The sequence below is a fragment of the Chiloscyllium punctatum genome, chromosome 6, assembly GCF_047496795.1.
Source record: "Chiloscyllium punctatum isolate Juve2018m chromosome 6, sChiPun1.3, whole genome shotgun sequence".
Taxonomy (NCBI): Eukaryota; Metazoa; Chordata; class Chondrichthyes; order Orectolobiformes; family Hemiscylliidae; genus Chiloscyllium; species Chiloscyllium punctatum.
This window is the reverse complement of record NC_092744.1, coordinates 39563316-39707494: the sequence shown is the minus strand read 5'-3', so window position 1 is coordinate 39707494 and position 144179 is coordinate 39563316. Positions and strand designations below refer to the sequence as shown.

Below are 144179 nucleotides of genomic sequence, written 5' to 3'. Positions count from 1 at the left end.
GTTCAAAGAAGGGAAGAAATGGACACTTAATACAACCAACAGTGGAGGTCTATTGTCCACCTGCAATGACTGCTGGTCCTCCCTTGATTCAAGGATGATGTCCACTCAAGGTTTTGAGTCACTGTCATGGGTTTTCGTATGAATGATCAGGCTGATACTTGACTTAATATCATAAGAAATAGGAATTGGAGGAGGCCTTTTGGCCCCTCAAGCCTGTGCCTCCATTCAATTAGATCAAGGCTGAACTGTGCAGATCTTTGAGCAACTACAGCAGGTGGGATCGGGAGTGCTGAACCCTTTTCCTTTCCTTTCCTTCTCTGGAACTGCTCAGCATCATCATTAAGATCTTGTGACTCAAGCATGATGCAACGTTTTAGATAAATTGTTGCCAATTTGAACAATTGGGAGCAAGATTCTCCTAGTCATGAATGAGAATGGTGTCATGCTCAAGGAAAGCTTTACAGTGTCTTTGAATCATTTTCTTTGTCTTCCCATAAAAAGTTGGCCATTTGAGAGTAGAAAATAAACAAGACTTGGTGAAGGAGATAGTTTCCAGCTATCTGAATGTGTCCACTCCATCTAATTTTGCAGGGGGTTTGCCTGAATGATCATGGCACTGACTTCAAGAAGAACAGTCCTACTACTGTGCCCAGAGAATGTGGAAGCGGCATTGTTGATGAAATTTCTGTGTTTTATATGCTACTGATACACAGTGCATATGAACTCCCCTATGTCCTAGCCCCCTATGAAACACATCAGATCTTGTTATCACATAGTCTGCCATTACATATACTACTTATTGTTAGCCACTAACAGTCTCCATTAACAGCTATTCACCCTCCCAGCCAGATCGTCATTGACTCCTGTGTCTGTTCAGCTGTCTTCTCTCTCTTTGGGCTCTATAGTTTACTCCTTATCTCCCTACCCACCCTATCTGTGACATATAGACCAACATTTTCTTAGCTAACATCTGAGGAAGGGTCACCAGACATGAAACATTAACTTTGATTTCTCTGCACAGATGCTGCCAGACCTGCTGAGCTTTGCCAGCAACTTCTGTTTTTGTTTCTGATTTATTTGGTATAAAGTGCAGGTCTCACTGCTGTACTAGGTTATGGTGATAATGACTGCCATATACAAGAAGTCTTTCATTGACTTGTGGATGTCTTTGTTGGCAAACATTTGTTGTTCTCAGTCTGGGATTAAATTTCCCTTGTTGCACTTGGACTGAAGTGGTGCAAGATATTCCCCCGGCAGAAATGGAAAGATATGGACCCATACTGCTACATGTGAAGAAATTAAATGCATGCATTCACCACACTGGAGACATTGATTATGACAATTAGTGCAAGAGCATTACTGTGCTAGTCCATTAATCTCTAGCTGACTTCGAGTTTTGTTTTGATTGTAACACAAGGTAGACTGAGAGGTTGTTATGGACTACACCTGCTTCTCTGTCCATAAGCAAGTGGACAAGAAGAAAGCAAACATAAGGGATCAATATGTGTATTTTCACTCTATTTTTCCATTTGCACAAAACATTTGAAGAACCGTCAGTAACCGATTCAAATGCTGGCTTCGTTTCAACAAATGATTCAGGCTGTAGTCTCGACTCCTGGTCTGCTACTTCAAATTTAGACCATCAAACTATCTGGTGAAATGTGCGGACTGGAAAATTTGTTCCAAATTCAATTTCTACTTAAAAACCTTCTGTAATCTGACCCTGAAGGACAACAAAATCACATGATACCATGTCCTTTTCACATCCTGAAATCCCATCATCTGACAAAATGACTTTTATCTAACAAAATAATTCCTTAGCCCAAACATTTGCTGAAGAAACATTCACAAGAGAACAAAAAAAGTACGAGGAAGCATGTGCTAGAGGCATTTACTGTGGAATTTTCCATCCTTTTATTTGTTTGAGTAGATTGATTTATTAAAAAATGACATTGATTTTGTGTCACAAAATGTATGAAAATACCATATACAAGCACAGATAGGTTTTTCTTTCACTACCCACTCTACAGTTTACTGACAATATAATATCAACTATTGCTATTGCAGCCATAACTTTTAAACAATGTTTGTTTCTGCAAGATCTGTTGATGCTTTGCCATTTAAGTATTGCTTGAAGGTCAATACATTATTATGAGAACATCTTGTGTACCTGTTACCCATTGAGTGAATAAGCTACTGCATTTAAACCTTGAATATATGACAACCACTATCGTCATTGTGTACGTGCATGAGTGCATTTACTGAATTTGCTAAGTCTGTTTTGTGGCAGATGGTTTAACAATGAACTGAAATAAACCTTTGCTAACGCTTTAGTGATGACTTATGAATAGAAATTTGAGTTGTAAGAAAGTCATGCAGTGAAGTTCCTGCTATCTTCGACAGTTTAAGGGCACAAATTTAAGATTCTGCTTCATATGATGGCACCATTGGTACAATGGGAACGTGTTCCCGATCCAGATGCTTACCGAGAAACTTGCCTCAGTGCTTGGCAAATGCATTAAAGGTACACCAACTTGCTCCTGCTGTCATGATAGGCTGTGGTAGACTTCTCATCTGATTCTACCAAAAATCTACATGTTGCCCATGCTGCATAGACCCTTACAGGGTTCTGCCCGAAAGTGTTAACAGCTGAGATCTAGCTGTAATTCTTTCGAAATTCTTGCTAGATCACTCACTATGTATTATAATGAGATAGGGTTTGCATATTTGCTCTAAGCATTAATGCGACTACATACTCCAAAGCTGACAGTGAAGTTTCAGTGCTGTGCGATAGAACACCATACAATTTATCATATGCACTCCAGACACTCTGCATTGTCATAGAGGTTCTCTGTGAGGCAGTCCAATGAAATAAGAATTTGGTGGTCCAACCTTTAAAGACTGAATTCAAAGGAAAGATAACTTTCTAGTACTAGTCATAGAGTTATAAAGATGTACAGCATGGAAACAGACCCTTTGGTGAAATAAGTTAATATGAGCATTAACATACCAATACTTATTTGAAATAGTTGAGAATTTTGACCATTTCAAATTGACAGCTGTATCTAAAATGGCTACTTAAGATTGGAAAACCTGTCATATTAATTTCCTTTAGTCAGCTTCTATCAAACTACACTGAAAAAAAATGACTCATAGAATCTCTACAGTGTGGAAACAGGTTCTTCAGCCCAAGTCCACACTGACCCTCTGAAGAGTAATCCACCCAGACCTATTCCTCTACTCTATTATCCTATATTTACTCTGACTAATACACCTAAACTACACATCCCTGAATACTATGGGCAATTGAACACGGCCAATTCACCTAAATTGCACATCTTTAGATTGCAGCTGAAAACCCACGCAGACACAGGGAAATTGTGTAAACTCCACACAGACAGTCGCCCGAGGTTGGAATGAACTCGGGTCCCTGGCGCTGTGAGGCAGCAGTGCTAACCACTGAGCCACCGTGCCACCCCTAGACTAAAAGCCATAATTTCACTGTATTAACTGTACAACTATTCGGCTTTTTACAATTGAGCTGCTAGTTTTTCCATTCAATGTGTCTGCCCTTGTCACAGTCATTCAAAAAAACTGATGCTGCATATCAACAACTAGCAATCATTTAATTGCGGTTTTAATGCAGAAATGGATAGAAAATTGTATTCATTCCTCAGGCTGTCATTCTGTATTTTTTCATAATAAACATCTACTGTAAAATTATGCATGGAAAACTACTATGCAAACGGCTAATTTTGCCACTTTAGATTTTAGTGGTTGAGTTTCTTAATAGCGATTTTAGCTGAGTATTCATACATCAGTATGCTGTGGTGTAATTTTGGGGTTTTAACTTAATTGTGTTAGATTTCCAATGAATGGGACAGATTTGATTTGAGCCTGTTTCGTGGCACTAAAATCTCAAGTAATTGTAATCTAGTGAATAATAATGTAGCTTTCCATAATTATCTGGACTTTTGAACTACTCTAGTGTTGGAGTTGCTGAAAAACTATTTAAAATCATTATCATAATTCCACTTTTTCTGAATGGCAGTTTACTTTCTCACTGTTTGATTCCTGGCAGAAACACTACTCCAAATTGATTCAAACATTCTGGTCAGTTGATTAAATAAACAAATCAGCATTGTTCATAGTAAGAATAAAAAATGCATCTGTCTCAACATTGACTACTGAGATGCTTTTGGGTTCTGAATTTCATGTGGCCAAGAAAGAAAATAATTGGAACCATGGATATAATAATTTATTGCACTTGCATCATGCGAGAATTTCAGCATGTTATTGTACTTGTGCCATTTCTGTCTCACTGCCATGTTTGCTGCTACATTATCTATTAAGTTCTGCACTACAATTCGGTGTAAACTCATCGCTGGAGCATCAGGTAGCACTAATACCTGACATTGCTCTAGCCATGAATTCTCAGTTAATATTTTAATTCATTTGTAAACATGAAATTTCCTTCGTTGTTCAGTGTGTGTGTTTTAAAATATTGAGCTCCAGTAAGTCAATAAATTTGCACAACTGACTGACTTGGACCTGAAAAATACTCAAAAATACCTCTATAAAATACTTAAAGGGTAGGACAGAGTAGAGGGAAGTAAGATTGTTCCCCTGAATGGGGCATCCAGAAGCTGGGGACACAATTTAAAAATAAGAGAGATGCCACTTAGCCCAAGATGAGGAGATTTTTGGAGAAAAATGAAGAGTTGGGATTCCGTACCACAGAGCACTATGGAAGCTGAGTCTTTGAGTAAGTTTAAACTACAGATTGACAGATTTCTGATGGCCAGTGATGTACAAGGCTATGGGGATGAAGTAGGTGAAAAACAGTAGAATGGAGAAAGTGAAGGCTGCAGATGCTGGAGATCAGATTCGAGAGTGTGTTGCTGGAAAAGTGCAGCAGGTCAGGCAGCATCCGAGGAGCAGGAGAATCGACATTTCGAGCATTAGACCTTCATCAGGAATGATGAGGCTGAACAGGCTGAATGGATTACGCCTGCCCCAAAATTCCAAACTAGTACAAAACAATTTATATTTATATCTCAGCAAAATAATGCCATTCGCATTATGACAGAATATTATTAAATCTTTCACTATAAGGCAAAAGAAAACATACAATAGCAGCACCTCAATCTCTAAATTCATCACTCATCTATAATTTAAGCGTTTGAGCTGAGGTAACCTAGGAGAAAAAGGGATTGACATCTGTCAAAGTGGTGCCAAAGGCTGATCTTGAATGCTGGTGTTGACGGGGTGAGTGGTGGGGGTGGATGTGAAAGGATGGGACCAAGGCCTGTCCTGTGCATCAATTTGTGTTGTAAATCTCTGCCACATGTGGAGCTCAAGGAGATTGCACTCAGACTGATCTGATTAACATTAATAAGATTTTCCTGGATTCTTGCAATTCTAACTTCCTGTCAAACAAAAATATAGGTGGCAATTAGTTAGCGGGTTCCTGACCAGAGTTGACACATGGGATTTGTGACTGAGTGTATTAGTTTAGGTATTACTGAGAGCTAGAGTGAGTATTTCAAACATTGCTACTCGAATGCTGGTAGCAAAAAACAAACATTTTGGAGATTACAACAATTCAAAGATCAAAAGGGAACATTTCAAGAATGGGAGAACACCTTTAAAAAAGGTTGCAGATCGTACTTTCATGACTTTTAATTAAGAAATCTTTGAGCTCCCCATTTCATACCTACAGAATTTGTGCACAATTTCTAATAGCAGTTTTACTCTGCTCCCTTTAGGCAATAATTAGCTCAATCAACTCAGTTTTATAGAAAGGACAGGTGTGGATATCTCCATGAACAATATGAGTGAACAAAACTGTTGGCAGGTATTACTCTGATTTTGCTCTAAAGTGAAAAGAAATCGCACTAAACAGTTGTTTGTTTCACTACAAGGCCTTAAAAATCATAAGAGTCTCTAGCTGAACGGTTCAGCATGAATAAGAAAAACTCACTGAACTCACAATCAGATCTATGGTTCGGTACATCAAATCCTCACTTAAAGTTGGAGCAGTGCTCTTGAACATAATGGCTTTCAGCAAAAAAAAAGCCCTGATTGAATCAGGGTTTTCTAAGGAATCAATGACAAACTGGAGTTTGAGGCCTTTGGACATTCCTCACCTGGAAGAACCAAAGCCTTGGTTGAGATGCTGTGCTCTGCGTGTATGATATTGTGCACTCCGAGCTGAAATAGCTTGCAAACTAAATTAAGTCACTAAGTATGAAATAAAGATTGTATAACTTTAAATTAGATAACATTCATCTGTCTGTCTTCCTTCTCAGAGAGTCTCTCAGGTTTGGGGATGAATTACTTCCTCTCTGATTTGATGGTTGCTGATAAGTCCAAAGCACAGTCTCCAAACCGCACCTTTGTTTTATTCATTCAAGGGATATGGTTGTCCATTTATTGCCCATCCCTCATTGCCCAGACAGCAGTTAAGAGTCAACCACATTGCTGATGGTCTGGAGTCACGTGTGGGCCAGACCACGTAAGGATGGCAGATTCCTCCCCTAAAGGACATTAGTGAAAGAGATGGGTTTTTACAACAATCAGCAACATTTTTAAAATGTGTTAGGCAGGCGTTACTTGGCAGGTCAGTCAGACGAGTTGTTTAGAGGACTTTGTACCTTCTATGCCACTTTGACTTCACTTCTGCACGCTCATGATGAAGTCACCCCATGCTCAGTGCCATAACCTTTTCCCATTTTGGTCAGTCACTGTGAGTCAGAGTTGCTTCATCTCTTCAGAAATGTTTGACGACATCCCATGTTTGAGTGATTAGTGCTTGAATGCTGATGATAAAAGATGTGATTAAAGCCTGTGATGTGTATCAGCAGGTGATGTGAATGCCTGTGTGAGAAATAGCCTACCTCACCTGCTGCAGAGTTGGATGAAGGCCAGATTTGGGAGATCTAAAATGAAGCAGAGAATGCAGAGTTAGCCTCCTTGTGTCCGTCAGCCTACAGCTGTATCTTTCACCCAAATAAGTCCAGTGACAAGGAAAGTAAATTTATCCATTTGCTAGACTCTGCCTCACCTGGTACAGCAACTTGCAAAATCAAGAAATAGGCCTTTCCTTCACAGAAACGTGTAGCCCAATTGTCAACTTTGTCATTGCAAATAAATAATCCTGTTAGTTTAGATATTCGTTCTTGAGGAGTTGGCTTCACAGTTTTTTAAAGAAAGCACTTTCTGTGAGTGTAAACAAATCTCCAATTTCTCACTCACCACATATGCATGAAAAGTAGGCATACTTTGTTGTGATTACAATAAGAATATCCCTGAACCAGTAGTATTATTACTGGTTGCCACAAACTGAAGGCCTTTAAGATGGTTGAGCTGAAGTTTACCTCTTCTTGGCGAAGTCCAAGTCAAATTGCGATTTGCAAAGTGTCTTTCACCTGGAAGCCTAGCTAGCTCTCTCACCACACCTTACGAAACCCGCCTCATTAATGACCTATAATGACTATGGTTCTCCCTCATGTCTGATTTCCACTTCATTTTATCACGTTCCATTCCTAGAACAACTCACCCCTCAGCAAAACACCAGCTTTCCTTGCGTGTTCAAAAGCCTCTTGTGTACCGGCACAAGTACTATCATTCTGGATGTCACTCTGCTCTGTGCAGGACTGGGTCTGAACAGTTGGAGAAAGGGCAATGGGCACCGCGACCCTCCAACACGAAGGTCAGGGCCACTCCAGGCTGCAGGGGAATGACCAGCAATCCAGAAAGCACAGCAATGACCTGTTACGCTGTTCTCTGTTATGCCAAGCTACACTCTTCTCTCTGTCACTTCTCACTCATTTTATCTCTGCTGTTGTACATACCTCACTCCAAAGAGCATGGCCCACCAGTCTCACTACTGCCTGCAACATTCTTCCTCACCCGAGCTCCCCCCACACCCCCTACCTCCCATGATATATCTCACCACCTTCCCCCTGCCAAGCATCAGCACCATCAGCTGTGCCACCCATTTTCACCTCATTCATTTTCCACATTGCTCTCATTACAGGAACAGTCACCTGATAATAGGGCAAAGAGGGAGAGCCTGTATGAGTGGAGGGGTGCCCCCGACATTAATGCCCACACCTCTTATTACGAGGAGAGAATCCTGGTCTTTGGAGGAGAATCCTGTGGGAATATCGAAACATCCACGTGGCACAAAATGACCAAGTACCTTCCTCAATTCCACTGCTGCTCCCCATTAACCCCACTGTCACTCTCAATCATTACACACCAGGTCTGATCACAAGCCATGACACTCTCTCTCTCTCTCTGCCTCTCTCTCTCTCTGCCTCTCTCTCACACACACGCACACACTTTTCCTGCAGGTTCTGCTGGCCTCATGAGGTCTGCAGAGAAATATCCAGCTCCAGCAGCAAATGCATCCTCTTGAACCTCTGAAGACAAGCATGCTGAGGGCTCAGAGGAAGTATTGGCAATGCCCCAGTTGAAAGGCTGCAGCAACAATCCCTTTCACGGAGCGACCTCGCTCACAGGTCTGACCAGACTGCATTTCGGAGCTGTCAGTTTGCTCTCCTAGTGCTCACTCACTTAGCACCTAACCTACATGCTCACAGCATCCCAGTCTTGCGTTTGCCTTGACACACTCTGCTAATTAGCACAATCATATAACCAGGAACAAAACCAGAAATTGCTGGAGAAACCCAAAAGGTCTTGTAGTATCTGTGGAGAGAAAGCAGAGTTAGAGTTTCAAGCCCAGTGACTCTTCATCAGAATTGACCGTGCTCAGGTGTCCAGGCATCTTGCCTTGCTGGTCAACAATCCTCAATCTAGGGGACAGACATCTTACTGTTAAACAGAGTGTCTCATCAATCTCTTACCTGCCTCATGTGCCAGCAGTTAAGTGGCAAACACACACAGCATATACAGCAAACAGGCAGCCATATCTCAATGTCCTAGGGAAGTAGTTCTCAATAAAGTCCATGGAAACATACGTCAGCTATAGGATCCCAGCACAGTAAGTCAAGGCAGCTCTGATATCCCAGTCTATGAGATTGGTCATGCTCAGGTTTCCAGTCAGTGTCTATAACTCCACAGTCCAGGGAAAAAAATCACAATTAGTCCTGTGGCTCTATATCAGCCAATTTTGGGGGGTTAAGGTTAGATTGGTAATAGAAATGTATCGGCATCAGTCAAGGTTTGAGCACTTCTTATCTGAAGCTGTTTGGTTCGGCAGCTCAAGGGGACAGCCACAGTTAGTTTGTTTCATCCAATAATAGAAACTAATGGGAAGAGGATACAAGGGTATCAGCTGCCACAACAGAAAGATTTTATTTTTCAAGACTGGGGGCTTCAGGCTTGGAGGAAGGGGGAAAGATAATTATGAAAGGGGACAGCAAAACCTGCAAGGATTGTATAATGGTAAAGCATAGATGGGGAGGAAGCCATGCAAAGGTGTGTTTTGTCCACAGACAGGAACATCCTGACTACAGTGGGGAACCTGGTTACCTCGTGCCAGAGGCTGCGGTGGGAAAGGTGCATGATTGCAGACTCATGGATGGGGTCCTAGGGTGGTGCCAAGCCTATGGCATCCATGGGAAGAACTATCAGGAAGGGGATGTGGATATTTTAAATGTCATCAACACATTGTGGCAGAGGCTGGGAGCTACTGGCTGCAGAGTGTCACTGTCACCTTCTGTTGTGCCAGCAATCAAATGTCATAATGGCAAAGAGAATGGCTGCAATCAAACCTGGAGGGGGACAATGTAATGTCTTGTGCTGAGAGGGAGAGGGCTGCAGCACCCACCAATGTAAGGAACTCTAAAGGGAAATGTCATTACTCATAGACCAATGAACTGGACAGGATAATGGTCAACAGGGTTCCTAATCCGTGACCATCTTTATGTTCGTTATTTGCTATACACTTCCCTGCCCCAAATATTGATGACCACCTCAAACACACCAACACAGCTGGACATAGAGGCCAGGGAAGGATTAGCAATATTGGATGGCATGGGATAAAGCTGCCAGCATTACCCATTACCTGGTTTACACCCTGTTCCTCTTGCTTCCAGATGCTGCGGCAGGATCTCAAAACAGGCATCTATCTATAATATATCATGTGTGTCCAGGGAGCTAGGTATCTTGTTGGCACAGTTACATTTGCGTCTGGACAGAAAGTCAAATACATAGATGTAAGGTCAAAACTGTGCAATTTCTAGAAATGTCCCAAACAATGTATAATGCACATCATCTGTGACACCAAAAGACATTCAATAAGTTTCTTGTTCCTCTCCGTCCCACTATGTCTACTGTAGTTTCTGGTTTCAGTGAGTCTGCTCAGCAGTGGAGTCCTTTGGTCCTGGATGTTTGGTCAGACAACCCTGGGGAAATTTGTATCTGGACGGGCCACAAATGCTGAGGGCCATCTTGGCAGAGGCCATGCAGTGTTAGTGGTGTAGGGGCTTGGTGGGTGAGGGGAATGAAGCTTTTTTTCTGTCATTCTTTGGTGCTACTAAGGGAAGGAGACTTGCTCTAGGGTTCTGAAATCTGAAATCTGAACTGCCTGACTATCCTGATGAAGCTGGTAGTTGATAATCATAGTCTGAATGCTTATTATGCCCACTTGGTGAAGACACTGATGATTGTGCAACTGTCCTCCTGATTGCTATGTTGGACCTTCCACATACAGCCGTGCGGTATGACTTTATTACTTTGAGGTGCCATCTATACATCACCCATGATTCAGCCCTGTGAGGTAGGGATCAGGACCCCATAGTGGACCCTGTGCTTGGTTTCTGTTTTGATATCACAATCTCTAAACACTCACTCCCTCAGATGGCCAAATGCTGCACCAGCCAGATTTCTTCATTAATATCAGCCTGCTATGCAAGATGGTTTCCAAGGTATTGGAAAGTGCCTCTACACAGGCTGGTGGAGCACACCTGTAACTTGTGTTGGGACTTCTGAGACATGTTAGGCTAACAACATTGGAGTGCTCATACCTGTCAGTGACCTTGGTGGGATGAATTAATTAACCAAGGGAGGACTGGTGCTAACCAGCCAACTAAAAAGAATGTTGATTGTAAAAAGAAAACAAAATAATAATCAGTCGTTACTGGGTTTGGCAGGAGAGTGTCTTTCTTTTGTTTTTTTCTCTCGAGTTTCTCTCTAGTTATCAAGTTGTTGAATATTCTGAGAAAGGAATCCCAGTCTGTAAGAAATAAGTAAATACTTCTAGAAGTCTGCTGAAACTTTGTATCAACCAGTGACTTCAGAATTCAAGCAAGGTATTCAGTTCTGCTTTCCTGTGAATGACACTTTGTCCAAGGATTTCATAAAGACCTTTTATACATCATTTGAGACCATTTATTAGACTGGAAAATTGCAATTCTTCTATTTTCTTTCTAATTTATCCATAAACTATGCCTGTCTGTCTGTATGTGAGTAGGGATAATGATCAAAGAAGATTGGGTTTTAGATCAGAGATATTGTTTAGATTACCTTTTTTTTTTAACTGTGTTTAGCTAAAGTTACATTATTAATAACAAATTATTAACTTTTGTTTGTTATAATCCAGATGTCCAAGATTTATTATTCATAATGTCTGATTAGAAATCATGGGGCCCCAGGAGGAGGAGACTGGAAGGAAAAGACTATGAGTACTTAGGGGGTACTCCCAGGGATGGGAGCCTCAGTGGAGGTGTGATGGGTAAGACAGAATAAAGTAGTAAGACATTATCTAATTTAAGTCACTTGAATGTAATTTAAGCTAGAATTTATTCAATGTGTTTGTAGTTTCGTTTTAGTTAATTAGGTTTGTTTTGGTAGAATAGTGGGTCGTTTAGTAACAATGGTACTATGTTATGGCCCTGTTCGTTGTACTGTTTTTTTCTGTTTAGATGGGTTTTTTTTCCTTTAAGAAATCACTGGGCAGTTTTCACTGGGCGATTGAATGTTTCAATTTCCCTGTGGTTGTGAATCCAGTGATAGTGAAGCTGATTTGGTTTGGCTTGCTATCCCTGTGTCAGAATAAAAGGCTGGTGACATCAACTGTGAGAGCTCAGTAACAGGCATCCTCAGAGCAGACAATACACTCAAAGTAGTGTAGAGTAGTGACACAAGACAGCAAATAGCTGGAAAAGACTTGTCCATTCCATTGAAGTTGAGCCGAAATGACTTGGGAGGTGTTTGAATCAATTCTATAACTGTTAGTGATAATGCTGCAGAGCTATAGGAGATCTCTTATGCTTTTCCTGGCTGGGACTGTTCTACAAAGGGAAGCAAAAGAAGAACTTGTCTCCATACCTCGGTGATTTGTAACAGCTGAACATTCTGAACAATTCTAAAGCTGTAGCTATATTTCAAAAGAGGCAAGTTCCTATTAGCCTGAGAGAGGAGGACCTGTCACATAACTTGCTTTAATTCAGCTTCTGTCGGACTAGCCAGAGAAAAGGGATCAGAAATCAACATGCCCTTGGTGTCTGATAATTCTGCTGAAATTTTTCAACCTTTTTGAGCTGAGCTCTTTTTGTTACTGCTAAGCGAACTTACCCCATATTGCCACAATGGTTTAAGAAGCTGATTACATATGTTAGCTACAGGCTATTCACTGAACTGTTTTGTACAGATGTGGGCAGAAGGTCTGAGCTTACAAAACTAAGATTATTCCTTCCTTAGACTGTCACAGCTAAAGCAGAATTTTATTGAAATAATTAATAAACTTACAAGAATCCACAAGAGATAGTTTATTCTTTGAACATATATAAATGACACCACTTAGTAATATTAAACAGCTGTTTTTCTGATCTTGAGGAATATAGGACTGAGAGGCATTTCTGGGGCAAAGTTAACCAGGACATTGGGATTACCAATTCCTCATGAGGTTGTCATCTATCAGAATTATCTAAACAATCAAAAATGAATATTCATTTTGTGTTTTAGTGACTATTTTTCTCCCAGTATTGTTCAGCAGTCTGCCTACAACTGTCAGAATGAATCAGATTTTATTCAGACATTTCTTACTATTTTCAGAAGGGTATCAATAAAGTTCTGTCTAATTTGTCTCTAGAAAAGAAATTCACGATAAATAATTCAAGCATAGACATTGAATGTTTTTAATTTATGACAGTGGAGAACAGGTAGCACTTATAATTTCCAGGCCAGATTGAATGTACATGGTGATTGGGGAGATGACAAAAAGGACAGGATTAACAGTACATCAAAAGACATTGTAAATCTCCACTACCTGTGAAGCTCAAGGAGACTCTCAAATTACCCTGACTTACATTAATGCAATTTTCCTACATTTTTGCCTGTAACATCATCTAACTTGCTGTGAGCTGAAAATAATGACGGCAATTAAAATTTTCCCACAATCACCACTCATGTTTGATTGATCAAATCTGAATCTCAATCAGCAGAGGTCTTTTAATACACTGAATACTCAGCACTTCAGAAACTGATACCTTTTTAGCCTCCTGTTTTTTGTATTAGTTAATTTGTTTCCCCAAAAGATATTGTTCCACTGTTTAAGGGAAGGAAGGATGTTGTATTATGACAGGTGCAGGAACATAGATAAACATATGGGTGATTAATCCAGAGAGCCAAAGGAAAATACACTGTGCTAGACACAATAATGAAAATATGATCATAAGCACATAAAATTGAAAAGATAACCAAGAAAAATCAGGTCTAAAAAGTTACAGTTTTCCTGAACGATACTACAAGCACAGAATATGTGAGGCAATAACAATGAGAAGTCTCAATGTGGAAGTAAAGGGACATTGGAATGGAACAAATAAAAAAGAGAAATCATGGACACAACAGGCTAAAAGGCCTGAAAATAAAAACAACTGAAACTGGGAAAGAATAGTTATCCTTAAAATTGCTCATTGTGCGTTGCCTGGAGAAATGACAGGGTCCCAGCCATTGATTTTCTTTTCCCTTTAATAATGTCATGGGATTTCTGGGGTTTCCCTGAGGAACAAATTAGGGCTCACCACAAACCAAGGGCTGCAGTAGACATGAAGTGGAAAGGAGTATTTCTGAATGCCATGGTTCATTTTTCAGTCTCTGATTGGAGACATGCACAAATGTAACAGGCTTTTGGACATGTATTTCGACCTCCTCAGAATAGCTGACTGGAGGAGACCAGGCAGTTGCATACATGAGGATCTTGTTTTTTCTTTGTGAATGCCTTTGCCAAATTAGCTAACATCCCCAGGTGCAAGGCATTATAAACTGTACACACATTATGCTGAAAACACCAGACTTCACTGACAGAAAAGGATTCCATTCAGTGGAGGTACAAATCATCTTTGATTATCAGTATGACATCTTAGAGGTCTGCACCAAGGACCCTGAAAGCTGCCTTGCTGCCTATATCCTTGATAACGCTCAGGTTCCTGTTTCATTTCAGGAGCTGGGTATGTTATAAGAATGGCAGTTTGGACACAAGGGTTACACTCTGCAACCATGACTGAGGCCCTGTTGTACAATCCCTTGGCTGAGTCCAAGCATAGATACAATGCAGCCACTCTTCCAGCAGATGATAAGCCTCCATTAGACCAGTCTTGGGGGTCTTGCAGTGAACTCTGGACAGAATGTATTGCATAATCGTTGCACGCTATGTTCTGCATAACTTGAGAAAGCAAAGAGGGGACCTGATGGATGCTAAAGAGCTAGGAGAGTTGCAGCAGACCTCTGAGGAGTTTGATGAGGACTTTGAACAGGAGGAACATCAACTTCCGTATGTTAGAGGCTTGCAGTGTTTAGCACAAAGAAGCCAGCAGGGCCTTAATTAACAATAGTGTCTCATTGGTGTGAATTGGGTGAAGTCATCATTCATTAATTGTGAACATTTTGTTTGAAAGGCAAGAAGCTGCTGTTTATTCATTGAAGCAAATACTGCTTTTTGGTCCTGCCTAACTTAAGTGCTATTGACAACTTTGTTATGCTTCTAAAGTGGCAATGAATCTGAAAATCCAAGCTTATTTCTGCTGGTAGCTTGACCCACTGCTTATGGTGCAGTGATAGTGTCCGTACTGTTGAACCAGGAGACCTGGGTTCATGTCCACCTGCTCCAGAGATGTGCAATTCCATCTCTGAATAGGTTGACTTGGAGATAAAGCTGTATCTTTGCCTTTCCTGTAGATCAATTAAAGTTAGTATTTTCAACTGTTTAAAGGTTTTCCAACATGTGATGCTCCCTCATCGAACAATGACAGGATGTTATGCTATACCGGGCATTAGGGAAAGAGTGGCACTCCCTTAGACAAGGTTCTAACATGGTTTGGTGCTAAGGACAATAACCTCTGTAGTTTGACTCTTGTAGCTGCTGTTACAATGACAGTCAATCAGACAGATGATGATAAAAAGATGCATTTATAATATGAGATTCTATTTCTAATGATGTGTCACCTGTGCCATGTCTGTGCCCTCAGAAGCTGTTCATTTTCACTTCTGTCCCAGTGTAGGTGTTGTGAAAGGCTATTCCTGGCTTGCAGTAATTGATCTGATGCAGAGTGGGCTCTATATATGGTGTCAGTGATAGGAATATTAAAAGGTCTCAGTAGTGGCCAGTACTTTAATCGCTGCTGAGCACAAGATAGCGTGTACACTATGCTGTAGAGGTGAAGTGCATGTATAATGAGGTGAGCAGCAGAGAATTGCTGTGAGATAACCTTGCTAGAACTCACAGAAAGAAACCCTCATTAAACTCGCTGAAATTATTCGCTGAAAGTTTGTAAAATGCAGCCCTTGGGTTCAACGACTAACTTTTTTCTGAGATACTTTATCAAATGCCTTTTTGAAGTTTAGGTACACTACACTATAGAGTACTTTAATATCTACTTAGGGTTTTACTTCCATAAAGAAATTCTCAAAGCTGCTTAGCTGTAATCTATCCTTTCTGCCAGCTGTGTGCCCAGTATGTGTCCCCAACAGTGATCAGAAGCAGAATGTTGATTAATTACAAGTACAACACATTTAACTAATGGATACAGCAGCATATGGATGTAAGTTTGCTCGCTGAGCAGGAAGGTTCATTTTCAGATGTTTCGTCACCATACTGGATAACATCATCAGTGAGTCTCCTGTGAAGCCGGATTCACCTGAGGCTCACTGATATTATCTAGTATGGTGACAAAACATCTGAAAATGAACTTTCCAGCTCAGCGAGCAAATTTACATCCAGAACCTCAAACCGAGCTACAAATCTTCTCAAAACTCACTAACAGCAGCATATGCATTACACCTCTGCAGCTAAATTAGATAGGCCTTAAATATCGGATGTAATTGATTTATTCAGGCTTTGTATAAGCTAATTAAAATAATCAAATGTTTATATTACAGAAAATCATCTTTATATTACTATGTCCTCAGAGTTCAGGTGGCACAGTAGCTCAGCGGTTAGCACTGCTGCCTCACAGTGCCAGGGATCGATTCCTGCCTCAGGTGACTGTCTGTGTGGAGTTTGCACATCCCCCCAGTGTCTGCGTGGGTTTCCTCCGGGTGCTCTGGTTTCCTCCCACAATCCAAAGAAGTGCAGGTCAGGTGAATTGGACATGCTTAATTGCCCATTGTGTTCAGGGATGTGAAGGTTAGGTGCATTAGTCAGGGGAAACGTGCAGGAATGGGTCTGGGTGGGACACTCTGTGGAAGATCAGTATGGACTTGTTGGGCCAACGGGGCCTGTTTCAACACTGTTGGGACTCTATGAAGTTCATGCGAAACAGTTCACAGCAAACTTCCAATAACATAGTATTGTAAAGAGAATTTTTTGTAATATTTTGGTCACAAGCGCATTATTCTGAGATGACCACTACCATGCGTATCAGTCTTAACCAGTTTGATTATTTCATGTGATATCTCGAAACCACTGTGCATAATGACTACAACAACATCTGTCAGCCTGACAGCTTCCCAGCCATGGAAGCTTCAGGAACAATCATGCCCCTAGCCAAGCTGCCTCAGTATAGCTACAACATTGTCGTCTACCTAACATGTACTGTCTACAAAAAATAGGGCAAATCTAATCAGGCCAAATAGTCTACACTGAATCACCAACAAAGATTATTTGTTTTTTTGACAGTGTTATTGAGTGGCACATATACAGTAATGAACTGCTCAGTTTGGACCAAACAATTCCAGATCTCATTACAATCTTGTTCAAATGTGGATTAACAGGCTGGATTTTAGTGGTGTGACTAGAATGAGTGCCTTTGGAGTCAATGCAACATTGGACTGAGTGCCAACGAAGAAACGTACATACATTTGAAGTTAATTGAGCTCAGGAGAGAATGTTCCACTGTCTGGAATCATAACTAGGACAAAAGACGATGATTGTTGGAAGTCAACAGAAATCACTGCAGGAGTTCTCATGGTAGTGGTCCAGACTAAAGTATGTTCAGTTGCTTCCTCAATGACTTTCCCTCTAACATTAGATCAGAAGTGAGGATGTTCAAACAGTGTTCAGTTTCATTTCCATTCCTCAAATACTGATATAATTGAGACAGTCCCTGCATCATGACCTTAATCAGTCTTGTTTATAATTAGCAAAATAAAATTTATGTCCTGCCAGTGTATGAAACAATATTCATCTTTATAAGAGAGAGTCTAGTCATCTTTCCTTGGTATTCAATGATATTACCATCACCATCCAGAGGTTAATATTGACCAGAAACTGTAAGTATAAGACAACTCTGCCAAGCAAGATATTCCCTGCAAGGAACCAGGAGGGAGGAAGTCAACTCAGTGATCCACTGGGAGAAGGAGGTCAACACTTCAATAACTTGCCTCAGGTGTTGAAAGGACAAACTATACATGTACCCAACCCAATCATAAAGATGTGGTATCCAACAAACCTTGTTGGTAAAGTTGTGATTCCAAGGTCATGTACATCATTGATATCAAAGCTGGTTAACAAATAAGAAGGAAAGAAGACTCCATATTCAATGAATAACTGACCTGGAAAAGCAGAAAACATTATCAGCAATGTTAATAATATTGTTAACCAACAAGATAATATTGTGGAGCAACGTGAACAAACAGCAAGTAGCACAACATGAACAACATCAAACACAAGTCCATCGAACATCAGGAGTATACAGCATCATTGGGGCAGTGACGAAGGCCAAATTTCAAGATGGAGGCACAATATTCTATCACCTGGTGATGTGAATAATACTTTTATAAAAGACACTCAGGGCAATCAGGGTATTGATTATAAAGAGTTTGTTAACTTTTAGTTAATGATTATATTGATGTAGTTATGTTGTTAAAGAAAGAGTGATGTTATATGGTTATATTTACGAAGAAATAAAAACTAATATAACACATTTCATTTTGGCAATGCAGTCATGTGCTGAGTAACACTGCATTATAACCCTGCCAGCTACAGAGTGCTGAAAGAGATACCCCTGAAAAAGCTGCAGCTTTTTGAGTTTAACATTTTTTTTACTTACGGGAAACAGAAGGCATCAAAGGGAACATTGTCAACAAATGCAGAGATTGCTCAACATTGCACTGGTATGACACTATTAATAGGTACATGGATGCATGAAATTCAGGGTCGAGCCTCACCTCAACATTTTTGAATCAGAGGCAAGCATGATGTCAACTAACTGGCGTTCGATTTTGAAAAATGGGAGACTATACATCGTAAAACATTCCATTCATCCCTTTAGTGGTTCATTTGGATATAGTGCACTATCTGGTATTGTTATCACTGCTGTGAAGTCAGGACTTCAGATTCACACAATTGTGAAAAAGGCTTGAAACATTAACTCTGTTTCTTATCCACAGATGCTACCAGACCTGCTGAGGTTTTCCAGCATCTGTGTGCGCATTTGAAATGCACAATTGCTTATTACTTGATGGAAGTTTTTAAAATTACTTAGAGTTAATCCATTTCACATTTACTATCTTGATATATACAGTAGATGTAATATTAATTGTTTGCTCAGGAAATAGCAATCCTGAAACATACTAGGAACATCAGCCTTTATTGTAGATAGCATTGTCTAGAATTTAATTAATATTAGTTGCATTAGAAAATACAATATAAAGTAAAAAAAAAACTGGCAAGTTGTGGTTGTGGACAATCCTTATGTGACCAGAGAAAATATCTAGTCCTAACCAATTAGTTTTAACACAGATTCATTTTTTAAAAGAAATGGAATTTAAGATTTGACTTGACTGAACTTGATGCTAAAAAATTGGCAATCATATTAGCAATTAGATCAAGGTTGAAGGAGGGGGTCAACTTATTTTTTAAAAAAGAGCCAGTTTGAATTTTAAATTTGTGGGAACAATGCATGGTGGTAGTTAAGGATAGAATATCTTCCAAAGGCAAGCTTAGCTTGGCCATTATAATGAAAGATTCCACTGGTATCATGTTCAAAGCCAAAAACCTGTAGTGCAGTTAATAAAAGTCTGGCTTGTTCTCATACAACTCTCTCAAAAATAGCTAGCCAAATGATTTTTAAATCAGCATAACATATTTCATTAAACTTCGATTCAATTGGCTGACTCTTACTTATTATTGGCTCAAAGTCCGTTACATCAACTTTCACTGAAGGTGTCTTGCTGTGGGGCCTAGCAAAATCTGTCAGAGTTTCTTACCAAATACACTTAATTAACAACTTTGCCCACCCCGTGGTACTCCTTTGGTCAGATTCTATCTCCACTCTACCACTCACTGTAGCTAGAACAACTCATCACTCAGTGGGATATCCCAGGAATGGATTGGCATTCCGAGTGCTGGTGCCATTTTGAAAAGTAGCTTGTGCACCCAGACAAACACTGTCAGTCTGGAGCTCTCTTGCACAGTTCCTGACATTTTCCTGGACATCTTCAAGGAGAAAGTGAGGACTGCAGATGCTGGAGATCAGAGCTGAAAATGTGTTGCTGGAAAAGCGCAGCAGGTCAGGCAGCATCCAAGGAGCAGGAGAATCGACGTTTCGGGCATGAGCCCTTCTTCAGGAATTCCTGAACAAGGGCTCATGCCTGAAACGTCGATTCTCCTGCTCCTTGGATGCTGCCTGACCTGCTGCGCTTTTCCAGCAACACATTTTCAGCTCATTTTCCTGGACATGGCAGAGAGGGAAATTGGTGCCTCACTGGATGGGGTGTACGGATGTGAGATGTCCTCTTCCACCAGCGCCAACAGTGGAGGTCACAGTTACAGACCATGCCAGCCTGGTCTGAGGTTGCCACTTGCGTCTGGGCAGTCCCAACTATCTGGAGAAATGCACAGCAATGTAGGAAGAAGGTCAATATACTTCTCCACTCTCCAGGGTTAAGTGCCATAATCTTCCCTCTGATATCTCACACTCATTCTCTGTTACTGTACCCACCTCGTGTGTAAGCTTATGTTCTACCTACGACATCTTCCTCTTTCACGCTCACCAGCCCATACCTGGACAGCACTTGTCCTGCAGGTCCTCTGCCCACTCACTCTCTCAAGACACTTTGCCAACTGCACCAAAAGTAACAGCTGTGCCAGCTACTTTTATCTCCCTTGTTACCTGCCTCTCTCTCAGTCCATGGGGAAACACACCACAATAGGCCAGAAAGAAACAAGATGGGTGGTGGTCTGCCCAACATTTGGCTCCTCACTCCTTATGAGGAGAGGATCCTGACTCTGACTGCCCTGAGTAGCTGACTGGCTGTGCTCGAGCCCCTTGACTGTTATCACAGCTGACTCCTGACCGCCTGTGCCAGGAACCCCTGAACAAAGACCATCTTAATTGACATGATGGAGGGTTGCTGACAAGTATGGCCATCCTCCTGGCTTTGTGTCTAAACAGATAGACAACAAGCAGTACAGTGAGTGTGATATCTATGGTTGAGGGCCAAGGTGCAAAAAGGCAAGACAAAGCAAGGCAAGAGGGCTCTGAGCATTCAGGTAGGCTCATAGTGAGTGAGTGCTAAGAGAGCAAGTGAACAGTCCAGAGATGCAGCCTGGTCCTGTCAATGGGCTAGGTATGTGCTACCAGGTACTCAGTGTCCTTGCTGCAGCATTACAATGACAGCTGCACCCTAAGGTTCAGCATTCACATACAGAAGAATCATGTAATTGGATAGAAATGTGCCATGAGAGCTTCTAGATGCAGGCACACATCTAATGGCAATATTCATAGACAAGGCATACCTTTGGCCAGTGACAATAGTACCCTGAGATATTAGTGACTGGTGTCCAGCATGGCAGGCCTTTGGGAGCAAGTGGCAAACTAAAGCTGCCAGGTACCCCTTCAACTTACAAGTTGAGAATTCTCGGTGTCTAGTTTGCTTGCTGTAGTTGGTGGGATAAGAAGTTGCATGATAATCAGGGGAGATGTGCTATTAATAAGGTCACCAACAAGCAAAACTCTTCCTAATAGGCAATATGCCACTGCATGGTGAGGATCTTGCCTCACTGTCTGGAGCATTGTTAAAAGATGCAGCAAGTTGCTTCCAATGTCAAGATACTGATCAGCAAATTTCTCACAAACTTCTACCACATTTGTCGCCAAAGCCCAAATAATTCAGCACCCTGAATATTTTTTAATCAACTTTTTCCAAGATGTTATACATCTCTGTTGGGGTGGGGCTTGATCCTGGGTCTCCAAGGCCAGAGTTAGGATACTGTTGCGACACCTCACAAGCCCCTTGTTTAGGCTCCTAAAAGATTTCACCGAAGCTACTGGCAGAGGTGATCTTATTTATTGGATTGCATCCATGGCAACAAACTGATGTGCAGTACAATTACAAACCAATTCTTATTTTGCACAAAATCTCTTTCAGTTCTCTGTTCAATGTTCAGGTTTATAAAACCTCTTTTCTTTATTGAGTACTACTAATGTAATTGTGCATTTTCCACCTTATTGAGAATAACGTAATCTGGCAGTATGGCACTGCCTTCCAAAGTATTTGAGTTCATAGCTTCACAATGTATGCGATGTGAATTAGAATCTAATCAGTTGCTTGGATGTCTCATCCACTGATCACTGAAACTGATGTACTCTGTGGCAAGAATTTTAAAAATTGGTATCTGCCATTTTGCATTGTGCCATTCTCAGTATGTCCATATTGCTCCCCACCAATAATCTGTAGTACGAGGATTCATGAAATGAAAAGTAGGTAGGAAGGCTCCACTAGAGTGCTGTGGAGACAATCTGTAAATGTTCAGAAGGTAGACTATGGTTGGATGGGCCTGATTGATGTGGGAGGCAGGATTGGAAATAGTGTTTGAGGCAAACAGAACACTAAGGGAACTTGTATTCAAGATGTCTTTGATTGCAAAGATCTTGTACAAAGTGATCAAAGTTGAGGGGGAGGCCAGATTGTAGGTTTGTAGGAATTGCAGTTGGGGCATACCAGTCATGGTATATTGGAGGGTGAGGTTGGATAGAATTCTGGTTATTAAGGAGGGCGAAGATGATGTTCAGAGGCATGAGTGGATCAAAATTGGGGTGATGAGTTTCAGGGGGTAAGGGCTGGAATATAAGCGGAAGGAATTCAATTCCTCATTTGGAGCTGACCATTGGGAGCCTATCACATGGCTGCAATAGTTATGCTGGAAACTGCTATTCATTCCCATGCTATTCACATCTTCCACAGGTTCCTGCACCTCTACTCAAAGTGAATGAGTGCTTCCTTGGAGACAAGACCATCTGAGGATCGAGGACCTGAGGTACACTTTGGACTGATGCACAGGAAAGCTACACTAAAGACCATACGATCATAAGAGTGATTCTTGAACAACCCATTGTGGTACTTGGACGGATCAGGGGGCAAGTCCTTCAGCAACCATGTTATTGGGATCTGCTGTGCTTTACATAACAGACTGCTGCAGGGAGAAATGGAGCTGCAGGAGAAGGAACATGATGAGTATCCGGTATCCTCCAAAAAGGTAGAGGGAGAGCAGTAAGGGGAGAAGGAATCTGACTGTCTGGAACCATTCACCGGACTAGTCAAGTTAGCCCATGAGATCCTCTTCTGGTAAGCTTCAGTTAAATTCAGTGCATGTAACTATAAGATTCTGTGATGCTGAACACTAGGCACTCTGTCCCATCCTCCACAATACAAATTATCCCTACAGTCATCAATGCCTTCACATTCATATTCTTTACCAGTCTTCCACTCTGTCGTATTACCGTTAACCTAAAGGCTGTAGCTTACCTGCAATTTGGAATTTAACAATGGAGATAGCAGGATAAAGTGCACACAGATAGATAGGACAGTGAAGGCAACATTTAGTATGCTTTCCTTTATTAGGCAGAGCAATAATTATAGGAGTTGGGAGGTCATATTACAGTTGTACAGGATATTGGTTAGGCTATTTTTGGAATATTGTGTGCAGTTCTCGTGTCCCTCCTATCGGAACAATGTTGTGAAACTTGAAAGGGTTCAGAAAAGATTTACAAGCATATTGCCAAGGCTGGAGGGTTTGAGCTAAAAGGAGAGGCTAAATAGGCTGGGGCTGTTTTCCTTGGAATATTGTTGGTTGAAGGATGACCTAATAGAGATTTATAAAGTCATGAGGGGCATGGATAGGACAAATAGACAAAGTCTCTTCCCTGAAGTGGAGGAGTCCAGAAATAGTGGGCAAAGATTTAGGGTGAGAGGGGAAAAATTTAAAAGGAACCTAAGGGGTAACTTTTTCACACAGTGGATAGTACGTGTATGGAATAAGCTGACAGACGAAGCAATGGAGGCTGGTACAATTACAACATTTAAAAGGCATCTGGATGGGTATATGAATAGGAAGGACTTCGAGGTATATGAGCCAACTGCTGGCAAATAGAACTAGATTACTTTAGGGTCGACATAGACATTGGACCGAAGGGACTGTTTTTGTGCTGTACATCTCTATGACTCTACAACTCATTCATAATCCCACACACATAATGACATTGATGTTGTTACGAACATTCAAGTGAATCTATTACTCACACTTGGTACTAATCTGTGGCATTGTAAGAATTGAGACAGGGGCTGCTAGTTCCCCAATTCTGCTAGCAGAGATGTTCTTGTAGACATCCTCTTGATTTGGAACCTGCAATAACATGACCAAGGAATGTCCCAACTCCACCTGAGATGGTAATCTTAGTCATTAGAGTAGGAGACTGCTTTGGGATACCATTTGAGAAGGGGTAGGAGCTCCTTGAGGAGACGTCACATTTTCATTTGCTCTTTCTCCAGCTTCCGTCTTATGGCTTCTGTGAACATCCCTGGTAGCTGAGAGCCAGAGAGGATTTTGCTGCATTTCAGTGAAGCATTCAGTGGCCAAGACAGCATCCTGTTTCAATCCTTCTTCTGTAGTAATTTGGAGATCTGCTTTGATCCCCTTAAAACAAAATCCTGTCAGATCTGCCAACGTGATTTGGATTTTTCCCTCCAGCACGTGGGGAAACTACCTATGTTAGTTCCTGTAACAAAAGAATTAGATGTGGGTAACACAGTGCTGAAAAATTTAACAGACGTTTATTTCCAATTCGTGGAATATTCATATATTACACACTTCAGTGTCTGGGCTAATGTTGAACTATTTGGTTACAAGCAGTTGCATGCTTTCCTCAGCATGTCATTCTCTAAGTGGTGCCAGTTAAGATGGAGTTTGAGACCTTCATACTATCAGGTCACATGGCATCATACAGTGATAATGCAGTGGGCATGGCTGTTAAAGGAATGTAACATAGTCTCTAAGAGACAAGTACACAACAGACAATTTCAGGTCATCACCCCATATGTACCCTGTGATGGGTCAGGAAGCTAGGTAACCCAATGCTACTGCCATGTGGAGGTTAAGGAGCCATAAAAATGCCCACTGTTGACCTCCCTGTTCCAGGTAGATCAGCTGAAAGAAAGTAACTGCCAAAGTCTGACAATGCCGAAATGATGCCAACTTTATAAGTCTTTTCCTCAATTCAGAAACAGAAAGCAGATCAATTTGAAACATGAATCTCAGAATCAGCATTCATGGGATTTCAAACATTTTGTCAATATCCAAGTAATTTGCTCAGTTGAAATATGGATTGAATCTTTCTGTTTCTGCTTCATTTCCATGTAGCACTTCTAGAGTTCTAGCAGAAACCTTGCACTTTGTGGAATCCAGTTGTTTCAAATCTAGTCCAGCTCATAAAATTTTATAAAGTGTAAAGCCTAATACTTTATAGACGTTGTTTAAATGCATTAGGACATGTGTTTTGTGTTGTCCAAATTTACTTTCATTTTACTATGCTCTTCTGGAGTCTTCAATCATGTTACACCTAGAATTACCACATACACTACTTGCTAAACAAGGTCTATCTCTCATTAATTCTTCTCATTTAACTGATTTCAGACAGTGGCTAATTTGCTGAATGTAAGTTAATTGTCTGATCCAGAACTGTAATCTCTTACTTACGGATTACATTTCATGCACGTGAACATCTTAGTTATCAGCTGATAGCAATTCTGTGGCCGTTTTTGTCTGTTTGTCCAATCATTCACCAAGCATTTATTTATTTGATTGAATTACGATATTTCATTTTACAGGTTTACAATATTATGGCAATTCTTTGTTATTTTATATGCAACTGCCCTCTAGTGGAAATAAATACTCAGATAGTCATTTAAGCTTAAATTCAAAATCAGGATAATTCCATGGACCTCTGATAAACTCCCTTAGGGTAGAGTACAGCAAAATGACTCCAAAATGGGCCTGGAACAGAATATAATGAATCTCAAGCTGCCATTATTCTGAGGCTTTGCAATGGCTTGAAACCTTTTCCACCCCCCACACTTGTCAGAATAGAAAGAGCTCCATGACTGCAAACTCTCAGACATTTAGTTTAGCTTTAGATATAAATACACCTGGTAAATAAAAGAAAATGGGAGATTTCTTTTCCCAAAAGTATCTTTTATTCATAAAATTTGAAAACAAAAACAATTTACCTTGAATATTACAGAATGCACAAGCAAATCCAACATGTCCCTTGACACCTCTTCCCGTTCAATTCAATTATACCAATCTTAATATTTACAAAATATATTCCATAGTTATGCAGCTCAAGGTGAAACAATTCAACTTGAAATTATCAGAATGTGCAAAGGATATAATGTTCTTTACACACCACATTTCAATCTGAGGTACCTCGATACATTTTCAATCCACTTGATTTACCACATACCATTCTTTTTAAGGCCCAAGGAGTTCTACAGTTTCCAGACCCTCAGTGTACTGTGGCTGAAAGGCAGTGACCTTTCCCTAAAGCATCAGCTGCCCCAAACGTTTGCGCATCCCACAAAGCATGGTCCGAGACCTTGGAATATGTCAGTCTGCAACAATTAATTAATGACAACTCCTTGCACTGGAAGACCATTAAATCTTTGGCTGACCAAATAATTTTTTTCCCTGAGTTCATCGTCCTTCAGGTGCAATTGACGTTTGACTTACTTTGGATCCTGGGAACAGCCCATAGATCACAGGGTCACGGGTAACTGAACTGTTTAGGATGAACAAAACCCACTGCATACCTCTGCAGGCCTTGTCTGTCAACGCACATACCACAAGAAGATGGATAATTGTCTCCTCCTGACAATAGCCATCCTGAGGGCAATATGCAGAATTGGTGAAAAAACAGCAATGTTTGAAAGATCTAACAGGAAGAGATTTTTTCACTGCCAACCAAGCTATATCTTGGTGCTTGAAGTAAATTCTGGTGATGAGATATTCTGCCAAGTGACTTTGGCAGTCTGTTCAGGAAAACATCTGATAGAAACTACTATTTCCTTTTCCTGCAGAATCTCAATAACATTACGTGCTGACCACTTCCTGATAGACTTGTGGTCAAAGATGTTTCTCTGCATAAATTTTTCCGTAATAGATAAGTGGTGTAGCACAGTCCAACTACATGGATCATTGCATGACAATACAGGCAGATCTAATTTTCGTAACAGTGGGACAAGTACAACCTTAGTATGTAATGACACTTTTTGTTCACTTGCTGAAAGAAAGATCAGCCTCAGGATCAATGATGTGAAGATGGCCTGGGGAATCTAGGTTAGAAATGGCCAGCTCTTCAAAAGCACGACTTTTTAATTGGTAACTATCCAAGGGGACACCAGGTCATAGAGTCATAGAGTAACAGAAATGCACATCACGGAAACAGACCCTTTGGTCCAACTTGTCCATGCCGACCACATATCCTAAATACATCTAGTCCCACTTACCAGCACTTGGTCCATATCCCTCTGAACCCTTCCTACTCATATACCCGTTCAGATGCCTTTAAAATGTTGTAATTATAACAGCCTCCACTATTTCTTCTGCAGCTCATTCCATACACGCTCGACCCTCTGTGTGAAAATGTAGTCCCTGAGGTCCCTTTGAAATCGTTCCCCTCTCACCTTAAACCTACGCTCTCTATTTTGGACTTCACAACCTCAGGGAAAGAAACCTTGAAAATTTACCCTATTCATGCCCATCATGAGTTTATAAACCTCTATAATGTCACCCTTCAGCCTCCGATGCTCCAGGGAGATTAGCCCCAGTCTATGCAGATGACACCAAAATTGGAGGTGTAGTGGACAGCGAAGAAGGTTACCTCAGATTACAACAGGATCTTGATCAGATGGGCCAATGGGCTGAGAAGAGGCAGGAGGAGTTTAATTCAGATAAATGTGAGGTGCTGCATTTTGGGAAAGCAAATCTTAGCAGGACTTATACACTTAATGGTAACATTCTAGGGAGTGTTGCACAACAAAGAGACCTTGGAGTGCAGGTTCATAGCTCCTTGAAAATGGAGTCACAGGTAGATAGGATAGTGAAGAAGGTGTTTGGTATGCTTTCTTTTATTGGTTAGAATATTGAGTACAGGAGTTGGGAGGTCATGTTGCGGCTGTACATGACATTGGTTAGGCCACTGTTGGAATATAGCATGCAATTCTGGTCTCCTTCCTATCAGAAAGATATTGCAAAACTTGAAAGGGTTCAGAAAAGATTTACAAGGGTGTTTCTAGGGTTGGAGGATTTGAGCTATAGGGAGAGGCTGAACAGGCTGGGGCTGTTTTCCCTGGAGCGTCGGAGGCTGAGGGGTGACCTTATAGAGATTTACAAAATTATGAGGGGCAAGGATAGGATAAATAGACAAAGTATTTTTTCCTGGGATCAGGGAATTCCAGAACTAGAGGGCACAGGTTTAGGGTGAGAGGGGAAAGATATGAAAGGGACCTAAGGGGCAACTTTTTCACGCAGAGGGTGGTACGTGTATGGAATGAGCTGCCGGAGGAAGTGGTCAAGGCTGGTACAATTGCAACATTTAAGAGGCATTTGGATGGCTATATGACTAGGAAGGGTTTGGAGGAATATGGGCTGGCAGGTGGGACTAGATTGGGTTGGGATATCTGGTCAGCATGGACGGGTTGGACCAAAGGATCTGTTTCCATGCTGTACATCTCTATGACTCTATTCAGCCTCCCCCGATAGCTCAAACCCTCCAACCTCAGCAATATCCTTGTAAGTCTTTTCTGAACCCTTTCACAATTCTTCCTACAGCAAGGAGACCAGAACTGCATGCAGTATTCCAAAAGTGGCCTAACCAATGTCTGGTACAGCTCCTAACTTCTACACTGACCAATAAAGGCAAGCATACCAAATGCCTTCTTCATTATCCCATTTTTTTATGACTCCACTTTCAAGGAACTATTTCTGTCCAGGGTATAACAGCACTATGCATGGTTTGGCAACAAGTCTGGAGTTTATGGCTTCCCCAAATTAATGCGTGCTCGTGATACATCCTAAGTGAGTTGTGCATTTCTCAAATGTATACTGATCAGGGTTTCTTCATTGATCCCCCCCCCCCCACGCACCTCAGTGAGGTCCACAGATAAAGTATTAGCAGATAGAATGTCAGCAGAAATGCCAAGATTGTTAGCACACACTTCACGTTCATGCTTTGTCACCCACTTTAAATTTATGGCCATTGTTTGGTTAGGAACTAAAGCTTTGAGTTAATCATAGCTTCCACAAAGTTTTGATATTGCTTGTGAAAATGTAGAGATTGACATTCCAGTGCAATGGTGAATGAACACTGCATTTATGATGGTACCAACAGTCTTTGACTGAAACCTTAACCTAAGGTCCCAGCTAAAAGCAAAAATCACAGAATAATTTCCAAAGATGAGTGGAGAGCTTTCCTAAGGTCCAACGCAATGGCTCAGAACTTAAAGTTGTAATGATGACAGAAATGCCTGCACTCATTGTCACAACGTTGACAGTAGCTTCTGTTGTTTGTGCACATGCAATTAAATATGGACTAAAGATAAGCAAGGTATCAAAATGGTCTAGGTTAGGCTTGGTGGACCTATCTACTCCTCTTTATATCTATAGTTACCTGTCATCTTTGATTAAGCAGACCAGAAGTGTAAATAGTAAGAAATGATTGGTGAAATTAAGTTTGGGAGGCTGCTGCTGCAAAAGGGTGTACACAATGTGAATTTATCCTTTGTATTTAAGGAAATTTCTGGCTGTAACAGCAGCTCTTTTTTTTGAGATATTTTAGGTGCTGGAGGTGATTTCCTTGAAGTCCAGGAGCAGCAATTACTGTTTTATATGCTGTTACATTGTTTTGGCATTTCTGGTCTCCATCCTATCGGAAAGATGTTGTGAAACTTGAAAGGGTTCAGAAACGATTTACAAGGATGTTGCCAGGATTGGAGGATTTGAGCTATAGGGAGAGGCTGAACAGGCTGGGGCTGTTTTCCCTGGAGCGTCGGAGGCTGAGGGGTGACCTTATAGAGGTTTACAAAATTATGAGGGGCATAGATAGGGTAAATAGGCAAAGCCTTTTCCCTGGGGTCAGGGAGTTCAGAACTAGAGGGCATAGGTTTAGGGTGAGAGGGGAAAGATATAAAAGAGACCTAAGGGGCAACTTTTTCATGCAAAGGGTGGTACGTGTATGGAATGAGCTGCCAGAGAAAGTGGTGGAGGCTGGTACAATTGAAACATTTAAGAGGCATTTGGATGAGTATATGAATAGGAAGGGTTTGGCGGGATATGGGGCGGGTGCTGGCAGGTGGGACTAGATTGAGTTGGGATATCTGGTCAGCATGGACGGGTTGGACCGAAGGGTCTGTTTCCATGCTGTACATCTCTATGACTCTATGACTATGACCACTGTAAGACCACATTAAAGACCATACCTAGTTTGTATATTAACATATGAAGTGTGGGTCTTAGAGATGTATCTCTCAGGTTACACATCAATAAATAAATTTGTGCCTCTTCAAAGTACCTGGTAATAGTGAATTTTCCCCCAGAACTATGCTTATTTTGTGGTAGTCCTGAAAATCTTGCACCTCGGTGCAGTATCATTTTTTTATCTCCTTGTTATGATACTAGTAGCAAGTTTTAAATTCCATTATTTACTACATTAATCATTTCTGTATGGAATCTAGTTTTATTTGTATTTCCATCACAGTTATGTGTATATATTTGCTATGGTCACTTGTAGATTGTAATCAATTAATTTAAAGCCCTTTATTCAAATGATTCCCTTTTGAAATCACTGCAACATTTTAGAAATCTTGCAAACAGTATCTGTTGATTACCTATGTAACGTTCTCTTCCGTATTTGAGAGCTAAATCATTATTATTGATGCTCCTGTACCTATTTTAGAATGAATAAAGGTGTTGACATTCCTTTCCGTGTCTTACCACCATACCACACTCTCATTCTTCCTCACCATGCAATGGGGACGGGAGGAATCTCAATGAAAATTGCAGCTAACATAGCCCATTCCTGCTGGCATCTGGGCTGCATGATTTTTGTGAATGCCTTGAAATGGACAGTGCAAACCCCTGCCAGTAAGTGATGGAAATCTCACAATTCATGCAGCATCAATAGATCCTGTCACATATTATGTCCAAAGGTGCAAGCTGCTTGCCAATGGAATTCTAATTGAATGAGATTGTGAAAATTGATTAGTCCATAAACTGTAGGGACAGAATTAGGCCACTCAGCTCATCATCTCCGCTCTGCCTTTCAATCATGGCTGCTTTTTTTTTCTCTATCCCATTCTCTTGCCTTCTCTCTGTAACCTTTGATCCCCTTACTAGTCAAGAATCTATATATCTCTGCATTAACTGTGGTCAATGGCTTGGCCTCCACAGCTTTCTGTGGCAGAGTTCCCCAGAGTCACCACACTCTGGGTGAAGAAATTCCTCCTCATCTCAGTTCTAAAGGGTTGTCCATGCACTCTGAGCCTGTGCCATCAGATCCTAGTCTCTCAAACTTGTAGAAGTATCTTCTGCAATGCCCACTCTATCCAGACCTCTCAGTATTGTGGAAGTTTCAATGAGATTTTCCCTCAACTTTCTAAATTTCATTGAGTACAGACCTAGAGTCATAAACCAGTCCTCATATGACAAGCCCTTCATTCCTGAAATCATTCTTGTAAACCATCTCAGTACTCCCTCCAAAGCCAGCAAATCCTTCCTTAGAAACTGGGTCCAAAACTGCTCACAATATTCCAGATATGGTCTGATCAGAGCCTTGTACAGACTTGGCAATACATCGCTGCTCTTGTATTCTAGTCTTCTTGAAATTAATGCTAACATTGTATTTGCCTTCCCAACTGCCAATTGAACCTACAAGTTTACCTTAAGAGAATTCTAAACTATGACTCCTTAATCCCTTAGTATTTTAAATTCCAAAGTCTTCTCCAGTTAGAAAACAGTTCTCCCAACCAAAGTACATAACCTCATACTTTCCCAAATTGTATTCAATATGCCACTTCTTTGCCACTCTCTTAGTCTCTCCAAGTCCTTCTGCAGTGTCCCCACTGCTCAACAATATCTCTTCCTCAACCCACTTTGTGTAATCTGTAAATTTAGCAACAATGTTTCTTCATCCAGATTGATAAAGTATAATATGTATAATTGTGGTTCAAACACTGACTCCTGCAGAACTCCACTAGTCACTGGCTGCCATCCTGATAAAACATCACTTTATCTCCTCTTTCCTTCTGCCAGAAGCCAATCTTCTATCTATGCCATTACCACTGTGTGCTCTTAGCTTATTTTGCAGCCTCCTGTGCAGCACCTTATCAAAGGCCTCCTTGAAATCCAAAGAGATCAAGTCCACTGGCTCGCCTTTGTCTAACTTGCTTGATTAGGCCTCTAAATTTGACATTGGGCTGACAGCAGGATTGCTTTCCTTGCCTCTCAACTAATGAAAACAGCAACTTTAATACTGATCACCATATATCCCAGTCTAAATCTCTTGTACCTTGGAAATCATTGTTTTTGCTTTAGGCAATTTTGCAAAGAGGTACATAATACTGTTTTCCAGTCACACTTTTAGAACCTGTAAGTTTCCTAAAGCCACATGCATGCTGGATTATTTCTCTAGATAGAAAAAAGAAGCTCTTCAAAAAAAAATTGGAATTCAAAACTAATCTTCAGTTTTGTTGCCAATTTTTCACTGTTTTATTTTAACATTTCTTTTTAGTTTCTTTGCCTTTTCTCCCCTGCATCCCACCCCTCCAAAGTATCAATTATACACAAAGGTAAGACTGCTTCACAATGATGGCAATATTGTTGATTGAGTTTACGGCTGGAGGTCTTCGACGCTTGTGTTTTAACTTTGGCAGTTCTGTGGAAACCCCATTTATGTAGATATCCTACAAACAAGGTCTTCACCACATTCTGGCAAAGTTTCCATAATGAAACAGGAGAAGCCTGAAGAACATTACTGGCAACAAAGTTCCAAATACTATGTGAGTGATATATTACATCAGGCTAGTTCCCAAACACCTAGTTATAACAAATATCCACGTCCAACTTCTAATATTGCTGTGGCTTCCAGGGATTTCCAAGTCTGAAATGACAAATTACATTTGCAGAAAGGTTTCCAAACAATTCCAAGATAATTATTTTTGTTAGACTGAGGGAAAATATTTATAGAATATTACAGACAAACCATAATTGATTGACAGAGTTTTTACAATAATAACCAGTAACATAAACCAGATTAGTTTCATCTCCAGATGTTAGTAAATTCTATTCTTATTTCTGGTCAGTATAAATTCTATTTAGGCAAATTTCTGACCAGTTTTTCTCTGGCTAGAATATGATTCCCATGCAGCTTCAACAACCATCAATTTAATCAATTATTCAGAACATACCATCAATTTTATGGTTATCATTTTCCAACATAACTAACAATAACAACCCATAACTGGATTTGTAATCAATCTTTGGCAGTTCTCTTTACTGGAGTGTTTTAGTCTCCCTCAGCTAGCAATTGTTGACTAAAATAGGTTTTGGTGTCGAGAGTGTGGTGCTGGAAATGCACGGCCAGTCAGGCAGCATCCAAGGAGCAGGAGAATCGACGTTACGAGCATAAGCTCTTCATCATCATCTACAAGGATCTCAGTGAGTCTCTCCAGAACCACACTCTCGACTCTAATCTCCAGCATCTATAATCCTCACTTTCTCCTAAATTGGGTTTTGACTTGAATGCCATATTGCTAAGTCAAGCATCAGTATTGCTGCAATAAAAAATTATTTGGATATAAGAAATAGCTTGATTACTTAAAAACTTACTTACTTAAAACATTTAAAATTGAATTGTATGCAACTTATTTCTGCCTCCCTGTCTTCTTTTTCTCTTCAACCCCCAATCATAATTTTAATGTTGCTAATTTGTTTATTCTATTAGAAACGCAATTTTAACTGGCATTGAAATTACATAAACGTTCTTTTAGTTGTCTGTACCTTTGGCATTTTGTTTATTCATCGAAAACATGTAGACTGGGCAGATTGTAAAATCCGTCAAAATGTAACACTGATTTGACATGCATTGAGCTGTGCAACGGTGACCCCTAACAGTGCTATTTAATGTACCAGCATGGAGCTTTCAGATGAAGTGCTTTTGACTTTTTTTTTGCAGGACTGGTAGAGATATTGTGTACTGTGGTGGAGTTTGCACAGTCTCTAAGTTAGAAGCAAGTGTTATTGGATATTTGAAATGAGTACAATGTTTTTGAAAACAAAAAAAAGCTCTTAGTTGTGAAGGCCTTAGTTTCAGTTCCTTTTAACCTACAGCATATCATTGACGTGGAGATTGAGGGGAGCAATCTCAGGATTCTTCCAGATTGGAGACGGCACCATCATAAATTCCTCTCCTTTAACTGCATCAGGGTGGTAACTGAACCTCTGCATATTAGAGGAGGGCGCTTCAATGTCTTCTGTCTAAGTGGAGATCAGGTTGAGCGGAAGTATGGCTTTGCTAAAGTTTTAGGATTCCCAGTGGTGCAAGGAGCAACTGACTGCACTCATCTTGTTTTGTGAGTGCCATATATCAAAGGGAAGATATACCAGAATTCAAAAGGGTTCCAGTCTTTAAATGTGTGACTGCACACATCACGTTCATGAATGCCTGGCAACTGTCATGTTGCTATATCTTAAAGCTGTTCCTGCTATGGACAAGCCAGGAACTACTCTGTGACTAGGACTACCTGCTCTACAATTGACTCCTGGATCTTCATCACCCGACCAGACATCTAAAGTGTTCCTGCCAGAAGGTCACATATTATAGGACAGGCCACTGCCTTTCTGAAACAACTATTCCAGATCCTTGAATCATTCAGAGAGAATATTCTAATACTCGCTGAGACATTGGGATTGATTGTGATTTACAGTATTTTCAAAGACTTGACCATTATTCCGGCATGGCAATATCCATCAAACCTCTGGAAACCACTGGAGAGGGAGGGAGAATCTGGAATGTTCTTGCTCTGGAGAAGCCAAAAGTAAGCGTCTCATCAAATGCCAGAGTCCCTGAAAAGAAAAGCTCCAGGTTGTCATGTTCCACACTTTCCCCAGCTTGCATTCCTCTGCCAATGACCAATCGCAATCATGAAAAATGTTATACAAAATGACCATTTCATCCCACTTTTATCTAATAACTCTTTCAATGAATATGTATGAATCAATTATTCACTGTTGTGCTTTCCTTTAGAGCCAGTCTCACAGATGTCTTTTCATGGCCTCATGCTCCTACTGAGTGCTACCCACAATTGTCTGAAAAGACTGGAGAACCTTGCAGATAGCCTTACAGGAGCTTTGTGTCCAGCTCTGGCTCTCGAACACCTCACTTCAGAACATACAGTTGCAGCAGGGGCAGCAGTAATCTGAAACAAAAGCAGAAATTTGCTGGAAAAACACAGCACGTCTGGCAGCATCTGTGAAGAGAAATCAGAGTTAATGTTTCAATTCCAGTGACATTCCAGCATCTGCAGTTTTTATGGTTTTACAGCAGTAATCTGAATCAGTTGACTGAGGGTTCACATCGGTGTAATGTTCCAGATGGCAAGGGCTCAGGAAAGGGGTCACAGCAGGTTGGGCGGAAAATGAATGCACAACAATAATGTCATTAGGAGAAGAAACTGTATATGTGTTGGTAGATGGAATTGCTGTTGTGCTGATGGCACACACAACTGTTCCTGTGAAACAGTATTGAGTTAAAGGCTTTTAGACTGAAACAAAAAAGTATCATGGAGTAATTAGGCTAAATGTTTGGAATGGATTCAAAATTTTCAGGATATATTGTAAATGAGCTGAACCATGATGGAGAAGCTATTTTGCATCAATACAGTGTGCAAATCAAGTAAAGGCAGGCATTAAAACATGTACTTCCCCCTACGTTGTGTTAACTCTCTTACTATAAACTTCATCTCTTCTTTGAGGCTCTCCCTATCTGATTGATGTTCTGTGGCTACAAAGCCAAGAAAATAAATCTTATTATTAAGAGCTTTCCTCTCTCTCAGGAGACGTCACACCCACAACTCACATCCCACAACCTGCTCTGAAAAGTCTGCTCAGAGTTTGACAGCTGTTGGACATTCTATGAGAGCAGCTGAGACAACCCATAACACTCAATGGGAAAATACTGTCTATTCACCCTGCCTCCCTTTGGTAACAAATCCTCTAAAAGATTCCAGGATTTGGATCCATATTCATTTCTTTGCAAAAACGGAATCAGTCTTTCCTTGGTCCATTTGCTATCTGCGCACCAAGTTTTATTGAAATTCTTCTTTTAAGATATATTGGTTAAAGACAATAGCCGAGGAAAGAAGTGAAAACAACCGCCCCACCCATCTTCACTGATGGAGATAATAACTTGAGAGTTAAACTCTTGGGATTGTTTCAAGCAAATATCATGAAATTACAAGGAGGAAATAAATTGTCAGCCCCTTCTAATTTGCACCACTGATGAAACAATGCAGCAAGTTCAAAGCAAACCTTTTAAAACTCAATGATAATCCAACAAATCTGTGTCAATTGTGCACATGGATTTAAGTGCTTATGCACTGAATATCTTTTCCCTGCACTAATAGCAATATTAATGGGCAGTGTTCTCTATATTGAGTTTCCTTCATTTTACTACCCCATTTTAAAGAGTTTTCTAGAAGAGAAAAATAGATCAGTGATATGATTGGTATTGATTGCTGGCTGCAAATAGGCAAAGTAACATTTCAGGAATGCTCTACTCAAAACTTAATTGTTGAAAATTTTGTTTTCGGCCAGTTTAACAAATGAATTCTGAATGAGAGTTGCAAGCCTTCCAGCTGGAGAGTCCAGAATTAGGAGTCATCATCTCAGGAAAAGGAAAATCTGCAAAGATTCTAAAGCTGTGAGAAGAATATGAATGCTCATTTGTTGGCGAGATCGGGGTTCAGTTCGTTCAGCTGGTTTGTGATGTAGAGTGACACCAACAGCAAACATTCAATTCCTGCACTGGCTGAGGCTGTCATGAAGGTAACACCTTCTCAACCCCTCCCCTTGCCCCGAGGCATAGTGGCCCTCAGGTTAAACTCACTATCGGTTATGATTCTGTAAAATCAGAGCATTCCTCTAGGACTGTGGCTATTTAACTTTATTTAAGGTAGACAGTGATCGACTTTTGAGAACTAATGGATGGGATGGAAACGTACTAATATAATAAATGGGTCATTCTCATTGAGAATTGGTTAGCGATGGCATAATGATATTATTGCTAGGCTATTAATTCAGAGACCCAGGTATTATTCTTGGAACATGGATTCAAATCCTGCCATTGCAGAGAATGGAATTTGAATTCAATAAAAATATGGAATGAACTGTCTAATAATGGCCATGGAACTGTTGTTGATAGTTGGAAAAACTCATCCAGGTTCACCAATGTCCTTACCTATTCTGACCTACATGTAATTCCAGGCCCACAGCAATGATATTCCAAGCACTTATCTAGGCAACACCTCTGTATGTACAGAGTGAATGTTGCATTGCCGGAAGTGCTATCTTTCCCCATGGAATGATAAACTAAGGTGCGATTCAGGTGAGTGTAACATATTTCACAGCACTTTTGAAGAAGAGCTCGGATTCTTTCAGTGTCGTGAAAATATCCATCCAATTAACCTCCCCACGTAGAAATAAATTCACAATTCAGTTACCTTATTGCTATCCACCAGTGGATTATTATCCTTGTCTACAATGAGTTAGGCCATTTTCAAAACAATTCAAGAGCTATGAAGGACAATTGAATTATTGTGATAATATGAAAAATTCTCTACAAACTCAAATTATCACCGACACCCTGGAGTTGTTCAGGGAGAGGTGGGCGCCGCAGGGAGTGGAGTGTATTATTTCCCCCTCCAACTCTATTTTGATTTAACCCCTGCCCTCCCCTTCACTGTTTGATCACACAGCATTGCCCTTTGATGTGAAGGGCACTGCTTGTCACTGGCCACTCAGGTGTTTCCTTTCTTCCTGGTGGTGGAAATTTGAATCAAGATTCGTGCACCTTGTGTCTTTCACTATGTCTCACACCTGCACACACACAACATGGGTGCTGGGGAAAAATAAGCACTACTGCAGTTAGGCGGTAGTGTGGGGGTAAAAAAAACAGGAGTGTCACATGTTCTGTTCACTCTGAGAGCTGGCTTTGAGAAAGCCACTGAGAGAAAATGAGGACTACAGATGCTGGAGAGTCAGAATCAAAAAGAAAAAAAAACCCTCAAAGTACTTCTTTCCAATGGCTGGGAACGCGTCCTTCAATCAAGACCCAATTGTCAGTTTCATCATTGTTTCTTCTTCACCCCTTTCCTCAGTATCTGTACTTTACAGAAGAAGATTATGAAGAACTGAGGGAAGATCAGACATTATGAGTTGGTTGGCAGGGCAGATGCTCCGATCTGAGCCGCTGTCAGTGCTAAACAGCATATGTGGTGGTTGAAGCTCTGCAGGTGTCCTAGCAGATTACAGTTTATTTGAGTTAAATGTTGGAAGGAACTTCCTGTGAGACATTTCGGGAACTTTGCAGCAACTAAACAAGCTAGGGAGTGAACAAGATAATGGTCAGTCTGAACAAGGTTTTGGATACACATTTTAAAGAACATTTCCTTCTTTTTCATTGGTTACACATTGGATCATCACATTCCAATTAGATGGGGGAAATGTTAATACAACAACCTAGTCATAAAGTCTTTGGCCTTAATGGAAATATTGAAACAGAATATTACATTGTTTCCTTTTGAATGTGGATTTGACGGAATGCATTGTGGCTTCCCTTCCCCCATCCCGAATTTAGGATGTGAACCAAACACAAATTACTCCTAATTAGAATCAATCTACACCTCATTACCCTGAAGGAAAGTGTCGGCTGCGTCGCTGATCACATGGGATGGCAGCTGTAGGAAATTAATTTGGAGGCTGTGTAATTGGCAATTGTATGTCGGCAATTCTCACGTTTTACTAATACGAGTCGCGTTTAGCATTTGCAAATTAATAATAAACAGTGATTTATAAGGCGAACATATTGGCTCTTGAAGAAGTTTGACATTTAATTTGCAAGTTTAAGCCGAGTCCACACACTTCCCCCTCACAAGCAGAGAACTTGGCAAACTGGAAACGTCACAGGTTAACACTTTTAAAAATGGAAATGTAAAACAAATGCGTTTTAAAACTTGCTAATCGATTGGAACTCGTTCCTGTCAGTCTTTACGAAGTTCGTGGATAGCTTCTTGTAATAAACTCGAAGAATGTGATAAAATAAGAAAACGCTACACAGTCTGTACAACTATATCACCGTAACATTTTAAATCATGTTGATATTAAAATAACTAAGGAAAACATGTCTCGCGTTGTTTAAATTTTCTGTTCCAAGCCTTCAGCGAAATAAATTTTTTTTGCAATTGAAATGTGAAGTATTAGTAGATTCATTCCATTTGCTGTTTTATTTTACTGATGATTGCAATTCGCAGTATGGTTGTGAAATAATCTGGAGCAGATCTGGGAAGTGAGTATTGACCTCGCCGGAGCTGCAGGGCAGGTTAACCCAAGTGTGAATGTGTTTCCTCGATGAATCCGTCATTGCTGCTCGTTTAGTTTTTCGAGCTAGTCGATACAATTTTAAAACATCAATTTTTAAAAGTTAGTGGGAAGCAGTTCTTCTGTCGGCTCGCTGAATTGCTTACCCATGGGGCTCAGTCAGTTCCAGAAAGCACAACAGAACCGCTGCGTGTAAAGACGTATTTACCGGCAGGTCTATAAAATATGTCGATAGTCTGTAAACGCAGAGAAAAAAAATGAATGGGGCTGGGCACGCTGTGCCGCCTGAATGAATGTAAATGCATTCAATCGGTAACCAACCCCTCAAGAAACATTCCTACTACTGTCTTCGATCTTTGTTACAAATAACAATCTGTTTGCAGATCAGTGGTGATATAATATCAGCCCCTTAATCGTGAAATCCGTTTCTTAATAGCTGTTATCTAATGTTTTGCGTCTGACAGGATGTTACCTCCTTTTTTATTGCATGAGCAGAAAACAGTACCATCTTAGGAGCTTTTACTGAAAAGTTGCATTTTTTAAAAAAAGATTGTTAAGTCTTGCCTTGACCCGCCCTTTGTTTCAAACATGATTTTGTATTGAACTGGAGCAATTTAGAAATGCGGTTAGATACTCGCTCTGATGGCTATAGCTAAAGGAATAGAATATAAAGGTAAGGAAGTGCTGTTGCAGCCATACAAGGCATTGGTGAGACGCACCTGGAGTATTGTGCACCGATTTGGTCCCCTTATTTGAGGAAAGATGTGGTGGTATTGGTGGCAGTTCAGAGGAGGTTCACTAGATTAATCCTAGAGATAAGGGATTTGTCCTATGAAGGGAGAGTGAACAATTTAGGCTTATACTCTCTCGAATTTAGAAGAATGAGGGAAGATCAAATTAAGGTATTCAAGATGATATCATAGACCCTCTTGTGGGGCATTCTGGGATGAGAAGTCATAGTCTTAGGATAAGGGGTAGCAAATTTAAAACAGAGTTGAAGAAAAACTATTTCTCCCAAGATTGTAAATCCGTATAGTTCACTATCCCAACCTGCAGTGGATGTTGGGACAGTGAGTAAATGTGAGGAGTTCAACAGATTTTTAATTGGTAATGTGTTAAAGGGTTATGGAGAGAAGGCAGGAAAATGGGGGTGAGGAGCATACCAGCCATGATTGAATGGCAGAGAAGACCCGATGGGCCGAATGGTCCAACTCTGCTCCTATCGCTTATGAACTTACAAACACGTGATCACTAATATGGAAAAAGTTGAAAGGAATTTGTTAAGTGTGTACGAGAAAAATTTCTGATTCAGTATGTGGATGTACCTACTAGAGAAGGTACAAAACTTGACCTACTCTTGGGAAATAAGGCAGGGCAGGTGACTGAGGTGTCAGTGGGGGAGCACTTTGGGGCCAGTGACCATAATTCTATTAGATTTAAAATAGTGATGGAAAAAGATAGACCAGATCTAAAAGTTGAAGTTCTAAATCGGAGAAAGGCCAGTTTTGACGGTATTAGGCAAGAACTTTCAAAAGTTGATTGGAGGCAGATGTTCCCAGGTAAAGGGACGGCTGGAAAATGGGAAGCCTTCAGAAATGAGATAACAAGAATCCAGAGAAAGTATATTCCTGTCAGGGTGAAAAGAAAGGCTGGTAGGTATAGGGAATGCTGGATGACTAAAGAAACTCAGGGTTTGGTTAAGAAAAAGAAGGAAGCATATGTAAGGTATAGACAGGATAGATCAAGTGAATCCTTAGAAGAGTATAAAGGCAGTAGGAGTATACTTAAGAGGGAAATCAGGAGGGCAAAAATGGGACATGAGATAGCTTTGGCAAATAGAATTAAGGAGAATCCAGAGGGTTTTTACAAATATGTTAAGGACAAAAGGGTAACTAGGGAGAGAATAGGGCCCCTCAAAGATCAGCAAGGCGGCCTTTGTGTGGAGCCGCAGAAAATGGGGGAGATACTAAATGACTATTTTGCATCAGTATTTACTGTGGAAAAGGATGTGGAAGATATAGACTGTAGGGAAATAGATGGTGACATCTTGCAAAATGTCCATATTACAGAGGAGGAAGTGCTGGATGTCTTGAAATGGGTGAAGGTGGATAAGTCCCCAGGACCTGATCAGGTGTACCCGAGAACTCTGTGGGAAACGAGGGAAGTGATTGCTGGGCCTCTTGCTGAGATATTTGTATCATTGATAGTCACAGGTGAGGTGCCAGAAGACTGGAGGTTGGCTAATGTAGTGCCACTGTTTAAGAAGGATGGTAAGGACAAGCCAGGGAACTATAGACCAGTGAGCCTGACATCAGTGGTGGGCTAGTTGTTGGAGGGAATCCTGAGGGACAGGATGTACATGTATTTGGAAAGGCAAGGACTGATTCAGGATTGTCAACATGGCTTTGTGCATGGGAAATCATGTCTCACGAAGTTGATTGAGTTTTTTGAGGAAGTAACAAGGAGAATTGATGAGGGTAGAGCAATGGACATGATCTATATGGACTTCAGTAAGGTGTTCGACAAGGTTCCCCATGGGAGACTGGTTAGCAAGGTTAGATAGATCTCACAGAATAAAGGGAGAACTAGCCATTTGGATACAGAACTGGCTCAAAGGTAGAAGAATGAGGGTGATGGTGGAGGGTTGTTTTTCAGACTGGAGGCCTGTGACCAGTGGAGTGCCATAAGGATTGGTGGTGGGTCCTCTACTTTTTGTCATTTACATAAATGATTTAGATGTGAGATAAGAGGTACAGTTAGTAAGTTTGCAGATGACACCAAAATTGGAGGTGTAGTGGACAGAGCAGAAGGTTGCCTCAGATTACAACAGGATCTTGACCAGATGGGCTAATGGGCTGAGAAGTGGCAGATGGAGTTTAATTCAGATAAATATGAGGTGCTGCATTTTGGGAAAGCAAATCTTAGCAGGACTTATACACTTAATGGTAAGGTTCTAGGGAGTGTTGCTGAACACAGAGAACTTGAAGTGCAGATTCATAGCTCCTTGAACGTGGAGTCGCAGGTGGATAGGATAGTGAAGAAGGCGTTTGCTATGCTTTCCTTTATTGGTCAGAGTATTGAGTGCAGTAGTTGGGAGGTCATGTTGCAGCTATACAGGACATTGGTTAGGCCACTGTTGGAATATTGCATGCAATTCTGGTCTCCTTCCTATCGGAAAAATGTTGTGAAACTTGAAAGGATTCAGAAAAGATTTACAAGGATGTTGCCAGGGTTGGAGGGTTTGAGCTATAGGGAGAGGCCAAACAGGCTGGGGCTGTTTTCCCTGGAGCGTCGGAGGCTGAGGGATGACTTTATAGAGGTTTACAAAATTATGAGGGGCATGGATAGGGTAAATAGACAAAGTCTTTTCCCTGGGGTCAGGGAGTCCAGAACTAGAGGGCACAGGTTTAGGGTGAGAACAGAAAGATACAAAAGAGACCTAGGGGGCAACGTTTTCACACAGAGGGTGGTACATGTATGGAATGACCTGCTAGAAGAAATGGTGGAGGCTGGTACAATTGCAACATTTAAGAGACATTTGGATGGGTATGTGAATAGGAAGGGTTTGGCGGGATATGGGCTGGGTGCTGGCAGGTGGGACTAGTTTGGGTTTGGATACCTGGTCGGCATGGACGGGTTGGACCGAAGGGTCTGTTTCCATGCTGTACATCTCTATGACTCGATGAAAGAACTGCAGAGGCTGTAAATCAGAAACAAAATCAGAAGTTGCTGGAAAAGCTCAGCAGGTCTGGCAGCACCTGTGCAGAGAAATCAGAGTTAACGTTTCAGGTCCCTTCCTCAGAATTGGGTTCAGCCACGTCTGTTTTTGGTTTTGAAAAAGTTGAAAGCTTCTTCAGCGACTGTTTTTAAAACAGGTTGAAAGTGGCAACAACTCATAGACAGTGAAATAGTAGCGCCTAATTCGTTTGTTGTCTTTTCTTGACCTTCTAATTTGAAGATGTTTGGGGCCTTTCTGTAAAATGGTGTGCGAGTTGACGTGCACTCAGTGATGTATTATTTCTCATCAGCTCCTTACAAACAGCTCGGGAGCTTCGGAGCTGCATTTGAATGAACGCTGGCGGAGTTTGCGGATCCTTGAGCTGAACAAGCCCCGGGCAAAAGAAACATTTCTTTCTCACTCAGAAAAAGATCAAGCCAAGTCTGTTGTCAAGAATTCCTGCCACTGTCCTGCGAACAAATATTTGCCACTGCGCTCTATTTGTGTGTCGCTCTGTCTGCCACATCTGGGGCTCACAGCTGGTCTCCTATATCACCAAACCCCTCCAAAACCCGTCTCTCCCTCTTTCACCCGCACAGTTTGAATCGGCCCTTTTTTACACTTTACAGGCGGGTGCAGAGGTCTGACCAATCGGGAAAATAAAACAAAGATGTTGGAGATCTGACACAAAACAGGAATTACTCAGAAACAAAACTGACGAAGAGTCACTGGACTCGAAACCTTTCTCTCCACAGATGCTGCCTCCCACGCTTTGCGGTCTTGGAACTAAACGGGACGTTTGAGGAGCATTTCGAAGGGGCCAAGAATTACAGTCAATGCAAACTTTGAAATGAACCGTCCCGTTTTGAGCTGAACCCCACAGATTGCGCGGGCAAATTGACTCAGCACAACATGCTCACTGCAAGGCCATGTTAGATTTCTGACCGTGTGTTTGCAGCGATCTCCTGCTTAACCTTCAGTTTCTCTGTTGTAAATGAAACTCTTTAATTTTAAAATCAATGTAATCCAAATATCGGATTAGGAAGGCAGATATCGGCGGGGTTCCCTGCTTTAGCTGTTGGGAGGATGATTTGCTGTTAGGATCAACCCAGCTACCTGATTGGTGTTTGCTATCCCTCGATCCCAGGGGCCGAATGGTCTCCTGATATCCCGGAAATCCCCCTGGAATGGTGTCTCCGCTCAGTTCCGCCGATCCGCTGTTGCCTTTCCCTGTTCTCCATGTCGTTTTATAGGAGACGTGACCGTTCCCGGAGATCCTCCTCCGTTCCCGAACGCCTGTCAGTTTTCAGCATTGATTTGGCAGCCAGGCCCTTCATTCAGTGTTGCCATGGGTTTTTTTTGCCTAATGGTTGAACTGGTAATCCCTTAACACAGCGCACTGGATCTTAGATTATTCTCAACGCTGCACTTATCAAATTGCCTACTTTAAATAAACAAATTCCTGAGGATGCAGGAAACCTGAAACAAACAGAAAACGCTGGAGAAAAATATCCTTTCTCTCTCTCTCTCCCCCCGCCCCCCCATACAACTTTACAAATAAGCAAGCGGGACTTACTCATAGGTAAAAACAATGACTGCAGATGCTGAAAACCAAATACTGGATTCGTGGTGCTGGAAGAGCACAGCAGTTCAGGCAGCATCCAACTGTCCACACAAACTCTGTTTCCTTCCTGGATGAATTACATTGAGATAGTGCAGCATTTAAAGGTCGCACACAAAGTTTCCAGGATGTGCAGGGTTCCTGTGAGTCAAGACAGACTCGTCTGTGTTAGCCGCAGCATCTTCTGTTGAAGAGTAAAGTTTATGAGTTTAAGTCTATACTAAGTTCAGCACTGTACATTAAAATGCAACGGGTATCTCTCAATTACTGGAGTAGGGGTGATTAGCTGCGTTTCTGGTGGATTCTGATGTAGAGTTTAGCTCTGACAGTGGTCTGAGATTGCTGTGTGTCAGACTGGTCTACACTTTCTGTTACCTCCCCAATTCCACTATTTCAGAGTGCGAGCATCAGGGAGCAAAAGAGGGGCTGAGGAGAGATATAAACATTACAATTCCGCTCACAGACCGATGGTGTTCACATTGTACTGAATTAAAACGACCGAAGGAGCAAGAATTCTGGAGATGACACTTAAAAAATGGTGGAGACACGTGAGAAAGTAATAAACATAAGTTTATTGCCCAAAAGTCGGCAGCCCTAACTACATATGCAGTCTACCATCGGGTTATTTATTTGGCGGAGGGACTAATCTCCCCTAAATTACTGGCAGAATTTCTTCGCGATATTATCCAATACATTTCACATTCGAATCAACTCCGCTGACTGATTACTCCTTTAAATAGATCAAACAGATAAGATGTGGTTCTTTGAGACTAGATGATCGGGCCCTTTCTACAGACGGGAATGTTAGTCAGATATGTCTGGAGTATTGGATTCAGGGAGAATTGGAGCTCACCATCATTTGTGGATGGTCTTGGGGTTCAGCTCGGCTTCGAAGGAAGTATTGTTTTTAGAAATATTTATTCCTGTTTTATCCCAATCTAGACCATGCCGTAGCAAACTATCCCCACAGCACAGGCGAAATGAAATTGGTTAAAATTTCAAGAACAATGAAGGCCGCTTATATAACGCATCAACCTGAGATTTCTCTCGGGTTTGTGGCAGTGAACTCTCCAACAGCGCCAGCATCACACGACTTCATTTAAACTCAAGACAAATAAGAAAGGTCAAGGAAACGAGATCCTGAACTCCTATCCACTGTGGTACACATTGGATAAACTGTAAATCCAATGGATCAGTCTCAGAAATGGAGCTGACCATTGCGATTGGAAATGTACGCGAACTGGCCATCAGTGTCCTCCAGTAACTGAACAATATACAGGTACATTGTAGAAGCTCCAAGGAAATGGGCTGACATCCTGGACAGTAACACAATCAAGCAAAATGTACTTTGCAGCTTTCTGGATTTGATTTTACAGACAATTTGCAGAGTTCTCCTGGTGGTGCTCCGCTTTAGATAAATGCAACTACCGCCCAGGGCTTTGTAAAAAGTGTATTTCACTGTTCAATTGATTCAATCTCGCAGTGACAGGTCTCTGCTTTAAAATACACAAGGAGATTCTCGGCTTCCGAGTCCAGTCACGTCTGGTTTTCATTGCTTTAACACTTTCCCAGTGAGTTTGAAAAGGATCCCACGCTGTGCCTGCTAATCATCTTTCTATGAGTCGATTTGAATATTCCACTGATTAAGGCTTTATTGACTTGGATGCATATTCAGGACTCTGTTTGGGAGTATATAAAAACAAGGAGTTCGAACACAAGGCAGTGTTGGAGGACTTGCATTTCTTCTAGTCACAACAAACTGACGCAACTTTCAACAGCTCCTCAAGGCCTCTCGGCTGGCTGTGTTTAGTTGGAAGGAACCGTCGCTCAGTGAGAAAGTGAAGCGTTGGATCCGATAGACACAATGAAAACAGAAGAGCTGGTTTCTGTGCTACACCTTGTTTTTATTTTGAATTTGGTAGATGAAGCTACTGGGTTGCGAGTGAAAATGCCTTCTCTGCCCATTCAGGCAGAAGATGACGCCGTCCATGGGAAAGGAACTGCAGGTAATCCCATTCGCCAGGACCTTACCATCTTCCAGGGCACTATGGGCATGGCCAGGAACAAGAACTGGTCACAGTTTGCTCTCCGATTTACCCTTCCTCTCTCTCTCTTCTGAAGTGGTTCTCTTATACAAATGTAACTTCGGGAAGGTTCTTTTCAGGGGGAAAAAAACACAAGTATTTCCATCTTTAGCAAATCGAATTCGAGCTATAAAGCTATTCGTGTTATAAAGTGAATTGAGGTTCAGTGCTGGATTTTGGGGGAAGGGTACTTCGGCCAGTGAAAGTGTTGTCGCCTTGTATCTCTTTGTAGGCTGCTCTTTCGGGGACAGGCTGTACGCACTGCGGGATACCTGGCACCCAGACCTGGGACAACCCTTCGGAATTATGCACTGTGTCGTTTGCTACTGCGAGCCGGTAAGTTGCTAGTGGCTATCGGGTGGTTGCTTGTTGGAGAAAAGAAATAACTCAATGTCATTCAGTTTATTATTGGTGGGGCTCTACATCCCTTTGGTTCATGGATTTATATTGATAGTGCTATCTATCCCTTATGGTGTGTTGCACCAACTAAGAATCAGTTAACTTATTTTACTTCATCCAGATGTAATGACGGCCTTCTTTGCACCACGTTATCTCCTGGACAGTATTAATTCTATGGAGCCTTCTGTACATCCCACCCTTTAACCAATAAGATCTACTTTACTGCTGAAGGGTCTCCTTACAATATTCTTTACAATAAACAGACTTCCTAGTCTGGGATCTTAGTTATTGTCTTCATATAATACGATTTTCTTCACCTTTGTGATATGTGAGCTCTATTAACATAGCTTTGGCAGTATTCATTGGAGAGGGCCTAGAGTCTACTTCACAGCATTCGCGGTATGGGGTCCAGTTAGAAGTCAGTTCCTGCCTTGCGTTTTCTGTGAATCAACAGAAGGTTCAGCGGCTCTGAACTATTCTCCAAGTTCCCCTGCAGGGTATTTCCAGTAGCTGGGCCCAGTAGTGGTACAGACAATTGGGATTCTGAAGGCTGTGAATTGGGTTTCGCAGTCAGGGAGCTGAGCCAACTCTCCGCATGCTCCGGGTTTCCGCTGAGACGACAAATGAACAAATCCTCATTTTCCACTACATTTAATATAAGCCAGTTTTACTCAGCAACCCTTCAGGTCCGTCTGCGAATAATCCACAAACAATTACGCCAGGTATTATTTCTCCATTAGCAAGAGCTCATGAGCTGTAAGGAGAGCAATACACATTTCCGATTTTAGGAAGACGCCCATCTCCCCACTTTGCACTGAGCAGGTACAGACTGATTGGATTTCCTTCCCCCACCACCCCCCCCGGACGCGTGTGTATTAGAATCACAAACGTGTTAACTATATTGCTGCTGATCAGGGTTAAGAGTTGTTTATCGGGCGAATCTTGTTATCAGGAATGATGGAACAGGAAAACAAGTTATTCGATGCAATGATATGCATTTTGTGAAGAAGACGGTGTTCTCCTTTTGAATATGATTGCCATCATCACTTGGTGTGTGAGATGTCCCGAGAACAATCGGTACTGTCAATAGATCAAATATTGGAAGATGTTAGATTCCATTGTTTACAATTATGACGAAGGAGCAACGCTCTGAAGGCTAGTACTTCCAAATAAACCTGTTGGACTACAACCTGGTGTTGTGTAATCTTTAATTTTGTCCAACACTAGCGCTTCCTCATTAGGGTTATTTATGGTTATTTCAAACAACAAACGTATGATTTTTGTTTCAAACTTTCATATTTTGAAGCAACTAAATCGAAGAGGCAAAGTTAATGGCAAAGTAAACTGCCGAAATATTAAACACGACTGTCCCGAGCTGCAGTGTCGTGTTCCTGTTCTCCTGCCCGGACACTGCTGCAGAACATGCCCCCAAGGTGAGTCTTTCAACCCTGATAAATTGACAAGGCCTCACCTTCAAGACATTTCCAATCAGCGCTAACAGTCCTCCCTTTCTAACCGCAGACAACGCCAGCAGCTTCAGGAAGAAACCAGAGGAGATGTTCGATGGATTTGAATATTTTCCTCTTGAAAAGGAGGACAATCTGCAAAAAAGTCCCAATGATCGTTCCTACATCAGCTCTGAGGATATTTCAATGGACGACAGTAGAACAGGTACAACATTAAACACGCAAACCAAAGCAAAATACTGCAGATGCTGGAGATCGTGTCATAGAGATGTACAGCACAGAAACAGACCCTTCCGTCCAACCATGCCGACCAGATATCCCAACCCAATCTAGTCCCACCTGCCAGCACCTGGCCCATATCCCTCCAAACCCTTCCTATTCATATATCCATCCAAATGCCTCTTAAATGTTGCAATTGTACCAGCCTCCACCACTTCTGCTGGCAGCTCATTCCATACACATACCACCCTCTGCATGAAAAAGTTGCCCTTTTGTTCTCTTTCATATCTTTCCCCTTTCACCCTAAACCTATGCCCTCTATTTCTAGACTCCACCACTCCCATCCCAGGGAAATGATTTTGCCTATTTATCCTATCCATGCCTCTCATGATTTTATAAACCTCTATAAGGTCACCCCTCAGCCTCTGATGCTCCAGGGAATACAGCCTTAGCCTGTTCAACCTCTCCCTATAGCTCAAATCCTCCAACCCTAGCAACATCCTTGTAAATCTTTTCTGAACCCTTCCAAGTTTCACAACATCTTTCCGATAGGAAGGAGACCAGAATTGCATGCAATATTCTAACAGTGGCCTAACCAATGTCCTGTATAGCTGCAACATGACCTCCCAACTCCTGTATTCAATACTCTGACCAATAAAGGAAAGCATACCAAACACCACCTTCACTATCCTATTTAATCTGAAAGAAAAACTGTTGGAGAAGCTCAGCAGATCTGACAGTATTTGTTGAGAATTCATACTGGACTTGAAACACTCATGGTGTTTCTCTCCCCTGCTGCCAGATGTGCTGAGTTTCTCCAGTACTTTGGGTTTTTATGAAAATAGTAAATCCTCATTTGGGCAATAGCCCATGTGTGCAGTAATAGGTGCATGCTTGAGGTGGAAAAGTCATTCATCTGTCACTCTCTGCAGATTTTGTAGCCTTGCTCACGGGAACATCTGGACGATCGCCAGCATCCAAAGGCGTGGCCAAGGCTCGACTTACTCTGGTCAGATCCAACCTCATCTTTGCCATTCATTATGAAAGGTATTTTCAATAGGGGAGGGAGTGAGTGAAGGTGGGATATAATAGAAAGGGAGAGGAGTTCTCCCACTGTGTCAAAGTAAACATAAAAAAGTGCTTCCATTATCCTTGAACCTATCCAGGTACTTTATTTATCTTTTTTAAAAAGTTAATAGGATATCTTTTGAATGTTCACAATAAGTGGTTGCTCCTTTGCTTACATAGCGTTAAACTGAACTGAGCAATGGGCAAATGTTCAAAGCCTCATGTGCCAAGCTCCTTTGATTGTATCCAGCGGTGGCCTGGTCTCCTCTCTACAGGTAGTCCAATACAGTTACCAGTGTCAGGTAAAATTACTAAAGGTATACATGTAGAATCTGAGAGTCAGCATAACCCACCAAAAATCTGGAGAGGCAACCACAACCAATCCCCCTCCCTCAGCAACTGATTCTGCTCTTGCCAACCATTTCAACCTCTCACTGGCCAACTGCCAACTGAATTGTACCTTTTCATTCCTTTCAAATTAAACCTATCTCAACAATTACCACTTTGTCCATCATCAAAATTTCTTCTTCCCATCTCTGTGATATTAAGAGACTCTGGGGCCAGGGAAGGCTGAGCAAAAGCAGAATCGTCAAAACTGGAGATGAGTGGGTAAAATTGGCAGTAATAAAGATTTGACTTTTAATGGGAGTGAGAAATGAAAATCCCCATAGAACAACCATCAAGAACTGTTTCTTGTTGTCCTGGTCTCCAGTTACAATGACTCTGTTCCTATCCATGGCAAAGATTAACAGGGTGGGACTGTAATATTATAACAGCCCTGTACACAAGTGCACATCAGGGAGAAAAAGAATGCTAATTTTTTTGCTGAAGTTAAAAGTTGTCATCTTTAAAAAAGATGTAGTTGCAAGTAGGGCATCATTTGCAAGCTAAGTATTTCAGGCTTTACATTCTGTAAAATGATCAGGAAAATTGGAATAGGAGGGGATCATACAACATTAATAAAAGATACAATTACCATTGGAGAAGAGAAATTTCAGGAAGTGGTTTTAATTTTCACATAACTGGCAGAGACAAAACAATTTAAGTCATAAAGACAATGGGTTTCTGAAACATACTCTGGCCAGTTTTCTCGAACAAAACCACAATGTTGTGCACGTTGGAAATCTGAAAGAAAAACTAAAGATGTTAAAATACTCAGCAGCCAGAGGCATCTGTCGAGAGCAAAGGAGAGTTAATGTTTTAGGCTGGTGAATTTTCTGAATTCTAACAATGGGTCATCAACCCAAAACATGAACTCTGTTTCCCTTTCCACAGATCCAGGTAATCCTGCTGATGTTGCAGCTGCTCAGTCTTCTTGATCTATCTTAAACCTGACAAGCAAACAGATCATACTAGATTCAGTGATAAGTTACAAAACAAATTAATTAACAATGAGACCATATTGGGACTGAATTTACAAACAGACACTGCAATGTTTGCTGTGAAAAGGAGAAATGAGAGTCACAAAAAGATATTAAATTTAAGTCAGGTAAACTTCAAAGGGATGTGAAATGCATGGACAACTATAACATGTACAACTTTTAATGGGTAAACCTATAGGCAAGCAGTGGAAAGTATTCAAGTAAGTATTTAGTGTGATGGAAAATGGACATGCTCTAAAAAGTAAAATATTTCTCTATGCAGTTAAGCAATCATAGTGAACAAATGTATAGAATTAAAAGAAAAGATTTACACAAATCTAGGCTAATTAGAAATCTAATAGGGAGAACTGTTAAAAAATGGCAAAGGGTTACAAAGAAAATAATAAGGGATATAAAAAAAGAAAATAAATAAAATGCAACTCAAATTCAAAACTAACACCAAGAATATTAGAAAATAAGCAGAAACTTTGAAAGGGAAGTTTGAAATTAAAGTTGATTTATAATGGAAAATAAGGAAATAGTAGACTACCTAAGTGAATACTTTGTCCCCACTTTCACAGCAAGGAAGAGCACAAGAAAAAAATCCTGGTGCATTGGTATATTTTTTAATGACAACATCAGGCTCCTTGTGAAAGAGTAATCGACAGGACCGAATGAACTCCACCCCATCATAGCAAATAAATCGAAGAATTTACAGATGCTTTAGTCATAATTCTCTAAAATTCCTTTGATTTGGGAATTGAAAATTGCAATTGTTACTTCATTATTTTAGAAAGGAGAAAGGGAAAAAGAAACCAAGTATTTGCAGATGCAACAGTTTAACACATCTGTGAGTGTTTACTAATGCCTATCCTCAGGGGCAGAGCAAATGAGCATTTGAACAAATATAAGCTGATCAAGGAAAATCAGCATAGTTTTATAAAGGCTATGTCGTTTCTAATTAAAAGATTTTCTGACTAGTGAATTCTTGCAATATTGCCACTTGCATGTGTATTGGGGAGTATTACAAGTTATTGGTCGTATGGATTCACAGAACATATTTGATAAGGTTTAATACATGATTATTAGCAAAAGTGAGTATGCATGGAATTGAAGGTAATCTTGTGACAGGGATTGGTAATTGGTTGGAGATAAGAGATAGAGTGTAGGTTAAAGACTTTTGCACTTGTGGCAGGATGGGTGAATTTCTGTACCAAAGCATCAATTATGTGCTAATCTATCCTTAATTTCTGTATTCATTTTTTGTATGAAGGATTAGAATTGCTAATCCAAGTTTTCAGATGCCACTAAATTAGAAAGCAGAGTAAGAGGTTTGAATGGCAACAGAAAATTATGCACGAACATTAACAATGTAAGTGAGTGGAGTAATCTACAGCAGATAAAGTTCAGTGTGGATAAGTGAGAGGTTTTACATTTTGGATTTGTGAAAAACAAATCAAAACATTTTCTTAATGCAGTATCAGCATATGTTATGTAGGAGCATGCAAATCAGTAGTAGCTAACGTATAAAAAACAGCTTAAAAGGCAAATGGAATGTCATGGAATGCAGATAGAGAAAGTTTACTAGACTTGGAATGGTTGGGTTCTCTTATAAGGAATGGTGGACAGGCTATGCTGGAGTTGGAAAAGTAACAGGTGATTTGATTGAAACACATACAGTCCAAGGCATCATGTCTTGGTAGATGTGGAGAAGATTTTCCCCTTGTCAGACAATCATGAACTGAGAGTCACCATTTTAAAATAAGGGGTCACCCGTTTGGACTGAGGTGAGGAAATTTTTTTCTCACTGAGAGTAAGGTTTCTTTGGAACTCTTGCCCTGAAAAGGTCTTGGAATATTTTTAAGGCAGAAGTAAATAGATTCTTGGTAAGCAAGAGAAGGAAAGGTTATTGGGGGTGGGGTGGATGTGGGGGGAAGGGGGGGAGAGGGTGTAAGTGGGCTTGTGGAGTAATAAGATTAGCAATAATCTTATTGAATGTCAGAACAGGCTTGAGGAGCTGTGTGCTCTATTTCTGCTCCTAATTTGTATGTCTGTATGTTCATAATGTTATCTCAAGAGAAGGAATAGAAAACCGAATAAATTATTATTTCATTATACAGAACCGTTGTTAGATCTTAGGTAGGGTACTACATTCGGATTTCAGGCCTGCACATTAGGAAAGCAATAATAATCTTGCAGAAGCTACATCATGTTTTCATCAGAATATATGAGTAATTTAAAAGAAAAATGGAAGACTTGCATTTATGTAGTGTCTTTCATAACCTTCGATTGTCCTGAAATGCTTTAGAATAATTTAAATACCAGTTGAAGTTTAACCACAGTTGTTATAAAGAATTGAATTCTGAGAACAGGTTGCATCAATTTGATTTGTAAAAATGTTCCAGTCAACCTGTTCAGAAAAGTTATGACCCATCTCTGGAGCAGATCCACTAACACAAAAAATATCTCATTTACAAATTTGTCACCCCAGACTCAATTTCTCCAATGTCTCTTTTATCAGCCTCCTACTTTCTGCAAGTCTTAACATTTGATTGCCCATGTTCTGTCCTGCTCTCCATTTGCTCATTGTTCTAAGTCTCATTGACAGTTCATCCCAGTGTGTGAAAATTAAGATCCTCACCGTGCCCTATTTCTATCATGTGCTCTGATATTAAATCCCCTCCTAAACCCTCCTGTCCCCAACTTTGCCTTTTTGTCCACCTGTCCTTCATCCTAACACTGAAGACAGAGCCTTTAGCTATCCCTGTCTTTGGAATTGCTCCATAAATCCCTTTCCTCCATCTTCTGTCTTCACATACCTCCTCAAAACACATTTTTCTTTGTTCACCTCTCCACTCAATACCACGGCCCAAAGTCTTCAATCCCCCTTTGTTCTTTTCTTTCCCTCATGCAAAACACTGTAAAAATGTTTTGATGTTAAAAGTTTCTCTCTGTTCTGGTTATGAATGTTCTCTGTGAAATAATTTTCAACAGTCTTAAATCAGTTCCCTATGGACCAAAATCAACCAGAATATGTAGAAGAATTATCAAGATTATAAAATAAGATTGTGATAGTAGTTATGCCAATTTCCATTTCTAGTCTGACTCCTATCAGTTGAACTGTAGTCATGAAATCCCATTCATATGTATTGTCTTTCGGTGCCCATCCAGCTACTTTTCCATGATGCAGGGATTCATCCTTCACCTTGTTAAATTAATCACTCACTCCACAGTGATGTCATCCTGAACACAAGCCCAGTATCACTGTGTGCCAGTTATGTTCAACTCCACCCCACTTTTCATATCACTGATTCTAAGATTATCACTATATTTTTTTAATTGTCTGTTTGACATCAAATTCTTATTGAGTCAAATGACAAGAACATAGCTTCTTATTCTCACATCCAATTCATGACTAAACATTCATTCACCTCAAGAACAGTGTTTGCTTATGCCCTTTCCTTTTTATCCTGCCCTCTCACTTAGGCGAGGTGACGGGCTAGTTGTATTGTCACTGGACTGTTAGTGGAGCTTGAATTCAATAAAATCTGGACTTGAGTCAAATGATGACTATGAATCCATTGTCAATTGTTGGAAAAATCCATCTGGTTCACTATAAGCAATGTTGTTGACTGCTCTCTGTGATGGGCAATAAATTTCTGTCCCAGCCAGCAATGCCCTCATCCTGTAAACAAAGTTTTTAAAAAGACTGTAATCCACTCTTCCATCACCATCAGGATCTATTTATCTATTTTCTTGACTAAGCTCCTCAAATGCAGTTTTCATAAGTGTTTCAGCAGAATTAGGCCTCACAATTTCTGCTGTCTTTGTATTAAGTCATACATGAGCTGAAAAATGTGTTGCTGGAAAAGTGCAGCATCCAAGGAGCAGGAGAATCGATGTTTCAGGCCTAAGCCCTTCTCGCGGAATGATTTATTGACAGGAGGCAATCAAACTCTCCATCACGTCTGTGCTGGCTCTATGTTAATTAATCCAACAGTAATCCCAATGTTCTGCCTAATACCTATATCCTTTTGTTTTAAATTCATTCAAATATTTGTCCAATTTTCACTTAAAAGATTGTAAAAACATTCCATTTTCAATTCCTGAAATTTCTGAAGAAGGGCTTATGCCCGAAACGTCGATCCTCCTGCTCCTTGGATGCCGCCTGCCCTGCTGCGCTTTTCCAGCAACACATTTTCAGCTCTGATCTCCAGCATCTGCAGTCCTCACTTTCTCCTCCTTAAATCATACATGCCTATTATCCCTGTGTTTATCAAGTTCTGTTCTCTCTTTGCATGCTATCAATTGACTTCAATAATTTGGCTCTCATTTTTATATTCTGCATTGTCTAACATCCCATTATTGAGTTATTCTCTTCAACCAAATGCCTCTGTCTGAGAATCCCAATGATTTGTTGGCAGGAGGCAATCAAACTCTCCATCACGTCTGTGCTGGCTCAGTTAATTAATCCAAAACTAATCCTAATGTTCTGCCTAATACCTATATCCCTTTATTTTAAACTCATTCAAATATTTGTCCAATTTTCACTTAAAAGATTGTAAAAACATTCCATTTTCAATTAAATCTCAGGTTAAAGAAATGTCTCTTAATCCTTAATTTCTTCGTTATATTTTAATTGATGAATTTTCACCACCCTCTCAAAGGAAAACAGCCTTTTCCTATATATTCTATTGAAACCTCATTGTTCACTTCCTATGGATGTAAAGTGGCACCAGTTGCACACATTGTTTAGTTCTAATTTTTCTCGTTGCGTGCTGTCAGAGATTTCAATGACAATGACCCACAGGGGGCAGAGCAAACTCCACAAAGAAAATAGTGTAACGAGAACTATGAAATTGTGACAACTCTACATACATAGAATTTGTATTTGTTCTAATTTTATCTTAGTACAAACTGAATGAAACAGACAGAACGTAAATTAGCCATTATACAAACTGAGGTTTTTTGAATTGTTCAATCATGTGTATGTCTGACATTTCAATTTAATAAAAGTGATTTCTCAATAAGGGCTTCAGCATATGCCCATCCTACAAATGTTCCACCAGTATGTATCTGGTAATTTTTATTAGCATAAACCCATTTATTGAGCCAATGGAGGGATAACAAGGTGTTACTGAAACATATCCACTAAGAAAGAAAAAACGTTCCGCACCTGGCCCTCACGATAGACGCAAGTTTTAATTTAATTAATTTCTAAACAATTGGCTCCCTGTCTTCATTGAAGACATTTATCTGAATAATCTAAAAATGACCTGTTCTTTGTTCTTCAGACTCAGCCGTCCTATCAGGGTTAGCTTTCGGGATCGCGATGGCATTGTTTTATTTGAACATCCTGTCCACAAGACATCTTCTCCTCAAAGCAATCTGGTAAGCTACGTGTCAGTTTTTGTCATGATCAAATACATGTTCTAATGTTCTAATGTTTATGTTCTGATTCGTGCATCTGGCTGTGTTTGTAGATCTGTGGCATGTGGAGGAATGTGCATAAACCTTACATTAAGTTCCTCAAATCTGATCAGCTCCATGTTGCCTTGATGACACAGCCCCAACCAGATGTTAGCATCCAAGGCAAGATTGTCAAGCACAGAGCACTTTTCGCTGGTAAGTTGTAATGTGCAAACAGAAGCCTAAAGAAAACTTTTTCATCCCAGGTAATTGAACGGTGGGCAGAATTGTAGAACTTGATGTGCTGAACCAGTTTCTATTTCTTCAGAAACATTTAGCTCTGTTCTGACTTCGCCGAACCCCGAATGCTCAGGGCTGGGTGGTATTGCCATGCTGACACTCAGCGACGTTGAGAATAACTTACACTTCATCATCATGTTTGAGGGTTTGCTGAGGAGGAGTAAGAAAGGTAAAACCATTTACTGAAATTTTAGGTGATATATTGCAATCAAATATTAGCTTAAAAATATTGGCAGGAGTTTTATAACTTCCCATCATGATATAATCCTACATCAGAACATCAAAAATGGTAAAAAATACAGAAGGTATCTGTCAATATTTCTTCTGTACAAATTGAGATTTGCGCAGTTATATTTAGGTTTTAATAGCTTTGTTTTATTTACTATTTTTCCATGTTGTGGCTTTGACTACTTGATAAAGTGAACTGCAAATGCCCGTTTTATCGGCACACAACCTTGTGAACATTGTTGCTCACAGTTCTGTTGATGCCTTGCAGATCATAGCATAGTGCCTGTGCGAGTGCAGCTGCTTTACAGAAACCAAGCACTGAGAGAAGTTCGAGGCAACATAACAACCCAAGTAAGAATTTGTTTACCAAATATTTACAGTGCAGCAACTTGTACATTTGGAAAAAACACCATGTCGGGCTTAGGCTGAAGTATGGGAATTATAATCGAAGAATTCTAAATCCGTTATGCAATTTCCAGAAGGCCATTGACAAAGTGCTTTACAGGAGAGTGTTAAATACGACAAGAGCCCATGATGTTAGAGGCAAGTTTGACAGGGTGAGTGGATTGGCTGCCTGACAGAAGGCAGAGATTGGGGATAAAAGAGGTCTTTTTCAGGATGGCAGTAGTGATGACTGAAGTTCTACAGGAATCTGTGTTGGGATCATGACTGTTCACTTTATTCATTAACGATCTGGACAAAGGAACTGAGGGAATTGTTGCTAAGTTTGCAGATGATAGAAAGATACGTTGAAAGATGGTGTTGAGGAAATGAGGAAACTGAAGAAGGACTTGGACATACTTGGAGTGCGGGCAAAAAAAGTGGCAGACTGAATACAATGTGGGACAATGTGAGGTTAGACATTTGGAAGGAAGCATAAAAGTGTAGCCTATTTTCTAAACAGGAAAATACTTTGGAATACTAAAGCACAAGGGGACTTTGGAACCATAATTCAGGATTTTCTTAAGGTTAACTTGCAGATTCAGTTGGCAGTTAAGAAGGCAAATGCAATGTTAGCATTCATTTCGTGAGATCTAGAATACAAGAGAGGGATGTACTGCTGAGGCTGCATAAAGCTCTGGTCAGATCAAATTCAGAATATTGTGAGCAGTTTTAGGTCCCGTATCTAAAGAAGGATATGCTGGCCTTGGAGGGAGTTAAGAGGCAGTTTACAAGAATGATACCAGGGATGAAGAGTTTATATTATGAGGAGCAGTTAAGGACTCAGGATCTGTACTTGATGGAGTTTAGAAGGATGAGGGGTGATCTGTTGAGGTTGGTAGAGTGGAAGTGGAGAACATGTTTCCACTAGTAGGAGTGACTGGGACCCGAGGGCACAGCCTTAGAGTGAAGAGACAACCCTTTAGAACTGAGATGAGGAAGAATCTTTTTCAGCCAGAAGAAGGTTGAAAGGTGACTTAATTGAGACATATATGATAATCAGAGAGTTAGATAGGGTTGACACTGAGAGCTTTTTTCCTCAGATAGTGATGGCTAGCACGAGGGAAAATAGCTATAAACTGAGCGGTGATAGATATAGGACAGATGCCTGAAGTAGTTTCTCTACTTAGAGAGTAGTAGGGGCATGGAACACCTTGTCTGCAACAGTAGTAAGGGCATTTAAATGATCACTGGACAAACATTTAGATGAAAATGGAATAGTGTAGGATAGATAGGCTTCAGATTGGTTTCACAGGTCGGTGCAACATTGAGGACCAAAGGGCCTGTACTGTTCTATGTCTGTACAGTGTACACTATGTACAGCGAAAAGCTTCTTGTATGTATTAATGCTCAGGTAATAAAGCTGGAAAGATTTGATTCCCTAAAGTGTGGAAACTGGATCTTCAGCCTAACAAGTCCACATCGACCCTCTGAAGAGAAACCCACACCACCCGCTGACTAATGCACCTAACAACTACGGACAATTTAACATGGCCAATTCACCTGACCTGCACATCTTTGGAATGTGGGAGGAAACTGGAATACCCAGAGAAAACCCATGCAGACACAGGGAGAATGTGCAAACTCCACACAGGCAATCGCCTAAGGCTCGAATCGAACCTAGGACCCTGGTACTTTGAGGCAGCAGTGCTAACCACTATGGCACCATGCCACCCAAGACCATAAAGTATAGGAACAGAATTAGGCCATTTGGCACACAGAGTCTTCGTTACCATTCGATTATGGCTGATATGTTTCTTCACCCCATTCTCCTGCCTTCTCCATGTAACCTTTGATTCCATTACTAATCAAGAACCTCTTTGTCTGTTTTACTCAATGACTTGCCCTCCACAGCCCTCAGTGGCAAGGAGTTCCACAGATTAACCACCCTCTGACTGAAAATGATTCTTCCTCATCTCAGTTCTAAACAGATGTCCCTTCACTCTAAGGCTGTGCCCTCGGGTCCCAATCTCTCCTACTACTGGAAACATGTTTTCCACTTCCACTCTACAAACCTCAACAGATCATCGTCTGGAACTATTTGAAGGCCTATAGAAATCTCCCAACAGGGTGACCACTCCTTTCCTGTTTCTAACTCCAGCCCATACCACCTCAGTAGATGACTCCTCAAATGTCTTTTCTGCTATTGCAATACTTCCTTGACTAAGAATGCCACACCTCCCCTGTTTTACCACCTTCTCTGTTCTTATTGAAACATCTAAATCCTGGAAGATCCATTCCTGTCCCTGCTCTATGTATGTCTCCGAAATGGCCACAACATTGAAATCGTGTGTACCAATCCATGCTGCAAATTCACCCACCTTATTCCAGATGCTCCTGGCATTGATACAGACACACTTCAAGACCCCTTCCTCTTGCTGGTAACTCTTGCAACCTTGAAACCTCATTTCTGACCTCACTGCTTTCAATCTCCTGGACACTGGCACTACGATTTAGGTTCCCATTCCCTTGCTGAATTAGTTTAAACCCTTCTGAAGAGCATTAGCAAATTACCCCCTCAAGATATTGGTACCCCTCTGGTTGAGGTGTGGACCATCCTGTTTGTCGAGTTCCCACCTACTCCAGAATGCACCCTAATTATCCAGGTATCTGAAACCCTCCCTTCTGCACCATCCCTGTAGCCACATGTTCAACTCCTGTTTCTCCCTGTTCCTCACCTTACAAGCATGTGGCACGGATAACAAACCAGAAGTAACAACTCTGTTTGTTCTAGCTCTAAGCTTCCACTGTAGCTCCCTGAATTTCTGCCTTAAGTTCCCATCCCTTTTCCTACTTATGTCATTAGTGCCAATGTGGACCATGAATTGGGGCTGTTCACTCTCCCCCTCAAGGATCCCGAAAACACGATTTCAGAGCACTGGGAGGCACCACACCAGCCACAAGTCTCTCTCATTCCCACCGAATCTCCTATCTGTCCCCTAACAATGGGAGTTCCCAATGACTAATTCTGTGCTTACCTCCCCCCTTCCCTTCTGAACAACAGGGACAGACTCTGTCCCAGAGATTTGTATCCCATGGCTTACCCCTGGTAAGTCCCTCTCCCCTAACAGTATTAGGCGGCATGGTTGCTTAGTGGTTAGCACTGCTGCTTCACAGCACCAGGGTCTCAAGTTCGATTCCAGCCTTGGGTGACTGTCTGTGTGGAGTTTCCACATTCTCTCCGTGTCTGCGTGGGTTTCCTCCAGGTGCTCCAGTTTCCTTCCACAGTCCAAAGATATGTAGGTCAGGTGAATTGGCCAAGCTAAATTGCCCATACTGCTAGGTGCATTAGTCAGAGGGAAATGGGTCTGGGTGGGTTACTCTTCGGAGGGTCGGTTTGAACTGGTTGGGCCAAGGGGCCTGTTTCCACACTGTAGGGAATCTAATTTCAGTATCCAAAACAAATACTGGTTATTGAGAGGAACAGCCACAGGAGTTCCCTACACTGCCTGCCGGTTCCCTTTCTGTCCTCTGACTGTTACCCATCTGCCTTTTTCTTGCACCTGAGGTGTGACTATCTCCCTGTAACCCCTCTCAATAAACCCCTCTACCTCACAAATGATCCGAAGTTCACCCAGTCCAGCTCCAGTTCCCTACTGCAGTTTTTGAGGAGCTGGAGTTGGGTGCACTTCAAGCAGAGGAAGTCAACAGGGACACTTGGGGTGACCCTCACCTCCCACATTCTGTAGGAGGAGCATTCAACTGCTCTAACCGCCATTCCCACTGTTCAAAATTCCCAGACTAGAAAAATCAAGAAAGAAAAACTATTTACTATCCAATCCGGCACACAGAACCTTTTTTGGGTTGGAGGAGGAGGATGTGTGGGAGATACTACCTAAGTAGTGTTTTGGGTAATGCAACCACCCACTTACTCAGTAGCCCTGTGTCTGCTCCTGCTCAGCGTGCACTTCACCTATTCACTCCATTGATTCACAATGAGAATCAGAGCCCTAATGTAGTAGCACAAAAGTCTACCCTGAGATTGAACCTGGTTCTGGTGCTGCACTGATCTAGTTTTAGATATATATATGAGGTCATTTTTGGTCTGAGTGTTTACATGATATGTAAAACTGTTGCTATTAAGGCAATGCTTTAAAAAAACCTCCCTTTTTCATGCAAAGACCTAAACCACAATAATATTATTATTATTATATACAAAATTCAGAAAAATATCTTTTTCCTTTCTTCCAGGACTCTGATTTTGCTGAAGTGCTGACTGATCTCAGTAACAAAGAGATGTTCTTGCTTTCACGTGGCCAGCTAGAAATTGCCCTAGAGACTGAGGACAGAAATCCAAATCGTATTTCAGGATTCATCACAGGCAAGAAAACATGTGATAGTAAGTGGAAAATCTAGTTAACTGGAAACTACTTAATACGTGAAGTGCTGCAGTTGGTGACCCACTGAAGTCTACAGTAACTTGAAAGGAAAGATTTTGGAAGTCAATTGTATAAAGGCCATTTGCATGGTTTTGCCAAATTGTTTTGAAGCTCTCCAGTCAAAGTTACGACAACCAAGTACAGATTATCATTCAAAATGTTTCTCCTTGCATGGGAGAAAGTCTGGAGAATGATTTGGCCATACTGCAGGATGGATCTCTCCATCAAAACCAAACTTTAAGGAATGAATGAATGTTGGCAGAAGAACAAAGAACAGGAAGAACAATTTGCTCTCACAGAAGTTTACCCCCATTAGTTATTATTTAATGAACATTAATTTTAAAATTCTTGCATGATTCAAATTAGGCCAATGCATTTAAACAATCTTCTAGTATAGTATTCTTCTGTGTATGTTGTATTTCAAACTTTGAAGGTATTCGCTCTGATTTAAATGAAAAACTGATTTTAACTCTTTCCATCAGCCATTCAGAGTGTACTATCAGGTGGAAATGCTCTTACACCAACCAAAACTGGTGCTGTTGGCTCAGCGAAATTTACTTTGCATGATAATGGTACTCTAGAATTCCAGGTAAAAAAGAAATATATATCTTGTTTTTATTTTGTCTAAGAAGCAGCATTAAAATAATTGAAAAACAGTTTTCTAATGACACGGATTCTCCCTTTGATTTGCAATGTATTTCCTGTTGCTTATAGAAATCTATCCTAGATAATTTGCATTCACTTTATTTATTCTTCAAAAATTGAAAATGTTTCCAGATATTTGATTATAACCAAGTAAAAGAGTTATTGAAAATAATCATGGCACGTTGTTGTTCTACAACAGGTACAAGTAGCCGGTACAGCCAGTGAAGTCATAGGACTCACAATTGAAACAAAACCTCGGCGCAAGAACAAACGCAATATTTTGCATGACCAAACGTCTGACTACAGGAATGGTTTTGTAAGTGCTTTTGAAAAGAGTGCGTGGCCATTGATTAACAATTATTGGTGCTTTTAATTCTAACTTTCTCTTTTGTGATTTTAGGCGATTGGAGTCAGTGATAGGCTGAATGCGAGAGACATTCATATGCTGTTACAGAATGAGCTTTTTATCAATATTGCAACAAAGGAGTATGAAGATGGGGAGCTAAGAGGACAAATCAATTCTTTACTCTATAGTGGTCTTCAAGCAAGATACCATGGTAAGGAAGATGAAGCCATATCTGAAAACGTTTCCAGTTGTTCAGTTGAGAATGGACAACTAGGTGGCTACTTATTGGCCATTGGTTCAAAACACTGAATATATTCAAAGAGAAATTTTACACAAAAATATATTTATTTCAGGAAACCTGTGATTTCAGTCTTCTTAAAATTGAAAATCACAGGATCCCTGTTTTAAATATGTGTTTGTATACAATTTACCTTTGATTTTTTTAAAACTGAAAATGCTGTAATCTTCTGCATTTGATTCAATTTTTTTTTAAAAGAATAGCAAGAAGTGTAGCTTCAGATTAGAAAGCCTTCCCTTGACTATGGGAAATAATATTCAAGGCTTTGGCAAGACATCACATGCAAGTGCAGAAGCTGATTAACACTAGTTCAGAAAGGGTAGAATTCTTTTAACTAATTTACTGGATTTCTAATGAGAGGTTAGAATTCTGATGAATAGAAGACTTTTTTTTATCATGATCAATTTGGATTTTGTAATGATATTTTATACAATCGCACATGGCACACTCTAATTTTATGTCCGCCCTGGATGAAGCATTGTGGGTGAAGCATTATACTGCACTGAGAGTGGGCAAAAGTTAGTCAACAATTGGGACGTGGTGCATCCAGGGATATTAAAGTGCTAACTAGCTTTCATTGGAGTCCCACAAATCTGTGTCAGTGCATTTAAAGCTCCTATTAAAAATACTTGGAAATGGATAGTTATGGAAGACTATAGATGTCAATGCCGATAGCCAATATGCAATAACCCAAAAGGAGCTATGCAGGCTGGTAAATGGGCAGAAGGTGGCAGAAACAATTAATACAAGAAAGAGCAATATAATTAGTTTGAGTAAAAGAATACAGGATATTGGTGAGAAACCTTTTAGAATGCCATGATCAATTCTGGTCGCTCTTCTATAGGAAGGATATTGTTGAACTTGAGACAATGCAGAAAGATTTTTAAGGATGTGATGGAACAGGAGGGTTTGAGTAATGGGATGGGTTGAATAGGCTGGGGCTTTTTTCCCTGGAGCTTTGGAGGTTGAGGGATGATCTTATAGAGGTTTACAAAATCATGAGGGGCATGGATAGGGTGAACAGACAAGGCCTTTTTCCCAGGATGGGGGAAGCCAAAACTAGAGCGGATAAGTTTATGTGAGAGGAGAAAAATTTAAGTGGGATCCGAGGAGTAACTTTTTCACACAGAGGATGGTGCGTGTATGAAATGAGCTGCTAGAGGAATTTGTGAGGGCTAGTACAATTACAACATTTAAAAGGCATCTGGATGGGTACATGAATAGGAAGGGTTTAGAGGGAAGTAAGCTAAATGTGGTAAATGGTCAGATTGGGATGTGGACAGTTGGACTAAAGAGTTTGTTTCCATGCTATGTAACTCTTTGATTCTATGATTCGAAGTGAGAATGTTGACAACTTATTAAATGGTAAAATAGAACAAAGAACTGTGGATGCTGGAAATCTGAAACAAGAACAGAAATTGCTGGAGAAACCCAGCAAGTTTGGGGAGAAAACAGAGTTAACGTTCTGAGTCAGGTGACACCTCATCCAAGCTGTTTCTCCAGCAACTTCTGTTTTTGTATTAAATGGTAATATGTTTTAAATAACAGACAAAGAAAGGGAACTTAGTACTTTGGTGAATTTGCAAAGTATTTGCCAACTGTATTTTTAACAAAAACGAATATCCCAAATCGTTTGGCAATCAACAGTTCATTCTGGAAATTAAAGAAACCATTCAGTTTCAGAGTTGGGAAGTCAAAAAAGGTTATTTTGAAGTTATATTTGCTATTGGTGAGAGGGTATCTGGGGTAAAATGTTCAGTTTTTGTTTCTGCATGAAACAAATAACTTAAAATTATTATATTACTTTATAGTAGTGGGAAGTAGTAGTAACAAGTTGAGTTCCTAAATTCAGAGTTATGTTATGAGAAAAGATTACGAACATAAGAACTAGGAGCAGGAGTAGGCCATTTGGCCTTTTGACCCTACTCCGCCATTCAATAAGATCATGGCTGATCTTTTTGTGGACTCAGCTCCACTATTCATGCTCTCACCGTATCCCTTAATTCTTTTATTGTTCAAAAAAATCTATCTTAGCTTTAAAAATGTTTACTGAAGTAGCATCAACTACTTCACTAGGCGGGGAATTCCATTCATTTACAACCCTCTGGGCAAGATGTTCCTTCTCAATTCAGTCCTAAATCTGCTCCCCCTAATTTTGAGGAAATGCGCTCTTCTGCTAGTTTCATCTGCCAGTCGAAACATCCTTTCTACTTCTAACTTATTTACTCCCTTCATAATTTTATATGTTTCTATACGATCACCCCTCATTCTTCAAAATTCCAATGAATATAATCCCTTTCTACTCATAAGCCAACCCCCTCATCTCCGGAATCAACCTAGTGAACCTTGTCTGTACCCCCTCTAGTGCCAGTATATCCTCTCTCAAGTAAGGAGACCAAAATTGCACGCAGTACTCCAAATGTGGCCTCACCAGTACCCTGTACAGCTGCAACATAACCTCCCTGCTTTTAAGCTCAATGCCTTTAACAATGAAGGACAAAATTCCATTTGCCTTCTCAATTACTTGTTGTAACTGCAGACCAACCCTCTGTGATTCATGCACAAGGACACCCAGGTCTCTCTGCATAGCAGCATGCTGCAACCTTTTACCATTTAAGTAATAATCCTTTTCACTGCTACTCCTCCCAAAATGGATGAGTTCACGTTTATTAACATTGTATTCCATCTGCCAGACCTTTGCCTAGTCACTATCTATTTCCTCTGCAAAGTTTCACAGTCCTCTGCTTACTTTGCTCTGCCACTCATCTTAGTGTCATCTGCAAACGTTGACACACTGCATGTGGTCCCCAACTCTAAATCATCTGTATAAATAGTGAATAATTGCAATCCCAACACTGATCCCTGAGGCACATCACTAGTTACTGAATGCTAACCAGAATAGCACTAATTTATCCCCCACTCTGTGCTTCCTGTTAGTCAACCAATCCTCTATCCATGCTGATACTTTACCCATAACACTATGCATCTTTATCTTATGTAGTAGCCTCTTGTACAGCATCTTAATGAAGGCCTTTTGGAAATTTAGGTACACCACATCCACTGGCTCCCTGTTGTCCTCCTTGTTCATAATGTCTTCATGAAATTCCAAAAATATTTGTTAAGCATGACCTGCCTTTCATGAACTCAACGGGACAATTTCTGACGAGATGCCTTGTTATTTCTTCCTTGATAATAGACTCAAGCAATTTCCCCACTTCAGAGGTTAAGCTAACCCATCTATAATTCCCCATCTTTTGTTGAACTCCCTTTTTAAACAGTGGCATCACATTTGTTGTTTTCCAATCTGCTGGAACTGGCCCAGGGTCCAGTGAATTTTGGAAAATTACCACAATGGTGCTTACTATTTCTTCCACCATCACTTTTAGTACACTGGGATACATTCCATTAGGGCCAGGAGACTTGTCTATCCTTAGCTCTATCAGCTTGCCCAACACTACCTCTTCCATACTAATGATTGTTCCCAGATCCTCATCTACCTTCGTCTCTTTGCCAATTACTGGCATATTATTAGTGTCCTCCACTGTAAAGATCAATACAAAATACCTATTCAATGCCTCGGCCGTTTCATCATATCCCAAAACTAAATGCCCCTTCTCACCCTGTAAAGGACCAATGTTTACTTTAGACACTGTTTGTCATTTTATATATTTATATAAATATTTGGTATCTGTCTTTATATTCTGTGCTAGTTTTTTTTCTCATGTTCTATCTTACTTTTCTTTATAGCCATTTTTGTGGCTTTCTGTTGACCTTTAAAGTTTTCCCAATTTTCTAATTTCCTGCTTATCTTGGCCATTTTGTGTGCCTTCTCTTTCAAATTGATAGCTTGCCTTATTTCATTAGACATCCATGGCAGATTACCCCTTTTCTTACAGTCCTTCCTTTTCACTGAAATATACTTTTTCTAAGCACTTTGAAATATTGTTTTGAAAGTCCTTCAATGCTTGTCAACTGTCCCACCATAAAATCTTTGTTTCCAGTGTACTTTAGCCAAATCCTCCTCCATTCTATTGTGGTCTCCCTTGTTTAAGCACAGGAACCTGGTATTGGATTTTATCTTCACATGCTCCATCTGTATTCTAAATTCAACTATACTGTGATCACTCCTTCCAAGAGGATCCCTAACTATGAGGTCATTAATTATTCCTGTCTCATTACACAGGACCCGATCTAGGATAGCTTGCTCCCTTGTCAGTTCCGTTACATACTGTTCAAGAAAACTATTGTTTATACACACAAGGCTACCCTGACCGAGCTGATTTGACCAATTGTAGATTAAAATCCCCCACGATAATTGCCATACTATTTTTAAAGGCATTAGTTTTTTTTTGTTTATTGCCCACCCCAATGTGATATTTGGTGGCCTATTGACAATGCCTGTCAATGACTTTTCCTTCTTAGAGTTTCTGATTTTCACCAAATGGTTTCAACTTTATTCTCCATAGAACCAATATCATCTCTCAGCATTGCCCTGATGTTGTCCTTGAATATCAGAGCTACACCACTTCCCTTACCTTCCTGTCTGTCTTTCCAAATAGTCTGATATTTAACTCGCAGTCATGACCATCCTGCAACCATGGTTACTAAATCATATTCATTCGAGATGATTTGTGTTGTTAATTCATCGGCCTTGTTACGAATGCTGCAATCATTCAGGTAAAGTGCCCTTATGCTAGTTTTCTTACCCTCGTGATTTCCAACATCTCTAATAATATCTCCTGAGTTATTCTTCCTTTTTCCTTCTTTCATAGTCTGCCTTGTACTTAAACCATCCTGCATACATGTTAACCTGCTGCTTAACTTTTTATTTGTCATCATACTTCCTGTTCCTTTCCCTTTCCCTTCCACCCTGAGACTTCATTGTCTTGAGAAGAACAAGAAGAAGACACCTTTGAACCTTTACATTTTTCTATGATAAGGAAGAATTAATTTCAGAACAGTTCCCATTTTGGAGTACAGCTCAAGGTTAAGAATGCCAGAAGGAAACAAAGGATTTAGGCAAAACATTTTCAATAGAAGATGATGGAAACAGGATCTAGGTTACCAGCAGGGAGAAGTGAAGGAGAACCACACGACATGTTAAAACATGGGCTGAATGAATTCTTGTCAATAAGGATGTTTCAGAGCTATTATCTCACAATCAGGAACCAGATGGTAGGTTTCAGCAACTTGTTGAATGTATTGTCTTTCTTTGAAGTAGCACACAGTTAACTCTTAAAAGAAGGCAGATTTGTGTACTCAGACAAGTCAGAATTGATATGGTTATGGAAGTTTCTTTATGAACCTGTAAAGGGTTCTCTTAGGCGATCAGTTTTGATTGAGATCACAACCAAAACATTACTGTGGTTTTCTTTCAGATACCATAAAACCTGTGCTGTGTTGATAGAATATGGCTTCATTGTAGCACAGAAGACAGTCTTCCAGCTCACTGAGCTTGGGCTGCCTCTTTGCAAGAGCAACTTACCTAAGCTCAGTTTCCTGCTGTTTCTGTTTGCCCATTAGATTTTGTCACTACAACTGCTTATCCTATTTCATTTTAAAAGCTAATATTGAATTCCTCAAACATCGTGTTCCTGATTCTAAGCACTTGCTGCATAAAGGTGCATTCCCTCTTACTACTTCTGTTTTTTTTTGCCAATCACTTTTAAACAAGTGTTTTTCTCTTATTCTTGGCCCTTCTGACAATGGGAGCAGTTTCTCCCTGTCTTCTCTCTCTGGATTGTTCATCATTTCGAACACCTCAATTAGATATCCCCTTTTTTTCTGACATCACTAAGGGGAACAACCCCAGTTTCTCCAAACAAATCATTATACCTCATCCTGGGAACCATTCTTGTAATTCCTTTCTGCAATTTCTATTGCTGAATTTAGTCTCTTTTGTTTTGTGCTTACTGATTGCGTGCCCTGATTTTAGTTCTGGTGATAGATCATAGGCACTACAATAAAAATTGCAAAGTTCAAACTGTTGGTGATTAAACTCAATTTGAAGTACTAACATTAAAAATCTGTCCTTCACAGAGCTTCCAATTCCTCTAGCTGGACAATTTGTGGTGCCCCCTATTAAGACTGGTTCAGCAGGACATGCATGGGTATCCTTGGATGAACACTGCCACCTGCATTATGAAATAGTTGTGGCAGGGCTCAGCAAAGCTGAAGATATTACAATTAATGCACATCTCCATGGATTTGCTGAGATTGGGGAAATGGATGATAATAGTGGAGAACACAAGCGCCTTCTTAAAGGCTTTTATGGATCAGAGGTACAGTACTGTTTAAATAGTATTTTACTTTTTAAAGGAAAGTCCATGTAACAATGCAGTTGGGAGAGAGGAGATTTGACTAGAGGCAAAATTCTCATGAGGTTCAGAATGTTATTCAACAACAGTAACAGTATGTAACTAATATGTTAAATTATTCTTTTGATTCCTGATCAGTTCTACGTTTGCTGATTCCAATTTGGGCAGCGGTTGAGGTTCGCTGCTCGTTGGATGCTGCCTGAACTGCTGTGCTCTTCCAGCACCACACTAATCCAGTATTTGGTTTTCAGCATCTGCAGTCATTGTTTTTACCGTATTAACAATGACTGAGCATTGATGGAAGAGTTAAACTAGCTGACGTTCCAAACCCAGATCCAGTGGCTGCAAGAATAATCAGTTGTAGATATTTGTTGAGAACAGATTGGAACCATGAAGCACTTAGAGTCATAGAGTCATGGAGATGTACAGCATGGAAACAGACCCTTTGGTCCAACCCGTCCATGCCGACCAGATATCCCAACCAAATCTCGTCCCACCTGCCAGCACCCGGCCCATATCCCTCCAAACCCTTCCTATTCATATACCCATCCAAATGCCTCTTAAATGTTGCAATTGTACCAGCCTCCACCACATCCTCTGGCAGCTCATTCCATACATGTACCACCCTCTGCGTGAAAACGTTGCCCCTTAGGTCACTTTTATATCTTTCCCCTCTCACCCTAAACCTACGCCCTCTAGTTCTGAACTCCCTGACTCCAGGGAAAAGACTTTGCCTATTTACCCTATCCATGCCCCTCATAATTTTGTAAACCTCTATAAGGTCACCTCTCAGCCTCCGACACTCCAGGGAAAACAGCCCCAGCCTGTTCAGCCTCCCCCTGTAGCTTAGATTCTCCAACCCTGGCAACATCCTTGTAAGTTTTTTCTGAACCCTTTCAAGTTTCACAACATCTTTCCGATAGGAAGGAGACCAGAATTGCACACAATATTCCAACAGTGGCCTAACCAATGTCCTGTACAGCCGCAACATGACCTCCCAACACCTGTACTCAACACTCTGACCAATAAAGGAAAGCATACCAAACGCCTTCTTCACTATCCTATCTACCTGTGACTCCACTTTCAAGGAGCTGTGAACCTGCACTCCAAGATCTCTTTGTTCAGCAACACTCCCTAGGACCATACCATTAATTGTATAAGTCCGGCTAAGGTTTGCTTTCCCAAAATGCAGTACCTCGCATTTATCTAAATTAAACTCCATCAGCCACTTCTCAGCTCATTGGCCCATCCGGTCCAGATCTTTTTGTAATCTGAGGTAACCCTCTTCGCTGTCCACTACACCTCCAATTTTGGTGTCATCTGCAAACTTAATAACTGTACCTCTTATGCTCGCATCCAAATCCTTTATGTAAATGACATAAAGTAGAGGGCCCATCACCGATCCTTGTGGCACTCCACTGGTCACAGGCCTCCAGTCTGAAAAACAACCTTCCACCCCCACCCTCTGTCTTCTACCTTTGAGCCAGTTCTGTATTCAAATGGCAAGTTCTCCCTGTATTCCATGAGATCTAACCTTGCTAATCAGTCTCCCATGGGGAACCTTGTTGAACGCCTTACTGAAGTCCATATAGATCACACTTACTGCTCTGCCCTCATCAATCTTCTTTATTACTTCTTCAAACAACTCAATCAAGTTTGTGAGACATGATTTCCCACGCACAAAGCCATGTTGACTATCCCGAATCAGTCCTTGCCTTTCCAAATATATGTACATCCTGTCCCTCAGGATTCCCTGCAACAACTTGTCCACCACCGAGGTCAGGCTCACTGGTCTATAGTTCCCTGGCTTGTCTTTACCGCTTTTCTTAAACAGTGGCACCACGTTAGCCAACCTCCAGTCTTCTGGCAACTCACCTGTGATTATCGACGATACAAATATCTCAGCAAGAGGCCCAGCAATCACTTCTCTAGCTTCCCACAGAGTTCTCAGGTACACCCGATCAGGTCCTGGGGATTAATCCACTTTTAACCATTTCAAGACATCCAGCACTTCCTCCTATGAAATCTGGACATTTTGCAAGATGTCACCATCTATTTCCCGACAGTCTATATATTCCATATCCTTTTCCACAGTAAATACTGATGCAAAATATTCATTTAATATATCCCCCATTTTCTGTGACTCCACACAAAGGCCACCTTGCTGATCTTTGAGGGGCCCTATTCTCTCCCTATTTACCTTTTTGTCCTTAATTGCCAAGTCTCTGTAAAGATTCTCGCATTAGTAAACAAAGATCAGAAGATCTTTAAGTTCTTGAAGAAGCCACAAGTGAACACTTTCAGTAGAAGGTAGAAGAAATGTAAATAAAAAGACTGTTCCACTTCAAAAGTAAATGTATATCTCATTTATCTTATATCACTAACTATAATTCTAATTCTGTTGTAATGTGGCTGGACCTTGGGTTCTGATCTTCTTCCTATATCAGTTTAGCTTCTGCAAACATAATGGCCTGGATTTTTGCCACCGAGGTGGGTAGGTCAGTCTGAAAATTCCCCAAATTAGCCAACCAACCTTGGTTTAAAGAGAGCCATTTGACCAAATTTTCATTCCAGGGTTGTGTGAATAGGATCAAGTCACTTCCACAACCCTGGAAGCAGATCCTAGATAGCCCATTGGCATATGAGTGTTGAGACAAGTTGGTTGCAAGGCCTGCCTTGGTCTTATGGTAAAGCCTGGATTGGGACCCTCCAATGAAATGGCATCAACGTTGACTTCACCAGTTTCCTCATCTCCCCTTCCCTCACATCATCCCTTCAACTCTGCATCGCCCTCTTGAATTGTCCTACCTGTCCACCTTCCTTCTCACCTATGCCCTCCACCCTCCCCTCCAACCTATCACCATCACCTATCACTGCATTTACCTATCCCCTTCCCAGCTACCTCGCCCCCACCCTCCTATTTATCTCTCAGCCCCCTTCCCTCTCCCCACATTCCTGGTAAAGCGCTTATGCCTGAAACATCGATTCTCTTGCTCCCCGGATGCTGCCTGACCTGCTGTGCTTTTCCAGCACCACACTTTTCGACTCAATCCTTATAAAAACAATTTCCAATCTCACAGAGATTGATACCTAAAATGTCTATTAAACTGTAAACCCAGAGCCCCCTGCAAAGGTAATTGCTGATTTTTAAATTCAACCAAGCATTCATAATGACATTATAACCCTTGGAAAATGTCAGCAAAGGACTCTACTGACTTTATATCAACAATTGGGAATTTCTTGTTACCTACAGTTGTTTGTCTGACAATCAAAGTATTCTAGCAGATTTTTATATTAACTCTCAGTGACAACAGAAACCTGTTTGTTTCAACCTTTCCTAAAAGAGCAGGCCCTATACTTACTCCATTTCACCCCCCGGTTTTAATGACCATAGCTCCTACTTCGACATGACCGCATTCAAATGAGACATGAACCACTACTAAATAAATTGATTATTTGTTTTTCACATTTCCTTTCTGCAAAATAATGTTTACATCAATCTAGGGCTTGGATAGTTAATTTGTGACATTTTTAAACTTCAATAATATCACAGCCAATCATTAGTCATGCTTTGACATGCTGATATTTTTCACAATAGGTCTAATGAATTGTTATGGTTATTTAGGCTCAAGGAATACTAAAGGATATCAGCACTGATCTTCTAAGACATCTTAATAGAGGAACTGCATTTATCCAAGTTAGCACGAAACTTAATCCCAAAGGAGAGATACGAGGCCCGGTATGTAAAAAAATTGCATTTATTCTTGAAAATGTGAACAATGTATAGAAGGTCATTGCTCTGGCAAATTAAAGGAACATCAGCTTAAATAAGTGTCCACAATGTTTAACAAGTTGTTGACTCTTTCTTAAACCTTAGCACAATTTTCAATAATTCTGTTGAATCCTGGTTAATAGCTTTTACAAAAGTCACTCAGTTATGCATAATGGATAATAAGGTAGTGTAGACATATTTCACAAAGGCTCTATTTTGTATTATGATCACTGAAATATCTCACCATGAAAATCTACATTTAAATGAAGCAATCAGCTGGATAAAACCCAGGTAGTTATTCCAAATGACTGAGTAAGCCCATCTGTATATCTACTAATGACAGGGTTCTAAATTTAAAATCATTGTTGGTCTTATTAAAACTGTCATTCTCTTTAGGTGCTGATTCAAAACCAGTGCGAATCGAAAGGATTTGTTACACCTAAAGAACCTGATTATGAAGAAAGTCTCTTTCAGGAAATTAAACCTGATCCAGAGGAGTTGAAGAAAGATCCAAATTCTTGTTTTTTTGAAGGGCAACAGCGAGCACATGGGTCTCAGTGGGCACCAGACTACGACCGGAAATGCTCCATCTGCAGTTGCCAGGTGACATAATGAAAGTCAGCTTGAGTGATGCAAAGAATTAGCTTTGATTTATTTTGATTCACTTTAGCCAAACCCAATTCACTCAAATTGCGTGTATTTTCTTTCTACTTCAGAAAAGGACTATAATATGTGACCCAATCATATGCGCTCCTCTGAACTGTTCAGAAATTGTCCATGTTGACGATAAATGCTGTCCTGTTTGCAAAGGTATAATTCAAACTAATTGGAAATGATGTGCTATGCATGGTAACTGTAACTGTCAATGCTGAGTTCAAAAAAGAAAAAGAAGTAGCTAATCTATTAGGTTAGATTAGATTCTTACAGTGTGGAAACAGGCCTTTCGGCCCATCAATTTTTTTCATTAGTTATTCCAAGAGTTTCTCCTGCAATCAGTTTAGTGCTTTTACTAAATTAGAATGAAAGTATTTTAGAAAATAAGTCTAAACTGTGTGTGTGTGTCAACATTATATTTTAAGGCTATCTAATCTTACTAAAGCCTTGGTAATATTTGTATCCAAGAGGAGATATTGCACGCTTGTAGCGAAGCAGTCATGTGACTTAAAACATCAAATAGAAAGTCAAAGAAAGAAATAGTTTGTCAAACAAATGGTGCTACACATAGATTTGAAAACATGATTTAGTTTAATTACTTTGCATATCTATAGATTACAACTTAATTAAGTACTTTATATTTCACACTATTGCAATTTTAGTATTCAAAGTTCAATTGACATATATTGCTGACTCAGTGAACTCACATGGGAAATAAGTATGAAATTTACATGAATACAAAATGATATGACAACCAAGGAATGTAATTCATTTCATAGCTCCCCAATTTTTTTATTCGGAATGTTTCACTGTAGTAGTAAGATTGATATTTATTTGATTTTGGTATTGTTTAATATCATTCTGACAGATAAAGTAGAAACAAAAGATGAAAAGAAAACAGAAGTCGAGCATGTTGAAGGTAAACCGTTAATATAATTTGATTATAAAATGATGTTATTAATTGTACAATCAAGGATAAGCTGTTGTTAAATAAACAATTGCTATTCATTGAGCCACTGGTTAAAAAATCTGAGAGGTAATGTAGAGAAATATAGGGGATTAATGTTTGAAGCAGTGATTGGTACAGAACTCTGGGAGGGTAGACAAGTGGAATTATCTTTTTTTTAAGAACATAGGAGTACTAGATATAGGAGCAGGATCATGCAACCTGTCAGAGCTACACTGGTGTTCTATAAAATCATAGCTTTTTTTTACCACAATTCCACTATTCTCCTCAACCTCCATGTTCTTTGATTCCCTTAGAGTTCAAAAATATAATTACCTTGGCTTTGGAGATGCTCAATGAACGTTCCCAGTCCCCTGTGGTGGAAAATTCCAAACATATTTCACCTACTGAATGGCATGCTTTCTTCTCATCTTAGTCTTAAATGATGGTCCATATCATAAAATTATAGCCCCATGTTCTAAATTGTCCACTATATAAAACAACTACCCTGTCTATCCTGTCAAGCCCCCTCCTTAGAATCTTATAAATTTTAATTAAATCACCTTCCATTCTTTGTGCATTTCAGGAATCAATCAAATGAACTTTTATTGAACCTCAATGCAAGAATAACCCCTTAGCTAAGGAAACCAAAACTGTGCACAGTACTCCAAATACGGTCTCATTAAAGCCCAGTACAATTCCTTCAAATCTTTCATACTCTTGTACTCCATCCCCTTGGGACAAAGGACAACTGTTTCCTTTCTAATTGTTTGCCACACCTGCATTCTAATTTGTGTCACTTGTGTGTAAACATCCATATCTCTCTGAACACTAGCATTTAAGTTCCTCACAACTTTCAAAAATGTATTGCTTTCCCAATCTTCCATCAGAGTGAATTACATTTCACTGTATTATACTACATCTGTTAATTCTTTGCCTACTCACTGAATGTTGTTTGTATCATTTTGCAGTCTCATTGTGTCCGCTGCCCATTTTGCAATCCAATTTAGTTTATGTTCTCAGCAATCTTAAATGTATTACTCAGAATTTCCATCCAAGTCATTCATGTACATTGTAAATAGCAGAGGTTGTTGGCAACTCATTAGTTACAGCTTGCCAGCTTGAATATGCTTATTTCTTTGTACTGTTTGCTTTCTGACAATTAGCCAGTCCTTGATCCAAGATAATAAATTACCCGAACTCCATAAGCCCTTAACTTGTGTAATAACCTTTTATGTGGTGCTGAATATCTTTTGAAAAAGCTGATAAACGCCATTCACTGCCCCCCTTTATTTAACCTGTTAGCCATATCATCATCTCCTTAATAATAACTTTTATCATTTCTCCAATGACTTTCTGTAGTTCTTTATTTTGCTATGTCTCAACATTCTTTGCTACCATCCAGTCACTGTTTTATTATGTAGTGACATTAGCAAAATAATCATTACAAAGCACTCCCTGGGCAGGATTTCATCGGGGGCCCCGTCAGCATGCCGGAAAGCTGAGGTCAAACCAGCCTCAGCTCTTTCAGAAGTCCTGATCCTATTCTGTGATCAATAACCAATTAACCACTTGGCACTGGGGCTCCTATCCTTTCAGCTTCTAGAGCAGCCAGCCAATCAGAGGGCTAACTGCTCTTCTGTTTTAGCAGGAGCAATGGCCATTCTGGGGTTATACCTGGCCTCACCCTGGAACATTAAGGGGAATAAGTAAGTCCCAATGAAGGGGTGTTCACTGGTTAGTGGGGTTAACGTTTACTACTGGGAGGCTGTCGTGGCCCATATGGAGCCTGCAGAGTGGCCGTCAGTTTCTCTAAGAAGTCTCCCCTCTTGCCAATGGGAAGAGTTCCTGAAGTAGCCTTTATCTGGCAACAGTGTGAGAAGACTACCCTTGACGTGCTGTCCTCATCATTGAAACAATTCCGTGGCACCATGAGCAGTGGGCAGATTTCCTCCTACTTCCTCTTTTGACCTTGTTTCAGTGAATATTCTTTCCAATGTATATTTTAATTTGTTGATTCATAAATATGTTGTGAAATTGGTCAATATTTCTGAGTCCCAAAGGGTAGTGTCATGGACTGGTAGCAGATGGGCAACATTAAGCTGTAGTTCCTACGTGGTGAATCTCTTAATTACACCTGAGGGGAAGATGCAGTACACATGCCACCCTCCTCTCTTCTTGATCCCCCTCTGGGCAGAATCAAGTCAGTCTCCAACAGTAAATACTCTTGTTATTCATATACATTTTCCCATACATTTTCCCAATGACCCAAGAATTAGCATAGGGAATGGGAGCACATTACATGACTGACATTACATTCAGAGTCTAGATTAGAGTGGTGCTGGAAAAGCACAGTGGTCAGGCAGCGTCCAAGGAGCAGGAAAATCGACTTTGCAGGCAAAAGCTCTTCATCAGGAATGAAGGCAGGGAGTCTCCGGGGTGGACAGATAAATGGGAGGGAGATGGGGCTGGGGGGAAGGTAGCCAAGAGTCCAATAGGTGGATGAGGGAGGGGATGCAGGTGATAGGCCAGAGAGGAGGGTGGAGCGGATAGGTAGGATGGAAGATTGGCAGGTAGCACAGGTGACAGGTAGGACTTCACCAGTTTCCTTATTTCCCCTCCCTCCACCTTACCCCAGTTCCAATCTTCCAGCTCAGCACCATCCTCATGACCTGTCCTACCTGCCAATCTCCCTTCCCACCTATGTGCTCTACCCTCCTCTCTGACCTATCACCTTCATTCCCACCTCCATCCACCTATTTTACTCTTGGCTACCTTATCCCCAGCCCCACCCCCCTCCCATTTATCTCTCTGCCCCAGAGGCTCCCTGCCTTCATTCCTGATGAAGGGCTTTTGCCAAAACATCTATTTTCCTGCTCCTCAGATGCAGCCTGGCCTGCTGGGTTTTTCCAGTATCACTGTAACCTAGACTCTGATCTCCAGCATCTGGAGTCCTCACTTTTGCCTAGTTGACATTACATTTAAGCAGCAATGCTTCATAACCCTGGGATTACTTTACAAGAAGAGCAAAGCAAATGCATTTGCAAAGTTGGGAGAAGAAGACTCTGCAATTAATTCTAGAAAGTTTCAGCAACCATTTCTAATTTAAAGAGCTATACACTGGGAATAGTATTAATAGCCATTATTGTAGTTTTGCAGTGATCATGGAGAGACCAAATGAAACTCCAGTTCTTCTGATAAATGATCCAACTTATTATATTTCAGGTTGCTATTTTGATGGGGACAAGAAATGGCATCCTGCTGGGACAACCTGGCACCCATTTGTACCACCCTTTGGCTATGTGAAATGTGCAGTGTGCACTTGTAAGGTATGAGCCCTCTGCAGACTCTTATAAACTTTCATAAATCAGATGAGGATTTTTCCAATTAATAAAAGTTCTTCAGAATATTTTTAAGGGAGATGTTAATGAACTTACCAATTATTCTGACATCAGCAACGTCTACTTAGTGAACATAATGGTGAGGTTGTTCTTTTGAGCTGCTCCTGTTCAGCTGCTGTCATGTTTAGGGAAGAATGGCAGGAACCTCTTTTACATTTGTTTCAGTGTTCTACTAAAGTGCAGGATGCTGGTGATGAAGCATGAAGATAGTTGAAAGTACAATGCGCAATATTGAAATGGATTAAAAAACATTTTAATTATGTAAACTAAGCGAAGGGGAGACAAAATACCAGGACCCTTAGGCTACAACCTGGGATCCTGGAGTAGTTAACGGAAGTGCAGGAGCCCTAGAAATTATATCTCAGTACTCCATTTAGTGTATGTCCATGGAGTATTGATGTGTGGCAATGTACATTAATTTCTTTAGAAAATAAAATTGGATTATTTCAAGTAATCTCTGGTAAGCAGTATTTTGAATATATTAATTAGAAATGAAATGAACAAGTGTATACTGTGTAAGTAAATATTTTATTACAAAAGCAACAAAATAATTCAAATTATGTTTGAAAGTTTTTGATATGTGTCAATTATTATATAATTAATTATATTATATTTAATTTAATATCAAAATATTTTTACATTTCGTTCATAGGGGGCTACTGGGGAGGTTCACTGTGAGAAGGTTCAATGTCCTCATCTACCATGTAGCCAACCTGTTAGAAAGAATGTATCAGACTGCTGCAAAGAGTGCCCAGGTTAGTAGATTTAATTTTCTACCATCTTTTACGTAAGTGAGAAAAAGACTTACATTTATGTATAACTTCTTGCAAGCTCAGAACATCTCAAAGTGCTTTATAGCTGATAAGTTTTTTTACTTTTGATCTGTTGTTACTGTTCTAATAAAAGATTTTAAAGGACATATCTACTGAGATCCAAATTAATCAAGTTTAACTGTTTAATGGTTTCTGAATGAAAATTTGCTCAAATGTGATTGTCAGGCAACATCAGCAACATAACAAAACATGCCCCAAAGTACCCACATACATTGCCCGTCTAGAATAAACTGTACATTTTTGTGGATAGACACCCTGAACTTTCTTCTGAAATTTGCTTTTTTACCACAGTTACAGAGGTTGCCCCTTTTGACCACACAGACATGATGCAGGCTGATGGGCCCAGGCCCTGCAAATTTGGGCGTCATACATACACGAACAATAATAAATGGCATCCCGAAGTTCCTCCGTTTGGGGAAATGAAATGCATTACTTGCTGGTGTGATGTAGGTATTCAATTTAACATTAAGAATCATATGCCTCAGACCACATCAAAAGTGCTGATATTGCTTGAAATGTTGAGTTACCACTGGAGAATTCATGAAAATGCATATTTTGCATCAAAGGTTTATATTTGTTCAATTGATTTCAAAAGTAAGGTAATGAATTATAGTTTTATGATTTTCTGTAAGATTTATGAATAATTATAATGAAAGTTCCATACAATAAGCTCTTCAAGAATGCTTTTTGTTAGTTCAGTAAGTTAGTTCAAAAATGAGCAACATTTGTTAGAAATAATAAGTAGACAATGTGATATATTACAGCATCACTCTACAGTGTCAGACTGGATTGGTAGGACATTGTTTCAGTTTCAGAGATTAGCCATATCAATGTCAGGAGATACAAAATAACAGAGCATTATTGCTGAAAAGGAGAGGAAATCAATAACAGAGCCACTCTTGTACCTTTTTAGGTCATAGAATCCCTACAGTGTGGAAGCAGGCCATTTGGCCCTTTGAGTCCACACCAACCCTCTAAAGAGCTTGCCACCCATCCCTAGGGCCCTGAACTTCCCCATGGCTAACCCACCTAGCCTGCACACTTCGGGCAATATAGCACGGCCAATTCACCTAATCTGCACATAGTCATAGAGTCATAGAGATGTACAGCATGGAAACAGGCCCTTCGGTTCAACCCGTCCATGCCGACCAGATATCTCAACCCAATCTAGTCCCACCTGCCAGCACCCGGCCCATATCCCTCCAAACCCTTCCTATTCATATACCCATCCAAATGCCTCTTAAATGTTGCAATTGTACCAGCCTCCACCTCTTCCTCTGGTAGCTCATTCCATACACGTACCACCCTCTGCGTGAAAAAGTTGCCCCTTAGGTCTCTTTTATATCTTTCCCCTCTCACCCTAAACCTATGCCCTCTAGTTCTGAACTCCCTGACCCCAGGAAAAAAACTTTGCCTATTTACCCTATCCATGCCCCTCATAATTTTGTAAACCTCTATAAGGTCACCCTTCAGCCTCCAACACTCCAGGGAAAACAGTCCCAGCCTGTTCAGCCTCTCTCTATGCTCAAATCCTCCAACCCTGGCAACATCCTAGTAAATCCTTTCTGAACCCTTTCAAGTTTCACAACATCTTTCCGATAGGAAGGAGGCCAGAATTGCATGCAATATTCCAACAGTGGCCTAACCAATGTCCTGTACAGCCGCAACATGACCTCCCAACTCCTGTATTCAATACTCTGACCAATAAAGGAAAGCATACGAAACGCCTTCTTCACTATCCTATCTACCTGTGACTCCACTTTCAAGGAGCTATGTGTGAGGAAAGCAGAGCACCTTGAGGAAACAACGCAGACAAGGTGAGAATTTATAAACTCGACACAGCCCAAGGGTGGAATTGAACCTGAATCCCTGGCACTGTGAGGTAGCGATGCTAACCAGTTGATTAACAGCAGTGTTGGCAGAAACTTTGGAGAGGACTGACTCTTTGCTTTAGCTGGTGCCTATCTTCAAGAGGGCAAAGACAAGTAAACTAAGAGAAAAAAGAAAACCAGAGGGTAATAATGCTCTAAACATTTAACTGTTTCTAAACTAGTTGAAATGCAATACCATTATATATTATTTTTGACATTTATTTAGAAAAAGTAAGAAAAATATCTTTCAATAGGCACTTAAAAAAAACAATTCACAGACCATGAAGTACTTTGAAGTGTAGTCATTGTTGTGAGAGGGAAATGTAGGAACTAATTAATGCACAGCATGATTCCACAAAAAGCAATGAGCAAGATCATCTGTTTTGGTGAAAACCAGGGGAGAAATGAGTAACTCTTTAAATAATGCCGTTGTATCAGTTAAACTCAGCTGAGAGTGCAAATGGGATCCCAGATTAACAATTTAATTGAAAGACAGCTTGTGGAAAAATTCAGTGCTCCCTCAGTACTACACTAACTATATACTTAAGTCTCTGGAAACAAATTTAAATCTGCAATTCGTCTGACTTCTTGATAACAATTTTGTTAGACATGCAATTAAGAATAAGAGTGGAATCACGATGTAACCTATCAAACAGTGCAAGAATACGATAGCAAATAATTGTGTTTTATTTTGACGTTTTAGGAAGGGTCCACAAAGTGTCAACGAGAGAAGTGTCCAGTACTGACATGTCAGAACATTGTAAAGCAACAACATAAATGTTGTCCAGAGTGTGAAGGTAAAATTCAGCAGATTTGAAAGCACTCCATCCTGGTAGACATTTCTGAAATCTCATTAAGGGAGCTTGATTTAGAAAAGTGCCAGATTGGTAATTGAAAGCACGCAAGTCAATGTGGGTGCAGTCCACTGCACATTGCACCCTGAGGAAGCTTGCAATAGATAGAAAAGCTAATGTTCACTTCATGTATGGACAGTATGATGTAGTGATTCTTTCTGGTATCAAAAGGTTCAATAACCTTCTGTCACAGTGGTGAACTACAAATTGTGAGACATCACTGATGACGCTGACTGTAGCTTGGGAAGGCCAGTTGTGTTAAACACCCCTCTAACCATAACAAGGACAGAACGCCTCATCTTCCGCCTCGGAACACTTCAACCCCAGGGCATCAATGGACTTCAACAGTGTCCTAATTTCCCCTTCCCCCACCTCACCCTAGTTCTAAACTTCCAGCTCAGTAACTGTCCCCATGACTTGTCCGGACTTGTCCTACCTGCCTATCTCCTTTTCCACCTATCCACTCCACCTTCTCCTCCCTGACCTATCACCTTCATCCCCTCCCCCACTCACCCATTGTACTCTATGCTACTTTCTCCCCACCCCCACCCTTCTCTAGCTTATCTCTCCACGCTTCAGGCTCACTGCCTTTATTCCTGATGAAGGGCTTTTGCCCGAAACGTCAATTTCGAAGCTACTTGGATGCTGCCTGAACTGCTGTGCTCTTCCAGCACCACTAATCCAGAATCTGGTTTCCAGCATCTGCAGTCATCGTTTTTACCCAGTTGTGTTAAAGGATGAACCACAATGACCTGGAAAGTCATAGGTGATGTTGCCTCTGCCTTTGTTAGAGATGTAAGTTGTGTCTGGAACAGGTCACATGGCTCCATGATAACTTCCTTGTGAAGTGAAGATGTTTGAAATGTGGCTCCTCCACAACGTTCATATAGGAAGGAATCCCTGAAGATCCATTTGGGTATGACCTCCTATGGAATCCCCAACTCCTCCCTCTTCCCCATCAGTTCCTGCTCAAAGTTGCTGCATGTCTCTGTCTTCCAGGCCCAAAGAGTCTTACCTGATCACCCATGACTACCATATAAATGTTGTGAAAGTGGATAAAAACCATTGAACAGAAACAGTTTTTTAGACGTCGGTATTTAATTTTATGACCCAGAAAATGATCCACGTAATATCCAAGTTAACAAGCAGCCAAAATAGGACAAAACAGAGAGTGACCTGTGTGTAGAAAATAAGCAGTTTCAATTGTCCATCCTGTCGAGTCGCCTGTTATTCTGAGTTGCAAGCAATATTATTACATGACAAGTGAGACACTGGAATGCACCAATGAGATAGAGGAACCTAAAATGAATGTAAGGCTCTTATTTAATTTTTAAAATTAATCCCCAAACATAGCTTTATCATTTGCTTTAGCACTTATGGAGAAACAACTTATTAAAATGTATTTCCGGATGTTCCATGTATATCATCCATCAGAAATAAGCAGGGAACCAATAACTTTGGTTATAACTTTAAGGGTCCAGTGAATAGCTGATATTTAATCTTATTAATTGCTGAATTTCTCATATTTTACTCCTTCGAGTGGAAGCAAAAAGGAAGAAATGGAACTTGTGGTTTCGCTTTGCAAAACTGCCTGCAGGATAAACCATATTGCAATTTCTTAGATCTATCTATGAGATGTCTAAGCTGTTAGTAGACTGGCCAAGACAGACTATTCATCTAATTCATAAATGCCTTTGAAGTCGTATAGGAGGCAGTGGTTTCTCTTGATGAGGTGTTGTGAATGAAAAAGAACTCTGGAAGAGTTGAAATGCAATCTGTCATAAATAATGATCTGCTTAATTTTTTTTGTTTAGGCACCTTTAAATATTACCTCCAGCAGTTCTTTTCCACTTCATTAAGTATCTATTTTATTTTTAGATCTGACTTCATATTATGATGAAGATGGAGAGAAGTTAAAAGGCCGAAAGAAGGGGAAAAGTAGCTGGAATGCCAAACCATCGTTGGACTGACGTTTTCTAAATGCATTGCATATGCCAGTGGACAGCGAATGCATGTAATATACAGTATGCTATGATGTCTTCTTCAGTTGCTCAATCTGGGGTTTTGAGTACTTCATTTGAAAGCCCAGTGAAGAAAAATGGCTAATTTAAGCACACTCAGCAGCTTTAGTGCTTGGGCGCAGTTAATCAAAGGAAAACCAAGATATTGAACACCATCAGCAAGTTTGTGATTTGCTCTTCATGCTGAATTCTTAATTGTTTACCTCATGTCCTCTGGTCCTGGTTTGAAGGAACATAGTCATAACCTGCATGAATCCTATTTGTTACATGAAGTTCAGTTTGGAAGAGCTTGCAAAAGTTGTATGGATGGGTGAAAGATGACATGTCCTTCCTTAAAGCAGCTCAGCAACCCATGATCAATCATTTGTTCCTCTATTCTAGTGAGATTGATAAATAAGGAATGAATAATCGTATATTGTTAGCCATTTTTATTTTCAAGAAAACTTTGTGCTTCTCATCTGTATGTTAAATGTTTCTTGAAATGCAAATAGACAATCATGTTATTAAAGCCAAGAGAATCACATGGGAGTGTGAACTCCATCCAGTGAGGGATTTCCTGGGAACGAGGCTCAGAACACAATGAATGAAAGAAGGTGATTTTTTTTGTGCCTTTTAACAATTTACTGATAAGTTCCTGTTGCAAATCGCAAGTGGGAGAAGCTGTTTCATTCGTGTGACTTGATCACCATTACAATTGATCTTCTTTACCTTTACTGTGGATAAGATGTGCTTGTGTGATTGCCATTTGTGTATGTGAAACCCCAGGGATGAAAGTGTCAAATAATTGATGTGTTGGCTTATGTGTACGAGGTGATTCACATGCGCACCATCAGCAAGCACCAACTGCATTCTTCATAAATTCCTCATAAAGACTTCATTTGTAAACCTCTTGAAGGAGGCTTTCGTTGAGAGTGTTAAGTCTAACTATGAAATAGGTTGAGTGTGGTGGGAATAAAGAAGGATTAGTGAGGACTGTGCCTGTGGGCCACCTGCTAATATTCAGTGTAAATCACAGCATTGAAATGGAAGTGTGCCCTCCCTGCCTGAACTGTATGTACCAGTATCAATGTGAATAATGACCTGGATACTGCTGTAGGTGAAACTGTGGAATGTAAATAATGTAAGTGCTTCAGTTTTCATTGTTTTCATCAATATATTTCTATTTAACAAAAGAGTGCCGTCATGTACTTGCTGATAAAAGAGAAAGCAAATTACACTTCAGTGCGGGGGTATGTTTGAAATCTTGTTTTCGGTTTGTTTTTCAGTAAATCATGCATAATAAAAATGGACCTTTAGTTTTGAGTGAGAGGCTGCCCATAAAGAAAACAGAATTTCAGTAAAAAATTGAACAACAAATATAATTTGAAGAAATAGTGATGAATAGAAACTCAAAGATTAAACAGACCAATTACCCTATTCTGCTCCCCAACCATCCCAACCCTACAGTTGGTATATGTACACAGTGGTATGGTGCTAAGCCATGGGAAGATGCAAGTTCCAGATTTTAAAGGTAAACACTCAGTCTCTAATATATTGGATACAGAAATTAACTGGCCATCTAACTCATACCTGCAAATAGGATCTTGCTTTGCACATTAGATGTCATTTTTGCATACAGAACAATAATGCCTGCATTTAAAAAATAATTAAGTGGTAGCATTACATTTTGGGTCATACTGAGTATGTGAATGTGTAAAATAAATGCAACTTCTTTCATTTTTTAAATGGTTGAACCTTGATGGCCGTTTTAAACTCCTCTCTCTGCTTCTCTGTCAGAGGAGTTAGCCTGCTTAAAGCAAATTCCTCTATTAAAATATCATAAAGAGAAGTTTCTGACAGGCTCAATAAGGGGTTGTGTCATACAATCCCACTGATTAATCCTGGATTAATGTAAAAGAATGGAGTTAGGGCTAACTTGAGGCTACATTTAACCTTTGACACTGGTAGGCAATGTCTATCATCAAATTGACTAAAATCCACTCAATAAAGTTTAGATAATCTTTTTTGAGTAAGACCATTTGAAAATCTTCAATGTGGCTTTCAGAAAGTTTCATAGTTTAATAATTTTATAACAAATGTAGTTTACTGGAGTGTGGGAGGTTGAGGGTGACCTTATAAAGGTTTTTAAATTCTGAGGGGCATAGATAAGATCAATAGCAAAGGTTTTTCCTCAAAGGTAAGGGAGATCAAAACCAGAGGGCATAATTTTAAGGTAAGCAGAGAAAGATTTATAAGGGACCTGAGGGGCAACTGTTTCACACAGAGGTTAGTTCGTATGTGGACTGAACTGCCAGAGGAAGTGATCGATATGGGTGCAGTTACAAAATTGAACTGGTACATGAATAGGAAAGGTTTAGAGAGATATGGGCCAAATACAGGCAAATGGGGCTAGTTTAGCTTAAAATTATAAGACACCAGGTTATAGTCCAAGAGGTTTATTTTGATGCACTAACTTCTGGAGCGCTGCTCCTTCATCAGGTAGCTAGTGGAGTTAGGGTCCTACTCCACAGTTACCTCATGAAGAAGCAGCAGTCCAAAAACTAATACTTATAAATAAACCTGGTCGACTATAACCTGGTGTTGTGTGATTTTTAACTTTGTCCACCGTAATCTAACACTGGCACCTCCACATCATAGTTTAGTTTAGGAAACCTGGTCAGCATGGACAAGTTGGACCGAAGGGTCTTTTACCATACTGTATGAATCTGTGATTCTATTAAATGTTTCTTTCTAAACTAATTAGAATTGAACTTTTAGCCATGTAATGCAACCTAGAGGGTGAGTTAGCTCAGTTGGCTGGATGGCTGGTTTGTAATGTAGGGTGATGCCAACAGTATGGTTTCTATTCTTTTTCGAGCTGAGACCACCATGAATGCCCTATCCTAATCAACCTTGTGCCTCCCTTATTGCATGGAGATCATCTGATTAAACCCACCATAGGTCACCACCACCCTGCCTTTACTGGGAATATGGTGACTCAACTTTTATAAACTAATAACCAATCAAAGATCTAGATACTTATTTTAAAACATTTCATGTGGTAAATATGTTAAGCATATGAATTATATGGTTACATATTCAATATATTCTACGCTTATTATTCTGACAGTGATAATCATGCTTGTTAACCACCAATGCAATCAGAAAAACTGCTGGAAAACATGCACAGGTCTGGCAGCATCTGTGCAGAGAGAAACAGAGTCAAATGAAAACTGAAAGAGGTATGGATTCTGGAAATCAGAAACAAACACAGAACTTGCTGGAAAATCGCAGTAGGTCTGGCAGCATCTGTGGAGATAAAACAGATTTAATGTTTCAAGCCCAGTGACCATTCCTCAGAACTGATTGTAGCTTGGAAAAAGTTGTTTTTTATGCAGATGATAGGGTGGGGAGGGGATAAGGAGTAAATGATAGGTGGAGATAGAACCTAAAGAGAGAAAAAACAATTGGACAGACAAAGGCGTGGATAATGATCAGAGTCAAAGAGTGTAGTGCTGGAAAAACACAGCCAATCAGGCAGCATCCAAGGAGCAGGAGAGTTGACGTTTTGGACATAAGCCTTTCATAAGCTCCTTGGATGCTGCCTGACCGGCTGTGCTTTTCCAGCATCACACTCTTCAACTCTGATCTCCAGGATCTGCAGTCCTCACTTTCTCCTAGTGGATAATGATCAGCTTGGGAGAATGAATGGCTACTAATGGGGATGGTTGCTGGTTAAAAATGGGTTGAGTTGAAGTGGCACTTCAACACATCAACTTGTTCTCTGGCCAACATCTCTGTTTCAAGCTTGCTGCAGTGCTGCAGTTCAATGCAACATGGAAGAACAGCACCTCATTTTCCACTTGGGAACTCTGCAGCCTTCTAGTCTTGATAGTGAGTTCAATAATTTTAGGGCTCGAGGCGCCTTCTCCCATGTCCTTACCCCAAACCCCACACCACACCTTGTTATCATATGGTCAACTCGTACACACTGAAATAACTCCCCACTGAAGCTGGTATCTCGTCACCAAGTCACCCTTTATTTAGTTGACACTGGTCCAACTTTCTCAGCTAGCTTTCAGAGTGAACAGAACCTGTGACACTCTTGTTAATATTGGTGAGCCAGGGCTCCCTGATTGGGACTGTTAACCTGGTCCAATCAGGGAACTCATATTCTTTGACGTACACCTGGCTGACCCTGTCACAACCACTGCACACACAATCCATTGTTAGCTATTTGTAACTATTCATTCTAGGCTGATTGTTATCTATTCCTTTGTCTGTCCAACTGTTCTCCTCTCTCTCTGGGCTCTAATCCATTTATTGTTTACACCTTACCCCTCGCTGCTTCCTATCTTATGCATAAAAAAAACAATTTTCTCCTCACCAATATCAGTTCTGAGGAAGGGTCACCAGACCTGAAACATTAACTCTGATTTCCCTCCACAGCTGCTGCCAGACCTGAGAAACTGAGTCAATTCCGTTCTGAAGAAGTATCACATAAGACTCAAAATGTTAATTCTGTTTCTCTTTATATTTCAGCTGTCCAGCATTTGTAGTATCTTGGTTTAATATAAATACAATCAGGCTTGTCTTTTTGTTAACTACAGGCATCAGCTATCATTCAACTTGAATTTGTCAAATAGTATTTATGAACCACACCTGATCAAAATAATAAGGTTAAAGTCTTGGGTTCCTCAGAAAACACACTAGATATCAGCCCATTCCAAACATTATACACTTTGGTTTGATCGTGCCTGGAACAGAAAAAAAAAGATATGCAGATAATAGCCTTGACTTTCTAAAATGCATCTACAGCTATATTTGTTACACTTGCATCAAATGTAATTGACAATACTTGACAATAGCTTTGGAAAAGACTAATACCAGGCGTTCCTATTAATGTTCTATGCTGTGGTCTTTCTGATGAATTGTTGGAGAGGTAACTCAGAATTGAATGGACTGGCACAATTCTGAGCAGTTTGTTTCATCCTGAGGCAGTTGGGAAGGGGATTGACATTGGTGGAGGGAATGAAAACAGTGATTATAGTCTTCCACACATTTAACTGGAGGAAATTACACAAGAATAGACATTGAACAAGCAATCAGGCATCACAGGGAAAGGCAAGATGTTGCCAGATTTTCTGGTTACATGGCATTTTGAAGATGAAACTGAAATGGAACTGAAGTTGAAACGACTATCCCCACTATTTTCACAGATGTACACTGGCTTCTTGTGAAGCAGTGAATTTTCACTTCAACCACTTTGTTCTTATTTAAAATGTCTCTGTGGTATCACTCTGCCCTATGTCTGTATCCTTCCTCACCTTTGCATCTCAGCTCCCATTCTCTCCCCATCTTTGGCTCTACCATCAGTAACAGTTCCATACGGCATTACACACTTTTAAGGTGAAATTATTTCCTTCAATCTCTTGTTTTGTTTGTCTCTCCTACTTTCTAAGCCTGCCCAATAACTGCTTGTTCACTGATGGCATGGGTCACTTCCCATCAATTTTCTCCATTTAGCCTAACTCAGTGTTTGCATGTGTTCCTTCTTTATCCACTCCTCAGGTCATACAGTCATAGAGCCATAGAGATATACAGCATGGAAACAGACCCTTCAGTCCAACTCATGCAGACCAAATACCCCAACCCAATTGAGACCCTCCTGCCAGCACCCAAACCATATCCCTCCAACCCTTTCCTATTCATATACCCATCTAGATGCCTTTTAAATGTTGCAATCGTACTAGCCTCCACCACTTCCTCTGGCAGCCCATTCCACATGCACCACCCTTTGTGTGAAAACGTTGCCCCTTAGGTCTCTTTTATATCTTTCCCCTCTCACCCTAAACTATGCTCTCTAGTTCTGGACTCCCCCCACCCTAGGGAAAATACCTTGTCTATTTACCCTATCCATGCCCTCAAGATTTTATAAGTCTTCATAAGGTCACCCATCAGTCTCCGACACCCCAGGGAAAACAGCCCTAGCCTATTCAGCGTCTCCCTATAGCTCAAATCCTCCAACCCTGGCAACATTCTTGTAAATCTGTTATGAACTCTTTCAGGTTTTACAACATCATTTCGTTAGGATGCAACATGACTTCTCAACTCCTGTACTCAAAACTCTGACCAATAAAAGAAAGCATACCAAATGCCTTCTTCACTATCCTGTCTACCTGTGACTCTACTTTCAAGGAGCTATGAACCTGTGCTCCAAGGTCTCTTTGTTCAAGAATACTCCCCAGGAGCTTACCATTAAGTGTATAAGTCCTGCTAAGATTTGCTTTCCCAAAATGCAGTACTTATTGCAATTGCATTTATCTAAATTAAATTCCATCTGCCACTCCTCAGCCCATTGGTCCATCTGATCCAGATCCTGTTGTAATCTGAGGTAACCTTCTTCGCTGTCCACTACACTTTGGTGTCATCTGCAAGCTTACTAACTATACCTTAATGCTCACATCCAAATCATTTATATAAATGACGAAAAGTAGTGGACCCACCACCAATCCTTATGGCACTCCACTGGTCACAGTTCTCCATTCGGAAAAACAGCCCTCCACCACCACCCTCTGTCTTCCACCTTTGAGCCAGTTCTGTATCCAAATGGTTAGTTCTCCCTGTATTCCATGAGATCTAATCTTGCTAACAGAAGTCTATATGGATCACGTCTACCACTCTGTCCTCATCAATCATCTTTGTTACTTCTTCAAAAAAACTCAACCAAGTTTGTGAGACATAATTTCCCACGCACAAAGCCATGTTGACTATTCCTAACCAGTCCTTGCCTTTCCAAATACATGTGCATCTTGTCCCTCAGGATTCCATCCAACAACTTGCCCACTACCTTCCAACAACTAGCCCACCAGCGATGTCAGGCTCGCTGGTCTATAGTTCCCTGGTTTGTCCTTCCCACCTTTCTTTAAACAGTGGCACCACGCTAGCCAACCTGCAGTCTTCCAGCACCTCACCTGTGACTATCGATGATACAAATATCTCAGCAAAAGGCCCCAGCAATCACTTCCCTAGCTTCCCACAGAGCTCTAGGGTACACCTGATCAGGTCCTTGGGATTTAAACATTTTTATGCATTTCAAAACATCCAACACTTCCTTCTCTGTAATATGGTGACATATTGTAATATTTTCAAGATGTTCCCCAATATTTCCCCACATTCTATATCTTCCATGTCCTCTTCCACAGTAAACACCAATGCAAAATACACATTTAGTATCTCCCCCATCTCCTGTGGCTCCACACAAAGGCTGCCTTGCTGATCTTTGAGGGGCCTTATTCTTGCCCTAATTACCCTTTTGTCCTTAATGTATTTGTAAGAACCCTTTGGATTCTCCTTAACTATGTTTTCTAAAGCTATCTCATGTCTCCATTTTGCCCTCCTGATCTTCCTCTTTGGTATATCCTACTGCCTTTATACTCTTCTAAGGATTCACTTGATCTCTCCTGTTTATACCTGACATATGCTTCCTTCTTTTTCTTAATCAAACCCTCAATTTGTTTAGTCATCCAGCATTCCCTATACCTACCAGCCTTTCCTTTAACCCTAACAAGAATATACTGTCTCTGGACTCTCATCTCATTTCTGTAGGCTTCCCATTTTCTAGCCATCCCTTTACCTGTGAACATCTGCCTCCAATCAGCTTTTGAAAGTTCTTTTATTCCTGATGAAGGGCTTTTGCCCGAAACGTCGATTTCGCTGCTCGTTGGATGCTGCCTGAACTGCTGTGCTCTTCCAGCACCACTAATCCAGTATTTTGAAAATTCTTGCCTAATACCATCAAAATTGGCCTTTCTCCAATTTAGAACTTCAACTTTTAGATCTGGTCTATCCTTTTCCATCACTATTTTAAAACTAATACAATTGTAGTCGCTGGCCCCAAGGTTCTCCCCCACTGATGCCTCAGTCACCTGCCCTGCCTTATTTCCCAAGAGTAGGTCAGGGTTTGTACCTTCTCTAGTAGGTACATCCACATCCTGAATCAGAAAATGTTCTTGTGCATACTTAACAAATTCCTCTCCATCTAAACCCTTAATACTGTGGCAGTCCCAGTCTATGTTTGGAAAGTTAAAATCCCCTATCATAACCACCCTTTTATTCTTGCAGATAGCTGAGATCTCCTTACAAATTTGTTTCATGAAATGACTTGGCACGTTTGCAGCTTTCAACAAGTGCAGCTTCACAATTGCGAGTTGTTGGTGTTTGTGCTGTACGAAAATTGAACTATTTCATTTTCGTTAAATGAGGTTTGTATTTGGGGAAGGAGGTTGTTCATTGGATTTCCCCCACAAAAAAGGTAGGGACATTTCATGGGAGGCTTCTGTCCACAAGCTCTACTAAGATTTCTCACACAATTCTCTGCTGCTCACCCTCATTAAGTATGTAGCAGCTCTCCAAGCTGTTACCCCCCAATGTGATCCTGCTATCAGCAGCAGTGGAAGTGCAATTGTGCAGGTGCAGCATGCTAGGGTTATGAATTATAATCTGTATAGAGAGCAATACAAGGCTGTCCCAGACCGGTCTAAACATCGGAACCAGATCTTGAGGAGGCCTACCTACTGTTCCACGATGGACTGTAGAAAGATGGGCAACATGTATCTATCTTCTGGATTAGTGGTGCTGGAAGAGCACAGCAGTTCAGACAGCATCCAAGTAGCTTCAAAATCGATGTTTCGGGCAAAAGCCCTTCATCAGGGCATTTGCCCGAAACGTCGATTTCGAAGCTACTTGGATGCTGCCTGAACTGCTGTGCTCTTCCAGCACCACTAATCCAGAATCTGGTTTCCAGCATCTGCAGTCATTGTTTTTACCAACATGTATCCATCCTGGAGGCTTCCTGCCTCTATTCCTGATGAAGGGCTTTTGCCCGAAACGTCGATTTTCCAGCTCCTCGGATGCTGCCTGACCTGCTGTGTTTTTCCAGCACCACTCTAATTTAAACATGTATCCATGTTCAGCCTCAGTCAGGGAGCTGCAGAATGGAGTCAACAGCCATTGCTCTCAGCAGCCATCCTTGAATAGGGACATGGTATTTGAAAAGAATCAGGAATCTGAAAGTTATAATGGATATAGACATCATGGCAGCTTCTAGGGTACCTGGTGAAGATGTCTAAGATGTGATATTGATGACTTTGTTCATCTGATGCACATTGATCGATTTGAGCCCTTTTCTACTGATGACATCAGCCGTGTTATGACATGGTGGTCTTAATGTGACATATGGACTACCTTTGACCCCCTGCACCCGGGGATGCCAGCGATGTTGGCAAAATCTAATACCTTGTCATTGGAAAATGAGATGAAACAGTGTGACTTGTTGCAAATTGCATCAGCAACTTACACATTGAGGATTGACAGATCTAACAGAGACCTCCAGTGGATGCATTCAACAGCATAAGGGCTTAGTGGAGCTGTCGCCTTGATGGTCATGGGATAGAAAAGCCATTCACCTCTTTCAGTAATGGGTTCTGCTGCAGCAGTTAACATTGTTCTGTGGTAATGTTCCATGGCAACCACAGCTTGCTGCAGTGCATCTTGCTCATTTGGAGGAAATGGTATCAAGGACAATAGGGTCTGGTCCTCCTGTAGCTTCTCTATACACAGGAAGGATCTTTAGTTGTGAGGCTGAAGGCTGTTACGTAAATGACCATAGAATGCTATCAACTCCAGTTCTGAATATTCAACTTTATTCAAGTAATTACTTAGTAATCACCACCTTCACAATGCTCAGGGTAATGGCTGCATCAGTAAATTTTAATCTTCTTTATAACCTCGAATTGGAAAAGAAAATCTTTTCTAACTCATCAAAAAAAATGTCTTAGCTTTGATATTTTTACATGCAGTTCTTGCTTATCTATCAATTTCTTCATCTTGGAACGGTCTTGGTCTCCAAGGCAATGACCACATCTCCTCTAATGCTGAAGCCACCCTCAAGAAGCTGAATTTCAGATAGTCTTTATTCCTTGTGACCTTCCTTCTCACCAGAAGTTTCAAGCTAATATTAAATATTTTCATCATGTAAAAATCACCTCACATTTTTCTGCTTTGGACATATGCAAATACAACATATATAATTCAACATATGCATATATGTGGCAGTAATTTTTATATAGTTGTCATCAAAGATATAGAAATGAGCACTGACTTCAATTCTGAAGTATGAACTTTGCAATGATTTTGACAGGAATGCTGCTTATTGCTAAACCTGCAGCAGACATTTCTGTTGCACCGAGTGTCTGTGCTCCCAAGATTAATTGCCATGAAGTATTCTACATAATTACCGAGTGCTGCTAGAATCCATCACCATAATTCTCTGTGGCGGATCTGTTAGGCAGCTGTGGAAATTTTAAGTCATGGAAACTTTTCAAAAACATTCATCTCAAATGCTGCACTTCTTTGTGATTTTAACCCTTCAGGGATTTCTAGTTTTCCTGAGCCAGATAGTTATCCAAACATTTCCAACACTCAATGTAAAACTGAAACTAATACAATCAATACATGAATAAAATTAATTTCATGTTGGCAATTCCATCACCAGCACATTTATTGTAAGCTGCTGAAATATTCCAGAAATGTACTTTGATCTGGAATTATACTGAACATACTTGCTGAGATCTTCCAGTTGGAAGATTGCTGTGGCACTAATGTGCACTGAAAGATGAATTACAGGACCACTTGGAATTTCCAATGCGCTGAACACTGGGGAGTTGTACTGTGAGTTTAGTCTTCTGGTTGATAATTAATTCATATTCGGAGCCCTCAGAAAATGTCTTCAATTCTGAGTTAGAGTTGCTGACACCAGAGCATTGCTTACCAAGATGGTTATCCAGGGAAATTAGAGAGCTTAAAACCTGCCAAATTCCTGGATCACTTTAAAACTGATACCCCTCACTCAACACTGACCTCCTGCAACCTAACCACTCAACTACCCTCCTGCTGCCATACCCCCTCAGCTATTTAACTTCCATAATAACCTTCACTTGTCGTTTGTCAAACTGCATTTGGGACCGTTAAATCCAAGAAGATAGCAGTTAGTGCTGTGAAAAGGGGGCACGAATTAGCCTCAAAATGCTGATCCTCAAATGTTCCTGGATCACATCTGTGATTCCGAAGAGACCTGAACTGGAAGTTAAAGGCAGGAGAATGGAGAACCAAAGCAGTGTAAACATGATTGAGTAGGCAAAGTTTAAAATCACACAACACCAGGTTATAGTCCAACAGGTTTATTTGGAAGCACTAGCTTTCAGAGTGCTGCTCCTTCACCAGGTGCTTGTGGAATAAGAGCTACTTCACAAGGTAGTGCTTCCAAATAAACCTGTTGGACTATAACCTGGTGTTGTGGGATTTTTAACTTTGTCCAACCCAGTCCAACACCGGCATCTCCAAATCATGAATGAGTAGAGTAGTATTCCAACTTTAATTGACAATCAACAGAAGATTTGCTCCCTAATGACCTAACACTTAAAAAGTGTAAAAGCTAGAAATAAAAAATCCTAATTTTCAAAATACCTGCTTCAGGAAAATGCTGTGTATAAAGGCATGATTGAAATGAAATCGATAATGAAACAAATCAGGTGAATTGGCCATGCTAAATTGCCCGTAGTGTTAGGTCCATTGGTTCGGGGTAAATGTTGGGGAATGGGTCTGCGTGGGTTACTCTTCAGAGGGTACGTGTTGACTGGTTGGGCCAAATGGCTTGTTTCCATATTGTAGGGAATCTAATCTAATCAAATGTTGGTTAAAAGAAATGCAGTGCCTGGCATGTTTCAATAAAGAAGTTGCAACTACCATCTTAATATAAGCAATGAATGCACCCATCAGTGCCTTCAGAGATTGCAGAATTTAGTACAAATGGACAGTTGATCTTATCAAATAGTAGATGTTAGACAGCTAAGGCTACAGTTTATACTGTACAAAGGTGAGTGCCTCTGACTTATCATCCTATAATAACTCAATCAAACCTTGATATGAATCAATGCCTTGTTAGAAATGTAATAGTTTAATATATTGCAGGCAGATGGAATATGGAATAAATAATGTAATTGATTGTCACAAGGTTGTTCATGAATCTAAAAGGAGATTTGGCACCTTCATTTAGAAGGAGATAATGATAATGGCATGGCAATGACAGATGACTGAAATCTATGACAGACAAATAGAATTCCTTAATTTGGACTAATGGCTGGAGGAGATTAACACTCAGCTGCATTTTGTTGGGCTCTTCAGTTCTGTAAGTATTCTGAATGTTAATTTCATCAGAGATGACCACTTGCCATTTTTTAAAAATATGCCTTTCATACTAACTATGCTCCTAAATTGTATGCTTTGCTAAGCTTCTCTGTTTCAATTACCGTCCTTCAGTTTTGTTTTCATCACCTTGTGCAAATATGACCACAAGATGGTGCTCCACACAAATTAATTGGAACAGCTTCCTTGTATGTATCGTCACCTTTATTAAAATGTTTCTGATTAATTGTATTTTTCCTTGTATTTTGGTGACAGAGTTAAGTAAAGAAGTGAGTGGGCTATGCCAGAGAATTAGCTATCAGGTGAAGAGTAATTGCTGGTCCTTGTGGATCAGGTTGAACAGGTCTTCAGAGGGGTTATCTATATTTGATCTTGCCACATGTTGCTTATATGCCTTTTCACAGAATCAAGAGAATCTATAGTTGAACCAATCTCTCCTCATAGGACAGTCCTGCCATCCCTGCAAACTTCTACTGCACTCCCTCTATGGTAAATATTATCCTTTCTTAGGTAGGGAAATGGGAAGAGCAGAAATAGTCGAGGTGTGATCTTAGCATGGTTCTGTATAACTGCAGTAAGAGATCCCTGCTTCTGAATACAAATCGTCCTGCAATAAAGACCAATATGCCATTTGCCTTCCTAATTATTTCAGGTAGCTCCACATTTCAGTAGGTGTCATGATCAGAGGGAACTGCCAGGAATGGTGGAGCTCTGTCTAAATGGCCAAACATGGAAAAAGTAAGAGTGAGCTGGCAATCTATCGTAAACTCTGGCCTGTGAAAACAAGAATATTGTGCAAGTTTCCATTTTTGATGGGCACAGGAGTCACTGGGCTCTCTAATTTTGGTCAATCTGGTTTGACTAATGAATGGGTTCTAGTGGTTTCCATTCTGCATGCCGGTTAAACACTGCATGTTAGCTTAGTTCACATCAAAAGAATCTCAGACGGTCTTAACCATTTGGTCCTCCTTGGATTACTTGATGTGACAAGATGGTTTGTTAGTTTGTCAACGTCACACTTCCATGATGCGCCAGCAGCTTACATGGTTAGCACCCTGCATGTACTTCAGTCAAATGACTGTCAGGATGTTTAAGAGAAGCAGTCCTTAGTGTTGTAAAGGGGGAGCCACAATCAGTCTGAGGGCACCATCACAGTCAGTCAGAGGGTACCATCACAGTCAATCAGAGGGTATCATCACAGTCAGAGGGTATCATCACAGTCAGTCAGAGGGCACCATCACAGTCACTCTGAGGGCATCATCCCAGTCTGTCATAGAGCACCATCACAGTCAGTCTGAGGGTACAACCATAGTCAGTCAAAGGGTACCAGCATAGTCAGTCAGAAGGCACCATCACAGTCAGTCAGAGAGCACCATCACAGTCACTCTGAGGGTACCAGCATAGTCAGTCAGAGGGCACCATCACATTCAGTCAGAGGGCAACATCACAGTCAGTTAGAGGGTACCTGCATAGTCAGTCAGAGGTCGCCATCACAGTCAGTCAGAGAGCACCATCACAGTCAGTCAGAGGGTACAACCACAGTCAGTCAGAGGGTACCAGCATAGTCAGTCAGAGGTCACCATCACAGTCAGTCAGAGAGCACCATCACAGTCAGTCAGAGGGCAACATCACAGTCAGTTAGAGGGTAGGACCACAGTCAGAGGGCACCATCAACGCCAGTCAGAAAGCACCATCACAATCAGTTAAAGGGTACAACACAGTCAGTCAGAGGGTACCATCACAGTCAGTCAAAGGGGACAACCACAGTCAGTTAGAGGGTACCAGCACAGCCAGTCAGATGACACTCAGGAAGGTAGAAACCAAAACCTTGGTGCAGGAGTATATTATGTGGCCCTGCAAGCTAGATCCACCATTCAAAATAATCAATGCTAATCCTCTATTTTAATGCCATATTCCCATGTTCCACTCATACCCCTTACTGCATTCATAATCTAGAAGAGATCTATCATTTTCTTGAAAACTATGACTTGGCCCCAGTAGCAGAGAATTCCACAGGTTCACTGCCCTTTGAGTGAAGAGTCCTGATCTCAGTGCTAAAGGGTCTATCCCACATCCTAAGACTGTGCGCCCCGGCTCTAGATTCCCCAGCCAGGGGAAACCACCCTCTCTGCATCTGGTCCGTTGAGCTTTGTTAGAATTTTATACATTTCATCACACCCCTCTCATCCTTCTAAAGTCGAACGAATACAGGCCCATTTGAACCAATCTCCTCTTGTAGGACAATCCTGCCATCCTTGGTGTCAGCCTCGTGATCCTCTGCTGCACTCCCTCTATGGTAAATCTATCCTTTCTTAGGTAGGGACATGAGAACAGCACACAATACTCATGGTGTGATCTTGGGCGGCACGGTGGCTCAGTGGTTAGCACTGCTGCCTCACAGCACCAAGACCCAAGTTTAATTCCCACCTTGGGGACTGTCTATGTGGAGTTTGCACATTCTCTGTGTGGGTTTCCTCTGGGTGCTCTGGTTTCCTTCCACAATCCAAAGATGTGCAGGTCAAGTGAATTGGCCATCTACATTGCCCATAGTTTTATGGGTAAATATAGGGGAATGGATCTAAATGGGCTACTCTTCGGAGGGTTGGTGTGGATTTGTTGTGCCGAAGAGCCTGTTTACTTATTGTGGGGAATCTAATCTTAAAACTGCAGTAAGAGATCCCTGCTGCTGAACACAAAGCATCCTGTAATAAAGACCAATATACCATTGCCTTCCTAATCGTTTACTATGCAAATGTTAGCAGATGCTAACTTAAAAGTGACACCTGAGCTTGGCATTTCCAAACCTTATTTCCATAGCCATAACTGAAAGACATTTCCTTACTGAACTATAAGTACACAGGCCATATGTGCAAGTGTCCTTTTTTGTGGGATGGGGTAGCTATTAAATTTGTTAACTGCCAAAACTTTACTCCTCCAATGTAGATGTTGTGAAACATATATCTGGATAAGGTTACCTACCAGAGCTCCCTACCAAGAAATAACATTGATTTCCTTGTGACACCTCCATGGCCCTGGGTCAGGGCTGAAGAAAGTGACGCTTCATTGTGATTGATGTGAGGGCTCAAGAGAAATGATACTCTGTCTGACATTCCCCACGGATTATCAGCCCATAAGTCTGATGTGGACATGTCCATGGCTGGAATCCTTGTGGACTTATTTGAAATGTCAAGGCAGAGTTGAAGGAAAAAGTGCTTTCAATGTCATCAACAAGCCCAACAAGATGTGTAATGTCCATAGGCTGTTGCACAGGCTCCAGGAGGGAGAAGCAACAGGTGTGGCCCTCCCAAGGAGATGGCAGAGAATGATCCAACTCCGCAGTTACAGATCTCATTGTCATTTTGTCCAGTTTTTGGATCAGAGTGCAGGTGCACAGTCAGGATGTCCCAGGCAATCATCACTGAACTGTGAGCTACTAAAGTAGACTTAGTGCCCATAAGGACTGGGTGGCCCATCTCCCGATGCGGTCTCCTCTACATTGGGGAGACTGGACGCCTCCTAGCAGAGCGCTTTAAGGAACATCTCCAGGACACCCACACCAATCAACCACACCGCCCCGTGGCCCAACATTTCAACTCCCCCTCCCACTCTGCCGAGGACATGGAGGTCCTGGGCCTCCTTCACCGCCGCTCCCTCACCACCAGACGCCTGGAGGAAGGATGCCTCATCTTCTGCCTTGAAACACTTCAACCCCAGGGCACCAATGTGGACTTCAACAGTTTCCTCATTTCCCCTTCCCCCATCTCACCCTAGTTCCAAACTTCCAGCTCAGCACTGTCCCCATGACTTGTCCTACCTGCTTATCTTCTTTTCCATCAATTTACTCCACCCTCCCCCCGCCCCCGACCTATCACCTTCATCCCCTCCCCCACTCACCCATTGTACTCTATGCTACTCTCTCCCCACCCCCACCCTCCTCTAGCTTATCTCTCCACACTTCAGGCTCTCTGCCTTTATTCCTGCTGAAGGGCTTTTGCCCGAAACGTCGATTTTACTGCTTGTTGGATGCTGCCTGAACTGCTGTGCTCTTCCAGCACCACTAATCCAGAATCTGGTTTCCAGCATCTGCAGTCATTGTTTTTACCATCCTGGGGACCGTCAAGTGGCAGCTGCCCTGAATTTCAATGCCAGCGGATCATGGCAAAAAACAACTGTGGCAAGGATGTTTGTGGCATTGCCCAATCCTTGACCCACAATGCACAGCTTCAGATCACAGCTTTGCATATCCATCCCCCTGGGATGAGGCAAGTCCAAACAGCTGGAGCAATGGGATGGTCCACCATCTCAGTCTTCCCCAAAGTGCAGGGTACTATAGATGGCACTCATATTACTTCGAGAGCATTCTATCACTAAACTTCAGGACTTGTTAACAGAAAAAGATTCCAGTCCATCAATGTGTAAATTATCTCTGACCCTTGATACCATATTTTGGAGGTCTGAGCTAGATATCCTGGGAGCTATTGTGATGTGCACACACCAGAAAACCCTAAAATTCCTGTCTCCTACTCAGAACCATCAGGTCATGTAGGGATGGCAGCTGCGAGACAGGTCCAATCCCTCCAAACTTGGCACAATGACACCTTTACAAATCCTCAGACTGACATAGTTCACAGCTACAAGTATAACCATGTTTCTACCAGAGCCATAGGAACAAACCACAGATGAGGTTTCGATGCCTGACCTGCTCATTCAGAGTTGCAAAAGGTGATGTCATATCATTGTGCCAATCTGTACCCTTCACAACTGGAACTGACCATGAGGGATGTCTTAGCTGTAAGGATGAAGGCAGAACAACGACGTTCTCTTGAAGATGAAGATGAGGATGAGGTATCAGGGCATTGACCAGGAAGACCATCCAAGGTGCCGTGATAGAGCAATGCATTATCGAATGTGAGAAGCCAGAGAGATTGTGAAACTTGAAAGGATTCAGAAAAGATTTACAAGGATGTTGCCAGGGTTGGAGGATTTGAGCTATAGGGAGAGGCTGAACAGGCTGGAGCTGTTTTCCCTGGAGTGTCGGAGGTTGAGGGGGTGACCTTATAGAGGTTTATAAAATCATGAGGGGCATGGATAGGATAAATAGACAAAGTCTTTTCCCTGGGGTTGGGGTGTCCAGAACTAGAGGGCATAGGTTTAGGGTGAGAGGGGAAAGCTATAAAAGAGACCAAAGGGGCAGCTTTTTCACCCAGAGGGTGGTATGTGTATGGAATGAGCTGCCAGAGGAAGTGATGGAGGCTGGTACAATTGCAACATTTAAAAGGCATTTGGATCGGTATATGAATAGGAAGGGTTTGGAGGGATATTGGCCGGTGCTGGCAGGTGAGGTTAGATTGATTTGGGATATCTGGTCGGCATGAACGGGTTGGACCGAAGGGTCTGTTTCCATGCTGTACATCTCTATGGCTCTATGACTGTATGACAGCTGCCTCATGAGCAATAAGCTAGGTATGTGCTTCATTTGAGTGTGTAACCTTCTGTTGATTAAATGGCACAAAGGTCCTGCTTAGTGCAAAGGGTATGTGCACTCGATTACCTTTACAGCCTTTTCTGTTGCTGAATAAATGTTTTGTTGTCCATCTGATTGTCCACTTGATATCATGCATTTTCAAGAATATACATATTACAGTTCATTTTGACTATCAGAGAAAATGCAACTATCAGTGAGACGGGGCACTTATATCAGATGGTACTGAGGTTAGAGTTTAGAGTTTCAGTTAGCTCATGACATCTGAATGTTGTGCAAATAATAGGCATGATAGGCAGCTGGTTGTGAGGAATCGTCAGCTAGCCTCTAGTGTTTCGGAGTTGCTAAATTGCCATAAAATACTTGCGCATCCAATAGAACATCATTTAACTTTGGGAGAGATATTGCTTTTTGTGGCTTTATCCAGTTGGCTAATGAGAGTGGACATGTACATTTTCCAACTTTGACTGATTGTGTGCTTTCTTGAAAGGCTGGCAGATAGAATGAATTTCTACTTCCAGAAATGTGTGGAATCATCTCTAATTCTGTCATGTCACTCACAAAGTGGGCATGATTATGGAAGATATGTGCAGGCCAGACCCTGGCACAATCCCTCACGTATCAGTCAGTCTCCATGTTACCCACTTTAAGGTGCAGTGTCTTGGCCGCAGCCATCAGGATCACAGTGTCGGGATCCCCACCTTCTGCTGCTATCTGCAGTCACACAATCAGCTGGTTGTGAGAGATGAGCAATGCTTGATCATTACACCTTCTTACAACTTTGGCATCTCTGGAGTGACTGCTCATTCCTCATGACTTAACCAAGTCTGACAGCAACAATGACACACAAGCAGATATGTTAATAGCTCAATTTAATTTTATGTATATGAAGAATAATTTACAATGATGTGTCACCTGTATCACCTATGTATCCCAATCAGTTTTTCCTTCCTTCCCCTTTCACTCCAGCCAACTGCAATCCACACATATGCAGCTGGGATGGAGGGCACCTGTTTTGTAGTTAGCCTCGATGACCCAGAAGATTAGGGTGATTTTTCTGTGTGTGTGCAGTTGGGGATGGAGGATGGGCAGATTTGGAGACCTGCTGAGAGTGACCTGCCCAGATAGAAGTTGAAGCTCCTCAACTGGGACATCTGCAGGTTTTGGTATCACAGGCAGAGGCAAAAGTATAGAGACTGGCGACTTCAAGAATATCCTGAACAGCAGCTTCTGGGAGTTCCATGTGTGGCTGCTGTTCCTGATGGGAGCCTACTAACAATACAGTGCCTCCCTTTTAAGGAAGAGTTGGGGTCCATTGTCTCCCTCGCACGTTACCATTGTTGTGGAGTATCTTTGGCTACAGTGATGGAGTGCAGGTCCTTGTACATATCTGGCAGGCACTGAGTGTGCTGGACCTGAGTTTCCATGCCAGTAACCTGCGTGACCCATGAATGTTGCCAGATGCATGCATTTCAAAGTCAGCATGGTACTGATAATGTTGGTGGACTCCTCCATCCTTCACTCCAGTTTATGGGATGCCTCAGACCTACCTGCCTGCTGGTCCTGTACCTATTGGTACATTTTCACAGAATCATTCATGGCCAAGACCGTGGATTCAGCTTCTGCCTGGGGCTGAGCAGGTTCACTGTCTCTGGCTGTCCTCAGAATGATGTGGAGGCACTGGGGTTGGACTGGGGTGGGCAAAGTTAAAAATCACAAAGCAACAAGTTATAGTCCAACAGGTACCTGATGAAGGAGCAGTGCTCCAAAAGCTTGTACTTCCAAATAAACCTGTTGGATTATAGCCTGGTGTTGTGTGACTTTTAACATAATCCTCAGAATGTCAGAGAGCTTGTGTGCTTCTTTCTCAGGCAGTTCTGGAAATGTATCAGTGATGTTCTCAGCAGGTTACGCTCTGAGGTCTAATCTAGATAGAGTACACACTGAGATGAGAGCCTTTGAACTGATGGAGTGTCCAGGTGAAAGCTTTGCTGCTGGCTTCCTCCTCAGATGGAGAGGTAAGCTAAGGATCTTCAGAACTGGTCTCTTTGGGCTGAGGTTCACTGGGTGTGACTCGTGCCTGCATAATAGAACATGGGGAATGCGTTTTGTTGGGGCGATATAAATCTGTGCAAATTAAGAATGAGTTAGAATTGGTGATAGAAGGAAAGCAGTGCAGCACAGTACAAAAAGCTCACTAGATTATTTACCCATTGAGATCTTCCTGTCCTCACAAGAGCAGTCATGCTCTTCCCCAATTAGCTTGAGAATTTTCTCCTCATGTGGAGTGACAAGTCTTACATCTGCCACAGCCCACACTAATCTTGAGCTGGGATAATAGCGTTACTCTCTCAGCCCAGCAGTGAGACAATTCAGCGAGGGAAGGAGGAATTGAGTGTGATGGAAGTGGTTGGGTGATCCATTCGTAGTGATGCAGGAGCAGGACAGGTATTGAAGGAATGATTGGGATGTGCAGAGGGCAGGAAGGGCCAGTAGTATGGGAGGAAGACATAGATCAGAACTGTTGAGTAGTCATAATTTATGCAATAGTGAGAGGTATTGTCCATGAGCCTGGATGAGAGGCAAGCATAGTGAAGGAGTTACAATGAGCAATGGCCCTATGTGTGTGAGTTAGCAAAGAGAAGTTAGCGGCACTTATATAGTCATAGGAATGTACAACATGGAAACAGACCCTTCAGTCCAAAATGTCCATGCTGACCAGATATCCTAAATTAATCTACTCCTATTTGCCAGCACTTGGCCCATAACCCTCTAAACCCTTCCTATTCACATACCCATCTAGATGCCTTTTAAATGTTGTAATTGTACCAGCCTCCATCACTTCCTCTGGCAGCTCATTCCATACATGCACCACCTTCTGCGTGAAAAAGTTGCCCGGAGTGTGGAATTCTGCAAGTTTGTCCATCCCAGTTTACCTTGAACATAGTAATTGCCTGGACCACTACCCTGGCCCAGGTTGGCTTGGGCCGATGGTTTGGCAAGCTAAAGCTATCCTGCATTATGATCCCTACCAGCACCTCCAGGTGCCTGTTGGTGAGACAGGATTCCGGCGTTGCTTTCTGGATGATGTACTCGGTGATAATGAAGCAACCCCACAGCATGGAGGACAGTTTGCAGCGTCTGATGTGTTGTACAGCTGGGCTTTAAATATGGTTTCAACCATCTGAACATTGGGAAACCCCAACAGCAGTGAGCACTTCCACTCCTCCCCTGCTGTGTAATTCCATGAAAAAGGCACAGTCAAGGGTGATGCATAATTAAAAACCTGAGGAGCAACTGGATTTACTGAAAATTCTGCTTCAAGTCATGATGGATCAGGTGCCATGAATCTCACTGGTAAAGACACTTTCAACTCAAAATAGGAACATTTGGATGAATTCACATTCAAGATTTTTATTCTATGTTAGGTTGTGTGTATCATTGGCAAGACTGGCATTTGTTGTCTAATTACCCTTGAAATGAATGGCTTGTTAGACGAGGGCTGTTAAGTGTCAACCATATTGTTGTGAGAGTAGAGTCACATGTAGTTCAGACCAGGTAAAGAATGGCAGATTTTCTTTCCTAAAAGGTCATGAGCAAATGACTACTAATGGCTATCATCACTGAGACTAGCTGCGATCCTTGGTTTATTAAATGAATTCAAATTCCTCCAGCTATTTTTCCACCAGAGCATAAGACTGAGCTCCTGAATTGCAGGTTCAGTGACACCACCACTTTGTGATAGAAGGATGTAACCTGAAAAGAATTACAATGCCTGCTATATGATATGCCATATGGCAAATGCACCTTGCCAAGATTTGCAAATGTGTTTACATCACAGGAAAAATGGCAGTTACCATTCAGTGAACCTCAAAGAACAAATGTGCATGTCAGATGGAGACAACATGGACTTATAGTTCAGACAGTCTGCCAGCACTAGCTGACTAAGCTCATGCATACAGTCCAGTTAGCTGGGAAAGTATGGGACAACATTTAGTGTCTACCAAATTATATCTAAGTTACCAAGTGAGATCAAGTCAAGAGAGGAGAGAATTTGAATAAAAGTTGATTGAAGTAGGTTGTTTATCAGTCTTTTCCAATGGTGAAAGTGAGGACTGCAGATGTTGGAGATTAGAGTCGAGAGTGTGGTACTGAAAAAGCACAGCAGGTCAGGCAGCATCCAATGAGCAGGAAATTCGATGTTTTGGGCAAAAGACCTTCATCTGTCTTTTCCCATGGCCGGCTGAGAAATCGGCAGCATTTGTAGCAGTAATATTAAAACACTGATTTATTGCAGGAAACATCAAACCAAATCCAAAATCTATTTGTCTTGTGGTAATTTGAAGTGCTTATATCCCATCTTATTCATGTGATGCAATGTTGCTGCAACAATAGCAACACAAATATCTAGGGGCATTGAAATACAAGGAGGTTTTAATTTGTTACAATAAAATATCTTTGATAGGATCCAGGAGAAAATAAACAAGAATAATTAAAAGCTATAGTGGGATTTATTGACACTAGATGTTGCTGAATGGCCTTTTAAATACAACAGTTTACAGCCTGATAAACCTGAATCAAGAGTGTTAGCAACTATAAATCACATGAGTTCTCATTTGAAATATTACTGACCTTTAATACATGGGATACATTGACACCATTTCACAATAACTTGCAAGAATGGATAACTGATAAACTCTAAGCATAAAGATATATTTTTCATGCTCATGAATGGTAGCACAGATGTAAAACAGGCATTGGTGAAGTTAAAAATGTGGGTCAAATCCTTATAAGACAATCATCCATAACTTTTTAGATTGACTTGCAGTGACCTTGCAAAAAAATTGCTTCATTGAAACAAGAAATTTAAATGCAGTGTGATAACTTATTTGCTTGGGAGGAGAATGGGTCTCAAATCACTTTGCCCATCTGGAAGTAGGCTAAAGGGAAGGTCAATGGACAACGGAACTCTGAAAGAATGAGGAGAGTTTCAGCTAACTTTGTACTTTCCAGTTTTGTGGTATGATCTTGTTCACTCTTGCTAATATTTCTATTTGAATATTGAGAATCTTTTTCTTCTAATGGTACTGAGTTTATGCAGAGCCAAAATTAGCTGAATTGTTTGCAAGTGCACCAAAAAGCCAATGGAATTGGAACATAGAACATAGAACATAGAACAATACAGCACAGAACAGGCCCTTCGGCCCACGATGTTGTGCCGAACTTCTATCCTAGATTAAGCACCCATCCATGTACCTATCCAAATGCCGCTTAAAGGTCGCCAATGAATCTGACTCTACCACTCCCTCGGGCAGCGCATTCCATGCCCCCACCACTCTCTGGGTAAAGAACCCACCCCTGACATCTCCCCTATACCTTCCACCCTTCACCTTAAATTTATGTCCCCTTGTAACACTCTGTTGTACCCGGGGAAAAAGTTTCTGACTGTCTACTCTATCTATTCCTCTGATCATCTTATAAACCTCTATCAAGTCACCCCTCATCCTTCACCGTTCCAACGAGAAAAGGCCGAGAACTCTCAACCTATCCTCGTACGACCTACTCTCCATTCCAGGCAACATCCTGGTAAATCTTCTCTGCACCCTCTCCAAAGCTTCCACATCTTTCCTAAAGTGAGGCGACCAGAACTGCACACAGTACTCCAAATGTGGCCTAACCAAAGTCCTGTACAGCTGCAACATCACCTCACGACTCTTGAATTCAATCCCTCTGCTAATGAACGATAATACTCCATAGGCCTTCTTACAAACTCTATCCACCTGAGTGGCAACCTTCAAAGATCTATGTACATAGACCCCAAGATCCCTCTGTTCCTCCACCTGACCAAGAACCCTACCATTAACCCTGTATTCCGCATTCTTATTTGTTCTTCCAAAATGGACAACCTCACACTTGGCAGGGGTGAACTCCATCTGCCACTCCTCAGCCCAGCTCTGCATCATATCTAAGTCCCTCTGCAGCCGACAGCAGCCCTCCTCACTGTCCACAACTCCACCTATCTTTGTATCATCTGCAAATTTACTGACCCACCCTTCGACTCCCTCCTCTAAGTCATTAATAAAAATTACAAACAGCAGAGGACCCAGAACTGATCCCTGCGGAACTCCACTTGTAACTGGACTCCATGCTGAATATTTACCATCTACCACCACTCTCTGACTTCGACCGGTTAGCCAGTTTTCTATCCAATTGGCCAAATTTCCCTCTATCCCATGCCTCCTGACCTTCCACATAAGCCTACCATGGGGAACCTTATCAAATGCCTTACTAAAATCCATGTACACTACATCCACTGCTCTACCCTCATCCACATGCTTGGTCACCTCCTCGAAGAATTCAATAAGACTTGTAAGGCAAGACCTACCCTTCACAAATCCGTGCTGGCTGTCCCTAATCAAGCAGTGTCTTTCCAGATACTCGTAAATCCTATCCCTCAGTACATTGACAAGGATTCAGTAGAACAGGAAGAGCTTAAAGTAATAAGAATCGTATTAAAAACACTCTTACAATACAAATATTCACATGAGCTCCAGGAGAAATTAGGCATTTATGAGATGAGTCCAGTGACAATAAAATGTTGAGATGGGGTTTGTTTACACGCAGTATGTCAATGCTGAAATAGAATCATACAAACTGAACAGAGATATATGCAGCAGCACAATCTCCCCTTAAGACCCTGACACCCTGAACTGAAAACACTGTCAAGAAGCTTTACCTAAAGTAATTTTTGCTTGCTGGTATGAAATATGCACAATGGATAATTTGGTATACACTGTGGCACTGTTGTTTAATAGTTACATGCTCATATCTGAAAATAAGCACCAAAATTAAGGAGTTAGTTCATGTTCTACATATTCTTCCAATGCTTCCAACATCCACGTCCAACATCCAATGCTTCCAATATCCATATATTATAGTTTATTTTGTATTAGTGTAAATGGTTTACTCCAGAACGTTTCTGTGCAATCCTTCTAGACAGTAGCTTTTGTTGTAGGTTTTTAAGATGCATGTTTAATATATTTGTTTTCAAAATAAACTCACCAGATGTTAGCCTTGAATAAAAAAAATTAAGTGCACAAGAAAATAATTATTTTCAATATTCCACAGTAATCAGTTTGACAATTTCTGACAAACTGCAATTTACAGATAATTATGTGTACTGATGAAAGTAAATTTGTTTGGAATTTTATAAATAGAGCAATAGTTACTAATTATTCATCTTGCACATTTTTAAAGCTGATCGAATTTTTGAACCAGTATTTGACTTTATTTCAGTTAGCTGAGCAGGATAAAGGCCAAGTAGTAGATTAAAAATAAATACAGAGAAAGCTGGTGAGACTCAGAAGTTTGGCAGCATCTGGGGAGAGAAACAGAGATGACGTTTTGAGTTTGGTCTGACTCTTCTTCAGAAATGATATTAGTTTGCAACATTTACTTAATGTGAATCAAAATCAATGTATAATAATAATGAAACAACAGGTAAACAATAACTTCAAGTAAAGAGGTACATTCCTCTTTAACTGTGCCCACTTCCTGTTAAGCATCATACTCTGCCACTCACACTATTGCGCACTACATTCTCCTGCACTTGTTATTGCTCCCCACCCCCAACTCCACATAAACAACTCTCTGAGCTGTCTGGAACTCCTCTCCACCTTTGACCACCCAATCTTACCTCACTCATTCCAGGAGAAAACAGCCTAAAACAGGGTGTAAATAGCCAAGACAGGTGGAGCCCAACATTAGGCTCATTACCCACTATATGGAGGGAATCCTGTTCTCCAGACAATAAGCCCATGACCCCACCTGAGGAGATGCTGTGACATCCATGTCCCTCCAGCTAAGTAAGAATCACTCTTCATTCAACTGCAATTCTCACATTAACCTGCTATTTGTCTCATTATTGCACACCACTCCTAACCAATGTCCACAAAACCCTCTTTCTCTCATGTCTTGCAGGTATCAGTGGTAAGTCCAAGCCCCTGCAGAGAAACGATGAGGAAACTCTATGACCTCTGGAAAGAGATTTCTGAGGCCTCAGGAGAAGCATCAACAAAACTCCTTCTGCACACCTGCGAGCTCAGATACTAACAGATCAGGGGGTGACAAAAGACTGCTTTAGTGACTGGAAGCCGGTGTGCATTGGCATACCACTGAGATCTGTGCTGGATTCCCTATTATTCACCATTATATAAATGACATAGATGACGCTAGGCGCGGGGGGAAGGGGTGGTTAGTGGAACGTGGGGGGTGGATTAATCTGTTCACAGATGACATAAAGATTGGTCAGGTGATTAACATGAGGTTGAGTGTCTTGGGCTACAAGAATTTATGAATGGGATGGTCAAATGGACAAATAAATGACAGATGAAATTTAACTTTGAAAAGTGTGAGGTGATACACTTTGGAAGGAATAATTAACAAGGAAGCATTCAATGAATGACGTGGCACTAGGAGGTTCTGTGGAACAAAGATACCTTGGAGCTTTTGTCCATTGATCTCTGAAGGTGGAGGGGCATGTTAGTAGGGTGGTGAAAAAGGCATATGTGACACTTTCTTTAATCAATCAAGGCACAGGTTACAAAAGCAGGCATGTTGGAGTTGTATAGAACTCTGGTGAGACCACAGCCAGAGTACAGTGTGCAATTCTATTCACCACATTACAGGAAAGATGTGATTGCACTGGAGGAAGCTTTAGAGTCACAGGATGGAAAATGTAAGTTATGAGGAAAGGTTGGATAGTCTTGGATTGTTTCTGTTGGAGGACTAGGAGAAAATGAGGACTGCAGATACTGGAGAGTCAGAGTTGAAAAGTGTGGTGCTGGAAAAACACTGCAGGCCAGGCAGCAACCAAGGAGCAGGAGAGTCAACATTTTGAGCATAAACCTTTCATCAGGAATGGACTGCCTGAGAGGGTGGTACAGGTGAGTTGCCTCATATCCTAACATCATAACATTCAACGCGATGGGCCAAGTCCTGGTAAATGGGATAAGGTTGAAGGTCAGATGTTTCCCACGTGCCAGTGCAGACTCAATGAGCTTAATGGCCTTGATCATACTGTATGATTCTATTCTAACTCCTCAGGGGGAATGTCACATTCAGGACGTTTATGAGCACAATCTGGAGAATACCTCACTGTTCTCCACAACCGGATGAGAAAGAAACAGCCCAGGTCGCTGGCACTCAGAGGACTGTCCAACACCTGGCTCCTGTTCAGCTCCAGGCAGCAGAGGACCCCGCGGTATTGACAATTGGACATCATCCAGAGGAGAGGGAGCTCACAGACAGAGATGTCGAAGGCAATGGCCCTCATTGTCCTGAATCTGCAGGAGTGTAGCTACTTCATGTGGACCCAACTGCCTCAGCAATTCTTTGTCTGCCTCCATGGACAGATTGTTGGTTACCATGGAGAGTCAGATCAAGCCGTCTCAGGGTTTGCTGGAGAGGGGCACACACCACCAATACTTCATCATCCTCAGCCATTGGTCCTCAGGGCCAACAATATCATGACAAGGGGAGTGGGTACACATTATTCACACGCCAGGTGCTCCTTCCTCACAAGGTAAGAAGGAACCACTCGCAGATCCCCAGAAGACTCCTCTCAGGACACCCATACATGACTAGGCCCTTCATGTGGACACAAGATGAACAAGGTATATACAGGGAAACAGGTCCTGCTGGCACCATGGGTCTTCATTGTCAAACATTGCTGGTCTCTGTGACCAACAGTGATAGTGTCAACAGAGTGATTATCAGGCAGAGAGGTTTACAGCACACAGAGAGCTAAGCATTGGGAACTGCAGCAATCAGGGGCACATAGATCTGTGCCCTGTGCCATGAAAGTGTGTGTGGGTAATGTTTTTGCTCATTAAAGAGCCTTACATGGGTGGGTCCTGCAGCTTCCACCATCACAGGTTGGATCACGTAACTGCCCACTCTGGATGTGGTCACAGCCGTTTTCGTTCACCTTGTGTATTTCTGATTCCCAGCATGATGGCAAGCTCTCATTGGACAATGGCTGCCAGCCTCTGCCTCTATGTGTTGGCAAGGCCACAAGCATCCAGATCCTGTTCCTGATAGCCCTTCCCATGAAGCCTGTAAACTTCACACCTTCACATCTCACTGGACAGCTCACATGAGAAATTCCCAGACTCTGAATAATGGTCCTACATCTCCTTGACTGTTTAGTCCCACCTGTGGACTGGCTGCTAAGCACAATAGCATTGAACATGACCCATTCACAGTTCTATAGATGTATGGACCCTGTGACTGAGAGCACCCCAATTGGACATCTGACTATGAACTGGTATCGGAGACGGCCCATGACTAACTTGGCTAGGACTTTCTACCTGATGGATACTTGCATGGACTTTGGGAAGGACTACTCTCCAAAGACTTTAAGATATGGCTATTAGCTGGCTGCACATCCAGTGCATTACTGGCACATGGTGCAGGTGTGAGATTGATGTAGTATGGTGTCATACAACACATTGTACACGTTCTTGACTGAGGACAGCTGACTAACAAGGCAAGCTGCCTGGTAAGGTTTACAGTGTTTGGCACAGCAAGGCAAAACAAGGCAAGGCTGGATGTAGGTAGGTGTGAAGTGTGTGAGTCCCAACAGAGCAAGTGAATGGCCCTGAGATGCAGCCTTGTCCAATCTGTGAGCTGGGCACCTGTCCCCATGTGAAAATTGTCCTGACTGCAGCCTTTCAATACTAGTTGCTGGTGTGCCTTGCAGTGCAGGTCTCAACTTCCTCAGCATCCTGTATGAGGATCAGGATGAGGTGCGGTGAGAATTCCGAGGGGTTAGCAATTCAATGTTGTGGATATGGGGTGCATGTAGCTGAAGCTCATGGGTTGTGTCCTGGGATGTTGTTGTATGGTGCACACTATGGAGGCTGTTCATGTCCAATGGTGAGCTGAAGTCACCAGGTACCTGCTCTGACACCAATATCAAGAATTTCCTTTGCTCATAGTGGATGGTGAAACAGAACTCTGCATATTAGGGTGAGAAACAGGAAGGGAGCAATGACTTTGCTGGGTATTCATTGTAGACCTCCAAATAGCTGTGAGGAAATAGAAGAAGGCATTTGTCGGTAGATTATGGAGATTGGCAAAACAAGTAGATTGTAGGGTATCGAAGGGGAGAAATTACTGCAATGTGTGCAGGAGAACTTTCTGGAACAGCACATTTCCAGTCCTACCATGTAGGGAGCTGGATCTGGTCTTAGGAAATAAAGCAGATTAAGTATAGAAAATATCAGATGTGGGAGCATTTGGGAAATAGTGATCATAGTACAAAAAAAGTTCAATATTAAGTTGAAAAAGGATAAAAACCAGTCAAGGGTTATGATCCTAGACTGAAAAATGGCAGAATTTAGGCATCTAAAAGTGGAACTGGAGCAGGTTGATTAGAAACATATTTTGGTAGATAAACCAGTAGATGAAAATTGGAGACTTTCAGAAGAGATATGAACAGAGTGCAAACTAAGTGTGTACTCATGAGAAATAAATTCAGGGTAAAAAGCTAGCGTACCCTGGATGTCAATCATCAACACTGGTCCTTGGGGAACATCACTTTCAACTCACCTCTAGTCTGAGAAATGCCTGTCTATACCTAGCCTCTGTTTCCTGTCTTTTATCAAATATACTGATTAGAAAATAAGGAAGAAAAGATGCATACCGGAATAATAATAACCATAAGAATCAGAAGAGTATCTCAGATATCCCATTGAGTATTCTAGGCCCAACCATCTTCAGCTGCTTCATCAACAACCTTCCCTCCATCATAAGCACAGAAGTGGTGATGTTTGCCAATGAATGCACAATATTCAGCACCATTCATGATATCTAAGATACTGAATCAGTCTATGTTCAACTACAACAAGATCTAGACAATACCCAAGCTTGGGGTGACAAGTAGCAAGTACCGTTTGCACCATACAAATGCTAGGCAATGACAAGCTAACCATTTCTCTTTGACATTCAGCAGTATTACCATCACTGAATCACTCACTATCAACATCCTTGGGGTTACCATTGACCAGAAGCGCAATGGGACTTGTTAAATAAACACAGTGACTATTTGAAAGGCTGCAGAAAAGATTAACAAGGATGTTGCCAGGGTTGGAGGGTTTGATCTAAAGGGAGAGGCTGAATAGGCTGGGGCTGTTTTTCCTGGGGCGTTAGAGGCTGAGGGGTGACATTATAAAAGTTTATAAACTCATGATGGTCATGGATAGGGTAAATAGGCAAGGTCTTTTCCTGGGGTTGGGGGAGTTCAGTACTAGAGGACATAGGTTTAAGGTGCCAAGGGAAAGATTTAAAAGGGACCTAAGAAGCACCATTTTTCATACAGAGGGTGGTGCGTGTGTGGAATGAGCTCCCAGAGGAAGTGGTGGAGGCTGGTATAATTCCAATACTAAAAGGTGTCTGGAATGGTGTATGAAGAGGAAGGGTTTAGAGAGAGATGGGCCAAATGCTGGCAAATGGGACTAGATTAATTTAAGATATCTGGTTAGCATGGACATGTTAGACCAAAGGGTCTGTATCCTTGCTGTACATCTCTATGACTCTATGACTCTAAGAGCAAGTCACAAGCTAGGAATACTGCAACAAGCAACTCACCTCCTGACTCCCCATCATCTACAAAGCACAGATCAGGAGTGTGATGGAATACTCCTCACTTGTCTGGATGGGAGCAGCTCCAACAACACCCAAGAAGCTCAAAACCTTCCAGGACAAAACCTATCCACGTTGATTGGCACCACATCCACAAACGTTCATTCCCTACACCACTGATGCTCAGTAGCTGTATTGTGTACGATCTACAAGATAACTACAGAAATTCACTAAAGATCCTTAGATAGCATCTTCCAAAATCACAACCACTTCCATTGAGAAGCACAAGGCCAGCAAATACATGGGAACACCACCAACTTCATGTTCCTCTCCAAGCTACTCACCATCTTGAATGGAAAATATTCCTTCACCGTCGCTGAGTCAAAATCCTGGAATTCCTTTCCTAAGGGCAATGTGAGTCAGCATGCAGACTGCAGTGGTGCAGTAAGGCAGCTCACCACCATCTTCTCAAGGGTATCCAGGGATGGGCATTAAACTGCCAGCCAGCTAGTGGTGCCCACGGCCACAAATGAATTTTTTAAAAATGTTGTAGAGAGGCTAAGTGTGGAAAAAGCAATTGTTAAGAGGAAGCATGAGAATAGGATGGTAGCTGCACCAAGTGGTAAAATTAATAGTAAAATTAATAGCAATAGCAAAAGTGAAGGATAGGATGGGGCCCAGAAGGAACAAGCAGGGTAAATTGCTCACTAATGCAAAAGGTATGGCAGAGGTACTAAATGAGTACTTTGATTCTGTCTTTACCAAATATTAAAATGGTGACAAGTTGAAAATGTGGGTGTTGAGAACAAAAGATAGAGAAGAGGTGTTAAAAAGGCAAGAGGCATTCGAAGTAGAGAAGTCACCAGGCCTAGATGGAATACATCTGAGATTGCTGAAAGAGGCAAGGGAACGAATTGTGGAACTATTGACAGAAACTTTGCAAATATGGTGCTGTTTAAAAAAGGGTAAAGGTTATCCCAGGAAGCTACAGACCTGTCAGTTCGACTTCAATAGATGGAGGCCAAAATACAGGATAAGACAAATACATAGTTAGAGAAAAATAAGCTAATACTAGTGAATCAACATGGCTTTGTCAAGGGCAGGCCATGTCTGACAAATTTAATTGAGTTCTTTGATGAGGTGACACAGGCAGTGGATAAGGATGGTGCTGTGGATGTTGTATGAATGGACTTTCAGAAAACATTTAATAATGTGCCAAATGGCAGGTTGGTTAACAAGTTAAAAATGTTTGCGATTGATGGGTCCTTGGCAGAACGAATTAATATTTGGCTGAAAGATAGGAAACAGAGGGTAGGTATAGATGGACATTTCTCAGGACTGGAAACAGGTTGAAAATGGCATTCCCCAGGGACTGGTGTTGTTATCTTTGTTTTTTCTGATTTATATAAATGATATGGAGATGTGTTGTTTTGGGAAAAATATCTAAACTTGCAAATGATACTAAGCTAAGGAGAATCATGAATTGTGAGGTTGACGCTGAGCAACTTCAGAGGGACATTGACAAGTTGGTCCAATGGGCAGACAGCTGGTAGTTGAATTTCAATGTACAGTCATGTGTTTTGGTAAAAGAAATATGGAGACACAATGCAGGCACAATTGTACAACTTTGAGTAGATTACAGGAACAGAAGGACCTCGGGATTCATATTCATGGTCCTGTGAAGGTGGCTATGCCAAATAATATGGTTCTTAAGAAGGCTTATAGAATCCTTGGGTTGCTCAATAGAGGCATAGAGTACAAAAAGACTAGACTAGATTCCCTACAGTGTGGAAACAGGCCCTTCAGCCCAACAAGTCCACACCGACCTTCTGAAGAGCAACCCACCCAGACCCATTCCCCTACATTTACCCCTGACAAATGCACCTCACACTACAGGCAATTTTAGCAGGCCAATTCACCTAACCTGCACATCTTTCGACTGTGGGAGAGAACCCAAGCAGACACAGGGAGAATGTGCAAACTCTATACAGATGGGAATACCCAAGTCAGGAATTGAACCCGGGTCCCTAGCGCTGTGAGGCAGCAGTGCTAACCACTGAGCCACCATGCCACCCCAAGGGATTAGTGCTACATCTCTACAAAACATTGGTCAGACCACATTTGGAGTAGCGTGTTTAGTTCTGGGCACCTTATTTAAGGTAGAGTGCAAAGGACTGATAGCAGGAATGAAGGATTTTAGATACAAGGAAAGAATAACGAAATTGGGCTTGGAGCAGAGAGATTAAGAGGTGACCTTACTGAGGTGTTCAAAATTATGAACGATTTTTACAGAGCAAAGAAGGATATTCTGTTTCTACTCGTTGGAATGTCAGTAAGTACGGGTCACAATTTCAAGATTGTTCACAAATGATTTGGGGTGAGATGAGGAGAAGCTTCTTTATGTGGACTAGGATTTGGAATGCACCACCTGGGAGAATGGTGGGGGTGGATTCCATAAGAGGCTACAAAGGAGAACTGGATATGTATTTGAAAGTGATTAACATACAGGAGTAGAAAGATAGGGTTGAAGAATGGGGACTCACTGGGTCACTCTTTCAGGAGCCGGTAAAGATACGATAGGTCATATGACCTCTTTCTGTATTGTAAAATTCTTTGATTCTATGATTAATGAGGTGAGATATGCAGCTGATAATGTCATTAACAAAACAATAGTCCCCCCAGTAAGCAACTCGCCCCTGCCTTGTGAAAATCTCACCTCAACTTCTGGAACATAGTTAAAAGATACAGCACATTGTTTCCAATGCTGAGATAAGCCTTACTGGACTTGTCTTGCAATCCAGATACATTTCTCATTATTATCCATGTCATTCAAGTCCCTATAGATTCTGTCCATAATCTTTTCATCCAATAATAAGACCATAAGACATAGGAGTAGAAGTAAGGCCATTTGGCCCATCGAGTCCACTCCGCCATTCAATCATGGCTGATGCGCATTTCAGAAATAATGCTACTTAGTTATCTTTAATTACAAATCTTTGAATTCATCTTTGAATAAATAGACAGTTTACAGTGCAACTGTTTACAATCTGATATCAACCACAGTTTTCTGGTAATTTGGGCAAGTATACATATGGCAAACTCAGAAACAGAGCCATTGTCTCCAAGTATAAATATCTTGCACTTTTTCCTCAGTAAACAATTTGAATCTTTCTTTCGGAGCAAATTACTGCAGATGCTTGCTGGAAATTATAACTAATCAGACATCATCCATGGAGAGAGAGATCAAGTCTAGATGACTCTTCATCAGAGCTGCAATCATTTCTTTGATCCCTAACAACCCAGTCACTCAGGCTTGCTGATGGGTAGACTGAAGAGCAAATTGCACGATCGCTTTTATTTACCATAAATTGAAAGATACAATCCCAAAATAGAATAATCTTATATATGCAGTAATTGTTACAAAGGTTCAAGGTCTTAAACTAATCTGTCTGTAACACAGAAGAAAGTTATGGGCCCGTCTTATCACACATAGTTTAGCACCTATTGTTTACCTCAGTGCTTGTTAGGATAAACAAAAATCTGATCCTTTTAGAAATTTCAGGCATTTTTCAGCAGCCATGAGTTAGTATATAATGCAGAGCACTAGGCCCTATAATGCTTTGAACATCTGAATTGAGAAATTGCTTTTACCAGGAATTTTTAATTGCTCAAGTACAAGGTTATTATTGAAAGAAAAATTGGAAATGTGTTTGTTATTTTTGGATGGACAGAAGCAGAAGGACAAATAATTATCATGGTGATTCATACTTGTGTTTCATTCTTTTGTCCACTTGCCACTGACACTGACTCTATTTATGCCTCTTTTTAATTTTATGATTTCATGCCCTCTGCTTACAGTGTAATCTATTTTTGTCACATTAGTAAATTTGGATATGTGTCTTTCCATCCCATCGGCTAAGATATTAGTAGTTGTGGTGTATGGTTGAATTTCCAAAGCAGATACTTGCTGGGCACCCCTAGTCACGTTCTGCCAATTTGTTTACCTTTCCATTATCCCTGGTCCATGTTTCCTGCTGCTTGGCCAATTTCCAAACAAGTCAATAAACAGATTCAATATTTGATTCTATTTTAACTTTCAGCTCTTTAATTAATTCAGTCAGGTTTGTCAGACATAACCCGTCCTTTACAAATCCAAATTGATTCGCTTCAAGCATTTGAAAATTGTCAATGGGCTCAGTCTTTCTAGTCTTAATTTTAGATGTTTTACTGTTGATGTTTCACTGACTGTCTTCCTAAAACAGCAGAGTGGATTGCACAATTACGCAGATTAAGGGAATGCTTTCTTGTTTGAGAGAAGTCTGGATATCCTATAGTTAGGATATCTGCAATATTCTCACTTCCTTCCTTTGAACTCTTTGTCACTACATTGTTCTGAGCAGGAGTAATAACATATCTCTCCCTTGTCTGGTAGAGAAGAAGACCACATTGTAACTCTTCAATGTGTTTCAAAGTACATTATATGTGATGAACTGTTGTGTAGTTAGCTGCAGTAGTCGTATTTGACTCGAAAATAAAACAAAATCAGGTGATTGACCAGTTCATTTACTTATGATGTTAAGAAAAATATTGGCCAGGAAGATTAATTATGTCACCCAATTATCAAACAGGGACTTACTTTCTTTTGAGTTGTGGAAGATTTTTTCCTTAGATCATCAGGGCAAATTATTTTTGAGGGTTAGCCTGTCATTACATAAACATTTTACAGTAATTTCCTGTTTGCTTTCCAATCAAATGAAGCAAAAACTAAATTTTATTTTATTATTTTCATCCAAAGTGATTGTTCCCGTGACCTAATTTTCACAGCAAATTCAATGTGCACTGTGTCCTGTAAATGGATTATCACAATCATCACATGCTGGTGGATTGAAGCAGTATTTCTGGTTGCAGCCTGCTCAATTAAGAGATGGGACATCCAATTTAGATGATAATCTTTCTTAGATGTAAATGAATTAATATTTTGACAAACAAAGTACTTTATTGTTTAGTTTAGATGAATTCAAGCATTTATTCCAGTTTCTTAATGCAGTTTTCAGAGTGCAAAACCATTGTGGTGGAGTAATGGCCACTGGAAAGTTTTTTAAACCAACAAGTGAAATTATTTGGACTCGCCTCTGATGGCAAAGTTGCCTCTTACTAATATCGTGCCATCAAAGGTGATCACACTTTACCTGTTGATTAAAGCTCTTCCAAGTTTGTTGCCACCCCATTCTGGATGATAAATTTGTTTTATTCCTATTCACTGGTATAAGGCAAAATAACTTTCCTGATGAAAATATTCACAAACAGCAGGCTTAGCATCTCCTTCCTGATGAATACCCAAACATAAACATGGCCTTCTTACTGCCCTCCTTCTCAACCCTTGGGGAAGTATTTGCTCTTGCCCAAGACCCCATTAAACCTTTCTTTCTAAGTCTTCGCCTGTCCGCTTTACCTTACAGCCCCAGGCAATACAACATGACGGGTAGAGTCATAGAGATGTACAGCATGAAAGCATACCCTTTGGTCAAACCTGTCCATGCCGACCAGATATCCCAACCCAATCTAGTCCCACCTGCCTGCACCCGGCATATCCAAACCCTTCCTATTCATGTACCCATCCAAATGCCTCTTAGATGTTGCAATTGTACCAACACTTCCTCTGGCAGCTCCTTCCATGTCTGCTATGAATTTATATGCAAATTTGACAGGTGGGGGCTGTCTTTCATGAAGCTGGGCATGAGTCATACATCGGAGAAAGTAAGGACTGCAGATGCTGGAGATCAGAGTCGAGAGTGTGGTTCTGGAAGAGCACAGCAGATCAAGCAGCATCCAAGGAGCAGGAGAATCAGCATAAGCCCTTTTATCAGGAATGAGGAATGAGTCACGCATACTTGCAATTGCGGCTAGATGAGAATTCCTAGAAATATGCTACAATTAATACCAATAAGGGTTTGTACCAATATACAAGACTGCCATTTGAGGTATCATCAGCCCATGCAATTTTTCAGCAGACAACGGAAAACATTTTACAAGGTCTACCCCCAGTCACTATTTATGGGATACAGGGAGATTTGGCTATCTGCATTCAGAATTAGTTGGCTGACAGAAGATAGAGAGTGGTTGTAGATGGAAAGTATTCTGCCTGGAGGTCAGTGTTAAATGGGGTCCTGCAGGGCTCAGTTCTCGGGCCTCTGCTCTTCGTAGTTTTTATAAATGACTTGGATGAGAAGGTTGAGGGGTGGGTTAGTAAATTTGCAGATGACACAAAGGTTGGAGGTGCCGTCGATAATATCGAGAGTTATTGCAGGCATATTCCTGATGAAGGGCTTTTGCCCGAAACGTCGATTTCGTTGCTTCTTGGATGCTACCTGAACTGCTGTGCTCTTCCAGCACCACTAATCCAGAATCTGGTTTCCAGCATCTGCAGTCAGTGAGTTGAGGGGTGCATAGGTTAAGTTATTATATTTTACATTAGGATTAAAACTCGGCACAACATCATGGGCCCAAGGCCCTGTTCTGTGCTGTACGTTTCTATGTTATCTGGACGACACACTAATAACAGGGAAGACCAATAAGGAACACTCAGAGAACTTAGACATTGACCTTAAGCATTTCTCCCAGGTGGGTGTATGCCTTAGAAGGGAAAAATGTGTGTTCTAGGCATGCTAAGTGTTCAACTTTGGCTACAGAGTTGACAAGACCAGGTTACATTCTTTGGAAGATAAAGTGAGGGCAATCAAAGGTGCACCAGTTCCCACAACTGTACTGGAGCTTAGGTCTTTCATTGGACTGATGAATTATTATGGAATAACCTGGCCTCCATCCTGGCACCTTTGCATTAACTCTTAAAAAGAGTCTACCTTGGAAATGGTCTTGTAGCCAAGCTATAGCTTTCAGGGAAGTTAAGGAACAGCTATCATCCTTGAAGGTGTTGGTACATTATAATCCCAAGTGAGATATGGTATTGACATACAATGCCTCCCCATAGGGCATCAAGGTAGTATTAGCTCCTGGGTGGCCCAATGGATAGGAATGCCCAACTGCGTATGCATCCAGGATTTTGGCTAATGCAGAGTATAAATATGCTCAAATAGAGAAGGAAGGTTTGGCAATCATATTTGGAGTCAGAAGGTTCCATCAACATATTTACAGATGAAAATTTGTAATAATCATGGACGACAAACTCCTGCTAGGTGTACTTAAGAGGCCAAGGCAATGCCACCATAGCTTCAGGCCAAAATCAACCATGGTCTCTTATACTAAACGCATACTATTACAGGTTGGAACAACATCCTGGAGGCCAAGTAGCAAATCAGATATATTGAGCTGCTTCCCACTGGCAAATACACCACCAGTGGTACCACCACTGAAAGAGTCCCATAATGGTTTTACATTTTCTGGACACACTTTTAGTCACAGCTGACAATATTAGACTTTGAACACCGAAGGATCTGGTCCTGGCAAAACTGAAACAGCTGGTGATGAGTAGGAAAGCCGAAGGGTCATCACAACCAGAATTGGACCCAGAGAGACCAGATCACAACAGATTATGGCATATAATTATGGGGAATAAGAGTAATTGTCCCGAGCTAAGGTCACTGTCAGACTCTGGCTGAACTCCACCAGAGCCATCCAGGGGTTTCCAAGGTGAAGAGGTTAAGTCTGTTGGCAGGAATGGGTGCAGACGTAGCTGTGGTGGTAAGGCAGTACCCAGCATGCTATAAAGGTGGCATGGTTAGCACTGCTGCCTCACAGCGCCAGAGACCCGCGTTCAATTCCCGCCTCAGGCGACTGACTGTGTGGAGTTTGCACATTCTCCCAGTGTCTGCATGGGTTTGCTCCGGTTTCCTCCCACAGTCCAAAGACGTGCAGGTCAGGTGAATTGGCCACGCTAAATTGCCCGTAGTGTTAGGTAAGGGGTAAATGTAGGGGTATGGGTGGGTTGCGCTTCGGCGGGTCGGTGTGGACATGTTGGGCCGAAGGGACTGTTTCCACACTGTAATCTAATCTAAAAAAAAATGACAAATTTATTGCCAGCAGCTCCTCCACATTCCTGGGAATGGCTGTGTAAACCCTGGACTCAGTCACACGTTGATTATACAGGTCCATTCATGGGCTGTGTTCTTAGTCATTGTGGATGTCAATTCAAAGTGTTTGAACATGCATAGAGTTCATTTGTCAAATGGAGTAATGATGATAGAAAACTGTATGCATCTTTTGTAATACACAGACTCCTGGAAGTGTTAGTCACAGATTTGTTATTTGTTAGTCATTGTTTATCAGCAGGGGATTCAAGTATTTCCTGAAGTCCAAAGATATTTGACATACAAGGACAGCTCCATACCATCCATCATCCAATGGCCTGGCAAAATGGCATCAGGAACGCCAATGCCAGAGACAAGAGCCTGCCAGTGAGAAAGACAGCTTACTTCAAGGGACGAGATTTGGTGTAGGAACCACAGGAGTGGCCTTGCTTGGGTAAGAGGTATGGTCAATGTGAGCTCAGGTCCAGTGACATATTAAGTTCAGGTAGGTGCGACAGTCCTGAACAAACACAGACGATATGAAAACTGCAAGTTTGCAAACAGTGCAGTGCAAAATGTGCTCGGCCCCTGGACAGCCTTCCTGGCTGTTCTGGATTCCGTCGGTTCTCCCTCTCCATCAAGCATTGAAGATACTTCGGAATCTGAGCCGGACACAATGCATGTCATCACTTTGATGCCTTTGTTGCCTGAAGAAGAGAATTAATTTTTTTTCTGAGACACTCTGGGCACAGGAGGTGACTAACTGTGTGTTATACACTGCTGTATCTGAGGCAGAATTGGAGGAACCTGACCTGGTACAAAAGTGCCCCAGGAGGAGCTATGAGAAAAGAACCATACTATGTCCTCAGATTCAGAAAGAGAGGTATGTAGTGATTGTAACAAGATCAGCCAGGTAGACCTCACAGAATATGAGTTCCTTGATTAGGATTGTTATTCTAGTCCAATCAGGGAGCCCTGGCTGCTGGATATAAGCAAGAATGATGGAGGTTCTCGTCGCTCTGAGAGCTGGCTCTGAGGGAGCTGGATCAGTGACAAGGACTCCCATATGTAAATAAAAGGTGACTGGGTGATAGACACCAGCTTCTGTAGACTTGTTTCATGTGGAAAGATTCAGCCCAAATTGTTTTTACTTGTGTGAAGACCAACCAGGGTCTTCAATACAAGTAAGCCACTATAAATTCCAATAGGGAATTCAGATGATATTTCATTACCCTTCTAGTGGTGAGAATATGGAGTAGCTCCTGTGATCAATATGTATGCATTTAAGGTGAAACCATAAACATATAAGGGAGAAGAGATGAAAAGGTAAGCTGAAAGAGTTCAATCCAGAAAGCTGGGCAACACTGAAGTAGGAAATCATGGAAAGGTTGAACCGAATGGTCAGTTTCTGTGTTGTATATTCAATGCAATGCTGTGTGGTTATAATGAACTGCGAAAGTAATAAAATTGCAAAAACTTGGAAAGAATAACGCTGAACTGTTTGAACCATGAGACAGCGTGCTTTATGTATGCAAGTTCCTTTCTTTTCAAAATTTTCCTCTGTCCAGCTGTGACTGATTCTTTCCAGAATCCCAAGTGCCAATGTCTTTCAATGATTGACAACAGACATCAGAGAGATATCACATTTCCTTCCCCATTCAATATTTTCATTTCCTTTGACTGTAATATTGAAATTCCTCAGCTATCTGCTTTATTTTCCAGTTTCTATTCAGCATTCTGAGCCCCCTACAATGTTCTTCTTTCAGTCTCATCATAATCACTAACATATTCTTCTATCTCATCAGAAAAGGTTTCTGTGCGGACCCCCCAAGGCAGAACTGTCCCAAATTTAGCATAGTTTGAAAATTCTCACTCACAGCAGATGACTTGTGGGAAATACAAAATTCTACACTGCTGAGCAAGGGGCACAGCACAAGTTTATTTTTGTTTAACTTTGCTATATGTAACTTGAGAATATTTGTTTTGATACAAAAAGTTAGAATTTCCCCTTTGGAAAGCAGAAAAGTGTCACAGCCAAGCTGCCCTTTAGCAGAATAAACTGATTTTCCCTCAGGATCCGAATGCTCTAAAATGAGTGATACCACAGCCCCGAGATGCTGATAGATCAAGACAGCAGTAAACTTGTAAATGCATTTGTTCCTCACAAACATTCAAGATGAAATATCCCATTGGGACCTTTCAATTGCCTGATCAGGTCTCTTTTTTATTCTTTTCAGAATTGTAAAAGCCTTGAAATTCCTGCACAAATTAGTCCACATTCATGCATATTATTAATTGCCTCAATATTCATAATTTGCATGTAAATCAATCTCATGTCTGTTCCTGCTCCATGGAGAGTCCACAAGTTAAATGTAGCACTTTAGATATCTTGGAAGGTGATGGTGTAGTGGTATTATTGCTGGACCACTAATCCAGGGACCCAGGTAATAGAGTCCTCTTTACTAACATCTGTGTGCTGGTGCCACACTTGGGAAAGCTGTCCCACAGACTAGTCAAACAACAACTTGACATAATTATACTCACAGAATCATACCTTACAGACAATGTCTCAGACATCACCATCACAGTCCCCAGATATGTCCTGTCCCACCAAGCAGAGGTGGCGGTGTAATGGTTTACAGTAGGGAGAGAGTTAGAACATAGAACTGAGAATCCTCAACATTAACTCTGGACATTATGAAATCTCATGGCATCAGGTCAAACATGGGCAAGGAAATCTTTGGTTCATTATCATCAAGCAGAGCCCTTGATGTATCGGCTGATGTATCGGTACTCCTCCATGTAGAAGAACACTTGGAGAAAGCACTGAGGGCAGTAAGGATGCAGAATGTACTCTGGGTAGGGGATTTGAATGAACGAACAAGCATGAAAAACATACTGACCTCACCCTTACCAATCTGTTGCCTGCAGATGCAGATCAGTAAGAGTGACCACTGCACAATTCTTTTGGAGATGAAGTTCCGCCTTCACATTGTGAATACCCTCCATTGTGCTGTGTTACACTATCACCATGTTAAACAGGACAGACTTTGAGCAGATCTAGCAATTAAAAACTGGGCATCCATGAGGCATTGTGGGCCATTGACAGTAGCAGAACTGTACTACAGCACAATCTGCCACCTCGTGGCCCACCATACTCCCAACTCAATCATAACTATCAAGCCTGGTTTGATGAAGACTGCCAGAGGGCATCGCAGGTGTAGTTAAAATGAGGTGTCAACCTGCTGAAGTTACCAAACAGGACATGCCAAACATCATGAGCATCACGTGATTGACAGCACTAAGAGATTCCACAAATGATGGATCAGATGTAAGCTCTGCAGTCTTGCCACATCCAGTCATAAATAATGATGGACAATTAAACAATTCACTGGAGGAGAAGGATGTACAAATGGCTGCTTCCTCAATAACAGAGCAGATCAGCACTTCAGTACATTAGATTAGGCTGAAGCAATTGCAGCAGATTTAACCAAATGTGCCAAATGGTTGATCCATCGTAGCCTCCTTCACTGGTCCTCAGCATCACAGACGGCAGTCTTTAGCCAATTCAATTAACTACACAGGATATCAAGAAATGACTGGAGGTGTTGGATATTGCAAAGGTTACGGGCCCTGACAACATTCTGGCAATAGTGCTGAAGACTCGTGCTCCAGAACTTGCAGCTCTTCCAGTGTAACACTGGCATCTTTCAGACAATTATTCAGGTATGTCCTGTACACAAAAAGTAGAATAAATCCAACCTGGCCACTTATCACATCATCGGTCTACACTCATCATCAGTAAAGTGATGGAAAATGTCACCAACAGCACTTGCTCAGCAATATCCTGCTCAATGTCGCCCAGTTTGGGTTCAGCCGGGACAACTCAGCTCCTGACCTCATTCCAGCCTTGGTTCAATTACAAGCAAAGAGCTGAATTCCAGAAGTGAGGTGATAGTGACTGTCCTGGAAATGAAGGCCACATTTGTCTGAATGTCAAGGAGCCCTCACATCAAGGAGCCCTCACAAAACTGGAAGCAAAGGGAAAAGGGGGTGATAGCCTGTTAGTTGGAATCATGGCACATAGAAAGATGGTTGTGGTTGTTGGAGGTCAGTCATTTCAGTTCCAGGACATCTCTGCAAGAGTTCCTTAAGGTTGAGACCTAGACCAAACCATCTGCTGCTACTTCATCACGACCTTCCCTTCATCATAAGGTCAGAAGTGGGGATGTCACTGACAATTGCAAAATGTTCAGCACCATTCATGACTTCTCAGATACCGAAACAGTCCATAGCCAAATTGGAGCAAGACCTTACAATATCCAGGCTTTGGATGACAACTGACAAGATGACAGTTTCACCACACAAATGTCAGACAATGACCATCTTCAACACGAGAGAATTTAACTATCATCCCCTGATATTTGACGGTATTACCATCACTGAATCCCCCACTATCAACATCCTTGAGATTACCATTGACAAGAAACTCAACTGGATTTGGCATATAAATAAAATGGCGACAAGAGAAAAATAAGGCTAAAACTCATGCAGCAAGCATCTCCTCTCCTGACCTTCCAAAGCCTGTTCACCCTCAACAAGGCACAAGTCAAGTCAGGAGTGAGATGGAATACTCTTCTGTTGCCTGGATGAGTGCAGTTCCAACAACGCTCAAGAAGCTTGACAACATTGGTACTATATCTACAAACATCCATAAACATTCACTCTTTCCACTACCGATGCTCAGTAGTAGCAGTGTGTACTGTCTACAAGATGCACTGCAGGTTCCTTAGACTGCAGATTCCAAACGCACAACCACTTCTATCTGGTAAGAGAAGGGCAGCAGTTACATGGGAACAGCAGCACTAGCATGTTCCCCTCTAAACCACTCATTATCCTGACTTAGAAATGTAGAGTCATACAGCTCAGAAACAAATGCTTCAGTCCAACCAATCCATGCCAACCATAATCCCAAACTAAACTAATCCCACTTCCTGAGCTTGGCCTGTATCCCTCTAAACATTTCTTATTCACATATTTATCTGAATGTCCTTTAAACATTGTAACTGTACCCATGTGTTCACTGTTTTGGGTCTAATTCCTGGAACTCTTTTTCTTGTGGCATTGTGGATCTATCTATAACACGTGGATAACTGCAGTTCAAGGAGGCAGTTCAGTACAACCTTTTGAAGGGCCAATAGGTATAGGCAATAAATGCTGGCTCAGCCAGTGATGCCCATACCCCATGAATAAATAAGAAACATCTTGTGCAGCCAGTTAAACTGTAGTTATACCTGGAAATACGTTGAAGTGACAAGGACATGGAGACTGACTCTATTGTAGTGCAGAAGGAGAGTGAGGGTCTTTGATGAATCAATACTTCTAAAACTAGCATTGTATGAGATTGTTGATGATGTCAACACTAACTGAAGCATAGGAGAAAAACGACAGTTTTGAAGAAACTGCCAAGGTAAAACTGCAGATCACTTTGCCAAGTATCTGCCTGAAGTTTGCAAACTGCATATTGGTTTCTTGGCAACATGCTACTTATTTTCTGTTACTTGATACAAAGCCTTCATGCAATCAGAACCCATTGAATGTTCATCAAGTATGACCTTATTGAAGGATGGTACAAGTTGTAATTTAAATATTAAGCTTCTCTTAACTGTAAATTGCATATTCACTCACGGACAAACAGAATATGTTTACAGGATGTACTCCTTAAACCTGCAATCTCTCAGGACTCTTTCACTGCTTGATTAGATCAGAAATGACCTAATATACTTGTAGTTTTCCCAGTCTTTAAACCGTACTGTATTTGAAAATTTTCACCTTGCCCAACAGGAATTTCACCTAATTTGAGGAGCATCTGATGTCTATGCACTCTCTCTAGCTCAACCTTGACTCAATAGTGCTGCTACAGATCATCAGCTCCCAACTCAATCTATAACTTTATCGGCATAACTAATGCTCCAGCAGCATGGGGTTCTGAGCTCAGGCTTTCTGCTGTGCATCTCTTACCAGGTCTGAAATGCTTTTTACCATCGTCTGTAGATGCTGCCTCATTCAATTTTGCCATGAGATTCTCTCCTGTAGGGTTCTGAAATTTCAGTTCTTTCAGCTGCTGATTGTTTGCATGATGCTGTTATCCTAAAGCTGTGTCTGAAGAGACCCTAAGATACCCCCAAGCTGCCAGTACGCAAGACACAGTTAAATGGAAACTGCACCAATTGTTGCCATGCCATAAGATGAATTCTTATCACTGCTCATCATGTTGTATGAGCTATTTGTCGGATTTGCTGCCATCACCCTCTTTCCTGGTAATGGTCAATGTAGTAGAGAAAAACACTTGGGAATCTAATGAGAAGATACAATTTATTGCTTAATAATATCTATGTACAAGTGACATTAATATGACTGACATTGTTGCAGAGACTTTGAGAAAGACTCAGATGGTGTCTCTTACTCCATTGTGATCCGAAGCTGTTCATCCTCAGAAGCCCATATGACATCATCATAGTGGATGGTACCTAAGGTGCTCCTCATTCCTAACCCTTTCAGATCTTTATATTTCCATACAACAGAAATCACCCTGTATTTTTTAAAATTCACATGAGGTATGTGGGTGTTACTGGCCTAACCAGCATTTTATTGCCCATCCTCTGTTGCCCTTGAGAAGCTGGCAGTGAGCTGGTTTGGCAGTCTGTGTGATGTAGGTAGATCCATAATACTATGAGGGAGGGAATTCCAGGAATTTACCCCAAGGACACTGAAGGTATAGCCATCCATTTCCAAGTCAGCATGGTGAGTAAAGAAGGACATAGAAGGGAACTTGCAGATGTTGGTGGTCCCACATATGTGCAGCCATAAGAAAAATAGGGAAAACAAGAAATTTGTAGTTTAAAAGAATTGCCCTGTTGGTACTGCAAGTGGTTTTGAGCAAACCAATATCTTTTGGCACTGAATGTCATTCCTAACAACTTTCATTAGCACTTTACTAATACCCAGATGATGTACGAAGTAAGGCTAGAGAAGTGATTGCTGAGCCTCTTGCTGAGATATTTGTATCATCGATAGTCACAGGTGAGGTGCCAGAAGACTGGAGGTTGGCTAACGTGGTGCCACTGTTTAAGAAAGGTGGTAAGTACAAGCCAGGGAACTATAGACCAGTGAGCCTGACATCGGTGGTGGGCAAGTTGTTGGAGGGAATCCTGAGGGACAGGATGTACATACATTTGGAAAGGCAAGGACTGATTAGGGATAGTCAACATGGCTTTGTGCAAGGGAAATCATGTCTCACTAACTTGATTGAGTTTTTTGAAGAAGTAACAAAGAGGGTTGATGAGGGCAGAGCTGTGGATGTGATCTATAAGGACTTCAATAAGGTGTTCGACAAGGTTCCCCATGGGAGACTGGTTAGCAAGGTTGGAACTCACAGAATAGAGGGAGAACTAGCCATTTGGATACTGATCAGGCTCAAAGGTAGAAGACAGAGGGTGGTGGTGGAGGATTGTTTTTTAGATTGGAGGCTTGTAACCAGTGGAGTGCCACAAATATTGGTGCTGGGTCCTCTACTTTTTGTCATTTACATAAATGATTTGGATGCGAGCATGAGAGGTACAGTTAGTAAGTTTGCAGATGACACCAAATTGGACAGCGAAGAGGGTTACCTCAGATTACAGGATCTTGATCAGATGGTCCAATGGGCTGGGAAGTGGCAGATGGAGCTTAATTTAGATAAGTGCAAGGTGCGGCATTTTGGGAAAGCAAATCTTGGCAGGATTTATACACTTCATGGTAAGGTCCTAGGGATTGTTGCTGAACAACGAGATCTTGGAGTGCAGGTTCATAGCTTCTTGAAAGTGGATAGGATAGTGAAGAAGGCGTTTGGTATGCTTTCGTTTATTGGTCAGTGTATTGAGTATAGGGGATGGGAGGTCATGTTGCGGCTGTACAGGACATTGGTTAGACCATTGTTGGAATATTGCGTGCAATTCTGGTCCCCTTCCTATCAGAAAGATGTTGTGAACCTTGAAAGAGTTCAGAAAAGATTTACAAGGATGTTGCCAGGGTTGGAGGACTTGAGCTATAGGGAGAGACTGAACAGGCTGTGGCTGTTTTCCCTGGAGTGTCGGAGGCTGAGGGGTGACCTTACAGAGGTTTACAAAAGTTTGAGAGGCATGGATAGGATAAATAGACAAAGTCTTTTCTCTGGGATGGGGGAGTCCAGAACTACAGGGCATAGGTTTAGGGTGAGAGGGGGAAGATATAAAAGAGACGTAAGGGTCAACGTTTTTCATGCAGAGGGTGGTACATGTATGGAACGAGCTGCCAGAGGAAGTGGTGGAGGCTAGTACAATTGCAACATTTAAAAGGCACTTGGATGGATATATGAATAGGAAGGGTTTAGAGGGATATGGGTCGGGTGGTGACAGATGGAACTAGGTTAGGTTGGGATATCTGGTCAGCATGGATGGGTTGGACCGAAGGGTCTGTTTCTGTGCTGTACATTCTATGACTCTAATTCATACCAGTTAAAAAAACAAAGAGCACACAGATGAAAAGGACCAAGTGAGAGAGGAGCAGCCAGGCCTTGCTGTGTGGAATCCAGCCCGGTTCCTTTCTCAACAGCACTGCCTGTGAATCTTCACCTCACAAATCCTGTATTTAAAGTGAGATTGCTATCATTTAAATATTTAAAAATCACACAACACCAGGTTATAGTCCAACAGGTTTAATTGGAAACACTGGCTCCTTCATCAGGTCGTTGTGGAGGACACAATTGTAAGACGCAGAATTTATAGCAAAAGTTTACAGTGTGATGTAACTGAAATTATACATTGAAAAGTACCTTAATTGTTTGTTGAGTCTTTCATCTATTTGAATACCATGATAGTTTAACTTCTTTCAAATGTAAATCACAAAACGTTTTTAAAAAAGTTACATTCTCAAGTGAACTTTAACAATTGGTGTCAGCCCAGACAATGTATTGGGTATTGGCACCCCTCTGTACTGCTGTCTGTGCCATAATGTTTAGACTGATTCTAATCTAAAAAATGAATTAACAGAATCTTACATGAATTCATGCAGTTTTTGAGCAAAGTACAATGTAACTGTGCAAGTACAAATTCACCCCACAAACTTGTATATGTATGTGTGCGTGCATGAGTGCATGTGTGTAGGAGTGTCTGTGTGTGTGTATAGTGCAATGATAGTCACCTGTAGTGTGACATGAACCCAAGGTCCCAGTTGAGGCCTCCCTATGGGTATGGAACTTAGCTATCAGCCTCTGTTCGGCCACTTTATGCTGCTACCTCTCCCGAAGTCCGCCTTGGAGGATGGTCACCTGAAGGTCTGAGGTCGAATGTCCCGGACCACTGAAGAGTTCTCCAACTGGGAGGGAGCACTGCTGGCTGTTGATTGTTGTGTGGTGCCTATTCGTCCATTGCCGTAGCCTCTGCTTGGTTTCCCCAATGTACTATGCCCCAGAGCATCCTTGCCTGCAGCGTATGAGATAGACAACATTGGCTGAGTCGCATGAGTACCTGCATGTACATGGCGGGAGGTGTCCCCACGCGTAACGGTGGTATCCATTTCTACACTCTGACACATCTTGCAGCGCCTACCGTGACAGGGTTGTATGGAGTTGTCCTGAACGCCGGTCAGTTTGCTATGAACAATGATCTGTTTGACATTTGGTGGTTGTTTAAAGGTGAGAAGTGGAGGTGTGGGGAAAGTCTTGGCGAGGTGCTCATCCTCATTGATAATGTGTTGTGCGCTGTGAAGAACATGCTGTCGTTTTTCAGCTCCTGGGAAGTACTGGACAATGAAAAATACCCTGTCTGTTGCAGCACGTGTCTGTCTCCTGAGGAGATCATTACAGTTCCTTGCTGTGGCACTTCGGAACTGGCGGTCAATGAGTTGCACATCGTTCTTATGAGGACACCCCTGAGTACTTCCACGTGTCTGTCATGTTTCTCTTCATCTGAACAGATCCTGTGTATGCATAAGGCTTGTCCATAGGGGATGGCTGTTTTAATATGTTTTGGGTGGAAGCTGGAGAAGTGTAGCATTGTGAGATTATCTGTGGGTTTGTGGTAGAGTGAGGTGCTGAGGTGCCCATCCTTGATGGAGATGCATGTGCCCAAGAATGAGACAGATAGTAGAGCGTAATCCATGGTGAGTTTGATCGTGGGATGAAACTTGTTGATATCACTGTGTAGTTTTATCAGTGACTCCTCTCCATGGGTCCAGAGGAAGAAAATGTTGTCAATGTACCTGGTGTACAGTGTTGGTTGGAGATCCTGAGTAGAGAAATAGTCTTGTTCAAACTTGTGCATGAAAATTTTGGCATATTAGGGTGCAAATTTGGACACACACACACACACATACAAGTTTGTGGGGTGAATATGTACTTGCACAGTTACATTATACTTTGCTTAAAAACTGCAGGAATCCATGTAAGATTCTGTTAATTCATTTTTTAGATTAGAATCAGTCTAAACATTATGGCACAGACAGCAGCACAGAGGGGTGCCAATACCCAATACATTGTCTGAGCTGACACCAATTTTTAAAGTTCACTTGAGAATGTAACTTTTTAAAAAAGGTTTTGTGATTTACATATGAAAGAAGTGAAACTCTCATGGTCATTCTAACAGGTGAGAGACTCAACAAACAATCAAGGTATTTTTCAATGTATAATTTCAGTTACATCACACTGTAAACTTTTGCTATAAATTCTGTGTCTTATAATCTTATACTCCACAACCACCTGATGAAGGAGCAGTGCTCCAAAAGCTAGTGCTTCCAATTAAAAACCTGTTGGACTATACCTGGTGTTGTGTGATTTTTAACTTTGTACATCCCAGTCCAACACTGGCATCTCCATATCCTCATTTAAATAGTTTGTTGTGAGACTGTAGGTGACACTGGAAAAGCCACATTAATCCTGCCCATGTCTGCCAGTATAAGGGGTTAAGTCTGACTGTGGCAAGATGTATTTCCCTTACTTCAGTATTCACTGTAAATATTCTGTAGTTGCATAAGAACAAGAATTTCATGATTTGTGTTGAAGTCTACCTTGGCATCCACAGCAACTCCAGGGTAACTTCAGAACAGTCTATAATAATGTACATCCTAAACACAGAGCATTTCATTATGAATGTATGAACTGCTGTTACAGAATCACAGCACTGCCATTTTCATTTAATGCATCAATGTATCTGCATCAACACATCCATTTGATAGTAAAATACAAATTCTCACCACTCTGCAAATTAGTTCCTCTTAAAATATTTATTTGGACAATCAATGGTTATTGTGTGTTCATTCCTCATCCTTTTGGACTCCCTCTGAGTAGAAGCATTTTCTCTATTAAAGCTTAAATTTTAAGGCGTCTATCTGGTCCTGCCTTAATTTCCATTTCAGAGAAAAGAATATCACTCTGTTCACTTTTTACTAATGGTTTCATGCTCTCAATTCCACTGACATTTTTGTTAACCTTGGTTACGCCTTTACAAAGATCAGCATACATTGTGTGCAGTGGTGTGCATAATTATACACAGTATGACAGGTGCAATATTAATTTCCTATTACTTCCTTAAATAACATTCTATTACTTTAGAAACAAACCTTAGTGTTTTGTTTACATCGTTTATCAATGTGGAGTTTCTTTCTAAATCACACGTTGACCTTTTATGTTCATACATAGGAGGCATGGAACCCAATACGGTACCAATACTGCTCCTTATAGAATGGTAGCACAGTAGCCAGACATGCAACTTTGCCACCACCGTTTCTTAGTTGTCATCTGGTAAATGTCAACTTACGTTGTCAATGTAAAAAATTCCATGGCAAAAGGAAGACAAATACTGAGTTTTTCAAAGACAAATTATACCAATGTAAAAGCCATTGATCTGAGTTATTAGTGTGCTTCCATTTATAAAGGAATGATGAAAGGAATGTTAATTATCTGGCCTTCAGCACAAGACATTTTAACGCTTGACCTTCACCATGAACTGAAAAACTACCTGCACTGCTTGCTATTCACAGGCACAGAACAAGATGATTAGAGCGACAAGTCATGAAGAAAAAAGCATTTTCTTGAATAAATGTAATGAGGGCTTTAAAATCTATCTTGTGTGTGGTTTTAGATCTGTTACATTGCAATAGTTGTGTTAATCCTATGCTGCCTAGAGTAAAACTAATATTGCTGCTAATACATGATCCAGACAAATTTTCACTCCGTGCTTGTTCATATGCAATGGATATTTAACAAAGACAATTCAGCAGATACTGCTAAACACACTTAGTTCTTTGTTTTGCACTGAGCACTAATAATTTCTTTATCTGGCATGATCAAAATGGCAGTCAGCGCTGCATTTCCAGTCAATCACAAATGATAAAATTAGCTTGCATTGCAAGATAAAATTGATCACTGGTGCAAATATAAATTGTAAGCACTAAATTTAGCAGTAAAACTATGAAAAGGGAATTTGAGTTTCACATTACGTTATGGCATAATGTCTTAAATGATCATTGATCTCTTCTCACAATACATTCCATCCCTTTGGAAATGCTTCCCTCATTTTCAGCAGATGAAAATGCATGTGGTATTTTGGTCATTAGTGAAGGAAAAGGTTATTGAATGATCACCAGCTAGAACATTATTACTTTGCCATTATAGAATAAAAGGTTTACAGAAAGATAGGAAAGCTTTTGGCACAGAAGCAAGTTGTTTGACTTCCATGCTATTTAATCAAATTCCACCTTCCAAATTCAGTCTGTAGGTTACAGCATGTCAAGGGCATATTCGAATGCTCATCAAATGTAATGAAGATTTCTTCTAGAATCCTATCAGGCAGTAAGTCCCAGATGCCCATTTCCTGATGGTGAAAAGATTCATCCTCAAATTCCATCCACTAAATATTTAAATGTGTGATCCCTGGTAATTTACTATCCTGTTACAGGAGTTAAATCCTTCCCACTCATTTTATTTCTACCCTTCATAACTTTATACACCTCAATTAAATGTTTCCCAGATCCCTCTATTACAAAGAAAATAAACCCAGATTATCCAATTTTTCTCATACTTAAAATTCACCATTCTTGGAAATATAATCATCTGTAGCTTTTCTGTCCTACATAGTAAAATGCATGAAGCATACTTGTGTCTAACTTGTGTGTACAAAAGTTCTAGGCTTCCACAAAGAAGTGATAATATTTCATATGCCTTCTTTACCATGTTATCCATCCATACAAATGATCTGTGGAACACGCACTCCATCATCCCTTTGCTCCTTCACACTTTGCGAAATCCCACCAATTACTGTGAAATCACTTGACTTGCTTGTCCTCCTCAAATGAATTACCTTGTACTTATCCAGATTTAATTCAGTTCCATTTGTCACTTTTCTTTTGTCTGACCATTCACTTCACCGTGTATTATTTAACTTTCTTTCTCAAAATCAATAATATGACCCATTTTCATACCATCACACACTCTTTCTTATCATGTTCTCTGTATTTAGGTCTAAATCACAGAGTTCCACTCGGAACAAAAGGGACCTAGAACTGACCCCTGTAGCACCCAATTAGAATCAGCCTTCCACAGTCACAAATTTCTGTTAACCATAAGCCTCTGCTTTCTGTCAGGTCAGAAAGCACAGGCCCCAGTGCAGTTCAGGGCGACACTCCATACCCCTGCACTGAGAACTGTATGACCTAAATCACTAGGCACTGGTTATTTGACCCTGATGTGCCAATCTATCCTGGGCCCTGCTTCCTGTCACAGAGTCAATTTTGGATTCAATTTTTCAACTTTATTCTGGAACTTCTTGAAAACATATCTTTATCTTGCTATATTTAGTGCAAAAGTACTGTGTTCAAAAAAAGAGAGCTGAGATCCCTCAGCCATTTTACCAGACAATTGCTTGGTTTCATAAGCAGAAGAGCTTCCATCTGCACCTTAAGGCCAATTAAAGTTTGGTAATGGCATTTTACATACACTGTAATTTCCCACTTTCCAAGCCCTTAACGCACAATTAAAACTTTCATTTTTGTAGTAGCTTAACAGAGCAACATTTCCTAAGTTGGTTTACAGCAAAATAATTTGACACAGGGTCACTATAGGCGACATTAAGGCAGATGACAAAAACCTTGATCAAAGTGGTAGGTTTTAACAAGCAGCTATAGGAGGTGAAAATTTGGAGAATTAAGGGAGAATATTGCAGATTTTAAGACATAAGTTGTGGGAGGTATGGTTGTCAATGGAGATGCATTAACATCGCGAGTGTTTAAGAGGTCAGAATTTTCAGAGAGCAGGGATCTTGGGAAGTTGGAAGGTTGAATGAGATTCCAGAGTGGTGATGGAGGCCTTTAAAAGCAGAAATGAAAATATTAAGCTTGAGATGTTGCTTAATCAGGCGTCAGTGTAAGTCAATGAGCACAGAGACAAGTAGCGAGCACGACTTAGTGGAAATTAACACAGGAGCAGCAGAGCTTTGAGTGACCTCAAGTTTGCAGAAGATAGTGGGTGGAAATGCATTAGAATAGTCCACTCTAGATGTAACAAAGGCAGGCATGAGGTTATTATCAGCAGAAGAGCTGGGAAGATGCCCAAGTCAGGCTATGTTACAGGGATGGAAATATGATGTCATAGGGAGTATGTAAGTATGTAATAGAGAATTAAATGTAACTATGAGATTGTGAGCAGCCTGATTCAGCTTCAAGCTTTTCAGGCAACAGTATGGAGTCCAAGGCAAAGGAATGTAGTTGGTGTCATGGGCTAATGGCAATCAGTTTACTCTTCTCAATATTTAATTGGAAAACATCTTTGCTCAACCAGTGCTGGATGTTGGACAAGCAGCCAGAGAATTTTGAAGGAAGGAGACTAGCTAAAAGAGGTAGAGAGAGGCTGAGACCATATGTTATCAACATATATGGTAGAAACTGATGCTGTGGTTTCAGATGACATTGCCAAGGACAGACAATACACAAAAAACTGAAAATGGAAGATTATTGGGTGGTTACCAGAGGTAACAATGCAAAAGAATGAAGAGAAGCCAATGTAAGTGATTCAAAGGGCTACAACCCATTTCCTGAAACCAGAAAAATGCAGTCACTGCATGATCAATGGTGTCAAAGGATACAGATATGTTGAATAGGGTAGGGATGAATAGTTTGCCTTTGCCCAAGGTACCTAGAATGTCAAAAAAGAAGAACTTTTTTGGTACTATGAATACATTGAAGTCTAAATGGAGGGATTTAGATGTGAAGTTCCAAGAAAGATGATCAATAATTTGGAAGCTAACACACTCAAGAATTTTGGAAGTAAAAAAAAGCAGTCCAAGACAGGACAAGAGTTTTCAAAGGATAAGGGTCAAGTGTTGAATTTTTTTGAGGAAAGGGATGGTGACAGAAAATTTGAAGGCGAGGGGGTCAGTACCCTGAAAATAAAGAACTATTACTGTTAACTAACATCAAAGGCAAGGAGCAGAGCTGAATGGCTAACAGAAAGAACTTGGAGAGAGAAAGAGAAACATCTCATCAACATAATAAACTCAGGAAGCAAAAGGGAAATAAAAGAGAAAATATAGTAAGGAGCAAATTCATTTGAAGGAATTCCTGGGAGGAAAATAGGCTGCTTGGGACAGAGAGGTAAGTATCAGACCCAGCTGAGAGATGGGAATAAAACAATCTTTGAGCTATAACACTGAGGTAAGAACAGAGGAGATGTGATGGCTTAAGAAGCTAGTTAGTGTTGATAACAGAAGTCCAGGGTTATCTTTTTTGATCATTAAATAGCAAGCAACTTTAGGAATGGAAAGCCTTGACTATTAATGTCTCAAATGGTCCTGCCAGAGGCAATGTTGAAATTGTTCACAAAGGATGTTCAAATTAGTATTCCTCAGATTTAAGGAGCAGGGATGAAGCACTTACTTTGTGAATGATTAGAGCAAGCAGGAGTAACATTTCCATTGGAAAAGAGAATCAAAAATATTGGAGGTGGTCTGGTTTAGAAAATCTACAACTATCAATATGCCATCTTTAAGATATCAAAGGCTGTACAGTTGGAATTGTTGAACACAGAGAAAATTGACTTGGGGAGAAGTTTTTCCTATGGTCAGTCACAGAAGGTAGAGAGGAATGTGGATAGGAAATGATACAAGAAGATGATGAGCGATTATCAGAACAATAATAGTCCTGATGAGGATAACAAGGTGACACAAGATGATAGGATTAAGGGGGGATACCAGTTCTGGTCATCGCTGTACAAAGAAGATTATACAGTCATTGAGAGGATATAGAAGATAACAATCAGAATGATTGAGGGGATAAAGTGATTAAGTTATGAGAAGCGATTACTTCAATTGGCATGCTCTCACTGAAAAACCTGAAAGTTAAGAGATGATATGATTGCTGCTTCAGGGATCATAAAGGGACAAGATAACATAGATCATTGCAAACTGTTAACGTTTGTCCAGAACTGTAGAATCAGAGGACACTGCCTGCAATCAGTGATTCCAACTCAACCTGTGGTAACATAATTCCACTGGTTGCATGGTAAATCTAGAGGACAGGCTTGACTAGCAGAGAATAGAAGTCGAATGTGATGATTCATTCACATTAGATTGATTTCTTTCAAAAAATAAATGTCTGAGGTACAGTATAATAATTTGAGTCGGGATTTACTGTATATTTTGTAATAATCCCAGTGGTAGCATGAGAAGCGTTGTGTTTATAGTCTGTGTGTGTCTGTACTTACCATAATAGAGCTATTAGTCTCAGCTGTTTAAGTCACTTTGATCTCCCAGGAGTTTCCACTCTTCACTTCACTTCAAATAAGACTGTCACAGGTAATTGGTGTAAAATGAAAGCTGGAGTAGTCCGAGAAATGTAGGCATTGGCATCATGACCCAGCAGAAATAGAAATTTTGGGAGAAATAGATACCCTTTTTTGCTGTATGATAAGTGTGATGACTAATACACCAATCAAGTCTTGATGCATTCACGGGCAATAAACAATTATTTCTTATGCTTATCGAGAAATACAAATAAGGTAGATGAAGGGCATGGTGACTCTGACCTGCTGACTGAAAGTGCAAATCAAATTGTAGATATCAGGGAGTGATCCTTTAATCAGACAGTCCTAGTGAAAACGAATGAGTAGGAAGCACATGTTTGGAATTAGTACTGCACAGTCTCTAATTTCTTATTTATTAATTTTAGTTCATTAATATAATCATAGGTGATTTTCTGGACTTTTCTGACATATCAGTAATGCCTCTTCTAAATGATAGCACTCCTCTTGTCACGAGTTCGTCCTGTAGAAGATAGTTTACCTATACCACTGGCATTTGACTTAAACATAGTCTCTTAAGGCAGTGTGAGTTACTTACTCAAGCCTGGAAAAGAAGGTAGAGCAGAGAGTTTTATTTGCTAGTTGTGATGCTATGCATGTAGGTGTGCTTTCAGTATTTTGAATAATTTGGAACCCTTTCTCATAAGTAACTACACTTGAAAATCATTTATACTATGACTATCAAAAATAATTGTCAGTTTTTTCTTCATTTTAGCTCAGGAAAGTTCAGGAAATAGAATATCACTTTGAGTTTAGCTATGCATGGCTATTATTAGCAACATAATCATCCATAATTAGCCACCAATAACCATGATTATAAAGTATTGCACAAGCACACTATTGCAATAATAAAACCAATGATGCTGTTAATGTGACTGAATAATATTAGACTTTGTTATGTGCAAATAGGGTAAGGGACAAAGGGTAATTTTATCTCATTCATTGCAACCAAACCTTTGGTTGTTTTTTTTTCAAACTTCTCTGTATCTCGCAATTTGTCCAGAATTAATCCTGGCATCAAGAACTAAGTATTTCCAGATTGCACACCTTTATCCAGACAGAATGAAACAAAATTTAGGAAAGCAATATTTTTTAGGAACCATTGTAAGCAAATGTACTCAGCCAGAAAATGATTGGAAAATAGTTGCACTTTTTTTTAGATTAGATTACTTACAGTGTGGAAACAGGCCCTTCGGCCCAACAAGTCCACACCGCCCCGCCGAAGCGTAACCCACCCATACCCCTACATCTACATCTACCCCTTACCTAACACTACGTGCAATTTAGCATGACCAATTCACCTGACCTGCACATCTTTTGGACTGTGGGAGGAAACCAGAGCACCCGGAGGAAACCCACGCAGACACGGGGAGAACATGCAAACTCCACACAGTCAGTCGCCTGAGGCGGGAATTGAACCCGGGTCTCTGGCGCTGTGAGGCAGCAGTGCTAACCACTGTGCCACCGTGCCGCCCACTTTGTAGTAATGTGTCTCATTCCGCGCAGTGGAATACAGTACGTACAAGATTAGAGTGGTGCTGGAAAAGCACAGCAGGTCAGGCAGCATCCGAGGAGCAGGAAAATCGGCGTTTTGGGCAGGAGCCCTTCATCAGGAATGATGAAGGGCTCCTGCCCGAAACATCCATTTTCCTGCTCCACGGATGCTGCCTGGCCTGCTGTGCTGTTCCAGCACCTCTCTAATCATGTCCCTGATCTCCAGCATCTGTAGTCCTTACTTTTGCCTAAAATACATACAATGGCAGCTTTAGGTTCTGTTAGCTGTTCTGAAAGGTGCAGGCTATAACTAATTAATATACATGAGTGTTGAGCCCTTTTGGATAATCAATCAGTTAATACCTTAAATGGACATGATATTCATTCAAAAGCATCTGTGTGAGAGGGATCGAGCTGGTACACAATAATTGTGTTTGAAAACTATGAAATAACAGTTTCTCTATTTAACTGAAGAAGTTAGTTTGTTTCTACATTTTCTCTACTGTCTGAAAATCTTACATTGAAATAAAGCACTCTAAAAACAGAATAAAATGAAATATGGTAGTAAATTAACAGGGTATTCTTTCACAGCAATAAAAATAAGACATTAAACAACAACTGTCTATACTGTAAGCCTCATTTGTCTGATTGATTTATCTACCTTCTACTCTATAACAATATACTGATCTGATAAAACACCCCCGATTAAGTTAACAAAAAAAAAATTCAAAACCAGCCAGTTGTTGATCGTCCCTTTGTATTCTGCTCTGTAGATTTTCCTGGGATGTCTTTTCTTCGGTCTTCTGCTGCACAGGTTTCATATGATAAGATAGTTTTCAGACAGCATCTTTGTGGGCAGTCTGTTGCAACTCTTTGCCATTCTGGCTAACTGTTCACAATGTCTGATACCCCAAAACATTCGATCATCTAATTGGTTTAAAGTTGTCAAAACAATAAAATTCAAATGCGATTGGATTTTGGTATCTTGGGGCATAATTTTAACTGATTGGCCAAATTCGAGTTTGTTGTGTACCATAAAAACTCAGCTCAGCTATTTGTTTCACAGCCAAATCTTACATTTTTAAATTTTTCAGCACATTCTGTGCTTGTTAAGTCTTTGCCAGCTTTCACTCTCTCTTAAAGGTACAGTATAGACCTACAACATTATAACATAGGTAAAAGGAACTTAAAACAGAAAATATTGGAAATGCAGTCAGTACATCAGCATTCGTAGAGACATGATGGTTATAATTACTATTCTCTGAAAGCTAGCACAGCAACACACATGTTCTTAAAGTGACCTCATACATGTTAGTTGATTTAATTTGTTACATGAAAATAAATTGAAGGGGTCTTGTATTTAAGTAAGTTATTCCTGCCTTCAAAAATAAATTAGTGAGTTCCTTAGAAATTAAGTTTTACACACATGCTCATTTTAACTGAATAAATCTGATATGCACATAACGTGGTTTTTTAAATTCCCAGATACAAACTGACTGATTGTGCATTTCAGCATTACCTGTGTTTTTTTCTCTTGAACTAATATTGTAAATAGTTTGAAGCACCTTTAATCTCAGATGCAATAAATAAAAAATAACATAATTAATAAAAAATCAATAATAAATAAATAGCATTTTAGATGTGATTACAGTTACAAATCTGAAATATTTGGAATGTAATGCAATATAATTCTGGAGACCTTTCACCCACAACAGTTGGCATATAACTCCACAAAACTTTCTGTTGATTCACTTATGGGATGTGGTTATTGCTGGCTGGACCAGCATCTATTTCCCATTCTGTCTTTGAAGAAGTGGCAAGGTGCTGCCCTCTTGAACCACTGCAGTACATTTGGTGTAGACTTACCAATAATGCTATTATGGAGGGAGTTCCAGGATTTTGATCTAGTGACAGTGAAGTAATGGCAATAAGTGTCAAAGTCAAAATGGTGAGTAGCTTGAAGAGGAGCTTGCAAGTGGTGGTGTTCCCATATATCTGCTGCCCTTGTCCTTCTAGATAATAATGATCATATGCTTGGAAGGTGCTTCTAAGAACTGTTGGTGAATTTCTGCTGTGCATCTTGGAGATAGTATGCACTGCTGCTAATGAGTGTCAGTTGCGAAGGGACTGAATGTTTTTGGATGTGATGCCAATGAAATGAGCTGCTTTGTCCTGGATGGTGTCAAGTTTCTTGTGTGTTGCTGGAGCTGCACCCATCCAGGCAAGTGGGGAGTTTTCCATCACAATCCTGATTTATGCCTTGTAGATTGTGGCTTTGGGAAATCAGAAAGTGAGTTTTTATTGCAGGATTCCTAGTCTCTGACCTACTTTTGTAGCGGCAGTGTTTATATGATGATTCTACTTGAGTTTCTGGTAACCTCCAAGATGCACATAGTGAGGAAATCATTGATGGCAATGCCATTGAATGTCAAGGGGCAATGATTAGAACTTTTTTAGTTGGAGATGGTCATTGCCTGGCCCTTGTGTTGTATGAATGCTACTTGCCACTTTCAGTCCGAGTATGGATATTGTCCAGGTCTTGCTGAATTTGGGTCGTATCATGAATGGTGCAATCATCAGTGAACATCTCTGCTTCTGACCTTGAGTTGGATGGAAGGTCATTTTTGAAGCAGCTGAACATGTCTTGGAGCTGAGCTGACTGACCTCCCACAACCATAATCATTTTCCTTTGTTTCAGGTATAATACAAACCATTCCCCAATTCACATTGATTCCAGTTTTGCTAGAAGATAAAATGGATCCTCTTGGCACTTCTGACTGTAGATTGTTGCAAAAGCTTTAGTCTTAGCTTTTGTAATGGTGTGTTGGGCTCCCCATTATTGAGGATGATGACATTTTGGAGCCACCACTTCTAATGAGTTGTTTGATTGTCCACCACCATTCATGACTGGATATGGCAGGATTGCAGGGCTTAAGTATAATCTGTTGGTTATGGAATCACTTAATTTATTCTGCCACTTGCAGGTCAACTATTTGGCATGCATGTAGATATGTGATGTAGCTTCATCAGGTTGACACCTTATTTTTAGATATGCCTGGTGCTGTTCTGACTATGCCCTCCTTTGAACCAACATGAATGCTACCAACATAAATGGAGTGTTTGGGCAGACATGAAGGTACTGATTGAAAGGTGGCAAACCTGACAACAGAAGATTTCAGTTTCTTTTGGAAATTATGGCTTTTTAACACCATCCGTTGAACAGAAACTTAAAATAACCGTATCAATCACATCAGATTTCAAGTATTGACCAAAGGAAAATGCTAATTTAATAGAAAGTTGAATTTTAAACATTTGACAAAGTTTTCAATAATCTTCATAAAAATTCAAAAACTGCATGTTTATTGTATTTGCATCTATAATAATTAAGCATTCTATAGAATAATCGTTTAAACGCAGTAATCATTTACAAAACACACAGACA

The 144179-nt window shown here is 40.9% G+C and overlaps 1 protein-coding gene across 1 annotated transcript; it reads left to right on the top strand.

The window, feature by feature from the left end:
• Positions 1 to 46266: 46266 nt before the first annotated feature.
• chrd (chordin) lies at positions 46267 to 85157 on the top strand. Its single transcript, XM_072571753.1, has 23 exons — positions 46267 to 46679; positions 46990 to 47093; positions 48463 to 48589; positions 48678 to 48827; positions 49774 to 49888; positions 56565 to 56661; positions 56754 to 56895; positions 57008 to 57148; positions 57476 to 57558; positions 61840 to 61987; positions 62510 to 62616; positions 62872 to 62988; positions 63073 to 63229; positions 69356 to 69597; positions 73259 to 73372; positions 73802 to 74008; positions 74122 to 74215; positions 74928 to 74978; positions 78231 to 78334; positions 79059 to 79161; positions 79531 to 79685; positions 81814 to 81907; positions 83843 to 85157. Exons 1-23 carry the CDS (start codon positions 46538 to 46540, stop codon positions 83932 to 83934), a joined length of 2886 nt encoding a protein of 961 aa, XP_072427854.1. The 5' UTR covers positions 46267 to 46537; the 3' UTR covers positions 83935 to 85157.
• Positions 85158 to 144179: the final 59022 nt, after the last annotated feature.

What these genes read in the sequence shown, in the direction of transcription:
- chrd (XM_072571753.1), top strand. Translation starts at nt 46,538, where the DNA reads ATGAAAACAGAAGAGCTGGTTTCTGTGCTACACCTTGTTTTTATTTTG. An exon ending in TCGTTTGCTACTGCGAGCCG is followed by an intron (nt 47,094 to 48,462) that starts GTAAGTTGCTAG and finishes CATATTTTGAAG; the next exon opens with CAACTAAATCGAAGAGGCAA. An exon ending in TCTTCAAGCAAGATACCATG is followed by an intron (nt 63,230 to 69,355) that starts GTAAGGAAGATG and finishes TGTCCTTCACAG; the next exon opens with AGCTTCCAATTCCTCTAGCT.